The sequence below is a fragment of the Sturnira hondurensis genome, unplaced genomic scaffold (genome assembly GCF_014824575.4).
Source record: "Sturnira hondurensis isolate 20B ecotype Veracruz unplaced genomic scaffold, ASM1482457v3 Scaffold0007164, whole genome shotgun sequence".
In the NCBI taxonomy this organism is placed as follows: domain Eukaryota; kingdom Metazoa; phylum Chordata; class Mammalia; order Chiroptera; family Phyllostomidae; genus Sturnira; species Sturnira hondurensis.
Genome location: NW_028079795.1, coordinates 1 through 137,407, shown reverse-complemented (window position 1 = coordinate 137,407; position 137,407 = coordinate 1). Strand labels below are relative to the sequence as shown.

The 137,407-nt window shown below is 54.8% G+C and overlaps 1 protein-coding gene and 1 long non-coding RNA gene across 2 annotated transcripts; one reads left to right on the top strand and one right to left on the bottom strand.

Annotated features, from left to right (window-relative positions):
- Positions 1–25,443: 25,443 nt before the first annotated feature.
- Positions 25,444–29,048, bottom strand: LOC118990497 (uncharacterized). Its single transcript, XR_005067236.1, has 3 exons — positions 28,753–29,048; positions 26,378–26,471; positions 25,444–26,238 (listed from the first exon to the last, which is right to left on the bottom strand). It is a non-coding gene; the product is annotated as an uncharacterized LOC118990497 (long non-coding RNA).
- A 316-nt stretch (positions 29,049–29,364) lies between these two features.
- Positions 29,365–136,307, top strand: GTF2IRD1 (GTF2I repeat domain containing 1). Its single transcript, XM_037051104.1, has 24 exons — positions 29,365–29,540; positions 59,389–59,517; positions 62,031–62,172; positions 66,116–66,271; positions 68,260–68,443; positions 69,173–69,483; positions 70,511–70,600; positions 72,042–72,125; positions 75,247–75,430; positions 80,187–80,212; positions 81,342–81,450; positions 81,936–81,980; positions 82,151–82,188; positions 82,591–82,671; positions 83,341–83,430; positions 90,258–90,305; positions 91,233–91,298; positions 92,335–92,518; positions 98,058–98,107; positions 98,311–98,367; positions 99,762–99,845; positions 103,859–104,042; positions 104,589–104,617; positions 136,198–136,307. Exons 2-24 carry the CDS (start codon positions 59,395–59,397, stop codon positions 136,305–136,307), a joined length of 2,475 nt encoding a protein of 824 aa, XP_036906999.1. The 5' UTR covers positions 29,365–29,540; positions 59,389–59,394.
- The last annotated feature ends 1,100 nt before the right edge of the window (positions 136,308–137,407 follow it).

Here is a 137,407-nt window from a genome sequence, read left to right as displayed (position 1 = left end):
GAAATAGATAGGGGGGAGGGCAAGAATAGTAGGGAAAATATAGAATCTAAAGAACTTGAGACATGTGGACATAAACTAAAGGGGGGAATGGTGGGGGAGGGGTGTGCAGGGTGGAGGGGAGTGAAGGGAGGGAAATAAGACAACTGTAATGGAATAATCGATAAAATATATATTTTTAAAACGCCACCTGGCCCTGGCTGGTGTAGCTCAGTGGATTGAGTGTGGGCCTACGAACCAAAGGGCTGAAGTTTGATTCCCAGTCAGGGCGCATGTGACCTGGGTTGCAGGCCAGTTCCCAGCAGCGGGTACATGAGAGGCAACCATACATTGATATTTCTCTCCCTCTCTCCTTCCCTTCCCCTTTAAAGATAAATAAATAAAATCTTAAAAAAAAAATCACCTGGTTGGTGTGGCTCAGTGGATTGAGCGTGGGCTGTGAACCAAAGCGGCCCATTCCATTCCCAGTCAGGGCGCATGCCTGGGTTGTGGGCCAGGTCCCCAGTTGGGGCCACGTGAGAGGCAACCACACAATGATGTTTCTCTTCCTCTTTCTCCTTCCCTTCCCCTCTCTCTTAAAAAACTAAATAAGAGTAAATAAATAAAAGTTATAGGGATGGTAATCATTTCACAACATATACATATATCAAATCATATTGTACACCTTACACAATATTATTTGTCGATTATATCTCAATAAAGCTGGAAAAAATGAAGATGCAAGGTTTCTTTTGGGAAAATAGTAAAAAATTTATATAAAGTTATGAGGGAGTCAAATGCAGAACTCGGGAGCAGTGGGGGGTGGTGCTCAGCTGCCTTGGCCTGGCTGTGTGCCTGTGGCCGGGGTCCTGCCCGTGGTGCCGGGCCAGCTACGAGCAGCGGTTGGCGTAGGGGCCTCGCTGTGAGCTGGAGGGTCTGGCGAGGGGCCTCGCTGTGAGCTGGAGGCCCCCAGGTCTACCTGCCTTGCTTCCACCCAGCTCCAGGCCTGCTCCCGTTCTCTCTGCTGCTGTAAGGATGTGAGGGGGGTGAGTAAAGAGGCCTGGGCTGTCATTGTCTGGAATTACCAAGAAAACCCCCAGCTTCACCTTCACTCTCACACCTGCAGCTGGGGGAATGATGGAACTGCCCAGGCCATGCCCAAGTCGACAGGCAGTGGAAAATCCAGACGAACCCCCCTTTCACGCAGTCTTCTCTGGAAGAGGCTCCAGAGGACAAGGATGTCTCAGACACTTTAAAACGATCGCCATGGACAAAGAAAGCCCCGGCATGGTGATGATCTTTACTTCAGGGCCGGCTGCGCAAGAAAAATTCAATGCAATAGTGGGTTAGATAAAAACCTAAAGAAAGGAAAGACAGGTACAGTACAGGAAGGAAACAGGAGCCGAAGATTAGTTCATGGCGCTCTGTGACGATTGACAGTTTCTTAAGTTGGAAGGCCAGGTTTGTTGCAGGACTCTTGGAAATTAAAAAGAAGTGAGTGGAAGAAGGAAAATATTAAAGGGGAAACAGTGATTTGGAACAGATTCTGATCTTCACCTGTCTGGTATACAGTCAGAGGTGCCGCAAACACATGTGGGCAATTAGGCTTTGTGCCTGGAAACAGGAGACTTGGAGCAGGAGGGAGGCGGGGCTGGCCTGGCTACCATCCTCTTGTCTGGAGAGAAGCCCCCGGGCGCCCCCTGCAGGTGAGGCTGATGGCCCAGCATCTGAGGCTGTGCTGAAAGGATTTTTATTTTCTGTTCCTTTTTTTTAGAAGAAAAAAATAATTCTTAGGAGAATATTTTTCTGATAACATTAATCACTAAACTTAATAGACTGGCCTTAAAATTTCAAATAGAAGGAAGAAACGAAGACTCCCAGGTCCGAGTTACAATAGTAACTTCCCCACACAGTGACCATAGAGACGGGATACAGGGGGACAGAACCGCCCACACCTGAGACTTCCGTGAGTGTCGCTGAGTTGGGGTCATCATTTTTAAAATGTTCTCTAAAGGAAGGATTTCTTACAATTTGGAGGTGTTTGGCATAGTTAATAATAAGTTTTTGGTTTATATTGAGGATTAATTTGCATGAATACAGCGCAAACACTGAGCAGCCTCTATGGGCGGATTTCTGTAGGAGTGTACCCCTGTGCGGGCGCCACTAGGGTCGACAGAGAGAACGTTCCAATGCAAGCAGGCTCCTCGGTGCCCCCTCACAGCCCCTGCTCACCCCCTATTCACACTAAGAAACCCTGTTCCCACCGCGGTTGTCATACCTGAGTTTTGCTTATGCTCTACTCGGCGTCTGGGTGCTTTTCAGCTCTCATGGCACCTGCAAGACTCGTCTCTTTCTTGTGTATGGCGGCCATCCATTCTTTCCGCACTGCTGAGTGGCGCTCCACTGTGTGAGTCTGCCACAATTTGCTCACCCATTCTGCGGTCTTGGCTATTGTGTATTACTTTTAGTTGAGATTAATGGACATGTACCAGTATATTAGTCTCACGTGTACAACACAATGATTCCACACGTGCAGATAATGTGAAGCAGTCTCCACAGTAAGTCTGGTCAACATCCACCACCTCACATAGTCACAGTTCTTTTCTTGTGATGGGAACTTTCGAGATCCACTTTCAGCGACTTTCCGATGCACAGCACAGTGTTGCTAACTACACTCACCATGCCGTACACTACACCCCATGACTTACCTATTTTGTAACTGGACGTTTGTGCTTCCTGGTCCCCTTCGCCCATTTCGCCCACTTTCATGCCCCACCTCTGGCAACCACCAATCTGTTCTCTGTATTTATGGTCTAGTGGTTTTTGTTTTTGTTTTCGTTTTTTTAGATTCCACGTATCAGTGAGAGCACACGGTATTTGTCTTTATTTGTTCTCCTCCTGATGCACAACCAGGTTAGCAACATTGTATACTATATGAAGACAGAGGGGAAGATGAAGCTTTGTAATGAGACGAAGTCGATACCATGAGATGGACGGACAACCTGATGCTAGGATCTGGGGGCCCTGGCAACGTCCATCAAGCCTCTGAGTCCCCTGATCCAGACCTCAGGCACCTGCTCGTGTGCTGGGGAGTGAGGGAACACCGTGGCAGCTGCGCAGGAGGTGCTGGGACAGGAGGCTAAGCAGAGACACACACTGATGGGCAGTCACACCCAGGACTGGGCTCCCACCCACACTGCACCTGGGAATCGAAGCCTGGACCACAGGAGTGGGCAAACAGAGCCCTCACTCTTGTCTGCCTGCACTGGCTGAGCTGCTCCCAGATCAGAGTCAGGAAAGAGGGGGGAGAAACTCAGCAGCGTAGGACCTACAAAAGCTTTGCAGAAGAAAGAAAGGGAATGTCATTTGGGAGCCTCAGAGCAGAGGAACAAGCCTCTGAAAACAACCTACCACAGAATCCAGAAGAATTGCAAATGTGTGTCTGAAAACATGGTGAGATTTTGGCTTCTGGAACGATGGCAGACTAATCTTCGCTTTTCAAAAATATAGGTCCTGGCCAGTGTAGCTCAGTGGATTGAGTGCTGGCCTTCGAACCAAGGGTCAATGGTTCGATTAGTAGTCAGGCACATGCCTGGGTTGAGGTCCAGGTCCCCGACAGGGGGCGAGTGAGAGGCAACCACGCATTGATGTTTGTTTCTCTCCCTCTCCTCTCTCTAAAAATAAATAAATAAACTATTTAAAAATATATCTATTGAGGCCTGGCTGGTGTAGCTCAGTGGATTGAGCGCGGGCCTGTGAACCAGATGATCTCGGTTTGATTCCCAGTCAGGGCACATGCCTGGGTTGCAGGCCAGTTCCCGGCAGGGGCCAGTTCCCAGCAGGGGATGCACGAGAAGCAACCATACATTGATGTTTCTCTTCCTCTCTCCTTCCCTTCCCCTCTAAAGATAAATAAATAAAATATTTTTTAAAATGTATCTAATGATATAATTTCTCCTGATATAATCTGTCAGATAAAATATAATACACATGGATTTTAAGCACATGCTGAATTGCAGAAAAGTACAGGAAATTCCCAAGGGCTGAAAACCACAATCTGGGAGCCAGAGTGGGAAGCTGATGGTGAGCTGCAGCTGCCCGGGGCAGTGGCCCGTGTCGGAAACCCAAAGGCTGGGGATTTTATGGCCACAAGGGGCTCAGAAGACAAGGCTTTGCCAAGTGGAAAATCGGAACCAAGATGCCTGCCAAAAGTCAAAAACTGCAGAACTACAACCTCCCTAGAAGTGCAGGCTAGAAAATCTTTGCCCTGGCAGAGGGAGGTGACGAGGAAATTTGAGTGTCTTGGCTCAGACTCTAGGTGTGAAAAAAGATTCCGACTTTCTAACAACCCAAGCCTCGTGAGAGATTGCAGCCGGAGTTTGTGCCACTGCGGCAATTCAGGAAACACTAAGCCAGCAAACAACGTTAAAGAGGACCTGGCACAGCTCCGGCCAGTACGGCTCAGTCAGCTGGAGAGGCATCCCCTACACCAAAAGGTTGGGGGTTTGACCCCCTGTGGGGCACATGCCTGGGTTGAAGTTTCCCTCCTGGGTTAGGGCATTTATATGCGAGGCGAATGATCGATGTTTCTCTTCCTCTCTCTCTCTCTTCCTCTCATCAATAAACATATTTTTATAAAGATTTTATTTATTTATTTATTTTTAGAAAGACTGAGAGGGAGGGAAATACATCTACCAGTTGCTTCTTGCACGCCCCCAACAGGGGACCTGGCTCGCAACCCAGGCATGTGCCCTGACTGGGAATCAAACCTGTGACCTTTTGGTTCTCAGGCCAGTGCTCAATCCACTGAGCCACCCCAGCCAGGGCTCAGTGAGCATATTTTTCAAAACTTTAAAGTTGTCCTGCTGCAGAGCACCCGGCAGGAGCAGGCAGCCCACTGTGAGGGCCGTGCTGTCACCTCAGGTCTCCTATATTCCCACGGAGCCTAAGCTCACAGTCTGACTTTCAATACACGAAGCAAAAGCCAATAAAAGCCAGGCAAAAACGAACTGGAATTGTTCAATATGAAATATGAAATGCTTATCTTTAAGTTTTAAAGATTGCATTTAAAACAGGAGCAAGGAACACAGTACTATCAAGAAAAAAAACAGACTAGTTTGAAAAGATCTAATCAGAAATTCTAAAATGGAAAATCTCATTACTGAAATTAAAATTCAGTAGACATTTTAAATAGAAGATTAAACAAAACTGACGGGAAATTGGAAAACTAGAAGACAGATTTGAAAAGATTACCCAGAGGTGAAAAATTGAAAAAGGCTGGTGAAGACCCCCAAGGGAGGGTAGCTAGGCCAGATGCCGGAGCAGCCCCGCACAGGGCTCAGTGAGTATTTGCTGGAGAGATCAGTGACCAAGGGGCCCTGGCCGGGCAGCTCAGTCAGTTAGAGCGTCATCCTGCTACGCCAAGGTTTGTGGTTTGATCCCCAGTCAGGGCACCACAATGAATGCATAAATAAGTGGAACAACAAACTGATGTCACTCTCTCTCTCTCTTTCACCCTCCCTCCTCCTCTCTCTCTAAAGTCAATGTAAAAAATTTTTTTTAATAAGAGACAACCTTGCTGGTTGGTGTGGTTCAGTGGATTGAGCACTGGCCTGCAAACCAAGGGGTCACCGGTTTGATTCCCAGTCAAGGGCACATGCACACCTGGGTTGTGGGCCAGGGCCCTGGTTGGTGGTGTATAAGAATCAACCCACTGACATATCTTGATGTGTCTCTCTCACATCAGTGTTTCTCTCCCTCTCTTTCTCCCTCCTTTTCCCTTTCTCTGAAAATGAATAAATAAAAAATCTTTTTAAAAAAGCTTTTAAAAAATAAAAATAAGAGACAAAATAAAAGAAAGGCTTATGTAGGTCTAACTGGGTTCCTAAAGAAAATGGAGAGAATTGAATAATTATTTAAAGAGGAAACAGCTGAGAAATTTTCAGAATTGATGAAAGCTATTAATGGGAAATACAAAGAATCACGAGCATTACAAATAAAAAGAAATTCACAGAGGCGCCTTTCATTAAATTTACAGGATGCCGAAGACAAAGATTCGAGCAGGATTCACAGGATGTAATCATAAAAGCAACTTTATTTTTGACTCCCACCCTGACCTGAAACCTATTCAGGTGGGGGTGTCCCTGACCCCGCCCCTGCACCGGAGCTCAGATGGACCCCTCCGCTCGGCCTCCTATGAGGCTTCAGTCACTAGGGTAGCAACCCGCCCCGCCCGAGGTGGGACACAGCGCTCTCCAAGCTGGTGGGTCTCAACCCTACTGGAGTTTCTCCCTGCTGGACAATGTCTGGAGGCATTTCCGGTGGTTACAACCGGGCGGATGCTACTGGCATCTAGGGGGTAGAAAGTAGAGAGGGATGCCGCTAAGTAGACTGCAATACGCAGGCGAGACCCCAGAACAATGAACCAACCATCTGGCCCAGGAGGTCAGTAGTGCCGGTCGGGAACTGATGCTCCAAAGCGGTCCTCTTCTGATTCCTCCTCACCTGCCACACCTGGGCCCCCCTTTCATACTCCCGGTGGGGCAAACTGCCGGACAGGGCCTTCATTCATCTCCAGAGGCAGTGCCATGCAGTAGACCGGACCCAAGCTCCACCTCTGACTCACCCATCTGTGGTCTTAGGCAAGGCCTCAATTTCCTTATCTGTAAAATGGGGAGCACGATCCCCAGGTGAGAGAGGGGATTCGTGGAGGGAAAGTTTGGGAATCATGAGTGGGTGGTAGGTCACTACTCGTGGGATGGGGTCAGGCAGGCCCCTCCCCGGGAAGGTAAGTGGAACTTGGAGCAGCAGTGTTCAGTTGTGGGTGGGAATGATTCACTGCAGACAGCGGTGAGGGGCAGGGCCCGCTCCTGACGCCTCTGCGCTGGGAGACCGACCCCCTGGAATGGGAAAGGCACCCGATCAGGCTTAAGAATAAGACAACCTGGATTTGAATTCCACCTCTGCCACTTGCCTGATTTATGACCTTCAGCAGACCCTTAAACTTCCCTGAGCCCCCTGCTTCCCACCTCCTGTAGGGCCAGGGCAATAAAATACACGGCATGGCATTGTCGTGGCCATCAAATGCCACATTCCGCCAGCGCAGGGTCTATCTCCTGGAGGGTGGGTTGCCTCAGACACTGGAATTACTCTTAACCCATTTTCCTGCTTTGTTCTGCCTGCCCTGGGAGACATCAGACCATCTAGGTCAGTTGGGGGCCTTGGCCTTCTCCTCCTGAGAGACGGGGCGTGAAGTTGGAGGGTGGAGCTGGCACCAGACTCCCCGGTGATTCAGCCAAGCTGCGCTGGTGGTGCTTCGCCCTCACCACCAGGTGTCACTCTCGGCCCTCTCACCGCCGAGTAACAAACCACCATCCCTGAAGACAGAGGGAAGATACAGGCCCACAGTGCAGAAGGCGCCAGGCCAAGTTCACAGGCCAGAACCCGGTGGGGACCCAGACATCTCAGCTTGTAGCCCTAGAGTTCTCTGCCCTTGTGGCCTCCCAGACTTGGTTCCAGCCTCTATACGGCTATCATCTGGGACAGGTCAAGTTACAGGGTGGCTGTGCCTTCTATCACTAGGATCCCACTGATCAGGACTTGCCCCGTCTCCCCAGCCCGCATAGAGGTGGTCTCCCCACCCTGCAGGACCTCAGGTCTTGATGAGCCGCCCCTGACTCCAGGCTCCCCTCCCCTCCATGGAACTGCCTCCTGGGCCTGGATCTCTGCCCTAAACCCTATCTTCACCTCTCCCTTGCCAACCCCAACTCTCCACACTCCTCCTGGCTCCTCTCCTACTCCCCAAGGGTGGCTGCAAATGCCATGAGACTGAAGTTTGTGTTCTAGTGTAAACGCAAGAGGCAACATGGGATACAACAAATTATGAAAAAGACTTGTAGAGTCTTCTCTGGAACCTGGGGCAAAACTTTCTGCTCTTTCCCTCAAGCAAACTGACAGAGGGGAGGACCTGCCATCACATCAGCTGTCCCAACATCCATCTAGACGCCCATTACAGCCTCCCTGCCCTCTGCCCTCTGCCCTCTGCAGAGGCCACCCCCCCGGCCCCCCCACCCACACGGACATCTTGGGATCTGATTTCCCAGGAGCCTGGTACCTGAAATTTACCAGGGACATCCTTATCTTGCCCCTCACTGGGTGCACGTCCCGGGCTTCATTGTGTCCTTCACTCCCTCTCCTGCCTGGGCCTCCCTGGGGTCTCCCCATCCCCTCTTCCTGGCTCAGCCCTCAGATGCCATCTCAAATCCAACACCCTCAATGAAGCCTTTCCAAGTGAACACACACACACACACACACACCATTTTCCTCCTCTGCACTCTTCCACCCCTCATGGCATGCATTACAGTCTGAAGAGATATTCTCTTCCCAGGGGCAGGTGCCATGTTTGGCTGACTCAGACTCCTGGCTTTTAGCTCAGTGCCTGGCACACAGTAGGTGCTCAACAAACAGTTGTCAGCTGGATCTCTTCCCCTACGTGCACACATAGACCTAAATCTTTAACCTTGCCTTCCTCTTTGCCATCTTTTCGGAGTTCCAAACAGTCCCAGATTTGCTCTCTGTTCTAAAAAAAAGTTCCTTCCCTGTAGACTTTTTTTGCAAGTCACTTAATCATCCTCATTGGGTGGGGGTTTTTCGTAATCTAAGTTTATTTGACAATCTGCATCTTCAAGCTTTTTGCTATTGCTTCCTTTAGAATAGGGTTTCTCTTAATTGTCTTTAAAGTGCACTTCTTGTTTAGAAGATAAATACAGCTCTCTTCTTCCTTAATGTCAGCCTTGCATGCACCGCACTGTCCTCTCAAACTCTCTTCATCTCCTGGGTGGTCGTCTGCATCTTCTCAAACTCTTACCGTCTCTAACTTTCACATGTTTAATCTTTTAATCTCAGACTGTAGGCTTTGATCTTCTAACTTAAATTACATTCATTTTGTCACTTTATTTTATCAATGTTTTTTAAGCCTCTTAACTTTTATCTCTTGTCAAAGGTAACTTTTAAGCCTGACTTCCTGGTTTTTCATTTTAATTTTGTATTTGCTTAATTTTAAGTTTGCATCATATTTCAGTTCTTCTTATATTTATGTTTTAAAGTTGCCGTGTCATTGGGCCTAGTCTTTTATTTCTTTCATTTTTTTCATTATTTAAGAAGAAAATTCTTGATTTTTTAAAAAGATTTTATTTATTTATTTATATTTAGAGGGGAAGGAGGAGAGGGAGAGAAACATCAATGTATGGTTGCCTTTCGTGCATCCCCTGCTGGTAGTTGGCCTGCAAGGAACCGGCCTGCAACCCAGGCATGTGCCCTGACTGGGAATCAAACCGCGATCCTCTGGTTCACAGGCCCGCGTTCAATCCACTGAGCTACACCAGCCAGGGCAAAAATTCTTGATTTTAAGCCTTTGCTGGCTTTGGATTTTCTCAGTTTCAATCCTTATTTTTCTCAGTCATTACTTCTTAATCTTCCAGGCATTCGATCCTCACACGTGCAACCGGCATTCGATGATCACCATCAGCCCTGTTTCCAGATGAGCAAATGAGACCCAAGGAGGGTGAGCACCTGCGATTTACTGAAGCACATGACTGCCTAGAATTATACCCCACCCTGACCTTCTCCAAGCACCTACATGTTTTAGAACCTGTGGTGTTTGACACCCACGGCCACTAGAGTCAGGGCAGGCTATGCTAGGAACCTAGAGGGGACACTGGGCATGAGGTGGCACCCATGTCCCTGCCCTCTGGAGGGACCCTGGTCTGACCTGATGCTGTAGTCCTGAGAGCTGGCGTGAGGGAGGACAGGAGCGTCCACACCAGCCACTGGCCCCCGTTTTCTCCAGGCTGCCCAATACACTGACTTCCTGGAGGGCCCAGTCCTGTTCTCCAGAAAGCTTTGTGACAACTGGGCCACCATATCGCACAATTCCGGGGGTGCCATTCACGTAGCACCATGCTGTGACACTGTGCAAGGATCCTTCCAATGAGCTTAGGGTCAAAGAGCCGTTGGCTCTTGCAGAGTTTATCCTGAACAGGGGTCATCTTTGGGGTCGCCTATGATGGTTCATATGTGGGCTCCTGACCCAGGCCAGCCTGGTAGATAGCCTGTCCCAGCACTTTCCTGCCAGGACCAGGTCACCAGCATCCCCTAGAATGTCCACCTGTCAAGCTTGTTCAGCTCGTCCCCACCCTCCCCCGCCCCCAGCTACAGAGAACAGAAAATGAGCAGACAGTGGAAAAAACGGCACTTGCCGTAGGAGTCCGTGACTCTAGGGAATAGAACAGGCAGTGGTAACCTACGCTGTTGGAAGGGCAGGTACTTTTCCTCCAGGGTGGTGACTGCCAGGGGCTGTGAGGGGACTTCTGGGACCTGGCACCATCTGTTTCCTGGCCTGGGTGCCGGTTACATGGAACCATTCAATTGACGAAATCCAGCCTGCCACACACGTATGATTTGTGTTCCTTTCTGTGTGGAATACCTCAAAAATAGTTCTTAAAAAAAAAAAGGAAGTATTCTCCTGCAGGCAGAGGATATGGCTTTCCCAAGGCCTAGACCAGGCCTGGCCTGCCTGCCAATTGTCGCCATCAGAGAGCTCATCCCTGGCATCGTGACCTGGCATTCTCAGGTCACGACCGGGAAACACACAGATTTTACGGACTTTTAGGTAACGGCCTCCTGAATTCCCCCGGCTTGGCTTACAGCCAGTTTATCACACAGGGCTTGCCGGGAAGCCGTATGCTCACGCCCACACACCTCTGATGCCTTCCTGTGTGTTCTTCTTTGTTCCCCTTTTATTTTTAGACAGCTTTCTTGAAATAAAATTCACATACTATATAATTCAAAGGTTTTTCATAGAGCCACAGAGTTGTGCAAAACCTCACAGCCAGTTTCAGGACATTTTCATCACCGCCGAAAGAGACCCTGTGCCCTTAGCTGTCACCCCCCATCCTGGGAACAGCTCCTTTCTCCTGGTCAGGATGCACTCTCATCTGTTAGACAGGGAGTCATCGTGTTCCCGCTGTGTGTCAGTTGCCAAAAGTTTAAATGGAAAACGGAAAATGTGTGGCTCACCTCTGACAATTACACCTGCCCTCACCTCTGGCTTCACCTGATTTTCTGACTTTATTCTTCCTAATTCCTTAACTTGTTTTTTTTTTAATTTTATCTTTGCCTATATAACTTGAAAAGCCCACCGCAGGATTTGATTTAGAGATTGATTTGGGGGAGAATTGTCTTCCCATCCTTGAGCACAGTGTGCCTTTTCATTTATTTAAGCATTTAAAAACCTTACATTGTGAAGTTGACTTTAAAATGTTAGCTATAAAGGTTTTGAGCAAGTTTTACTAAATTTATTCCCAAATACCTTCTATTTTGTTTTGGACCAATCAGTAAATGATGCTAGGATTAGTTGTACAATACATATGGAAAAAGAATAAAATTAGACTCCCACCTTCCACATAAGCAGAAATCAATTCCAGATAAATTAAAGAACTATGTGTGATAAGTGAAGTTGTGAAACTTTTAAAAGAAAATGGAAAACAGGAAAGTGTTTAGATAGGAAAACCCAAAGCAATAGTGGCTTAAGGAAGCTCTCTCTTATTTATGATCAGATCTATCTCAGGTATGATCTTTCTATAGGTAGACGACAACAACAAAAACACAGAAAAACTGTCATGACTGATTTACAATGATATCAAGAGATAGGCTTCTAACTTTCTGCCCTGCCATTGCTCAGCATGCTGCTTCCACACTAAAGTTGCCTCAAAGTCTGAGATGACTGCTGGAGCTCCAGCCATCACATTTACCTTCTAGATGGCAGAACCAAGAAGGTGAGGGAGGGAAATGTTCCAGAAGTCCCACAAAACACTTTTATTTACATTTAATTGGTCAGAGGTCTGTCTGATGACCATGCCCAGCTGGAAAGGAAATGTATTCTTACGGCCCCCCGGCATATGCCCAGCTAACACCCTGGATTTTGTTAGTAAGGAAGATGAGTAGAATGGATATTGGACATCACCAGTAGAATTTGCCATAGAAAGATTTTCTGGAAAAAAGATACAAAAAGCACAAATCTTAAAGGAAAAGATTGATAAATGTGACTAAAAATCTAAAACTTGTCATAAATAAGATATCTGAGTTCTCTTAATAAATAAATATTAAAAACAAAATTGAAAGGTAAATCTGAGTTTGGGAAAAGATTTGCAGCACATATTACTAACAAAGAATTGGGGTTTGGCAAATACAAAGAATTCCTACAAATCAATAAGAAAAGATAAAACCCCAGCACGTAAAACTCACCCCCACGCACCTGACAGAAACCAGGGAGGATGGCTGTGCTCTGAGTGGGGTCCACACTGAGCCAACATGCACACAGCTCAAGGCTGAAGTGGTGACTGGAAGGACCAAGCCTCTGCAATGGGTCAATGTCACTTCATAAGGCACGGGATGATCCCAAATAACATGAGTGTTGAAAGTGGCTTTAGCCCTGACCAATGTGGCTCAGTTGGTTGGGCATCCCACAAAGCCAAAGGTCACCGGTTCGATTCCTGGTCAGGGAAGACGTCTGGGTTGCGGGTTTGGTTTCCAGATGAGGTGCGTGTACAAGAGGCAACCAAGAGATGGTTTTCTTCCTCTCTAAAGATAAATTTAAGAAGTCTTTTTAAAAATATATTTTTAAGTGGCTTTAAATCCTGTCTGCAACAAGGTGCCGTCTAGACCCCTGAATAAATGAAAGGGCGAAGATGCCACTGTTTCCCACAGACCCTGACACCCAGGTGTCTTGACCTTCAGGGCTATAGACACCCCTTCCTGAGGCCCCCACAGCTCTGCCCTCTCCGGCTGCTTCCCCTACCCTGCCTGCAAGGCCTCTTCCCCTTCCTGACTGAGTCAACTTGGAGAAATGGGAATTCTGGCTGTCTGCACTCGGATTCCCCAAAGACTTGGGTGGGAGTGGTTGGGAGGTATCGCTAGGATGCTGTGAGGGGCAGGACAGGGAAAGAAGTCAGTGAAGAATGCGTTAGAGAGCAGGTGGCCTCTGGGGCTCTGTCCTGTTCAGGACCCTCTGGAAGCTGAGGACAGCATTCCTCAGGATTGTGGAACAGCTGGAGGGTTAGGTCACCAGGTTCTGCCCCTCCACATTGAAGGTGCCCCAGGGCAAGTAGGCCCTTCCCTGGGGCCAGACATCACCCTCAGGCAGAGTCGCAGGAAGCTGTTGGCAGGTGACTTCAGGTTGTCCACGGGCATGTGGGAAGGACACCAACAGCCTCAGCCACATGGGTAAAAGTGTCACAAACTGTGTCGTGTCCCCTCCAACATGACAACTGAGCCCTTCCCCCTCTTCAGGGTCCTTCCCAGTGGGTCTGCCGCTTCTCTTCCCTGCCTTTTCAAGCTGGACGACTCACTGCTCTGTCCCCTGGGTGCTCAGGCTTTCCCCTCTTCCCGGTCCAGCCTCACCCTCCTCCCATCTCTCCCATCACACGCAGATGCTGGTGGCCCTCCCATCGCCCCTCTCAGAGCTGCACGGCCTGGGACTCACCCTCCTTGGAGCCTCGATCTAATTACCAGGTACTTTTCTGAGATGTGTCAGCCTCCCACCTAAACTTAGGTTCCAAGAGAACAGGGATGGTCAGTTCTGCTCCCTCTGTGGGTCCCAGGGTTTGTCACTGCGCCCTGCACATGGCAGATGCCCCGTAAACTGCTTGTGAATTCTCATTTTCCAGATAAGGAGGCCTGGACCTGAGAGGCAAAGTGACCTAAGTCCCCAGATGCTTTACTGAGTACCAAAGGTAAACTCAGCCCAGTGGGGTAGGACTTGTGGGCCAAAGGGAGACAACACAGACCCTGCCCTCGGGGCGCATCCGGTCGAGCAGAGGGAAGGGTGACCTGGGACCAGGCCACTCATTCACATGTCTAGCCTACATGGAGTGTCCTGCCATCCGTGGGAAGTGCAGGCCCACGGGGACGGCCAGCCCTGTTTGCTAAGCCACACTTGGGACTAGAAGGCAGAAAGGCAGGGAGCAAAGAGGGTTCCACCCCTGCCCTTGGTGAAGCCTCAGTCCAGTGAGGAGACCAGAGCATCCTGGGAGAAGAGGACTAACCTGAGGGGATCAGGTAACGGTGGGCCACAGGCACAGCGAGGAACAAAGTAGCTGAAGGAATCAAGAGATCTGGGAAGACTTCTCAGGGCTGAGACCTGTGAAACAAAAAGGAAACTTTTCTGGCCGTCCCAGCTCTTAGGGGCTGTGGACCTGGTTTGCCTCACTTTCCCTTTCATCATTTTCCCGTGGGGGCCTGGTCTCCCCAAATAATCTGGGAGCCTATAGAGCTCAGGACACCGTACTAGGTGAGATGGTAGGACAGGGCCTAATTCTGCCACCAAAGCCTCAAGTGCTCTGGGTCTCAGTCTTCTCATCTGTTAAACGGGTTCATCATGTTCACAGGTTTGCTGGGAGGAAAGAAGACTGTGTGTGGTTTCTGAGCCTGGAGCAAGCAGAGTTTCTCAGACATCATATAGCCAGTCCCCTCATTTCAAAAATGGGGACACTGAGGCCCGAGGAGGCCGAGGGCCCACCCAAGAGCATTCAGGCAAGCTCCCCCCTGTCTGGGTGGGACCCAGTGTTCAGGATGCTGGAAGTGCGTGCCTCTCCTGAGAAGTCCGGTCCCTCCAGAGTGGGGGGGACTCAGTTGGGGGGGTGCTGCTTTCTTTGGCATCTTGGAAATGTTAATTGAGGGAAATTATGCAAAGGAGCCCAGATTGGAGATGCTCATTTGAATCTGAACGAGGTGCTACATTAAAAATAGCAGGAGGAAGGAGGTAACTTTGGGAGTGGAGGAGGCTGCCAGGCCCTTTGCCCCAAGAAGGTCCATGTGTCTGGGCCCTTGGTGGGGTGACCAGGCCTCAGATCGAATCAGGGCCTGCCTCCAACAGCCGGGGACCCCTGCTGCAGTCCTGCTCCCACTAGTCCCTTTCACACACTGGACACCCAGGCAGTGACTCTAAAAATCAGATCTGACCACATTGCTCTTCCGTGTCTAACCTGCAAGGCTGCCCATTGCTCTAGCGGGGGACTACCTGCTCCGTTCAGCCTGGCCTCGCCGACTCTGAGCCTTCGCATAGGCCATTCCTGCTGCCCAGATCAGCAGCGGCTCCCTTTTCCGGCAGGACAGCCACAGTCCCCCTTCAAGCAGCAGCTCAGAGGCACCTCCCCGGCACCTCCAGGCTGAGCTGGTTGTTTCTGGCTCTGCTCTTCCGGAGACTTCTCCTGTAGCACCTGCTCTTGGTACCAGTGTGTCTGTGGGTCTGAGCTACTAGTTCCCTGGTTTGGGGCCCTGCCTGGACATTCCCTGGTCCTGGCCTCACCTGGAGCTGGCTCTTCTGATCTGCAAAGGGAAGGCCTGAGGTGTATGTGGGGGAATGACCAAGGGCCACCTCCCTGTGCCCTGCCAGGCACCCCTCTCTCTAGAGATAGTTAAACAGGCCTGCGCAACTCTGTCCTCACGGACACCATGGGGAGGGGAGGGAGGTGAGGATGGAGACTGGTTATTAGTTAAAAAGCAAGTCATGCGCAGGTCCTGCTTCATTCCAATAAAAACTGTCCAGGGTATTAATGACCAGATCTGGAGATAGACGCCGGTAGGTTTACCCAGGCTTGGTGCAGCTCCTGGCGGTCAGAATGTCAAGGAGGACCCCGCGTCTAAGACTCAGTCTGGGCTGAGGAGGGACAGGCAGGTGAGGGGCGCCTTGCGTGGGGGGGCGACCAGTAGAAAATACAACATCACTACCGCAAGTCACCACTTGCAGAGCAGTTCCCGAGTCACCAGGTAGGGGCCATGTGACAACTTTCACGTGCCTTCTGTCATCTCCCAGTCATCTCTTGAGATTGGTCCTATTTTTATCCCCATTTTGCAGCTGGGGACCTCTGGGCACAGAAAGGTTTTGTAACTTGACAGAGTCACACAACTAGCAGTGGCAGCACTAGGGCCCCAGCCTGTGCTCCCAGTCACAAGGACACGGGACCTGGACACACTGGCTAGCATTGTCAAAGCTGTCCTTCATGACACAGCTGAGGAAACTCAGGCAGGAGAGGGTGTCACCTGCCAAAATCATACTGCACGTTGGTGGAACATAAACCACACCCCCTCCCCTCCAGAGAAGTGTGTCAGGGGTCTCCACCAGGAAGAGACAGGGAGGAGGGGCTCAGCTGGGCCAGAGTTTGGGGTCTGAACCCACCCACCCCTTCCTGCCTCTGCCACTTCCTCACTCTCAGCAGCTCAGCTGGGTTGAGCCAACGTAGTACTTCTCGGTGTCAGCCCCGTAGGCCACTCGGCCCAGCTCCAGCCCAGCAGAATTGAAATAGGCCTGACCTAGCCCTGACTGGTATGGCTCAGTGGGTTGGGCGTCGGCCCACAAAATGGAAGGTTCCCGGTTCAATCCCCAGTTAGGGTTCATGCCTGGGTTGCCAGCCAGGTCCTGTTTGGGGGGCCTGTGAGAGGCATGACCGATGTTTTGCTTGCACATCGATGTTTCTCTCCCTCTTTTTCCTTCTCCCTCCTTTCCCCTCTCTCTAAAAATAAATAAATAAAATCTTCAAAAAAATAGGCCTGACCTAAATACAAACACAGTGCCAGTGCTGAAAATACAGCCGTGCCAGTGGAAACTGCAACGGGAAGGAAACCAAAGCATTGTGGGATAAACGTCCCTGCCCCCAAACTGGGAGGGGGCCAGGCTGCCCCAGGCCCAGCGACCGGGAAATCTATATGAGTGACCGGGAGCACTGACATTCCCCTACAATGTCCCCAAGTGTAGTAAAGAGGTGGGCAAGAAAGGACAAGGGCTCCCGTGCCTGGTGCCTGGCTGATGACAAGCTCACAGAGCAAGTCAAGGCGCCCTCGGCATCGCCCAAGTCTCAGAGAGGGGAGGCACCCACCCAAGGTCGCACAGATGGTGAGCAGCGCGGTGGAGAGGTGGGCTTCTGGCTTCTGGGTGGGAGGGGGTCTGGGTGCAGGGGAGAGCCAATGGGCTCTGGAAGCCGCAGCTAGGGCCCATGAATAAGGGAGACCATACTGGGGACAGTGGCTTTGACCGGCCGCAGGTAGGGGCCCCAGGCAGGCCTGGGTCGGGCTCCTAAGGCTCTGGCAGGAAAATGTAGTCCTGTGGGTGCGTGTGCAAACAGGCGGATGAGCAAACTGTGCTCCCCTCGGTGGGGCTGGCTCCTTGGTCCGTGCTTGGTTAAATGCTCGGCTGCTGCTGTCTTGGGAATTCTTGGTAATCTCATCTCTGATCGTGTGCTCTCTAAGTGAAGTCCAACAGGATGAGGAGGAGGAATGGGAACAGAGGGGGCACCCAGAACATGGGTGTCTCTGTTCCACGTCACCACATCCACACACAGCACTGGAGATGCCCCCCGGGCATGGAGTTCCAGTGGACCCAGGACAAGCAGGAGTGGGGCACGACCAAGCAAGTCCAAGGTAAGCATGTCATATCAGGGAGCCACTGAGAGCCTTCAGAGGCGTGTCTTTCTTTCCAAGCTGCCCCTGCTCCGAATGCAGAAAGGCAACAGCTTTCCAGGAAACACAATGGACAAGGGAGCCCTGCCACATCGTTACGAGCTTGTTCCAAACTGATGTCAGCCGAAATGGTAACGTGGAAGGAGAAGGAAAGATGGGGCAGCTCGTACTTGCTTTTCCTTTCAGTCCTTACCCGTCATTAGCCGCAAGCAGTGGGCGCTGGGTAAAAACGGCCCTGTTAGTTTTGTGTGGTATCTCCACAGGTGGGGTGGGGCTGAAACGCACACACGCACAAGCCGCAATATGAATTGTGTAAACTGGATGATTCTACGTGCAAGCCAGACGCTCTCACAGTCACATTCAAGCCTAGCATTGAACAAACAAAGAAAAATGGTACAGGATGAGATGTCAGGATGTGAATAATTAAAATTTTTCATTTTTCTTTACTTAGAATGACATCAAATAGCAAATCAAAACAAACAAACAAAAACCACCATGAGAAGTCGAGAGAGATGGCCCAGGAGGAAGGGAACGGTTTCGTGTGTTACAACTTCAAGGGCACATTTTCCCAGCTTGCTGACCACGTGCCACATGTTCTGGTTCTGCAGATACACAGCGGCCTGGCCTTGGGTCCAGGCCATCCAGCGGCCTGGCAGGAAGAGAGGCGTGTCCTGTGTGGTATTCTCCTCCTTCTCTATCCAGTTCTCTGCAAAGCAGGTTGGGTGGGGGCAGAGCGCTGGGGGCCTGTGGGGCCCAGACAGGCAGCTGGCCAGCCTGAGGTTGGGGACGCCTTCCTGGGGGCAGTGACAGGAGAGATGTGTCTGGAGAGCTGAACAGAATGTTGGCAGGCAGACAAGGGGCTTTTGAGGACACCCAGGAGTGGTCATCCATCCAGGAGCCTCGGGGCTCTCTGAGTGCCTGGCTGGCCAAGGCACGTGTCCACCTGAGCAGCAGCTCCAGGAAGCCTTCAGCACCGGCCCCAGGGGGCCCATCGCAAGGCAAGCATGGGAGACCACACTTCAGAGATGGGCGGCCCTAGGGCTTTAGGTCCAGCCCCTAGATAGCTCCCTCCCGTTCAGTGAACACACATCTACTGAACTTCTTCAGGTGTTCTGGGTGCAGGACATAGAACAGAGAATAAGACAGATCAGAGTCTGGGCCTCGTGGGGACATCTTATTGGAAAAGGCTAGGAGTCTGGGGACAGTCTTGGCTGTCAACAGTGACAGGAAGCCCCAGGTCCAGCAGGGCTTCAGGTGGCGTGAGCCTGGACAAACTGCTTCTCAGAGTTGGGTGTCATTCACAGGGAGCCTAGGCAGGAGACCCAGACATGCAGGAAGGTTGAGGTGCACATCTAAGGAGTGGCCAGCAGGCAGAGGGTTGGTGGCTTAGAGGTGGAGAGCTCTGAAAAAAAGCAGAAAGCAGCTCTGCTCTGGGCAGATGCCAAGCTGGGGTTGCTAAGTGTGATGGGCTGACTGTGGTGGCAGCCTGGCGCCACTGAGGTCTAGCATGGCAGGTCTAGACGTCCAGTGTGTCTGTCCTCTTGGGTGTCTGCCCTGCATCCCCAGTAGGGTCCCTCAGGCTGCAGGGGGCTGGGGCAGAGGTTGGGGAGTAGGACCCTCGTAGCTATGCCCTGGAGCCTTCTACGTGCCAGACGGCACCTAGGAACTCACTTAGTTCCCATGGCACCTCCTTCGGGTGGGCAAGCTCCTCGTCCCCATCTCATGAGTGAAGTCGCTGATGCACAGAGAGGCGAGGTTACTTATCTGAAGACACACAGCTAACGAGGGGCAGAGCTGGGATTTACACTCTTAACCACTAGGCCAATGTGCTCTTTTTCTTAATCTCTGGGTTCCCTTTGGTTCTGGTTAGATGGCCCCTTTTAGACCACTTAGAAGGAAGCCACGGGAGGTTCATTAGAATGCTAGATAACTCCTCTCAGTGTACAAATGAATGAACTTAGGCTCAGAGAGGGGAAGAGACTTGCCTACAGTTGCACAGTCAACTCCTGCCTCCCTGCTCTGGGGTGGAGTAAACAGTCCCCATGTGTCCCCTGAAGGACACTTCCACTCTGAGATCTCAAAGGGTCCTGGCCCTCAGCCTTCGACGACCTGGCAGGTGGGGCCTTGGTGAGCGGGTGGTTTGTGCCTAGGGGTAGATGGGGGCTGAAATCCAGCCACGCTCAGCTCACTGGTGTGGGGAGGACCTGTGGTTGCAAGGATTCAGAAAGGAGATTCAGCAGGTGAGTCCCCAGCTCCCTGTGTCTGCACACTGCTCCCCCCCTCACCTGGGGAACAAGGACACAAGCTCTGCCGGCTCCTTCAGGGCTGGTGCCGACGAGTTAACTGAATGTATTCTTCCACACATTCTACCTTCCCTTTCCTCTCTCATCTGCCAGCGCATCCCTGACTGACCCACACTGCCTAGAGAACTTCAGAGAGGCCATTGCCCTGCTGTTGAAACCAAGGCCATTTTCTGTGACCTTGGTCCAGAGCACCGACTTCCTTTCAAAAATCAATGCTGATGTGGGTTTAACCAAATAAGCATTTCCACCTTTGATGCACCCTCTGTGAAAGGTCCGCCCAGGAGTGCAGGCCACGTGTGGGTGCCAAGGGCCCCCTGTGTGGTGGGTTCCTCTGGAGGGGGGATGGTGGAGGAGTGCAGAGGCAGCTCGGGGAGACAGGGGGCTCTGGGGCATCCTCCACGTGATGGGGGCAGCAGCATGGTGCCCTTTTCTTTATTTTTTAGGCCATAAAAGTACCAGTTAAGTGTGTATCTGCCTCATTCTGGCCAGGAGCCAAGGCCTTCTCTGGGCCTGACCAGCTTCCTAGTTCATGGAGGGTCCCCAGGTTGTACCATCCACCCAGGAACCAAGAGGTCCCAAGAGTCACAGTTACCAGGGATGTTGGGGGCTGGGCTGCCCCCAGGCTGGGACAGGAAAAGTGGGCAAAGAGGGGCAGCTGGCTTCGGATTCTGCTCTAGGCTTGGCCCTGCTGGCCAGGCTCATGGGTCTCAGCCCTGCCACTCAGGGGCCCCGGGTGAAGGGACAGAAATAGGCCATCTGTGAGCGTTCCCAGGGCTTGGAGGAGTCTGGGCCCGCCACCTCTGTGTGTGCCGGCATTCTCTGCTCATTTATTTTCAGAGCAGGCAAGTGGATTTGAAACGCTCCTTCTGAATGTTTACCCCGGGGGGAACGTGGGGCTCATGAATAATGCAGCACATCAGGGGCCTGGCGGTGCGGGCTGGCCTGTCCTGCCAGGAGGCTCCAAGTCACCTCTAGCGGGCACCGGGCAAACCCAGCCCTGCCCTTGCTGCCCTGTGCAATGGGGCAAGTCTCTCTGAGCCCTAGAGGCTGCAGATTAACAAAGGGCACTGAGCCTCCCCTCGCCACCCCTAGGGCGGCCATGGACAGCGGTCCCATCCTGAGTGCCACCTCAGCCCTCCCCATAGGCATCACTGTCTTTGCTTGTGGCCTCATGGATTCAGCCCACCAGCCTTTCCTAAACATGGACTTCATAGCAGCACAGTCTGACAGTGATTCCAGGCTGCTGGCGGGCACAGGCAGGGGGAAGGCCCAGTCCCACTGACACTCAGGGGGTTCAGTTTGTGGGTGGCAGTAGTGGGCATATCTCATTCTGTTCCTGGGTTTTCTGGGCGAGCTCTCTTAAAGGGGCTATTTTTATGTTTAAGGTAAGTTGCAATCTTTGCTGCTACCCTGGGCCTCCAGCCTCACTTCTCCTAGGCAGAAAGGGGGTCTTTGGGTGCCAGAAATGTCCCCCATCTCTCAGGACCTGTGCCTAGGATTGTGGCATTATCCTGTTCCTTAGCCCTCTGCCAAGACCCCTCAGACCACCTCTGAGCTCCTAGAGGACTGGGTCACCAGTCACACCTAACCCAGGTGTGGAAGGACCATCCTCTCTGAGCCACCTCACCTTCCAAGTGGAAGTCACACCACAGCTCTGGAGTGCCCTCTGTTGGTGGGGTGGCAGATGACATACTTCCACAACTGACAGCCTTCTAAATGGCTACTGCTGAGCCTAAAGCAGGAATGATTTAAGTTAGACATGGGGAGGATTGTTGGTTGTTAAAATGGATGAGCAAGTGAGGGAGCAGCGAGCTTTCTGCGGAGGGCTGGGTGGGTATGGCTGGGAGCAAGGGCAGGAGCATGTGACCAGTGCAGCACTCCCATCCCCCACACTACCGCTCAAGCTCCGGGAGGCAGTGACCTCATGCTACTCTCTATCATAATATTTACCAACAGCACTGCAATTGAACCAGGCAGCTCAGCAATTATAATCATGTTATCATTATTCCTGATAATTCTGATCATAAGCATAAATTATAAACAGGAGCAGGGCACAGCGGGTAAGAGCAGAGAAGCAGAAATACCTTAGGGAGGGCGTGGGGGGCTGAGACTGGCCTCCCTTCCCGCTCCCACCCACCTCCTGTTTCTGGCCAAGGCCAGGTGTCCTCTCTGAAGCCTGGCCCAGGGATCCTGGCAGCTCTTAGGTGGCCTTTTCCTGCCAGGGTCCCGGGGCGGTCCTGGCCGCCTCACACAGAGCCCCACTCTGCCTCACAGAAACTATTAAGGCACAATTATTACAGAGACAGTCATTCCAAATTGATCTTTCAGTTACTCCACAGCTGCAACCATGGAGACGGCCCCAGCTCAATTACATGCCTCTTGCTGTTCTTGAAAGATTCCGGCAGACAGAACCGGAGGAGGAGGCAGAGAGCAGCGGCAACAGAGTCGGAGGGTCGAGGAGAGAGAGACAGAGAGCAGTGGACACGGAGATCCCCAGCAAAAGAGACAGAGCCCCAGAGATGGAGAGAAACGACAAACCCAAGAGCGCTGGGAGCTGAAGGCGCAGAGAGAGGGGACAGCAAGGATCCCAGGAAAGATGGATCTGGTTTACACAGAGAGACGAAGACAGAGGCAACTGAGAGAGACAGCTAGGCTCAAACGCGGGAAGAAAATAGGAGGGACAGAGGCCACGGCAGTAACAAGGACATGGAACCACACTCACACACATCTTTTGCTGGACAGAGCTTCCTAAAAAGACAGCAACAAACAGAGGGAGAGAAGTAGAGAGAAAATAAAGTCCAACAAGTCACTTGAGGGCAGACAGATGAATCCTATTTTCTTTTCTTAAGATTTTATTTATTTATTTTTAGAAAAAGGGGAAAGGAGGGAGAAAAACACTAATGTGTGGGTGCCTCTCACATGCCCCCAACTGGGGACCTGGCCAGCAACCCAGGCATGTGCCCTGACTGGGAATCGAATCGGTGACCCTGTGGTTCGCAAACCAGTGCTCAGTTCACTGAGCCACACCAGCCAGCGCCTTTTTTTCTTCCATTTGTTCATTCAGCAAATGTTTATAAAGCCCTACTGTGTGCCAGGCTGGGTACTGGGGACCCCAAGATGTATAAGAACCATGCCCAACCACCTCTGCCCTCACATGAGCTTAGAGTTTAGTAGTGAGTAAGAAAGGAATCAAATAATTGCTCACTGAATGTGAAATTTTGACAAAGCCATGTGCTCAGAGCTCCTCAGGGTCTCTGAGAACCTTGGTGGGGTGGGTGCAGGCAGGAAAGCTGCGACCTGGAGGGCGAGAGGGATGAGGGGCTGACCGGTGGGGACCTCAGGGCCCTGGGTCCAGAGGACTGCACATGCAAAGACACTGTGCAAAGGCTCACTTTCATTTGCTGATGCAAAACCGAGAACTTGGGCCAAGGCCTGGGCCAGACCGCCCCTCAGACAGTGGGGGCTAAGGAAGGCTTGTGGGGGAGAAAGGGAGACCAGTGTGATAAGTCTTCTCTGAGGGTGAGGAGGGTGCAGCAGGGCCCTGAGTTCCCAGAAAATCCTGGGGTGGAAGAGAACTATTTTAGCACGTACTGGGGCCCTGAACTCATGGGTCTGTGGCAGGGAGGCCAGAGTCCAGTTGGTTCACCATTCCCCACAGGGACTCAGAAACCCTTATCACTCCTCAGGCTGAACTGGGTGCCCTCTCTGGCTCCAGTGCCAAGGGCTCCTTCTGCTGGTCCAGAGCTCCCAGGAACAGGGATGGGTATACACGGTGCCGGGGGCAGAGGATGTGTTGGTGTGGAACCCGGGCCCTGCCATCTCAGGGCGTCTGGCAGCCTGCGGCAGGGGAGCCAGAGCCAAGTGCCCTGTGGCCCAAGGGACGTGGCTGAGGGCCGGTACAGTGTGGCTGTGTGGTTGGACCACACGTGCCAGAGCGTGAACGGCTCTCTGGGACATGAAGGCTAGTGTTCCCCAAACTTGCATGCGTATCAGAAAGAGCCGGGGACTCTGTTCTAAAATGCAAAGTGGCCCCAGGCCACTCCCCTACCCCTCATGTCTGAGCCAACACATCTGCAGTCAGGGTCTGGGCCTGTGCTCTGTTTTTTTAAACTTAAAAAAAATTGATTTTAGAAAAAAGAAGGGAGAGAAAGAAACATCTGTTGTTCCACTTATTAACACATTCACTTGTTGATTCTTGTATGTGCCCCGATTGGGCTTCGAACCCACAACGTTGGAGTATTGGGGCAATGCTTTAACCAACTGAGCTACCTGGCCAGGACTGAACCTGCATTCTTGCAAGCACACAAAGTGAGAAAACTGAGGCCCAGGCCCCCCACAGTCAGCACCTGAGCTGAGATGGAAGATGCTCCCACACGACCCCCAGTGCTGGCTGGTCCATTTGCTGCATCTAGTTCCCTGTCCACGCTGCCCCAGACTTCTCACCAGGGCTGGGGCTGAGCTCACTGTAGGCCTGGGGCTGTGATAGAAACCCCCTCTGCAGATGAGAAAACTGAGGCTCAGAGAAGAAACCTCCAAAAGATGCTGCTAAGTTTCAGTCACTAGCAGGGAGAAGGTGCCTGGCTGCTTCGTGGCCCCTCTCGCCCCTCCCCTGCCGCAGGCGCTGAGGAGAAGGCCCCCAGAGCTTTCCCATAAACCTTGGTTTCTGCCAACAGTGTCTGGGGGAGTTTCTTTGAAGTGCTTTTCCCTTGTTTTTCCTTTTCTGGCCCTGAAGTTATTGCAAATATTCACTAATTTATAACTATTAATAAATATGCTTAGTAGAACAGCTGCCTGGTACTTGCTGGAAAACCAAGACTGCTGGTTCTTGCCAGGGCTGAGAGGCTGGTGGTGCTGGGGCCGGGACATAGGGACCCCTCACGGGGGGGGGGGGTGGTGATAAAAAAGGTGATGACTTTGTTCCCCACCTGTCTCAGCTCCTCCCAGCCAGGCGGCACGCCGGCCCCACAGGCAGCCCCCGGGAGTCCCACTGCCCGAGCACGGGATGTGACACATGGGAAGCTGACTAACCTGAGGCACCAACCCGAGCTCATTTCTCCCTTAGACTGAGTATGACGTGAGAGGTTTAGCACCTGGCTTAGAGTAAAGCATTCAGTAAATGCCAGTTATATTAGTAGTAGTATTTTCAACGTCTGCTCTGAGGAGCAGTTCTCTCCTGTGGACTGGGTTTCTACGGGAGAGTCTATTGGAAAAAGTCTCCGCGGCATAAAAGGAGTTGGAAAATTATCCCCCGGACCTGCACTGTCCAACCCGTAGCCACTGGTCACGTAGTGAAGTCTGTCTCATCCAAACTGAGATGTGCTGTGAGTGTAAAACAGATACTGAATTGCAAAGGCTTAGGACAGGGAAAAACATGAAATACTTCCATTTTTAAAAATGCTACACGTTGAAATGAGCACATTTTGGATGCATCGGATAAAATAAAATATATGATTAAAATTAACTTCACCTGTTTCTTTTTACTTTTTTAAAAAGTATTTTATTCATTTATCTTTAGAGGGGAAGAGAGGAGGAGAGAAATATCAATGTATGGTTGCCTCTCGTGCGTCCCCTGCTGGGAACTGGCCTGCAACCCAGGCATGTGCCCTGACTGGGAATCGAACCATGATCTTTTGGTTCACAGGCCCATGCTCAATCCACTGAGCTACACCAGCCAGGGCTCTTTTTACTTTTTTAACATGGCTACAGGGAGATTTAAAATTTCCTCTGCGGTGTGCATCTGTGGCTCTCACATCCTATTGCTTTTGGCCAGCACTGCCCCAGACCGCCCACAGGGCCAACCCTGGGGCCTGCAGGGCTGCAGCACCCCCCCACTCCCCACCCTAAAGGAAGACCTTCCTGCTGTGTCCAAGTTGTCCCCGCCCCTGCTTCTCAGGCTGCCTGATGTCCCAACACTGGGGCTTTATTTTTCAGATTCCAGACGGCCTGGAGGCCTCAGAGAGGTTACCGTGCTCATCAGATACTCCAGTGAGGGGAACGATTTCTGCCCTTAGCAGCCTAGAGAAGCCACAGAGACGAAGCTCCAGCAGAATGAAGCCCGGGCAGGGGGTGAAAGGCGATGCCAGGCGGCCTGGGGGATGGCCCTTCCCTGGGGTAGGGGGTTGGGACTTGGGTCAGAGACTTCGGCGGTGCCCCCAAGCAAGCCCATCACCTGCCCTCTGCTCCTCTGCGGCCTCCACAACACTTGAGCGCCCTGGATCAGGGCGTGCGACACCCAGGTTACCAAGTCTATGGCCACCTGGTCTGCCCTTCTTTCATGGATCCTGCATGCTGCCTTGAAAAACATATTTCCAAACATTGAGTTTTTTTTTTCCTTGGGCTTCCATGATGAAATAGGAGATATGCTGCTCCGAAAATAGCTGTTGATTCCAGAAGCCATTTGTCACGTTTTTTAAAGGATAAATAGCAATGACCAGATAAAACCATATTCCTGAAAATACAAGAAAAGCCGCAGAGATGGTACAAAGGAATGGCAGGTGGGGGTGGGCAGTCCTGGGGTCCACCCTGCCATTCACACCCCTGGGCAGCTGCGGTCAGTCCTTTACCTCCCGGGATTACAGTCTGCTTACCCAGAAGCTGACGGTTTGGGGTTCGTTGTCCTCACCTTTGGTCCCTTGTGGTCACACCCAGGGCAACACAGCCCAGGCACCCTCTGGGTTTGCCCTAATGTTCGGAGAAGGGTAACCTTGTTGGGGATGGCTGGGCTGGCCCTCTCCCCCGTGGAGTCTTACCTTCAAAGAACAAGGAGCCAGAATTGGCCCAGAATTGTAGGAAAGTACTCATGAAGGGGGTTGGCGTCTCAAGGTCTGTACAAAGCCCCAGGGAAGCAGGGGCTGAGTCCATATGGGCCCCTGGTAGCCAGGCTTCTGGTCAGAGAGCCTGGAACGTACACACGGCCCGGGAGGGAGAGACCAGCTCCTGCTTTGGGCATCCTGGGCTGGTGGGGTCACAGGACACCCACATGCACACTCATGCACTTCTGCGAATGACCCGGTGACCTACATCCCCATCTGTGAAATGGGGACTGTGAAGCTCACCTGGTTAAGTGAACAAGGGCATGGAGAGGGCTCTGCTAAGAAGTGTCTAAGTCCATGACCTTGTCCTTAGCATTTCTACCTCCCCAGGAAGAGCAGTTCAAGCAAAGACTTTGAGTCTGACTTTGTCCCTGGGTGAAGCCAACAAATCAAAACCATTGAGAACGACCCTTTATTGAGCGCTCACTGTGCAGCAGGCATTATACGAAACATTCTTCCTGAATTATACATCATTTGATTCTCACAGCAATCTTATGAAGGATTATTTTAGCTCCATTTTGCAGAGGGAGCTGAGGCCCAGAGAGGCCTAGGACACACAGCCAGTGAACCAGCAGCCAGTCATTGTCATGCCCTGGTCACGTGCGGCTGAGTGGGGCCTAGCCATGCCAGGCCAGAGCTTGCTGCTGTACCACACTGCTCCCAGTCTCTGCTTGGACAAGGGGAGGGTCAGGCTGTCTGTTCCCACAGGGAAGAGAGGCTAGAGCAGAAGGGTGGCATCCACCCCCCACAGTTCACTTGCATTACTGCTGCTCTGGATTCTGCCTGGAGGGGGCAGTACTGAGCCTATACCAGTCCTCAGATCCTCCAGACCCTTGGCTTCAGAGGCTTTTGGCTCTCTGCCCCAGGATCTGGGGTCCCAGAAGCACTTTGCCCAGAAACCAACAGCCTAACCAGCCAGCCCTTCCTGAGATCAACTTTCCCTAGCCAGGCCCACAGAGGCCGGCCTTACTCCTAGCACCTCCTGGGTAGGTGTGGATGTGGAGAGACCACCAGTCAAAGGTGAAGGACGAAGGATATGGAGCCGGTTGCAGCAGTGCCACCCACAGGCTGTATGTCCCTAAGCAAGTCACTTCACCTCCCTGTAAAAGGCCAATAGGACACCCCTTGCAGGCTTAGTGTAAGAAATAGATCTTATATGCAATATACCCAGCGGCTAACAGACACTTAACAAACGAGACCATCACCACTTTTATCCAACCTGCAGCCACATTAAGGTTGACTGAGAGGTTTCAGGAAGGGATATGGAGGCTCAGAGAGGTGATGTGCCTTGCTCAAGGTCACACAGTGGTGAGAGGAAGAGCCAGGATTTGAACCTGAACAGTCAGGCTCCTGACCGTGGCTCTTCCCGTCAGCCAGGTTGCCATGCCAGGGATTGTACAGGGCAGGTGGGGATATGGATCTGAGAGGGACCACACAATAGAATACCTCTAAGCATCCCCAGGCCTCTTGGTGATGAGGGAGATGAAGAGGTACCGCAAGAGGGCAAAGGGCAGCAAGGATGGAGGGAGTATCTGTGGCTCGTTCCTAATCCCCACTTCTCTGGCCAACACCCTTCCGTAGGCAAGGCATCCAATGAGCACAGGAGTCTCTCTGGGCTCTGCCTTGGCCTGGGCATTGCCAACACGGCCTTCCTGGGAGGAGCTCTCAGGCTGACGGGTTTGTGGGCTTGCCAGGGGAGCTCTGCCCAGCCAAGGTTAGCCTTTACTAAGTGCCCACTGTGTGTCCAACAGGGCCGAAGGGGCTGGGGGTAGACCCCTGGGGCCTTTGTCAGGAAGTAGTCGGTTCTGAATGTCCATGTGGCTCTCACCATCTAGGCCAGGGGCTCCCTGGGGGTGGGGCCTGCCTGGTTTGTGTCCCTCCCTGCAGTGCCCAGCATAGATAGCTAGGGCTCCAGGTGCTCCTTGTGCTGAGTTAACATGTATGGTCTTGGAGAAGATGGCACCGTGCTCCCTGATTCAGTAGGACACCTGGTATGGTGGGGGAAGTGGTGGCAAAAACCTGAGTCAGGGGATCGGGAGGAAGGCTGCCCAGACAAGATGAGACATGGTGTGTCCAATTGGATCTGCTGCGACCTTGGACATGTCACCACTTTCCTTCACATCCCAGGGGACAAAGACTGAAAGAGGTACCTGGGCCAAGCCACCAGAAGATAACCTGGGCAAGGCTGGAGTGACCGGCTGCGCTGACTTCAGTCTCCCCAGACGACGCACCGGGTCCACGGTCGTTCCAGGCCCTGGACTCTCCTTCTGGGATCCTCCCTGTGCCCGCTGAGTGACCTTGACCCTGAGGCCAGGTCCCTGTGCTCCAGTTTCCTAATCCACCCTGGTCAGCGCTGCAGCGATGGAGGGGCCTCGCTGGGCAGCCAGGGGGCGCCGAGGCCGCTGACACCCCTCCCGCAGGCCCCCCTGGCGGCGGGCGCTGGGGCGGCGCGCGCTAGGGCGGCGCGCGCGTGGGGAGCGGAGATCCGGGCGGGGGAGCGGCGCTCCCCCCGCGGTGCCCAGGCCTGGGCGCGGGGCGGGCCGGGCGGGCTAATCCCGTATGTAAATGACAGCCAATGGAGGGTGGTGTTGCGCGGGGCTGGGATTAGGGCCGGGGCGAATGACTGGCAATCTTACTGGGATTACAGAACAAAGAGCCTCCCCGCGCTCCCGCTCTCGGCTCCGCTCCCCGCGCCGCGCCCCGCCCTCCGCCGCAGCCCGCGCCGGGGGTGGGGGCCGCCGAGCGCCAGCCCCCCGGCCGGCCGAGAGCCCCCGCCGCGGCCCCCTCCCCGGCCCGCGTCCCGCGCCCGCCCGCCCCAGCCGTGCGCGCCGTCCCCCATTCTCCCGGATTAATTAAGGAGGCAGCGGCAGGAGGCTGTGTCCTGGCCGCGGGCCGGGGCCGGGGCGCCGCTGGCAGGAGCGCTTGGGGATCCTCCAAGGTAGGAGAAACTTTTGAGGGGGGCGGGCGCCCAGGCCCTTCTCCCCTCTCCTCCCACCCCAGTGGCCCCCGCCCCTCCCCCTCAAGGTGTTACAGAATCTGGGTCCGGCTTTTGGGTGCATTGAGAGGCACGTGACTGGGATTATAATTTGGGCCAGGGGAGGGGAGGGATGGCCTCCCCCACCTGCCGGGAGGGGGTGCGAGCCAAGAGCTGTCACCCCTGGCCCTTCCGGAGGTGGGGGGCTCCCCGGGCGGGGAGCGGGCGGCCGCAGGCTGCTGCAGTTGGCGAATGAGGTCAGTTGTGCTGTTCAAGGCAGTAGGCGCCAGTGTGGGAGCCGAGGGGGCTGGGAAGGCTGCGGCCCCGGCTCCCCCTACCTCTGCCTTCCTCGGGCTGGGCCGTCTCCTGGCCCCTGCCCCCCACTTGCAGACTGAGTCCCACACATCGAGTACTGCCCCAGCACGGTGGTTCCTGTTGGGGTCCCCCGGGAGGGGGCTGGCCTCACGGTGGCAGCTGAATTCCTGGGGAGGGAGACTCAGCATGGCAGGGGGGGACAAAGGGTTCAGAGGAGCAAGTTGGGTTGCCCCTTATGGGGGCAGTCTCTTGAGTTCCTGCAGATGGGCTGGGAGGCTGGGCTGAAGTGCCCACAGGGTGCTTGGTGCCCACCCCCAATCCTGAGTCCCTGGGAATGATGGACTTGGTACCTCTCCTGGGCTCTCCAGCCTCATCTGGGGCCAGGGAAAGGGACAATGCCCTGGTCTGGGCCCAGGGAAGAGGAGGACCACACAACTGAGAGTTCTGCCCTCCTGGTAGGTACTGGACTGGGCTGGAGATTTGGACCCCTGGCCCTGTGACCTAGACTCCAGGACCAGACATGGGGTGGGAGGCTCCCGTGTCCCCATCACAGCTGGAATCAGGGAGTATACCTTGTGGGGGGTCTCCCTGCCTGGCATGTGGGGGAAACACAGGCCTTGGATGGAGTGTGGTACCTACCGATGATGTGGGGTTTGGGGCTGCCCTAGGGCCGCCCTGGGCCTGGCAGCAGGGCGAGGTGCAGGTCCAGACAGCGTCTAGAGGAGTGGGCATTTGCTGGGGCTTCTTGCATTGCTCACTGCAGAAGGCAGGGGTGGTCAGAAGCTGCTGTCACCGCTCTGGCCAGCATCTTCCTCTGTGTATTTGGTGACCCTGTGACTAGGACTGCTTACTCCTTGGCATTGGCCTTGGGAGGTGCCTCAGAGCAGCCCGTTTGTTTCAGCAGCGTCATTCCCAGAGGGAAAGGGCACTGGTATTGATTATCTATTTGGAGCGGGAGGCGGTGGCTAGGAGGCTGCTGGCTGATGACTGGGAGGGGCTGGGCACAGGGCAGCAAGGATGGGGTCAGTCAGGTGGCCGTCCTCAGCCACCCAGTGCAGGCTCCAGGAGGGTTCGAGGTGGACTCTGGCCTCTTCTGAAGAGGGACCAGGGGTCAAGAAACAGACCCTGGGATGTCAGAAACCCCAGCCTGCTTTTGGGATGTGAGAGGCTTAAGACCACACCCCACCCTGGAGCCTGCTCTGAGAGTGACCTAGAAAGTCTCAGCTCTGACTCAGAGGGTCCTGGANTGACTGGGAGGGGCTGGGCACAGGGCAGCAAGGATGGGGTCAGTCAGGTGGCCGTCCTCAGCCACCCAGGGCAGGCTCCAGGAGGGTTCGAGGTGGACTCTGGCCTCTTCTGAAGAGGGACCAGGGGTCAAGAAACAGACCCTGGGATGTCAGAAACCCCAACCTGCTTTTGGGATGTGAGAGGCTTAAGACCACACCCCACCCTGGAGCCTGCTCTGAGAGTGACCTAGAAAGTCTCAGCTCTGACTCAGAGGGTCCTGGAGGGCTTCACCGGAGGCTGTGAGGAAGGACCAGAACTCTGTGGTCACTCGTTCAAAATGTGGGCGATTTGGGGCCGAGGGTTGCAAAACTGGGTCTTGAAGACAGCGTTGTAGGGGTGCCCTTAACCTACTTAAGAGGACCATTTTCTAGATGCTGGAGGAAGGGACATTTATTGCAGTGTGCTAATCACGGGTACTTTTCATGTGTTCATTTCAGGCAGTCTCCCAGAGCCGGGCTGGCCCCTGACACAGTGGCAGGTAGTGTGCTTGGTGCTTGGAAATGGTCGGGAAGGCAGACATGAACATAGGGGCTTGGAGGCAGCTGTTCTCACAGCTTGCCTGTCTGTGGCATCCAGGGTGGCCACCATTTGGTAGAGGGTCGGTCATCAGAGACCCCAGGTGAGGACCTCAGGGTGACGTGGTGCATGATGGTTTGGGGTGTTCATGTCCTAAGTGTGTCTTTGGAACCAAAGACCACATATCCTGTTCCATCCTTACTCTCAGTTCCGGTTCATCTCCTCTGTCCACCTGCGGCGTCCTTTGCCCACTCACTGAATCCTGCAGCTTTCTTGAATGTTCTTTGCACATACTGTTCTCTTACCCAGAAGGTTGTTCCTAAGCTTCCCTTACGGGAGATAAGGGCTTCTTCAATGACCTTGCGTAGCTAGGTCAGAGGGCAGGGGTTGTAAAATTATTCTTTTTCCTAGCTGTCATGTCTCCAGGGCTAGCCAAAGTGCTACTGCCTCTCTGTCCTTTCTCTGTCCCAACAGAGAAAGGGTTCAAAAGTTACACAGCTGTGTCTCCTCGGTTGCCTTAAGGACAGGGCACAGACTGAGGCTTGCTTTCGATTCCTCGGTACCAAGACGGGTACCCAGATACTTGTTGAATGGCTGCTTGAGGGGATGTATGAATGGAGGCCAGCTCCCGAGCCTTGGCCCGCATTGCTAAGCAGCCTCTTTTCTGCTGTTCCCAAATTCCAGTCTTTGGGACAGGTCCCCCCCACAGTGGTGGGAATCCCAGGTTCCTTTCCTGAGCTTCCTGTACCCCATCCTATCAGGGGTCCCTCTTTCCCCTTTGCCCCAGTTTGTGTCATCGCCCAAACCTGAGCCTGTGCCTTTGTTCCCCAAGTGCCGTCTGTCTGCTTCTCTCCGCCATTTGTGGGCACCTCTCTCTCTGCCACTTGTTAGCCAGGGACGAGTTCTTTGGAACAAGCCAGCAACCTGCGCCGAGCACCATGGAGCCGGCAGAGGCTCAGGGGGTTGGCCTCAGTGGGAAGGTGGGAACAAGACCTGCAGATGCCAGAGATCGGAGCAGGACCTAAGGCTAAGGGCTCAGGACCTCTGGGAGGAAGTGGGGCCCAGGAGCCATGGACCTTGGGAGTGGAAGGGAATCCCCGACAGGAGTGAGGTGGTGGGAAGGGCTGGTCTTCATGGGAGAAGGAGGAGGCGAACCTGGTCGGAAGACAGGGACATGTCACCCCCTCAGTGGTGTGGAGGTGTTGGGGGCTTTGGTGGGTCTCAGGGAGCCTGCCCCTTTGCTGGGCACCCAGTTTCCTCACTTGCAGGGATGTCTGGCTGGCACTGCCTGGGATCCTAATGCTCGGGGGTCAGTGCTTTGTCATGTCAGACTTGGTGCTGTGGGTTCCAGTAATCACAGCGAAGAGGCTCAGGGCATGTGGGGCCAGGGGCTGAGCCCTTGTTCTCTGAGGTAGATTTCCTGAAGGCGCTGGTGAGGCTGTACTTGTCCATTCCAAGCTTGGGGTGACTAGGGGGTATGTTTCAGGCAGAGAACAGAATCCCCTTCCAAACACCCTTCCTCTTGGGCTGGAGCTCAGTCTGGCTGACCCGGAGCTATTTGTGCGCCCACCTGTCTCCCTCCTTCAGGACCACCTGCTTCAGGGTGCCAGATTTAGCTAATAAAAATAGGGATGCCCAGTTAAATTTGGATTTCAGATAAGCAATGGATAATATGGTATTGGGGACTTAACTTACACTAAAAACTTACTCATTGTTTATGCGAAGTTCAGGCTGAAACAGAGTCCTGTGTCAATCTGGCCACCCTACAGCTTCGGCCTCAAGGCAGTGAGACTGAGGGCAGGGAAGGGTGCAGAGTATGGCTCGGGCCGGGAGCTGGGGGTCAAGGCTTTGGGGACAGTCTGGAGTGAGTTTGAACCCAGCAGCTTTGACTCTGATTTCCTCGGTCTGACATTCACTAGTCTGTGGTCCAAGGTCCAGATCTCCTGAAAGGCCTGGAGGAGTGGGAGCTCAGGATCCCCAGTCTGGGCGGCCCTGGCTTGTCCTCTGTGCCACGTGGTCCATACTACCCACTGAGAGATGTTGGGAGGAGGGAGGTTGCCGGGAACACGGGTCAGAAACCTAACCTGGATCTGTAGACCAGTTCTGCAGATCCTGAGCACTGGGCAGGTGTTTCTCTGATGCCCACCTTCAAGGTTTGGAGATCCTGCCTCTGGACCTCTGGAGCCCCTGGTCAGGGAGGGTTTGAGGGGTTGTCCCCTTTGGTGGGAGGCCAGGTGAGTACAGCCTTGTAGATGTTGGAATTACCACTCTCTACCTGCCCCCCCTTCCCGCCACCATGCTGCCATTGAGGCAAGACCCCCCCCAGCACCTGTGCTACACTGAGGTCCCTAGAATGTGGGGGGTAGCTTGGCCAGGAAGTGAGGTAGGGTGGGGTTCCATGGCCCCCATTCCCTTCTCCCCAGTCCAGGCATATGCTTATGGAGATGATACCACCCCTCCCCCACCCCTTCCTGCTGGAGCCCCAAGGGGGTGCTGTGGTTTTGGGGGCTCGGAGTTGCATGGTGGGGATTGCATAGCTGCTAGTGGGTACGTGGGCCACCCCTGGGCAGGTCTGGAGTAGAGGCAGAATGGGGAGCCAGAGTGAGGGATCCGGGCTGGGGTCTGGGGCCTCTCTTGGGCTCACAGCCAGGCTGTGGTTGGGGAAGGCGGGGAGCTGTGAGCAGGAGCAGCTGGGCCCTTGTCCTTCCGGGGCCCGTGGCTGGAGGAGACCTTTCAGGCTGCTTCCCTCCTGGAGGCTGCAGTGGGGCCAGGCCTGCTTGTTGGCTAGGGTCTAGTGGCAGCTCAAGGTCCATTTTCTGGCTACTGACAGAACCACCATAAAAGGGGGTGGTCTTTGTCCATCTGTCCATCTGCCCATCAGTCTACCAGCCAGAGGAACTTGCACAGGTGCTGGATCTCCGGGGTCTCAGGTCCTGGCGTCCAGCCTCAGGCCAGAAGGCAGGAGGGGCTCACCCAGCTATTACATATGTTGAGGAGGGACAACGAACAGCCAGGGACGTGCCCGCATCTGCAGTGTGGCATCCTAGGAGCCTGCCAGCGCATTCTCTCACACAGCCTGGCCCTGTCAGGGCACAGAGCATCCCGTCTCCCCCAGGTTCCCTCCAGCCCATTTCCAGCCAGCCCCCTTCACTCCTCCCAGCCTCTGGCAACCACTGGTCTGTTTTCTGTCTCTATAACATCTTCCAGAATGTCACATAAATGCAGACACACAGTCTGCACCCGGCCTGGCTCTGTTCACTGGGCATAACCCATCTCTCCCCTTGTATCAGGAGCCTTTTGGTTGCTGAGTAGTATTCCATTGTATGGATCTGCCACACAGCTCCGCCCGCTCTCTCGGGGCGTAGCTGCAGCTCACCTGGCCAGCCAAGCCCTGCCGGGGCTCAGGACCACCCAGAGGAGGGGGCACCTTTTTCTCATTTTCACAAAGGCACCGCCTGCACCCCATCCCCACCCCCATCAAGGGCTGACCTGAGCCGGGAGAGCGGCATGCCTCTGTCCCCAGAGCTGGAATTTCATCCTCCAGTTCTGGTGACTCACAGAGACAGCAAGCCCCAGATGAAATTACACCTGCCTGCGGCTGCCCTCAGGACTGGGTCCTCCACCATGCAGGTGGGCTCCTGCGACAATGGCTGCTCTGGGGCCAGGACAGCTTGGGGGTCGGGCTGGGCTGGGAGGGAAGGGAGCTGTGTGTGCCCTGCGGCGTCTCGCCCGTCTCTGCGCCCCACTCCCCTTGGAGGCTGGGGGTCCCTAGCTATGTATCTGTGGTCTCCACTCCTGTAGCTTGTTAGCTTGGGGTAGAAGTTCTGTGCTTTCCTGAAACGAGGACAGGGCTTCTGGGCACAGGGAAAGAGAACAATCATGAGCACGTGAGCCCATTAGGGTCAAACAAAAGGGCTGTGTGACCTCGGGTGGGTGACTTCCCGTCTCTGTGCTTCTGTTTGGTCATCTGTAAGTGGGAAAACAAGAACATTTGGGTGCAGGGCCAGAGTGAGGCTCAGCTGGGGTGACCCAAGCTGGTGACCTTCCTCAGAGCCCTGGGGACCCGCCAAGGGTGAGAGGAGGTGGGGGCCTGCAGCTCTCCAGCATCCTGTGTCCCCCTTTGAGCCAGCGTAGGGCGACTTTTATCCAAGCTCTCTGTTAGGGCTCTAAATAAAAGGTCACTTGATAAAAACATTTGGCCTTTTCCTGAAGCTGGGCTGCCCCCAGCACCTCCCTATTGCACGCCACCATTCCCTCCCCGCCCCACCCTGTCGTGTCCTCAAAGGTTGGACTCAGTGGGAAGCCTAGAAGGATAGCCCCACGTCGAAGGGTCCTTGGGTGCTCCTGGGCCGTGCCCTGAGCAGGCGGGACCCCTTCCCACACACCCACCCAGCTCCAGGGTGGTCCTGGCGGGCTCCAGGGGGGTCTTGTGCCTGGGCCAGACTGGTGTCTCCCTCCTGTTTATCCAGGAGCTGGTTTTTCAGGTGTGGCAGCTTTCAGCAGAGAGGCCCAGGTTGGGTGAGATAGGGCATTGGGGAAGGAGGTGGGTGCCCCCGTTCTTTCTGTGGGCCCTGACTCAGGGCAGGTGGGCTAACCACATCCTTCCTCTGATCCTGGGCCATTCCCGCCCAGGGCAGCTGCTCCTTGAGACACTGTTCTCAACACTTTGTAGATAGAGAGATGTTCTTGGTAGGAGGCCAGTGCCTCTCCTTGGGGGGTCCTTCAGCTGCCTCAGGGCTTCCCCACTGTGAAGCAGGGTGCCATGGAACCACCAGGACCTTTGAAGCCAGACAGATGAGTTCAAGTCTTAGTTCTACTTCCAACCTGCTGTGTGGCCTCAGGCAAGTGACTTCACCTTTCTGAGCTTCATTTCAACAAATGAGGATGGTTGTCCCAGCATTTCAGGGTTCTTGGGAGGATCCGCACGTTCAGTTGGGGGAAGCTGGTGGACATTTCAGTTAAGAGTATAAGGATGTAAGGAACCGACAAACCTGTAAAGAATTTTTTTAATCCTCACCCGAAGACATGCTTATTGATTTTAGAGGGGCGGCGGGGGAGGGAGAGAAACAGCTGAGGGAGAGAGAGAAACATGCACTCAGAACAGCACTGAACCTTTCACCTGTCAGTTGACAGGATGATGCTCCAACCAACTGAGCCACACTGGCCAGGACAAGATTGTTTTTTCTTTTCGAAGATTTTATTTATTTACTTTTAAAGAGAGGGGAAGGGAGGGAGAAAGAGAGAAAAAACATCAATGTGTGAGAAATACATCAGTCAGTTGCCTTGCCCCCAACTGGGGACCTGGTTCACAACACAGGTACGTGCCCTGACCAGGAACCGAACTGGTGACCTTTCCGTGCACAGGCTGGTACTCAACCCACTGAGTAACACCAGCCAGGGCAAGAATTTCTTTTTTTTTTTAATTAAATATTTTATTCATTGATTTCTAGAGAGAAAGAGAGACATCCACTTGTTCCTCTCATTCATGCATTCATTGGCTGACTCCTGTATGTGCCCCAACTTGGGGATCAAACCCACAACTTTGCGCCTCGGGACAATGCTCCAGCCGACTGAACCACTTGGCCAGGGCTGTGAAGATGTTTATAAGAGTTTTATTTGAGCCAATCTGATGACAGTTGCTGGGGAGCAAAATCTCACATGCTCCAGAGAATAACAGTTTGTAGTTTCTTTTATGCGTTTGATATTAAGGAGGGAACATGGGGGATGATTGCACGGAGGTGGGAGAAAGCAAGACAAGGATCGGAGTACAGGACAGGGAATGAGATTCTGCGTTTGCCTGAGGGTGGTCCCTGTGAGATGCAGGGCCTGAGAGCGGGCCTTTCGCAGGCGTGCTGATCCAGACGCACAGGAACAGTGGGCGGGGCTTGCCTCAGGCAGAGATGGGCCTTTGCTAAAGAAGTTGTGTGTCTGGAGCGTGAACCCACCTCGACCTGCCCATTAGGAGTTTATGAGCAGATCACCCTGGGAGGCCACTTTCCGTAGATCCCTTGTTTGTCCACAAACGTTGTCCTCAACTTGTCACATAATGACTCCGAAGGGGAACTGGTGCCATCATGTCCGGCTCCATTTTCAGATCTGCCCAACGGAGCACAGGGTTTCTACTTCCACAAGCTGGGAGAGCCCCAAGGGTCAAACTGGTTGGCACCCTCGGCCTGCCCCCCCCCCCCAGCCCCTTGGAGTGTGCGCTCAGGCACCGTCATGAGATGGCTAGGGCTGCCCGGGGATGGCCCTGCGCCCAGTTTTTGGAGAGGCTGCCCTTCCGTGTGAGTGGGACAAGCCCATTCTCAGGGCAGCCTGCGGAAGTGACTTTGCTGGGCCCTAGAAGGAGGGTGGGATTTGGGCCCAGGAGTGGGCAGGGTGGGCATCCTGGGGGACTGGGAGGGGGCGACAGTGCAGATGGAGCCAAGTGAGCATTTCTCCGCAGCTTAGTACTGTACCGGGTCCAGGTGAGGCCTTCGCCTGGCAGCTTCACCCTCAGGCGTGGGCATGACCATGACCATGACCGTGACCATGCCCTGCCTGTTTTTGTGCCAGCCTTGCTGAGCTTCCTTCGGTTTCCAGAACATACTGTGCTTTCCAGTGCACTGCTGATTCTCCCTAAAACACATTTTAATGCTCCTTCTCTACTGGACCATTTACTCGCAGGTCTCATCTCGGGTGTTGGCTCTTCCCAGCAGCCTTCCCTGGTGCCCCTTCTAATTCTGTGCTGGGGGCCTTCTGATGTGTCCCTGCAGCCCCCAGTGTAGCCCCCATTGCTTGTTGTGTTCCACTTGCCCTTGGACTTATCTGTCACCCTGCAGTGGGTCAGGGCTGTGCTGCCTGTCCCTCCGTGCTCCCAGCCCCTAGCACCCAGCCTGGCACAAAGAGGGCGTCTAGTAAAAACTCGTGATATGAATTAGAAGTGAGCTAGGTGATAGGGCATTTGGGGTGGGGCCTCAGAGGGTTGGGGGGCTGTCTCCACCCTTCTGTACCAACTGCTGACTTGCCTCCATTGTCCCTAGGGGCTGCCTCTGCTGGCTGGGCTGTGGCTCTCAGGCATCCAGAGATGGGGGGCTGAGGGTCAGGGGAAGGGGCCTATTGTATCTACTGGGCTTGGTGCGACCCAGTTTTGGGGGTTTCTCTGTGAAGGGCAGCTGGTGTGCATAAAGAGAACACAAGTGTAGAGCCTCGGAACATTTACTCTCTGGGCTATTGGGGCACACTCTGTGTGCATGTGTGTGTGTGTGCACTTATGCCATGGTCGTGCCTGATAACTTCGCGTTTAGCTGACTCCTGAGGTGAGCACTGCCTGGTGTGGGGCGCTCCCACAGCCCATTTCCATGGGCTGACGAGGTGGGGCGAGTCCTCCAGTCAGGACTGCATTTGGCCCGAGGTGATAGGGAACCTGAACAGAGGGGCTTAAACAGAGAGGGGCTGATGTATTCCTTAAGAAAAAGCCCGTGGGTGGGTGGTCGGAGGCTGGAACGGGGTGGGGGGGGGAGTGATGCCCTTAGGGGTTCTTTTTCTTCCTAGCATGTTGGTGGGGTTTTTTTGTTTTGATTAAAATTATTTTCAGTGTTTTTACATATTGACAAAGTTGTGCAGTATTCACCACTATATAATATCAGGACATGTTCGTCACCCCAAGAGTAAATCCAGACCCACTGGGTCACCCCATCCCCTCCCCTCACCCTCAGCAACCACTGACCCACTGTCTGTCCCTGCAGGCTGGCTCGTGCTGGACGACATTCTGTAAATAGAATCGTCACACGTGGTCCTTGTGTCTGGCTTCTTTCACTACAGCACGAGGTCCATCCATGCTGTAGCACGTGTCCGAGTTTCACTCCTTTAGTGGCAGAGCAGTGTTAGACTTCATGGGGGGACCACGTTCCGTCGGTCCGTTTCTCGGTTGGTAGGCATTCGGGTTGTTTCTGTCTGTCGGCTGTAGTGACTCGCGCTGCTCTGAACACTTGTGTACAACGAGCTTTTGGGTGAACTATGTTGTCAGTTCTCTTGGCTGAATACCTAGGAGTAAAATGGATGGGTTGTGATGGCAGTTCTTCATCTGACATTTGGAGGAGGTGCTAGACTACGTTCCAAAGTGGCCACACTGTTTTCATTCCCACCAGTAGTGTCATGGGGATTCCAGTTTATTAACATCTTTCCCAACATTTGGTATCATTACCCATCTTTTTTATTATAGCCATCCTAGTAGGTGTGATGTGCTGTCTCCTGTGGTTTTCATTTAGGTGTTGCATTTTGTCTTCATGCCTGTGCTGCATGGTCACAAGATGGCTGCATCCCCTCCAGCCCTCACACCCATAGTTCAGACAGAGGGGGAGGAGTTAGGGCAGACTCCTTCTCCTCTCAGAGTTTTGCCTTTGTGCACGCCCTTCTCGGACTTCTCCAGTATTGCACAGGTTCGACCCAGCTTCCTTAACTGCAAGAGAGCTAGAAAGATATGGAGACATCAGTTTCCTGGCCTGCTGGGAAGAAGAACAGGGTTAGGAAGGCTAGTGGGCAAGCAGATCCCTTGTCTTTGCTCTTTGTGGCCCAGTCCAGTGAGAATGCCTTCGTTTCTTTAGGAGCAAGGAGAGGCATATGGAACTCCTCTCCCAAAGGACAGGGTGGGACCTCACTTAGATCTTGGGTGTGTGGCTCTGCTGCAGCTCAGAATCACCTCTGCCCATCAGATGCCCCCTGCCCAGGAGTCCCGGGGACCTCACCTTGTGGAGGGTAGTGTCAGCCACCTCCAGGCCACCCTAAGTTCCCTCCCCACTCAGAGACCTTTCTGCTCAGCTCAGGAAGCCTATAGGCAGGACTCTTGCATTCCTGCCTCAGGGCTTTGCTCCTTCGTGCCTCCCAGACGTGGGATGTCTCCCCTTTCATCAGACCAGCCCGAGTTCTGCACTGCTGCTGAAAGTGTGACGTGGTGTGGCCATTTTGGAAGTTTGGCTGTTATTTGTTTATTACTATTTTTTAATCACTCATCAATCACACCATAACCTTCACCATTTTAAGGTATTCAGTGGTTTTTGTACATTCACAAGGTTGTGACTGTCCAATTCCAGAAAGTTTTTACCCCCCCAGGAGAAGCACCATACCCATCGACTGGCGCGCTCTTTGCTCCCCCCGCCCCAGCGGCCTCTAGTGGTGCCTCCGGGTCGTGGTGCCAGTTTACACGGTGAAACGCACACTCTCCAAACGACCCAGCAGTCCCATCTCTGGGTATTTATTTACAAGAGAAGCGGAAACTGAGGTTCACCTAAAAATCTCAAGAGAAATCCCTATAGTGGATTTATTTATAATTCCCCAAACTGGAAACAGTATAAATGTTCCACGGGCGCGTCCACACCCTGGAGGGCTGGGCGCAGGGCCGACGAGGGCTGTCGACGTAGACCACACGGGGAGTTGCAGAAGCACTGAACCAAAGGGCATCGACCCAGAAGGCCACGTCCCGCACCGTCACACTCGTGTGACACTTTGGAAAGTGCGAAACTGCAGGGACGGAGCAGATCAGGGTGCCCTGGTGTAGGGATGTGTCGGTGACTCGGGTCACAGTGGAGTGTGGGGTGCGAACGGGACTGCTCTGTGACTTGATCGCAGTGGCAGCCACGTGACTCTGCCTTTGTGAGAACGGATACAACTGTCCACCAACAAGTGGATTTAGTGTGTGGGCATCGCCTGGGGGAACCGGCCTTCCCGGACGAGCGGCGGGTAGGGTGGCCCTTCCATTTGTTCTGGGTGGTGCCGCCTTCCCTTTTACAAAGTCTGAGCCTGTCTTTTGGGATGGCCAGCACGCTCTGTGCCTCGGGCCGGGGCCAAGGGTTACTGTGGGGCCACCTTCCTCAGACACACCACTCCCTCCCCTGTCCTAGGCCTCCTGGGTGGGATGGGCCTGTGCTTTTGGGCTGTGAACCATTAAAACTGGAAGGGACCTCAGAATAGGCTGACCTCTTTTCCTTTTCAGGTGGGGAAACTGAGGCTCAGGGCTGGGAAGGCACTTCACTAAGGTTCCCGAGTTATAAGAATCAAGATCCAAAAGCCACGTCTCATGACTTTGGGTCCAAGGCTCCTTGCCCTCTTGCAGCTGCCACCGAGCCCCCCTTGCCTGGTCCGGGAGGCTGGGGGGGAGCATCATGCCAAACAGCCAGGTTGGGAGCACTCTGTGATGGGCTGGTTGGGGGGCCGAGTGAGAGTGGTCAGGGCCTCCGAAACCCCCCAGATGAGGGGAGAGTACACAGTGGGACAGGGAGGCTCAGATTCTGCCTGGAGGCAGGAGGGGACGAGTGCTGACTGCAGTGGAGTCTGGGAGTGGCTGACGGCCCCCAGGGACAGGCAGGAGAGAGAGGCACTGACCTCTGCCCACCTTGTTACTACTGTCCAGCTAAATCCTAGCAGATGTGGTCCTCGGGGTCTGCCAAGCGGGGCTGAGGACCTCACTGTAAGAAGTACCTCCCAAAGGAGACACTCCAGGAGCCTCGGTGGGACAGGCGGGTATCTTGGGGCACCACCTGGGACAGGTGGACCCAGACTCGGTGATGCAGGCCCCAGGTGTGTCCTGCTGTTGGTGTTGAGTCACTGCCCGTGTGGGCCGTGGCCACCCTCATGCTGCTGCAGAGCGCTCTCGAGACTTCAGGGAAGACGGGGGCCAGGCATGCACTCTGCCGGGTGGAGTTGGCTCATGTCCGAGTACCCGCTGCTCACCGTTCCCCTGGGGAGCCAGTATGGGGCTACGGCAGCCCCACGAGGAGGCTTCACACTCTGTAAGCCGGACCCTCAGAGCCCGTGGGTGGGGCATGAGGGTGCCTGGGCAGGGCCTGCAGCCCCTCCCCACTGACCTGCACTTCTGCAGGGACAGAACTTGGGAGGAGCAGTGACTTTCTCTCCCCAGGTTTCAGGTGGGGTTTCTTTTTGGGCATGAAACTTGTTCCCTTTTCTTTGGCTTGATGTCCAGGGCTGCAGACGAGGAGGACAGACTGGGCAGCCCGGAGTTGGGTCTGCTCGGCAGGCTAGTGGCTCCTGGAATTCCCCTCCGCTGTCTCCATATCCCACCCCAATATCCCAGATGTTGGCAGCATGGCCCCATTTTTGGCTCAGGAAATGACCTCTTTGTACCTTCAGGGTCCCTCTGGTTGTCAGGGCACGTGGCACCTCTAGGAAGCCCACCTCCGACCTCACTGTGACCGCAGAGAGGAGGCTGGGCTCCTGTCTAAAATCCCTTACCCTCTTTCAGGAGGACCACCCTCACAGAACCTGTAGCCCAAGTTCTGATTTACAGAGGGACAAGCAGGCCAAGAGAGGGGCAGCACCCAGGCTCCCTTTTGGAGTGGCATATGGGCTTAGAAGCCAGGTCTCTGGACCCCCTAGCCCGCAGCAGGACTTAGCCGTCCCTGGGGCCCCCGCCTTCCACCCCTAGCAGCCCAGAGGTGGGCACTGGGTTGAGTAGAAACCCGCAGGAGGAGAGGGAGCAGCCCAGCTCAGGAGTGTGGGGCTCGGTTGCCAGGATTAGATCACCCACGAGGGATGAACTCTTCTGCCCAGCCTCTTCCCGACAAGAAAGGGCCTGGTGCTGCCTCATCTCCATTGCTCATCGCTCTGAGGCCTGTTTCTGTCTGGTAGTGGGGCTCTCTGGGGACATGATCACCCTGGGGGGTTGGCACCACCACAGCACCAGCATCTTCCCATCCTCCACTGACACCCAGCCCCCAAGCTCTGCACATGCTGAAGAACCAGTACATATTTACACAGTGTGCTGATGAGCCGCTGAAGATCAGCCAGAACTTGGAGGGAGGCGAGTGCCAGGGCTGCATTTCCCACCCGTGTACCCTGCACGTAGGGGAACAGAAATGTCATCGCACTGCCAGCCAGGACACGGGTTGAGGAGACGCGGTGAGCTCTTCGACTCACTAGGGAGGACAGAAGCTCAGCAGGCGCTGTCTGCGCCCAGCAGTCGTAGCTGCCTTCCTTTAAAGAGCGCCCCTGATCTCCGGGCCCTGTGGGCCCCGTGCCAGACCCTGTTCACACGTGAGTGCCAGCGGTCTTCACAGCGCTGAGAGCAGTAGAGTTGGTGGCACCATTTGGCTCGTGAAGAAACTGAGGCATGGAGAGTTCAGGTGCCTCAGCGGAAGCCACCAGCTGGTGATAGCCAGGGAGCCCACCCAATCCAGCTTCAGCTGACCCCAACACCCTGGCGTTTCCGCCTCCTCAGGCTGACCAGCTGTGGGTGTGGTGGGGTTGGAGGTGCCAGGGGAGGGCCTTGGATGCCAAGGATGCCACGTTGGGCCAAGCTTCGTTGTGCACCCCCCCACTCCCAGGCCTCCGCTTCATTTGAGCTATTCGCTCACCCACCCAGCCAGCACGTTAGGAGTGCCTGACCTGGTTCTGGGCGCATCTCGGTTGTGCAGGCTGGTGAGACCACAGCCTCCCCCTACCTGCCCAGGGTTGCCCTTGGTACTGTCTCTGCCATCCTGCACACACCATCTCACCAGCAGAGTGAACCAGCCATGGGGTGGGCACCTGTTCTTGTCCTGGGTTGGCAGAGGGTGTGAGCACAGGGGCTCTTGGCTCAGTGTTCGGGCCTGTGTCCTGAGTGCAGAGGCCTCGGGGCCCATCTGGGAGCTGGCCCCCAGCTGAGAGGCTGTGTGTCTCCACCCACCCCACTGGTGTGGGTTTTCTCATCATGAAGAATGAAGCCCTCTGGAGCCCTCAGCACCCCTCTTCTTTCTCTCCTTCCTTTCTACCCTGGACCTCACAGCCCCCTGCCCACCCTGCTTGCCTCCCCAGCCCTTGTGTTCCTCTAGGTTCCTTGACTAGCCACCTGACCTCTGACCTCTCATATCTGGGACCAGTCCCTTCTCCCCTCCGCTGACTCTCCAGCTCTCCCTTGTCCTCAGTTTCCCTCTGACTCTCCTACTTCATTCTCCCCAGGCTCTCGTCCCTTTGAGTGCGCACACACACACACACACACACACCTTGTATCTCAGATCTTGTTCCTTCAGCCCAGAGTCCCCTGCATACTCTTAGCCCCTGACACCACAGGTTACAGGTGGCCCTAAGGATCTCAGACTCAGCCCCCTCCCTTCTGTGCTCTGCTCTTCTGCATTCTGCTGCCATCATCTGCCTCAGACATGGCCGTTTCCGGCCCAGACTATTGCAAAAGCTTAATAGGGGGCAGTTCCCTGCTCCAGTCCTGCCCCTGTAGTTCACCTGCCATATCTTGCCAGAACCCCTTAAAATGACCCTGTCTTGCCCCTGCTGCAAACCTTTTGGTGGTCCCATCCCCTAAATGATGATCTTCCAGAGTGCCTGACCTAGCCCTAGTGGTTGACTGCGTCTGTTTGCCCACCACCTCCTGCCCTGCCCTGAACATTTGAGCCATGGAGAACCAGGCCCAGTCACCCACCCCATCCACCGCCCTGCCTGCGCCCCGATGCAGCACATGGGCGGCCCAGGCTGGTGGTTGGGTTTCCTGGGCAGCCAGTAATGTGGCATGCCTTCAAACACATTTGCTCAGCATTTACTTCTAGGGAGATGGGCCCTGTGGGGGGCAGGGCTGTCATCCCCCTTGTAGAGAAGCAGTGTTTGGACATAATTCCCTGGCTCTGCTCCTCCCCTGCAAACTTCTCTGTTGTGGCATCAGGTTCTACTTGACTTCGATGTCACCTCCTCCAAGGAGTTTCCCCTGAATTCCCCACCTGCCATCCTGTGCTTGTATGTCACTTATTTTTATTTTTAATGGAAGTAGAACTTCTTCACAGTAAAATGCATGCATCTGAAGTGCCCAGCACAGTGACTTTTTGACCTGTGTATACACCCACATAAGACCACTCAAATTGAGATGTGTCACGCTATGCTTTAATCTTTTTATTTTTTCCTCATAGCCCATATTATTGTAATTGTCCCCTCTGCTCCCAGCCTGGGACTCTGTCAAGGGCAGGAGCACCTGCTGTCTGTCCCATTGCTGTGAAGGATGAAGTGTGATGGTGTTGCTGTGCATGTGTGTGTGGGGGGCCCTGTCCCCGTAATGTGTGACCACAAGTTGCTGGGGGGGAGGGCAGGGCGGCTGTGGGAACTTGTGTGTTCCGAGCCTGGCCAGGGGCCCCACTGCAAGGTCAGATGCCCCCTCTTCGGAGGGCAGAGGGGCTGTTCCCAGTCTGCAGCCACAGCCTCAGCTGGGAGCACCGCCCTGCCCGGAGAGGCCTCTGCTGGCTAGCAGCCTGGAGATTAGTCTCCAAGGCCACGACGCCAGTTGCCATAGGCACGCAGACCCAGTCGGGATTGCGATTTCTCATCCTGGTCACGCAGGTGGCGGCGGCTGCCCCTGCCTGTCCTCCAGGAGCTGGACCAGGGCTTTAAATAAAGGGGCGGAAACCTGACCCCAGAGAGCTGCCCGCTGCAGCCAGGGCACCCTATGCTGCCATAGCACCCTGGCCGTCTGCTTTAGGACAGCAGAGAAGAAACCTGAATTCAAGGTTCCCTTCATTGTCTTAGCCCCCAGAGTGCAGGCGCAGCCCTGGCCTGGTCCTGGGGTGGCCGATCTTCGAGGAGACACCCACCTTCATGAACCGGTCTCCACCTGAGAGGGGTAATGCCTTCAGGAGTCCTGAACTGGGGAAGAGGAGCTGGCGCTTCCCACCACCAGGCCTGTCCTGCCCTTTGCCCAGCCTGGGGCTGATTTCCTGCCCTGGGTTTGGGGCAGCTGTGGGGGCTAGTTGGTTACTTTTAATTTTCTGCTAAGAGTGAGGTTTCTGCTATTTTTGGCAAATGGCAAAAGCAGTACCTCCTTATCGCAGATAACTTACAGAAACGGGACAGGTAGAGGAAAGAGAAGCTCCTCACAGCCCAGTGCTCTGAGAGGAGCAATCGGGAGTCTGCGTCCCAGGCACCTCCCGTGTGGCGGTGTTGGCCCCCGGGGCGCTTGGAGTACCCGCTGTCGCCTCTCTGTGTGCGCTGTCCGCACTTGTACGACCTGCGCGGGTGTGCCACAGAGCGAGCTCATCCCTGTGTTTCAGACAACTCTCAGAGTGCATCGATGGCAGCGCTGGGTCGGAGGGCAGGAGCTTGGGGAGACCCGTCGAGGCAACTCTCTTGTTGGCTGCCTGACTAGGGAATCCTTTAAACTTTGTCAAAAAATGTTATTTATTATAAGTCAACAGCTCAATAAATTTTAGAAGCCAAATAACCCAGGTAACTAGCACTCAGATCAAGAAAAGAACGTCCCTGGCCCCTCAGAGCCCCTTTCCTGCCGCCCCTCCCGCCCCCCCCCCGCCGCCGCCCACCCGCAACACGACCACCACCCTGACCTTGGACATGTCCGTGTTTGAACTGTGCGCAGACAGAACTGTGCAGCATGGCCATCTGCACCTGGGCCCTTTCATCATATTTGAGAGACTCCATGGTGGTGCACAGAGGTGTGGTTTGTTTATCCGTCTGATGTCTTTTTCAACAGATCAGGCACCCGGGAGAATGCAGTAGAAGCAGACACATGGGCATTGCACTGAAAGCAGAATGCTGTCTGAATTACTGCCCATTCTCAAAGAAATGAAAGTCTGTTTCCTTAAAGGACCTGCTCCGGTCAATAGGAAAGAACCTGTACCCGGCACAGCCGTTGTGAGCCCGCGCTGGGCGTGCCGATCTGGGCTGCAGTCCTCCCCCTCTGGGCCCCCGTGTTCTCAGATATATGTGGAGGTGGTCGGACGAGGGGTCGGGTCCATCTGGCTCTGAGCGCCGTGATGCTAAATGTATCCTTAGAAGCGCTAAGAGTTTATTTTCTGCAGTGGCATAAGATTGCTCTTGGAATCCTGTTTATCAACTTGCCTCACTTTCTACATACAGCGCACTACACTGTCCTTGACCTCTGCCACCTTAGCCCCAGGCCATGTGATCGGCGGGTGGGTTCTTGCAGGTAGTCCAGTCCCCTTTAGAAGCGAACTCAGACCCTCCTTAAGAGGTCTTAACACTTAGGTGATTTCTGCTTTGAAAACCCACAGAGATGGGGGACTGACGGCCTGTGAGGCAGCCCGTTCTTCCATCTGGGGACAGCCCTCCCTGGGAAGTGTCTCCTGGGGTTGAGCCGAAGCCTGTGTATCCCTGAAGCTTCTGCCCGCGCAGCGTAAGTGGACCCGGACTTGGTGTGGGGCTTTAGGGGCCAGTCGTGGCGTCAGGAATGGGGAGACGACATGCATCACCAGGCCTGGCATGGCAGGCGCCCCTTGACAGCACTCGGGAAAGGCAGTAGCTACTGTTACTGTTATTTTTAAATTGTAAAATACCCATCCCATAAAATTGTCAGTCTTCATTTGGAGGGCGCAGTTCAGAAGTGTGAGGTTCATTCGTCTCGTCGTGTGCTCCATCCCCAGAACTCTCCTCATGTTCCCAAACTGCAACCGTACGGGTTAAACACGGTCTCCCTCTTTCCTCTTCTTTGCCACCCCTGGCAGCTTCTGTTCTAGTTTCTGTCTCTGAATTTGAGCATTCTCCTTACTTCATACAAGGGAAGCATACAGTATCTGTCCTTTGTGACTGGCTCATTTCACTTAGCATAATGTTGTCAAGGTTCACTCATGTTGCAGGTTTTTCCTTCTTTTGAAAGCTGAATAATAAATACTCCATTGTGTGTGCCTGCCGCATTCTCTTATCCATTCATCTGTGGATAGACACGTGAGTTGCTCTCACCATTTGGTTATTGGAAATAATGCTGCTATGAACGTGTGTGTACAATATCTTTTGGGGACTTACCACTTTATTATCAACATTGTTTTAATATAAGATCTCAAACCTGGAGTGGAGCTGAGAAGTCACCTCTTTCAACCTGTTCCCCAGTGCTCGGGTCTCCCCATCCAGCTTCCCGCTGAGACTGCTGGCCTTGGACGCACCCGAGGGGCATAGTGGGAGCCTCCTGCCTCCTAACACCTCTGACTAACCCAGGGCTGGGAACTGGGGTGGCTAAGGCTGGGGGGACGAGGCTTCGTGAGTGGGGTCATGGCAGGGGGAAGCAGGCCCGGGCGCCCTCTGTGGCTCCAGGTGCATCGCTAGGAGGAAGCAGGTGAGGGTTGTGGCGGAAGAAACACAGATTTGATGCTGGGACAAACTTTCCTCAATGGCAGGAATTGAGGAACAGTGATGTTTATCAGGAGAGTCTTGGAGACTGAGGTCTTTAAGAATAGATTCCACTGCAGCTGACGTCTAACTGCCCCATGCAGTGAGGTGGGTCTAATCAGCCCCATTTGACACCTGAGGAACGCAGAGTTTGGGGAGATTAAATAACGCTCATCAAACTGGTTCTCAGGAAGGCAGGACTTTCCCCTCCTTGAATGGCGCCCAGCGCCAGGGCTCTTGAAAGGCTAGTGGATCAATTTGTTTTCATTTATTTATATCCCACCTTATCCCAGAAGTGATCTGACAGACTGATGAACTGTAGTGAAGTGAATCTGAATTGGAAAATGCCTGCTGCGGAATCTGTCGCTGTTAGGAATGTGCTCAGCTGTAAGTAACCCAATAAGCAGAGCCTGGAGAAGCCAGGGTTTGTTTTCTCCTGTAGAGAGAAGTCGGGAGACGGGCAGTCCAGCACTGGGCCGGCTGCTCAGGGACATCACAGGAGCTGGCGCCTCTGCTCCCTGGCTCTTCCATCCTCGGCAGTGGCTTTGGTCATTGTGGCCTAAAGGGGCAGCCGGTGCCTGCCCTGTAGTCAGGGTAGCAGGGCCAAATAGGGATTGAACCAGCGACAGAGGCTGCTGCTGAATCCTAGATTCTTGCCGTGAGTAGATTGGCAAGTGGAGTGTACCAGGATGTACACTCTGTAGCCACCGATTGGAAGGGGGGTCTTGGTCTGTTATAAGGTAGACCGGGTGACTTTACAGATGATAAAGTCTGACTGAACCAGGATACTTCGAAAAAGAAATCTTTAAAGAAGTGTGATGTTCAGCATGCTGAATTACTACCTGTATGTACAGCTGCAAGGCAAAGAAACTTCCACTAAAAGTGGCCTAAGCAGTATGGGCTTTTGTTATCCAGCCCGAAGCCCAGACGCGGCAGAGCTAAGGCGGCGAAGGGCCGCATTCTTCCACACGTCCTCTCTGCCGTCCCTCCACGTGCTGGCTGCACCTCCTGGGCTGGCCCCTCCTGTCCTCAGATGCAGTCATGGTTGGGGGTATCACATCAAGAGAAGGGCATCTGTGGTTTGAGTCCCTTTCTAAGAGCCAGAGAAACTCCTGGAAGGCCCTTGGGTCTCAGTGGCCAGAACTGGGCTACCTGCTTCTCCTTACACCGGTCCCAGGTGAAGGGATGATGGGCTTGCCTTGAGCCGAGCCTTGGAGGGTCACCAAGATTTACAGCAACCTGTAGATGAGGACACAATGGGGACTCTGTCGGCAGGGACGGGGGAAAGGACTTAGGGTCAGAGCAGGGTTGATGGACGCATTGTGTTGACCACAAGTCTGGGTTGCCACCCATCACACTGGCTTGTTCGAGAGCCCCTTTAGCTGCCCCGTGGTCTGCTCTGTCCTCTGCCAGCTGCAGCGATGGGCCAACAGTGGGGAGGGGGCAGGAATTAGGGCCCAGGCCATTCCATCCCCACTGAGGGGTCCTGAGACAGGAGATGGTGTGGCCAGTGGGGGTGGGGCTTCTGGGGAGGAGGGATGCCCCTGCCCCGCCTCCAGGAGGGGAGATTTCTTTTTGTTTGTTCTTTCAAGCTCCTTTTTCAAGAAACACAAGCATATGGCAGCGGCTGGTGCGGGGGCCGTGTTTGGGTGGTGTGTACGCTTGCCTTTTGCATGGTTGAGTGTATTTTTTCACCAGCCCCAGCACCCAGCTGGTACACAGGGGAGGGAGACTTGAGTCAGAGGTGCTCCCCTGGCATCCGGAAAATTCCAGCTCTTTCTAGCAGGTTCTGGGGTTCCCGGTGGGGAAGGGATTAGAGAACGTTTGGAACCCAGGCCTGAGCTCTGCGGGGGTCTGAGCTGAGGCCTGTGCATCCAGACGATGAGGATGTGGACCAAGATTTGTGAGCAAGGTGCAGGGAGTGAAGGGCTCCTGGACTCCTTTCTCGAGGCTGCTGTGATAAATTACCACAAACTTTGTGCCTTAAAACACCCAAAACTTACTCTCACAATTCTTGAGGCCAGAACAAAATCCATCTGCTCAGTCGATTCAAGGTGTCAGCAGGGCCATGCTCCAGCCGGGGGTTACCGGGAGAACCCGACCCTTGCCCCTTCCAGCATCTGGTGGCTGCCAGCATTCTTTGGCTCGTGGCTGCATTACTCCACTTTTCACGGCTGGCCTCTCAGATCTCTCTCTGCCCCGTCATCGGCCTGCCTCCTCTCCTGTGCATGTCAGATCCCCCTCAGCCTCCTTCAAAGGAGACGTGTGATGCCACTTAAGTCCCACCTGGATATCTAGGATAATCTTCCAGTTCCGTGACCATAATGTGATCACAGCTGCAAAAGTGACTTTTCCATAAAAGGTGAGACTTCAGACTCCAGGGGATTAGGGTATGAATGTCTTTTGGGGTCTACTTTGGGGCTTGTCACAAGTCCCTAAGGGCAAATTTGAGCAGCCATTCTTATAGATGGGCTCTCCTATAGTATATGCTGGTGAGGAAGAGGAGGGTGAATGGGGATTCCCAGCTGATCTACCCCAGCTCTCCCCCACTCTGTGCACATGCCTGTGTACACCCCAAACATAGCTCCAAGCTCTATCCACCCTTCTAAGCAGCTACCTCTTGGGGGCAGCACCACATCTGCATGGCCTGTCCTCAGGGTGTATCAGTTATTTATCATGGTGTAACAAGTAGCCCCAAACTTAGCAATGTCAAACATCTGTCATTTCTCACGTTAATCTCTCACAGTTGGAACTTGACTGGGCTCAGCTGGGTGGTTCTTTCTCAAGGTCTGTCCTGTAATTGTAGTCAAAAGACATCTGGAGCCCTGGCTGGTATGGCTCAGTGGATTGAACACCGGCCTGCAAACTGAAAGGTTGCCGATTCAGTTCCCAGTCACGGAACATGCTTGGGTTGTGGGCCAGGACCCTAGTTGGGGGTTTGTGAGAGGCAATTGATCCATGTTTCTCTTGCACATTGATATTTCTCTCCCTTTCATCCCCCCTCTCTCTAAAACTAAGTAAAATCTTTAAAAAGGGTGTCTGGGGCTGGGGTCATCTCAGAGACTTTCTTGTTGGTTTGATAGCTGGTCTGGGGAAGAGCTGGGGTTGCCCAGGCACCCCGAGATCTGCTTAGCCTCTGCAGCACGGTGTCGTCATGATGACCGGACTTCTGACTTGTTGGCTCACCGCTCCAGTGGTGTGCGCAGAGGGAGAAGCCCAGAGAAGCCTAGTACCTTTTGGGATCTGGCCCTGGAGGTCACGCGGCGGCACTTGCAAGCACTCTGGGGGTGAGAAGCAAGGTGTTAAGGCCCCCATTCAAGAGGCGGGGGATGGCATGTCACTACTTGATGGGACAAACGTCAGAGTTTATGTCATATTAAAAGCCATTGCGGGAGGACACACCAGAGAAGAGGCCCCAGGGGCCCAGAATGGGGGTTTGTTTACCCAGAGGTTTCTGGGGGCCTGAGTACCCACTGATGGCCTGGCACAGGTGTGGGCACCACTGGGGCAAGTCTTCCTGGGCTTGAGGCTGCCTCCCCCTTGGAGGAGGGCTGGAGCGGGGCCTCTGAAGTGCAGGCCCAGCCCCGGGGCCTCAGTGCAGGCTGTTTCCCACTGGACAGTCCCAGAGTCTGTCCACGGTCTATGTCCAAAGCCCTGCAGGGGTCTGTGCCAGCTCCCCTCTAGCCTCGGTGAGGCTCCCACGCCACATCATGCTTGCTCATGCCTCAGCCTGTGCTTCCCCTGCTGTCCAGGGTGCCCCCTCCTCACCACCCACCTTCTTCACATCTCCTGATTCTTCCAAACCTGCCCCTCCCCTCAGATGCCCCTCCATGCCCAGTTCCGTGTACCAGGCTGGTACCCGGCAGACCCAGGGAGCACAGAGGAGCTGGTGGTCGCATGGGGCCCAGGTACCTCTGCTTTCCGGCAGAGGAAGAGCGGCGAGGGTGGAGGGAAGGAGGAGCTGTGGGAGCCCCGCTGGGGCAGCAGGCCCCTCCACGCCTGCAGAAGTCGAGAGTGAGCCAGGCAAGGAGAGGAGTGTCTCTTACAAAGGTCATGGAGGTGCTGAGACCCAGAAGCCAGAGGACAGTCATGTCCAGGGGCCTGGAGACTCAAAGGGCAGGGTCTGGGTTCCCATTTGGGCCACTGGCTAGGGAAGGCATCTTCCAGAAGCATCCTTGGGCTCAGAGTACAAGCCCTTTTTCTTCTGGGGTCTCCTGTCACTCCAGCCGGCTGAGTGCTCTGATAGGTGGCTATTCCAGAGGGGAGTGGCTGAAGGCTTTGTCATGGGGTAAAAGGAACACGGGTTCAGTTGGCGAGACCTGGGTTCAGCTCCCGGCTTAGCCCCATCCTGGCTCTGGGGCCTTTGGTCGGGGCCCGAGCCTCTGAGTCCTCTGTAACGTGAGGGTGGGTGTGAGAATTAATGTATACTGGGGGCTTGGCCGGTCCTGGGTGCCTAGGAAACAGCCCGGTCCCTCCTTCCCTCCCTCCATCTGCAGAGCCCCCTCCGAGGGAATGGTGGCCATGCCCACTCTTGGCATTTGCTTTTCGGCTCCCAGGCCCTTTGTGTGCATCTGTGTGTGCATCTCTGAACCCCGGTGCTCGTGGTGTGAAGGGACAGCCCTGGGCCATCAAATGCACAGACCCTGCCTCGCGTCCTCTCTGTCTCCAGCCAGGAACATGGCCGGCTGGACCCATGGGTCTCGTCAGCTGCCCAGCTGGCCTGTCCACCACACCTGGATTCCACCATTAGCCCCTGGATTAGGAGTGAGTCATAGATTCCAAATCTCATGCTGGTTTTGTCACATACTTTGAGTTAGAATGTCCTGCCTCTGGATCTTGGTATCTTTACCCTTAAAATGGGTGCAGTCCCCTCTGCCCTGCTGAGCTTCCCCATTGGAGGTCACAGGTGTCAGAGTGCTTGGAAACAAGATGGCTGCCTCCACGGGGAGGGCGAGGCCCCGCACAAGGGCACTTGGTGGGCAGCCGCGGTTGGCTGGCGTGAGGGTGGCCATCCAGCCTGGGAGAGGAGGAAGGAGCTGGCGGTGGAAACAGGCCAAGGAGGGAAGGGGGTGGGGGTGTCAGCATCTAGGATGGTGGGTGGGGAAAAGGGAGTTTTTAAATGGCCCAAGCTGGGAGGTTCATCTGCAGCCCTAATTTTTGGCATGTACCCCCTTCCTACCTCTGACCCCATCATCCCCATTCACTTCTGTGGGGCCTCGTGGCACTGGGGGTAGGCGAGTACTCACCAGAGCAAGCCCCTGTCTCCCCAGGCATCCAGGCCACGGGTGCTGGAAAGGACGGGCTGAAGGACACCTCTCCTCAGCCTCTCAGCTGGCCCAGTGCACCCAGTGCAGGGTGTTTCAGATTGGGAGTCCGGCTGAAATGATGTCCTCTTGCTCAGGCTTTCTGGGCCTGACCTCTGTGGGTGCTTCCCACCTGCAGGCAGGCCTGCCTGGGTGATGGATACAGACGCTTGGCTCATCTCTGGCTCAGGGTCCGGGCTGGCCTCCAGCTCTCAGTCCCAGCAAAGCTGCCACTGTCTAGGGAAGGAATCCTAGCAAGGGAGGGAGGAGGCAGGCGGGCAAAGCTGAGGAAACTGGAATCAGGATGTTGGAGCTGGAAACGTCCTTAGGGAGCGGGCTGTCCGCGGCTGCGTGTCAGGTTCCCCTGGGAACTCAGAAATAAGTTTGTCCTGGGCCCCGCCAAGGACCTGTTGCCTCAGGGCTCCTGGGGCCCAGGAGCCTGGGGATTGGACTGGCAGGTGTTGGCAGCAGCTGTGCTGCCTGCTTGCCTCCCTTGCAGACGCAGACGGGCAGGCAAAGCTGAGAAGCTGAGTGACGGGGCCGGTTTCCCACTGCAGTGCTCCGCAGGCCAGGAACCCGGGATCTTCTCTTCTCGTGATCCAGCTCTGCATTCGGGGGCTCTGTCCTCTCTGGCCCATGCTGGACCCTCAGACACATCAAGGGAGTAGCTTCTTCCTGTGACCTCCCTGGATCCAGTGGCCCTGCCCCCTGCTTTGGGAGGCCCCCTCTCTTTGTCCCCTTCCTCTAGGAGCCCCTTGCCCCAGCCCTGCCTCTCACCTTACTGAGTGAAACTGAATATTTCAGACCCAAAGGCAGGACTGAATGTCCATCACTTTGTCTTCCCTTGTGCTGTCTGCCCTTGTTCTCAGAGGCCAAGAGGGCATTTGGGCTCCCGGTCCTGCTGGTCCCTGTGTTGTGGGCTGACTGACCGTCATTTGCCTGGGCTAACCCCCAGAAAGTCTGGGGTGAACCAGGGCAAGTTGGTTAACTTGGCTGAGTGTGAGGGAGGGCAGCTGACACACATTGGTGCCTCGCCCCAGACGTTCTGCTGGTTATCTGGGTGCCGCCAGTGCTGCAGGTCCTGGGACCGTGCGTACTTGGGTGAGCACCTGTTGGGGCCACCTGTCTGGCCCAAAAGCCTCCCTCCCTTTCAGTTCCAAGACTGCCCCTCTGTGACCTAACTTTACCCAGAGCTGTGGTCTCCCACAGTGCCTCTTGTTTTTGGAGAGCCAGGCAAGCCAGAAGTTGTCAGACACTCTGCTTATAGCTTGCAGACGTCCTGGCTCCCACCTGAAGGGGCTGACTGTCACACTCGCTAGTTCCTGAATGCTTGAGCGCCCGTGAAAACCCAAGCAGAGTTTGAGACAGTGGGGGCACGGGTTACCCCAGAGGCATGGCCTCTGGCCTCCCAGAGCTCACATTCTAGTTGGGGGAAGTCAGGCAAGAAGCCTACGGACAAGTCACTTCAGATCCACGAAGAAGAAAAAAGAAGACACGGGAGTGAGTGTATGGGGTGGGGACTGCCAGCGTGGCCCATGGTCAAGGAAGGCTCCAAGGAGCTGGTGATTGACTGAGGCATGGGGGAGCAAAGGAGACAGCGAGTGGGAAGAGGTGGAGACCTGGAATAGCCTTCCCCCAGGGAGGAACCGCGCATAGGAGGCCTCGGGAGGGCCCAGGTGACCAGGGGCCTTGCAGCCAAAGGAGTGTTGCTTTCCATTCTGCATACGGTGGGGAAACCACCAGAAGCTTCTGAGCAGGACAGCAACATGAGATTTCTGAGGCTGCTGTTTGCAGGAAGGACAGGGGTGGGTGCGCACAGAAAGGTGGGGAAGCAGGTGAGGAATTGCTGCCAGGGCATAGCCAAGCAAGGATGGTGCCCTGGATGGGCAGGTGACGAGGAGTGGACAGATGTTAGTGTTCTCTGGAGACTGCCTTATAAATGACAGAGAGGGGCTCTGGGGTGAGGCCTCAGTTTTGGCCTGAGCACCCTGAGCAGGTGGCCGGAGAGAAGCAGATCTGAGCGAGAAACACGGGACTGTGTCCCCTTTAAGCTGCTGGTTTGACTCGGAAGAATAATGTAGGAGGCAGGCAGGAGGTGGCGTCTCAGCAGAGGAGGTGAGAGAGCAATCGAGAGTCACCAGCACGTAGGTGATATTTTTAAAGCCAAGCAGTTGCCTAGCAGTGAGGCAGGGTGTTGGGCAGGGAGGGGAGAGGGCCCAGGACCCAGTAGCATTTGACAGTCATGCCAAGAAGGAAACCCAGGAGGTGGGAGGAAAACCAGGTGTGTGGCGCCCCAGCAGCCTCTGGAGGTATTTGAGGACAGAGAAGGGTGCTCCTGGTCTCCCTGCCTGCCTCTTGACCCTTGTAGGCCATGCCCACCCAGGAGCCCAGGGGTGGCTGGAAGTCCCTTGTCACTGAGGGCTTCCTGGCCACTTTGCCCCAGGGCAGGAGCCAGCTGCCTGTCACCTGTGGCGTCACTTCTGATGTTCTTCCCCAGGTGCCACAGAGCAGTACTTGGCCATTTCCAGCCCTGCTCCTCACTTGGCCCCCCTGCCCTCCATCCCGTTTCCCGGTGCATGATGGCTCGGGCTTTGGCCTCAGTTCTCACTGTCCCCTTCTCCAGGGACTTTCTTCTGTTTATGCTTGGGCACTTGCCTCCTGGCGAGCTGCATGTTGTACTTTGCGTTGTCTGTTCCTTAGAGTCTTTTGGTTTTATTGGGTGATTTTTTTCCCCTCCCTCATTTTCAGTTTAGAACTAGCCCGTTTAAGTGGTTGATCCAATGTGGTGCCATTGGACCTGAGTCTGGGTCTCCTGTGTGCAGGGGTCATGGCTCATGGCTCCCAGTTTCCCTCTGTTGCCCTCCTCTCCAGCCACCGCAGCCCCGGCCACAGGGACCCGACCCCTCTCTCAGAGGCTGGCGTTTGCAGGAGGAGCGCCCTCCTTCATCCGCGAACATATGCACCTGCCCAGGGCTGGGCCTCCTTGGGTTCTGGCGCAGGACAGAGGGCCCTGAGAGCCCAGATGGCCGAGACCAGGAGTCAGGGGATGGCCCACAGCCCAGCCTCCCAGCACTTCCTCCGTCACCCCTCCCTTTCTGACTCCCTGGACCCTTCCTAAATGGATTAGGAGTCTGCAGCCGCAGGGACAGTCTGCAGGCCAGGCCTGGAATGCTGTCTGGTGCCTCCCGCTTCCCCTTGATTTGATTTGGACTCTCGCAGCAGGGAGCTCCAAGAAAGGCCCAACGGCCTTTCTGGGGATGGTTCAAGGGACTGGTGAGCAGGGGTAGCTGAGAGGAGGGAACAAGCCTCAAGCGTACAGGCAGGCAGACCTCGCATCTGGTCGTGCCACAGAAGGCCCCTGCCGTGGCGCCTGGCTGCCTCTTGGCCCGTTAGCACGTCTTACTTGTGGTCTGTCAATGCCCTTGGCATCCTTAATACTCTGGGTTTTGAACTTTGATAATATTGCAGCCTCAGGGAAGAAATACATTTGATAAACATTTAGAAGTGAGCCCAGTCCATATTTTGGCCAGCTGCTGACTGGCCTTTTGCTGAAACCAGTGTTTACCCACAACCCAAAGGCAGGCTGGGGCCAGGATGAGGCCAAAGCCATACTGCCACACACCGCCAGTCCCTTTGAGTGTGTCTGTGACCGACGTTGGACACCTCTTGCCTTGTTGTTTGTGATGTGCTGGGACATTTGCTCTTCTGTGTCATTGCTTTCATGACCCACTTAAAGACCCTGGCTCTTGATTTGGACCACAGTGCCTAGGTCTGTCCTGCATTTCAGGCCCTGAGCAGGGCCCTGGGGGTGCCGTAGTGACCAACAGACTGACCCCTGCCTTCCCAGAGCTTAAGGTCCAGGGGCAGCTGCAGTGACGGAAGACGCCATGGGCTTGGCATCTTTTCAGGCGCCAGGCCCAGCTGTCACCTGCCCAGTGCTGTCCCCTAACCCCCACATTTCTGGTCATGTGTGCAACTCCTCACCCTGACTGACTGGAAGTAAAGAGGCCGGATTCGCGGGCTCCCTCTGGCCCTGGTTGCTGCTCACTTTCCTGAATTGGTGCCTGAGGCCCGTGCACAGGGCACTAGATGGGGCTGAGCCCAGAGACGGAAACCAACCACCCTCTGCTCTCTCCTTTGCTTGGACTGGTGAGGGGGCAGCTGCCTCGAAGGAGGGCACTGTCTCGGGGGAGGCCTGGGGTGGGCTCCCCGGACCTGGTTCCTGGAGTCCGGCAAGGGAGGGGCAGGGTGGAACAGGAACTGAGGGAGGCCGGCCTTTCTATCTGGTGGGTGCTTGAAGCAAGCTGGGGGGACAGCGGCAGCAGGCCCGTTTCCTGCCTGGGGGATTCCTGAGAGGAGGCCCTGGCCCGAGGGTGTCTCAGTGAGGGGGAGGATGCAACTCTGTTGTCCAGGGGCCTTGTGACAAGGGGACAGAGTCCTGTGTGGAGGGAACCCTGGTGTGGGACAAGCAACCTCTGGACCTCTGAGACTGAATTCCGACAGCCAGGGGTAGACTGTGGCCCAGAGGCCTCAGGGTAGTGGCCTTGCCCAGGGGGGCATGTGGCTTGATGCAGAGCTGTGAGGGCGGAGCTCCGGGACATGTAGGAGGCCAGCAAGGGCACCTGACCCAGCCGAACAGGAAGTGGGGGGTCCCTTCCTGACAGAGGCAGCAGTGAAAAGCAGAGTGGGCAGTCAGTGGGTGACACAGGGGCCAGGAAAGGCACTTGGGGCAGGGAGAATGGAGCCCTTGACAGCTGGGGAGCCACAAGAATGTTGGTATGTTTGGGGGCTGGTGACACTTAGAACACCGGGAACTTGGGGGTCTAGACCGGGAACCTTGAATACCAAGCTGAGTCAAGAACTAATGGGGGCAGTAGGGAGCCACAGAGGGTGTGTGAGGAAGAAAGAGCTGTGGCTAGGGTGGCATGCGTGGAAAGAGGTGATGGGTGGGGTTGTGAACTCACTGGTCAGGGTCCTGGGCTCAGCTCTGGGGCTACAGACGTGGGGGACATACTGTGGGGCACATCCCCAGTCATCCTGCCATCTAGGCCCGCACCCGTAAAGGCCACGTGTGAGCCGCTGTGTGTGCAGGCCTGCCGAGGCTCTAGCTCCATCCTGCCTATGAGACCTCAGGGGAAGAGAAGGCCAGGCCTTGATTTGGCCCCACCTGGGAAGTAGAGACAGCTCTGGGCTCAGGGGCCAGGCCAGGTGGGGTGGGGTGATCACCCAGCCCGTGGGCCATGCCCTGTGGCCCATGCCCACCTCTGTCTGCTTCCTCTCTTTCTCTCCAAGTGACCATGGCCTTACTGGGGAAGCGCTGCGACGTCCCCACCAATGGCTGCGGGCCTGACCGCTGGAACTCTGCCTTCGCCCGCAAGGACGAGATCATCACCAGCCTAGTGTCTGCCTTAGATTCCATGGTGAGTGCCCCTGCCCACCCCAGAGGAGAGGGGCACCCAGATTTATCACCCGACACTGGTGCTTGAGTCCCTCCTCTGGCACTTAGAGCAGCCTCCATGCACCCGAGCCTCTGTGTCCCCACCCGCATCAGCGGCCTCAACCCGTGTCGGGGGTGGGAGTCTGGAGTGAGATCGAGTGTGTAAAGCCCAGGCCTGGGGACAAGCCCTGGCTCCGGCCCTCATCCCCTCGTCCTCATTTCATGACCTCCTGTCTTTCAAGGCCCATTGTGGCCACAGTCACAGGTCTCCCCCGAATCACCTGGAGACAGGTGTGGGCGGTGGTGCGATAGAAAGCTGTAAATCCCACTGTTCAGCCAGAGCTGCGACTGCATCCGGGTCCTGGGAGGGAGAAACGGGGCTCCACACAGCACTTCTCGGACACTATTGCCTACATACCTAAGCTTGTAGCAGTTCACCCCAACTGAGGAAATAATAATGTCGTTTTCCTTTAGTCTTTTCCTGGGGGAAAGTTCTGTGATGGAGGGTAGGCAGATGTGTTTTGAAAGTCTGCATTTTAGGATGGTGAAGTTGAAATTCAGAGTGGGGAGTACCTTGCCCAATCTCACAGTGTGGCCAGTTTCTTAAGTGGACTTGGGTGCAAAGTCTTCAGTTCTGCTGGGACAAAGGACCTCCTTCCAGACAGTTCCCTCTGTGGGCGGTTGGAGGGCAGCTCAGGTGGTGTTTGGGCCAAAGGTGGCAGGCGCCCCTGGGAAAGGCAGCTGGGTGTGCCCCTGCCCTGGGCGGGAACCCAGCCCTGTGCCCTGCAGAGTGCCAGCTTGGTGGTGGTAGGAGGACACAGGCAGTGATGGCTCCCCGGCCGCAGTGGCGGTTGACATTTAAATTGTAACTGGTGAAAATTAAATACAGCAAATAAGTCAGTTGCTTGGTTGCACTAGCCTCATTTCAAGTGCTCGTGGTCACAGTGTTGGAGAGTGCAGAAACAGAACTTTCCCATCACGCCAGAACGCTCTTTTGGAAAGCACTGGTCTGGAGGGGTTTCCAGAGGCTCCTTGCAGCTTGGAGGAGCCGATGACCCCGTAGCCAGCCTGGTGACCTGAGTAAGACAGGCTGTCCCAGCTCTGGGGCCCTTAGTGGGTTTCCTGAGGGACCTTCATGGGTGACATGGCACTTGCTTGGAAGTGACTGAGCTTGGGCATCTTCCAGGCCTCAGGGCCGGGGTCCTCAGGGAGTCTGCAGGGCTGTGAAGCCCAAGAGCTGTGTGTTCATCCTCGCCCCCCAACCCCACCCCTGGTCTCAGACCCTCCCCCCGGCATTTCCTCAGGGCCCCCATTCTGGGTGCCTCAAGGTGAGTCGATGCCCAGCCAGGGCCTCAGCTCCCCAGCTAAGAAGTGACCCCACAACAAGGCCCTTCTCCAGCTCCGACGGCCACTCCTTTGTTGGGAACAATGAAATCTATGTGTCTCGTTTGTTAATGTTCTGGCGTGTTCCAGCGGGGGAAGGGAGCGGCAGATTTTTGTTTTAATCTTAGAGAACAGGAAACGAAAGCCCCTTCAATAGGAGGTCCATGGGGACAGATCTGCTGGCCCTGCGGTATCCCAGCTTCCTCTCCAGAGATACTGGGGGTTGGAGCTGGCACAGGAGGCGTGGCTATGGCCCAGAGAGGGCGTGTGTAGATCGCAGCAGAGCTTCTGATTAGAAGCCAGGCTTCCTGACTGTCAGCAAAGCAGAACTCATATAAAAAACAGCATTTATTGGGCACCAACTGCATGCCGAACGTTTTACAGGCAGGGTTTTCCTGATGAGGTCGGTCAGAGGTCTGAGGTGGTGGTGGTCTTGGCTGAGGGCCCCCTATGTTAGGGCTTCCCGTGCAGTGGGCCTGCGAACCTCAACTGCAGGGGTGCAAATACACCTCTCTGCCTGGATACCTGCGTGGGATGCCCCAGTTCTCAATTCTTTTCTGCCAGCCAGGCCCCCTTGAATTGCCGTAGTCAAGCCCGTTGAAACCCTTTGAACCGGGCTGCTTGTCTCCATTGTACAGATTTGTAAACTGGGGACCAGTGAGGGGCCCGGCTGCTCCAGTCTTTCCAGAAATGGCTGAGCTGGGATCGAAGCCTGGATCTGTCTGAGCCTTTGTTTTCCTGGGGCCCATCCCACCTTCTCCTCACCTAGGACTCGAGAGCCCAGTTCAGGATTGTCCCTGGGGCTGGGTCCAGGCCTAACGTGGGAAGCCCACCCCAGAGCAAGGAGGTCCTGGAAGGAGACCAGGGCAGAGGTCTTGTGTCTTTGTCCTCCTCCAGCCTCCATTGACTTATCTTCTCCCCTGACCTTGGACCAGCTCCAGGGTGGGTGGTCATTTATGGACCCCCCACTGCAGAGTCTAAGAGGACAGTGTTGAAGGAGCGGCCCCTCCCTGCAGCTGCTGGCAGGGACTCACATCCCACCCCAAAACTGGCATGGAAGCATGCTGGGCTGGTGGACCTGCCCCCAGTTCACGTCCCCGGCTCCTTCTGTAGTGCTCAGCGCTCTCCAAGCTGAACGCAGAAGTGGCCTGTGTCGCAGTGCATGACGAGAGCGCCTTCGTGGTGGGCACCGAGAAGGGGAGACTGTTCCTGAATGCACGGAAGGAGCTGCAGTCAGACTTCCTCAGGTTCTGCCGTGAGTACCCCAGGGCTCCGGAGGGGCGGGGGACAGCGTCCCCAGAGCAACATCAGGGTGATCCTGTGTTGGGGGCCACCCTGGATCGGCGGTGTTTTCAGGGGTGGCCTCAGTTTTACCTGGATTTGTGCAGCAGCCTCACAGTGGATGGCGTGTGGCTGACCGCACCCCGGGGCTCGCCAGACCCAGCCCACCCCGTCTGCTGGTTGACAGGAGACACAGGCCCAGTGTGGCTGCCTAGTTCCTGTGTGTCTGTGACACAGGGGCGGAGCCCACTGGTTCAGCTAATACTTGTTGAGTGCCTTCTGTGTGCAACACCCTTCACAGTGCCCACATATTTATCCTGGCATCAACCTTAAGAGGTAGGCACTGTTGTCATTGTAGCAACACAATCTTGGAACCACCTGGTGGCTCGAGGGATGGAGTGACTGAGGACCCACCCAGCTGCACGCAGGAAGTGCTCAGTAAATGTGAGCCGTTCATGCTGCTGGCCAGGGGCCGTGCACTGGTGCTCTGTTTACTTTTCCCAGCAGGCATAAGGCACAGTTACCACTGGTTTACAAATGAGAAACTCTGAGGCTCGGGGAGCATAAGCCACTTGCCCAGGGAAGTGAGTGAGGCGGAGTTCCAGGCCAGGCCTCTGGTTCTGAAGCCCTTGCGTTTTCTGCTCCACCCCTTCAAAATTGGGGAGGTGCAGTGTGAGCCCTGCCAGAGGGTCCTGGTCGCTCTTGGCAGAGACCAGCATGCAGGGCTTTGAGCCAGAAGCCCTGAGGCAGAGGGGTCCAGCAGAAGCCCCCAGCTCTTCAGCACTTCCTGAGCCTTCAGTGCCCCTTACAGTCCAGGCCCTGCCTCTGTGTCTGTCCTCCCAGCGTTCCTCATAGTCACCCCGGCTGTGTGGCGCTGCACTGCTAGCTTGCCAACCTAGTGTGCCCCTTCTCCCCTCTGCCTATTCCCCTGTTATTCCCCTCACCAAAAAGTTTTTATTCTTTTTTCTGTCTGGCAGGTGCCTCCCCAGCACCCTGCTCCCCAGGCCCCATTTGGGCCCCTGCCCCCCTTGAACCTATGCTGTGGATGCTCCCACGCGTGAGAGGATGCCAGCCTCCAGTACCCTAAATATTCCATCTGTACCTGGTGCTGTGCTCCAGCTTGGAAGTACCCCGGGGGAGGCCGCCCTCACCTTTCTGGTGGATTGGGTCCTACAGGGTCAGGGCCTGACCCCAGCACCGAAGGCTAGCACTTGATCGGCATTCTGGCCGGCGATTTGGGACTCGGAGTTCTTGGGTTGAGAGCAGCCCTGGAGTCGGACACCTGGGGACGCNCACGGAGGCATGCTGGGCTGGTGGACCTGCCCCCAGTTCACGTCCCCGGCTCCTTCTGTAGTGCTCAGCGCTCTCCAAGCTGAACGCAGAAGTGGCCTGTGTCGCAGTGCATGACGAGAGCGCCTTCGTGGTGGGCACCGAGAAGGGGAGACTGTTCCTGAATGCACGGAAGGAGCTGCAGTCAGACTTCCTCAGGTTCTGCCGTGAGTACCCCAGGGCTCCGGAGGGGCGGGGGACAGCGTCCCCAGAGCAACATCAGGGTGATCCTGTGTTGGGGGCCACCCTGGATCGGCGGTGTTTTCAGGGGTGGCCTCAGTTTTACCTGGATTTGTGCAGCAGCCTCACAGTGGATGGCGTGTGGCTGACCGCACCCCGGGGCTCGCCAGACCCAGCCCACCCCGTCTGCTGGTTGACAGGAGACACAGGCCCAGTGTGGCTGCCTAGTTCCTGTGTGTCTCTGACACAGGGGCGGAGCCCACTGGTTCAGCTAATACTTGTTGAGTGCCTTCTGTGTGCAACACCCTTCACAGTGCCCACATATTTATCCTGGCATCAACCTTAAGAGGTAGGCACTGTTGTCATTGTAGCAACACAATCTTGGAACCACCTGGTGGCTCGTAGGGATGGAGTGACTGAGGACCCACCCAGCCGCACGCAGGAAGTGCTCAGTAAATGTGAGGCGTTCATGCTGCTGGCCAGGGGCCGTGCACTGGTGCTCTGTTTCCTTTTCCCAGCAGGCATAAGGCACAGTTACCACTGGTTTACAAATGAGAAACTCTGAGGCTCGGGGAGCATAAGCCACTTGCCCAGGGAAGTGAGTGAGGTGGAGTTCCAGGCCAGGCCTCTGGTTCTGAAGCCCTTGTGTCTTCTGCTCCACCCCTTCAAAATTGGGGAGGTGCAGTGTGAGCCCTGCCAGAGGGTCCTGGTCGCTCTTGGCAGAGACCAGCATGCAGGGCTTTGAGCCAGAAGCCCTGAGGCAGAGGGGTCCAGCGGAAGCCCCCAGCCCTTCAGCACTTCCTGAGCCTTCAGTGCCCCTTACAGTCCAGGCCCTGCCTCTGTGTCTGTCCTCCCAGTGTTCCTCATAGTCACCCCGGCTGTGTGGCGCTGCACTGCTAGCTTGCCAACCTAGTGTGTCCCTTCTCCCCTCTGCCTATTGCTCTGTTATTCCCCTCACCAAAAGTTTTTATTCTTTTTTCTGTCTGGCAGGTGCCTCCCCAGCACCCTGCTCCCCAGGCCCCATTTGGGCCCCTGCCCCCCTTGAACCTATGCTGTGTTGCTCCCACACGTGAGAGGATGCCAGCCTCCAGTACCCTAAATATTCCATCTGTACCTGGTGCTCTGCTCCAGCTTGGAAGTACCCTGGGGGAGGCCGCCCTCACCTTTCTGGTGGATTGGGTCCTACAGGGTCAGGGCCTGACCCCAGCACCGAAGGCTAGCACTTGATCGGCATTCTGGCCAGCGATTTGGGACTCGGAGTTCTTGGGTTGAGAGCAGCCCTGGAGTCGGACACCTGGGGACGCATCCTGGCCCTGCCACCTACCACCTGCCACCTGCTGGACCTCAACCTCCTCCTCTGTGACAGGGGAGAACAGTTCTGCCCCCCTCACAGGTCGATCTGAGGAGTAAATGAATTAATATGTGGCAATAGAACAATGCCTGGCACCTCGTTCACTCCTAGTAAATGCCAGCTGTTGTCTTACCAGTAGTAGCATTCTTGTTACATTCCAGGCCTGGACCCTTGGATCAGCCATTTTAGGGAAAACTCTCCCCTAGCATTGGACATACCATTACTAGGGACCAACCACTTCCCCAGCCAGCCTCCCCGTCCCACTCAGCCCTCAGAGCCTGTACTCTCGGCTGGGTGGCTGGGCCGGGGGAGAGTGGGCCATGGTAGGGTCTGAGGCCCCTAGGTTGCCAGGCTGCGAGCCAGACCGGGGCCTGAGAAAGGTGCACCTGGCTTCCCAGAGCCGGGCAGAACCACTATTTATAGCACTGGGAACTCAGCTGGTTTATTTCAAGCTTCACAGATCCCCAAGGGAGAGCAGGCTCCGAGCTGGGAGGGGAGCTCTAGGCCCTCCTCTCATCTGCTTTCCTCCACTGTTTCTAGCACCTTCCCCACCCAAGGATTCATTGACACTCAGCCTCCACCCTAGCCCAGCCTAGCAGGAACCTGTCTCTTCGCAGCCTCTCAGCCTCCTGGTGGGGTCCTTGTCATCTCCCTTAGCAGAGCAGAAACTAGGGCCTCGGTTGTTTAAGACAGAGCATTAGTGTGGGAGCACAGAGGGGCCGGTGGAACAGACATTCGTTGAGCCCCAGTTCCGAGGCAGGCCAGCTGATTGCCCACGAGAGCTCACAGACTAAGGCCCAGAGAGGAAGGAGACTTGCTTAAGGTCACACAGCAAGTTAGAGGCAACCAAGGATGAGACCCAGGCCCCATGATCAGCCCAGGCCCTAGCCAGGGTTTGCTTACTCATTAATTCTTCATTTCTTCCTTCCTTCATTTTCATATTGTGTTGGATGCCCCGCCACTGGGCTTAGCACAGGGCAGGGACGTTGCAGTGCCCTTGGGCCTGTGGTGAGGTGGGTGCTTACCGCTGCCCTGCCGTGTGCTCTGTGCCCCACAGGAGGACCCCCATGGAAGGAGCCTGAGGCAGAGCACCACAAGAAGGTGCCTCGAGGTGAGGTGGGCGGCCGGAACATCCCACGGTCTACTCTGGAGCATGGCTCAGATGTGTACCTTCTGCGGAAGATGGTAGAGGAGGTGTTTGATGTTCTTTATAGTAAGATCCTTCCTCATTCCATTTGGGGCCCCCAGGTGGGTGGGAGCCCCAGTCCCTGCCCAGACAAGGAGCTTCCTCTGCCCCACCACAGACCATGGGCAACACTTCACAGCAGGGGGCGTTGCCCCCAGCTCTCCCTTATCCCGCACCCCTAGGCGTGGATCTTTTACCCAGCCCCATTTCCTGAACCACCGTCCCCTCTGCCCCTGCCCCGGTCTCGGCCACCCCTCACCTGGAAATGGCCCCAGGCCGCCTCACCTTCCTGCTGCCTTCACCCACCCGTGACCAAGGCCATCTTCCCCAAACATTTATCTGACCCTGTTCTCCCTGCCACTGCCTTCGGGGACACTTCATCACCCTCATTGTGGCGTAAGCACCCACTGCAGCCCCTCCCTGCCTACCTGTCTGACTGTGCTGACCCACCTCGCAGAACCACTTCCTGTTCTCCAGCACCTCTGGCTTCCTTTCACGCTTCCTTGCCTTTGTGCCGCTGTGCCTTTTGAGACTGCCTTCTCCTGGTGGACACTGTGTTACTCTCTAAGGCTCCGCTCCAGGAAGTCCCCCACACTGGTCAGGGCCCTGTCCCCTCCCTAGCCCAGTTGCTCTCAGCCTGCAGGTCAGGCCCCAGCGGCAGCGGGCGTTCAGAGGTCATTTGTTGAATGACTGAGTGAACGCTAATGGTCATCCAAGTCCTTCCTGTGGGGATGGGGAGGGACAGGCCTGGCCATTCTTGGGAAGTGTCAGGCTGCAGAGTCTCGGGGCCCAGTCGTAGCCTTCACTCCCTGGGTGGCCCTGGGCAGGTCCCTAAGAGTCCCACCTCAGTTATCTCTGACTTGCTTTATTCCTTTCTCAATTCAGTCTTTGATGCTAGGGAGCCAAGTTCTGTGAGGAAACTCTTGGTGTTATGTAGATGTCAGGAGAAGGAGGCCTAGGGGGTTGGAGGCCCAGAGGTCCTGAGTGGGTACCCGGCCTCCCTGGGACAAGAGGACTTGTTGCTCGTGGCTGGCTGTGCCCCCACACTCATTTTTGCCAGCTGCAGGGCTTGTGCCCAGAGCCCCCTACGCTGCTGCCCACTCTGCCCTGGCCCCTTTCCCACCTTGGGCAGAATCAGGGGCCGATGAGGTGAGTGGTCTCTTTCCGGCTCTGGGTAGGGGCTGTAGCATGGGAGCAACAGCAGACGTTTCTGAACCCAGGCCCCTCAGGCCTCCCACCCGCTCAGTCCCCCAGCCAGTCTCCCCACTACTCACCCCTTCCTTTATTCTTTTTTTTTAAATAAAGATTTTATTTATTTATTTATCTTTAGAGGGGAAGGAGAGAGGGAGAGAAACATCAATGTATGGTTGCCTTTCGTGCGTCCCCTGCTGGGAGTTAGCCTGCAAGGAACCAGCCTGCAACCCAGGCATGTGCCCTGACTGGGAATCGAACCGCGATCATCTGGTTCGCAGGCCCGCGCTCAATCCACTGAGCTACGCCAGCCAGGGCCCCTTCCTTTATTCTTAACTGTGTTCTCCTGTCTCTCCTCTCTCTTTTTCTGAATCCCCTCTCTGTTTTCTCCCGACTTCTTGTTTTCCTTATCCTTTCTCCCTCTCTCTCATTCTCCTCTGCCTTCCTCCCTGTGGCTTTTTGCTTCCAGTCTCTCTCCTGCCCTCTCTTCTTTCTCTTATCTCTCTCTTCTCCTGCCCACAGCCCTAGGCCTGCTTTCCCCTCCACTCAGACACCAGGAGTGGAGAAGAGAAAGACAAAGGAAGCAGGGACCCCTTTGATGGGAAGCCCTGGTCCTCCAACAATGGCCTAATCCACAGCCCCTGTCCACCAGCCTATGGGGGTTATTCTGTGTGAAGTTTGCATTTAAGGAGCTGATGAGGTTCTGTATCCTGGGAGCCCAGCACCAAGGGGAGTCACTCACATGGCCCCAGCTCTGGGCTATGCCCACCCCCTCCTGGCTGCCCTCTCATACGAGGCCCTCTCCTCAACCCATCCCCCCACAGGTGAGGCCCTGGGAAGGGCCAGTGTGGTGCCGCTGCCCTATGAGAGGCTACTCAGGGAGCCAGGGCTGCTTGCTGTGCAGGGGCTGCCCGAGGGCCTGGCCTTCCGGAGGCCAGCTGAGTATGACCCCAAGGCCCTCATGGCCATCCTGGAGCACAGCCACCGCATCCGCTTCAAGCTCAAGAGGTGAGTGAGGCAGCCTCTTGAGCCAGGGTGTGGGCCAGGGTCAGGTGGCTGAACAAAGGGCTGGGCCAGGAGGGTGACCTGTTTTCATGCTGCTCAGCCACCTGTGGTCACTTACCCAACCAGAGGGGAGGGGGACTTCAGATTCCCCCAGGGGCCCCTGGTTGTAAAAGCTCCCAGTCCGATGGTGGAGGTGAGGCAAAAGCCCTGTCACTGGAGTGTGATCTGAGCCAGGTGCTCAGTCCTGGAAGCCCTCCCAGGGGACCTCTGTGTGACAGCGAAGCTGGAAGAGACTTGGTTGGGGAAAAATAGCACGAACAGTACCACAGGTGTCAGGACCCCCCCCGTGCACATGTGTGGCGGGGGGAAGCCAGCCTGAGGGCGGTCAGAGCTTGGCCCCCACCGTCAGCACACACACTGGGAAGGAGAGATGTATGATGGGAAATGGCAGGCGATTAACTGCATCTGAAATGACACGGCTGGAGAACTGAGGCACAGAGGCCGAGGGCAGGGCGCGGGTCCTCTGGTAGCCCAGCCGTGTGGCCCAGCCTGGCCACAGCATGTGCCCCGCAGGCCTGAACCCCGACCTGTGCATCGGAGAATGGCCCCTGTCCTGTGTACCTCAAGGGCTATCTTGTCCTGCGGACGGAGGGCTGAGGGGCTGCAGAAGGAGAGGTGCAGCCAGCGGGACAGGCGTACGGAGCTGTTGTGTGTCCTTCTTTCCTTACCCAGGCCACTCGAGGATGGCGGGCGGGATTCAAAGGCTCTGGTGGAGCTGAACGGTGTCTCCCTGATAGCCAAGGGGTCTCGGGACTGTGGCCTGCACGGCCAGGTCCCCAAGGGGCCACCCCAGGACCTGCCCCCCACTGCCACCTCTTCCTCCATGGCCAGCTTCCTGTACAGCACCGCACTCCCCAACCACGCCATGAGGGAGCTCAAGCAGGAGGCGCCTGCCTGCCCGCTTGCCCCCAGCGACCTGGGCCTCGTCCGGCCTGGGCCCGAGTCCAAGACTCCCGCTGCCCAAGACTTCCCTGACTGCTGTGGTAAGCTGCTGCTGAGACCCCCAAGTGTGAAGGCGGGGCAGAGGTCACTCAGGCAGGGCAAGTGAGGGTACCCAGGCCCTCCTAAACCAAAGTTGGAGTGTCGGAGCAAGGGGCTGGTGCAAGATAGATGGGATTCCGGCTTATACCCAACCAGATTCCAGGCCTTCACTCACCCACCTGTGAACAGTGTCCTTAGCCTGGAATGAAGAGACCCCCAGGAGGACTAGCAGAGGAGTCTATGGAAAACATGCTAACCAGTCACATGCATTTAATTAGCACCTACTGTAAGCACCACTGGCTTAGGGACACTGGAAGCATCAGAGAATGAACAGCTGGGTGTGAGAAAGACCTGTGTTCATCTCCTGGCTTCTCTCCTTAGCGGCTACGTGTCCTGGGGCAACTCTCTATCTCTGTGAGCCTCAGTTTCCTCATCTGGAAAATGGGGGTGCCAGAAGTACCTACCTCATGGCATTATCATGATTAAATGACACAGCGCGTTAGAAATGCGCATGATCAGGCCCCACCGAAGTCCAGCTACATCTGGAGCTTTGGGAGTGGGTCCAGCTGTCTGCGCATTGGGAGGCCCACCGAGTGCTCAGGTTAGAGAACTGCTGTATTAAAACACACCCAAAGCTCGGCGCACAGTATGACTTCTAAGTTATATTTACTGCTGTTATTAGGCGTAGGAGAGAAAGGACGTCCACCTCCCACCACCACACACAACTGCGTGGGCCGAGCAGGGGGACGGGACTCACATGTCTGAAACAAATGTGTCCCCCGCCCCGTAAAAGGCGACCTCAGACATCCTGCCCTCCCTGACCTGCCATGTGGGTAGCAGACTGTTAGGCAATGTCACAGGCCTCTGGTTAGGGAACTTGCCAGAATTCAAGCTCACAGGACTCAGTTCTGGGGCGTTTGTTTTGGGTGAGATGGTTACGCCAGAGCCAGTGCCTGTGCACTGAGGCTGGGTCTGGGGATCCCTCTTGGGGCCCACCTTGAACCTGTACCTTTCCTCTTCCTTGTCCAGGACAGAAGCCCACCGGGCCTGGTGGGCCTCTCATTCAGAACGTCCATGCCTCTAAGCGTATTCTTTTCTCCATTGTCCATGACAAGTCAGGTAGGACAGTGCCCAGACCAGAGTGGGGGTTCCAGGGCCGGGGGCGGTGCTCAGTAAAATGGAAATGTGTCTATCGGCTCTTTGTGAGATAATAGAGGAACAGCCCTGCACGAGGGACCTGTGAGTAAAACCAGAGTGTACCAGTTACCTCTTGCTGTGTGACAGGTTGCCCCCAAGCTTAGCTTGAACCAACAAGCAGTTATATCTTACATTTTCTGTAGGACGGGAATTCGGGAGCAGCTCGGCTGGGTGGTTCTGGCTCAGGATCTGTCATGAGTTGTCATCAAGGTGCTGGCTGTGGCCGTGACCATCTGGAGGTTTTACAGGGCTGGAGGACCTTCTTCCAAGCCCAGTGCATGGGCTTGGAGTGGTGTGGCTGTTGGCAGGAGGCCCATTCTCGCTACTCGGGCCTCTGCAGGGCTGCTGGAGTGCCCTCACGGTGTGGCAGCTGGCTTCCTGCGGCCAGTGGTCCCAGAGGGAGTGAGGAGGAAGCCACGTGTCTTTAATGACCTAGCCTCAGAAATCACTGTCATTTCATATTCTACCCATTAGAAGCCAGAAGCTTGATCCAGTCCAACTCAAAGGAAGAGAGAGGAATGAAACTCCACCTCTTGAAACAAGGAGTTATCCACTGCCACAACCAAGGGCCACCCCTGGCAGGGAGGGGACGTGGGTACCCTGATGGAACAGCATCATGGGAGGCCATGGTGGGCAAGGGTACAAGCTGGGATAGAATCTCACTGGCCAGGCACTGGCTGGGTGTTCTCAGGCAAGAAGCTGAGCCTCTCTGAGCCTCAGTTTTCCCATTTGAAAAATAGGAATAGTGTCTACCTTTGGAGGTTGTCATGAGGGATTAAATAGGATGTTATATGGACATAAAATACTTGGATGTCACTATATAATTATAATGACAAGTGATCACTCCTGTTATTGAGTGAACTGAGGCAGAAGCTTTGGTTTTGTGTAAGGTGCCAGCAGGCCTGAGGGTTTGAGGAAAGCCGACTTGCCGAGGCTGGGCGAGACCCCAGATGTATGAGACATGAGGGTTAGTTGGGTCTTCGAAGTCAGGACTCAGCCTGTGCTTACCTGGAGGGAGCGTTCTCTCAGCCTCCCAGCCGTCTGGGGCACACGGGGCCCAGGATGGGCAGGCTGAGCCTGCACAGTGTCCACTGTCCGTGGGGGCGGACAGAGGCGAGAGGAGGTCGCAGGTGGGGAGACGGTCAGAGCACCCTGGATGTATGTGGGGCTGCTTCCAGAGAAGGCTGGGCTTGGGTCCGAGGTGCGAACAGGTGGAAGGGCTGAGGCTGGTCGCTGGGGCCCTGGAGGGAGGGTGGCTGTCTCTAGGGTGCAGCCCCCGCTGGGAACAGGGGGCTTGCCACAGGGGAGCCAGGCCGTGGGGTCGTGTCTCTGGCTCTCACTGGTGCCTCCTGTGTTTTGATAGAGAAGTGGGACGCCTTCATAAAGGACACAGAGGACATCAACACGCTCCGGGAGTGCGTGCAGATCCTGTTCAACAGCAGATATGGTGAGTGGGCGGCGCGGCCCACGGCGTGGCCCCAGCAGCATGCTGAGCATCTCATTACGCGACAGTGTCTGGTGTTCCCTAACATGACAGCGGGAGCCATATGCTGGCACCCGCGTGCCGTCAGTGCTGGTGTCATCTCCTGTCTGGGTCGGGGGTGGCTGTGTCAATATTTCCCTTCCGGATTCTCCAGGAGGCGGGGCTGATGGCAGAGCCCCAGGCCTTGACTCACCTGTGGGAGGCAGGCCGTGAGATGAGAGATGGTTGCCGTCCTCACGCTCGTGCAGGTTCCCAGCAGCACTGCCCCGCTTCCTGCCCCGTGCCTTTGCCTGCATGGTGCCCTTTGCCTGGTGCGTGCCTCTTGCACGGCAAACTCCCACTTGTTCTTCAAGACTCAGCCTGGGCTGGCCAGGCCCCCAAAGCCCTGCCAGGTGTGCTTGAAAGGGCCTTATTATGAATAATAAGGAATGCCCTTCTCACCTCTATCACCCAAGAAATTACATGGGTTTTAGGAGCCCTGGGCCAGGAACCAGAGTTGAGACACCTATGTACTCATTATATCACACTGGAGTCTTCCTCTCCTCCCTTCCTTTTTCTCCACACACATTTACTGATTCGCTTGCCTATACCAGTCATGCCTACCAGTCATGCATTTTGAGCTCCCACCTGTGTCAGCATATGGCTCCTGGTACCCAGCCCACCTCTGGGTCTCCAGGTGCTCCAGCAGCAGCCCGAAGGTGTGTCTTCAGGGGCAGGCAGTGGGGTACAGTCGCGCAGTCTAGTGTGTGGCAGCACACAAGGACAGGAGCCCTCAGAAAGAGAGGACAGCTTGAAAGAAGGGGAGTCCTCACCAGGCTCAGGAGTCATTGGTGGCTTCATGGAGGAGGTGCCCTTTGACCCAGGCTGGGGCTGAGGCAGCCTGGGCCCTGGGCTTGGCACTTCCAGGTTGGGGCGGGGCTCAGAAAGGCCCTGGAGGCCTGAGCGAGGAGTCTGGTATAGCCTGGGTGCCTTTGATGGGGCCACCTTGGCCCACCCCCTCAACCCCTGTGCCCAGTGCTGCTGTACTGTGTGCACCTGAGTCCTCTGAGCTGCAGACAGGTGCGAGCTGTCTGGGAGGTGGGGGAGGGGGCTGGAGAGGGCTCTGCCCCAGTCCAGCTGGCACCCAGCCAACAGTCTACTGGCCTGTTGTGAGCTCTGGACGTTTCCAGAATATGGAACCTTTTCTGGACATCGGCACCTAGGCCCCACCACAGCCAAATCCAAGGAGTGTTGGGCTTACTATAGTCCAGGTCTTGCCCCTTCTCACCTTTCCCTTTAGCTGCCCTGGGGAGAAGGAGGTTCCCTGGCAGTCCTGGGGGATCCCGCGGGTGGGACATTTGGCAGCTTGAGGCATCCTGCAGACCTGGCATGAACAGATTCTGCTTCTGGTTCTGGCCTTTCAGCCACCAGTCTGGGTGAGCGTATGGGGCTGGGGGTGCAGAGGGAAAAAAGAGAGAAAGAAAGAGAGAGAGAGAGAAAGGGAGGGAGGGCGGGCGGGAGAAAGAAAGGGTAGGGGGCAGCCTTCAGGAAACCTCAAGGACATTGTCACCTGGAAAGAGGTTGAGACTGGATGGAGGAGGTGTAGGGTTGGGCGTGATGGCTTGGTTCTCCCCAACCCTGCTACAGCTGGATGCTGGGCAGGGCCGTGCCTCTGTCTCCTGGATCTCGCTGCTGCTGAAAAGACAGGCCCAGCTCATCCGGTGAACCCAAGTGGGGATGAATTCACGTAGACTCAGAGAACCCATTGCTCAAGTGCTGGGGCTGGGGCTGGGGCTGGGGCTGGGGTATGGTTGGTGAGGTTGGAGGTGGGGGTGGGGGGAAGAAATGGTTTGACAGCTGTTGAGATTTTGAGGGTTTAATTTGACAGCGAGTTAAGTGTGACTTCACAGTGGGAGCTGGCTGCCAAAGCCACCAACGCAGACCTGGGCTGCATCGACAGAAAAAATAATGTTGACAGCATCCCAGGGAGGTCCAGCTCAGGGCTGGTACTTGTCAGGACACAGACAAAACCCAATGGGGACACAGACAAGGCCAGGATGGGGAGGTGCCTGAGGAGATGTGGGACCCTTGGGAGAGGTCAGAGAGACAAGGCAAGAGTGGATACCCAGCCCAGCTCATCTCCTGAGATCCCCAGGCCTTAGGGAGAACAGGGACGCATAAAAGTGCCCTCAGACACACATGGGTGTGCGGGCAGTGTGTGGTGAGGGAGTGAGTAAATACGTGGAGCCAGAGTGTAAGAGAATGACTGAAATGCACAAGGCCAAACCTAATAGTCTGGAAGAAAAGAATGAGTAACCACTCATGAGCCCAGATTCTGTCTGCACTGCTGTCGGCAACGCTGTTGGCTTCCGGTCTGCACCTCATTTCTGTCACTGAAGTGGGAGAGCAGTGCTGGGCCCCTCCCTGGTGGGAAAGGCATACCTGTGTGGCCAGCAGCATCCTGCCTGAGCCACCTCGACGAGCCTGGGGGCTTCCTGTAGCCCTTCATTCACTTACCAAATGTATGGGTAGCAGCTGCTACCTGGATCCCAGACATGGAGCATTAAATGGACCCCTTTGCCTCCATGGAGCTTAGGTTCCAGACAGTAAATCAGTGTATAGATGAGCATGTTTGTAATGTCAGGTCACGATGAACTCCGGGTGAAAAGCAAAGTAGGGTGGGGTGGAGGGGGCTGTTTAGGCTGCTGAGGTGACGTTTGGAGAAAAGGAGAAAGGGAAGCTTATGGTTATCTGAGAGAAAAGTATGTGAATAGATGAAAGAGCAAGCGCAACAGCCCTGAGGTGGACGTGTGCCTGGCTTTTTAGGGAAGCAGCAAAGAGGCCAGAGAGACTGGGGTGAGCCAGCAGAGGTGATGGGATCTCGGTCACACCCAGTCTTATAGACCCAGCTAGGACTTTGCCCATCGCTGAGTGAAATGGGGGCCTATGGGCATTTTTGAGAGAAATGCCATGCTTCAACATTTCAGAATGGCCACGGGGGCCAGAGATGCCAGGGAGGTGGAAGGGGAGGTGATCACACTCTGGGGCCCCACTGTCCTGCAGCCTCCATCTTGCACTCAGCCTTGCCATTGCCCCTCCCCCCCAGCGGAAGCCTTGGGCCTGGACCACATGGTCCCCGTCCCCTACAGAAAGATCGCCTGTGACCCGGAGGCTGTGGAGATCGTGGGCATCCCGGACAAGATCCCCTTTAAACGTCCCTGCACCTACGGGGTCCCCAAGTTGAAGCGGATCCTGGAGGAGCGGCACAGCATCCACTTCATCATTAAGAGGTATGGGACAGGTTGCAGGGGCCTTGGCCTTTGCTCCAGGCTGGCCCTGGGTTCGGGTGTTAGGGTGTGAGGGCTGGGCAGGGGCAGCAGCAGGCATATGAGGCTGGACCCTGGGGAGGTGACAGTGGGGCAGAGGTGGAAAGAAGGAGTTCTCTGACTTAACAGAGAATCAGGCAGACCTGGGACAGCGTTCAGACCCCTTAACCTAACAGCTGCGCAGCCTCCTTCTCCCTGGGAAGGATGTTGGCCCTCACAGCTGGCAGGGGAGTTCCCTCACGGCTACCTGTGTACACTGCCAAGCCCGCACCTGCTTTTGCAGGCAATGCCCAGACTGCACGGGTGCTCCCTCCTAAGTGGCTAGAGGTGGAGGGGTAGCCAGATGCCATGCCAGTGAGTCCTTGTCCCCAGGCAGCACTGCACTGGTCCCTTCCTGGGTGTCTGTTCCCGAATATGCCCTCTCTGAGGGCACGACCCCAGTGCATGTGTGTACTCACGGGTCTGCTCACCTTTTTGTTGCCACCAGATTGCCACTTCTAAAGTAAGCAGGGCTCCAGGCAGGGCTGTGTTTGGCTCATTGCTGAGCCCCCATGACCACAGCAGTCCCTGGTGTGTAGTAGGTGCCTAACACTCATCTGTGGGAGAAAGGAAGGAACAAACGAACAAACGGAAGAACAAATGAAAAATACATGCTTGTCCAAATTTGGGCTCAAACTCCTGACTTCTTGGAGCTTAGGAAATAAGCAGTAATGGGAGAAAGAGAGATGGGCAAGAAGGGGCTTATTTAGGGTGGTCAGGGAGCTTCTAAGATAACATCCTATTTGTTAAGCCAGAGCTGGAAGTATGAGAAGTGGGCGGGGCCCTCATGGAGTTGGATGATGTTTGGGCGGAAGGGGTGGCCTCAGCAGGCAGCCTGCATGCCCAGAGACGCGGGGAGGCTGAGGCGTGAGCAGAGGCTGAGAATGGTTCTCAGGTGGTGAGTAGGACCTCTGCAGGGTTGCTGAGGGCCGGAGTCAGGGTCTGCGGGCCCTCTGGCTGCTGGGGGAGAGCAGACTTGGGGAGACGTGAGCAGAAGTGGGGAGACGTGAAAGGAGGCTGTGGCAGTAGACCAGGCCAGGGTGGTGGGTGGAGGACGAGAAGCGGGTGGACTGGGGACAGATGCTCAGCTGTGATGGCGTTTGCTGGAGGATGGGATATGGGGGTAGGGAGGGGAGCAGGGAGGGGAGCAGGGAGGCAAGGATCACCCCCGTGTTTCTGAGTGGGTTCATTTTGGATGCATTAACTCAGGGAGGCTCAGGAGATAGAATTCTCAGAGGCCAAGCTGAGACGTCAGAAGCTCAGGAGCAAGGGGCCTGGGTGAGAGATAGAAACTGTTAGCATGGCCACGCACTGTTAGCATGGCCAGGACGGGATCACAGGGAGGAGAGTTAAAGGCGAGAGAAGAGGACCCAGGCGGACCCTGGGGTCCCGTGTTAGAGTCTGGGGTGAGCACGAGAGGCTGAGACAAGTGGCCAGGGCAGTGGGTGCACCTCTCGATGCCTCCTGAGAGGTGATTCTAGAAGTCAGGTATGGCAGCGTGGGTCTCTGGCTCAGACCCTTTCCCCACCTCTGGCCCTCACAGTGCAGGGCATGCTCTCGGGCCTGTTCCAGCCACCGACCCAGCCTGTTTCCTGCTCTGCCTTCCCACAGCCAGGAACTCCTGCCCCCTCACCTGCCTCTGGGTCTTTGCTGAAGTCCTTCCCTCCCCCTGGGCCAGCTTCCCACCTGTCTGTCTTTCAAGGCTTGCTTTTGCCTTTCTCTGAGTCTGAAAGCGGCCCCCACACCTCCACCCCCCTGCCTTATTTGGAAAGAAGTTCAGCCTCTGGTAGCAAGTGGTTTCTTCCCCCGACAAAGCACACCCCCTCCTCACCTTGCTAGTACCTGCAGCCGCGCCCTCTCTCGTGCTTTTACAGCCCCTGGTGTGGGGCCCACCTGATAAGTGATTCTGGAGGTGAATTGTAATCAGTCATCAGGCAGTGCCTGCTGTTGTCTAGCTTAAATTCTTTTGGCTGCTGCCTCAGTTCTTTTTCTTCAGTTGACTCTTCGTAGGGAGTAGGGGAGAAGAAAGCAACAGGGACTCTCCCAGTGTCCCCTTACATGCTTGACCATGGTATTTCGTCTCCCTCAATCCAAATTATAGCTCATTTAGTTATTCACTAGGGTGTGCCAAGCACCTCCTGCAGGCTCAGCCCTTCACAGGGCTCTCCTGAGGACTTTATGAAACAGCAAGCACATCCCCACCTGCCCCTAAAGGCATGGTGGGGGTGGTCCCAGCTGCGATGGGTCCAGGGTACTTCAAAACGTGTTCCCAGGGTAGACTCAATGGCATTGGAGCAGGAAACCTGTAGGACTTCCTGGACGAGGAGGATTTGGCATCAGGTGACTGGACTTGAAGCGTCTTGATGACCTTGAATGGAGCTTCTCTTCTAAGCCTGAGTTTCCTCACCTATAAAGATAGGGGACAGTGATGCCCCTCTCTCAGGTTTTCTCAGCATAAACTGAAGACGTGGATGTAACACACCTGACACATAGTAGATGTTCAATAAACATGAATCCTTTTTCTTGACCTCACCTCAGCACTGACGGCCTGGGTTCCCCTACCATGTCCCCGTGGTGTGCCCTTGGGCAAGTTGCTTGACTGCTCTGTACCTCATTTTCCTCACCTGGAAAATGGGGCCAGCGATTGTCTGTGCCACACAGTGCTGATCAGAGGCTGAGTGGCTTGATATGAGGGAAGTACTCAGAACAGTGGCCGCTCTGAGCCCTCTGTGCATCTCCCACTACTACACATCCCAGCCTCACCCCAGGGCATCTGCGGTCCCTCCAGCGGGTGCAGGTCAGGAGAAAGGAGATTAGGAAGCAGCCAGAAGGTGGAGTCTCTGCCTCCGCCCAGGTGTCTATGGGTGGGGGGAGGTCAAGGTGCTCTCCTGTTGTAGGGAGAAGCCTTTCGACAAGGCCTGTGGGTCTTGGTGGTGGTGATGGTAGGGGGCTTTGTGGCCCCCAGGCCCACACCTGTGCTGAGTTCTGGCCTGCAAATCCCCCGTCCCTCCAGGACACAAGCCCCTAGTGAGGGCCTCTGAGTTCCCACCTGCGGGGCTGACACGTCAGTCCTACTGAGGGCAGAACTTCGGAGGGGAAGAATCTGGAGGGCCCTAGGCCTCATGTGTGCCTCGGAAGTGACAGTGTTCCTTGGTCCACGCCCATCAAACGGGCCTGCAGGTTGCACAGCCCTCGAGAAAGTTGTCACAGCCTTGGCGCCACCATTAGACCTCTCCCTGTCATCTGCGTCCCAACGCCACCAGGGAACTGTGCAAGCCCCCATCCCCTGTGCTCCCCATACATAACTAAGACCATAAATAATCTAGGTGCAGGCGGTGCTGGCAGCCTCCATCCCTGGGAGAGGCCGAGGGAGCCGGACTTGGAAAGGAAGCCTCTTTTCTCCCAAACCTCAGCCCCTGGGACCCAGAGGAGTGTGGGCCTCTCAGAATGAGGTTGGAAAGGCACGTTTGAGGTCGAGTCGTGCTGGTGGACTCACCACCCTGGTGACCCAGGCCTGGCCTCCTATCACTGACTTTTTTGCCTCTGTTTGAATTTTCTACTGGGCCAGCCTTAGGCATTGCCCACTTGTATTCAGAATCACATACCCCTTCATTTGTCTCACGTCACCTCTGCAGCCTGGATTCAATGACCAAGGCCCTGTCCCCTTGTCCAGCCATTCCCTGGCACACAAGTTTCACTACAGACCCCCAGACTAGCTACCCAGGCTGACCACCCACTGGGTGCCACCCTGGTTGGGGCTGAGGGCAGAACAGAGGACACCAGGGCTGGAGTCCTCTGTTCTGTCCTCTGTTCCTCCAGCACAGGGCTGGAGGCAAGTGGGCAGATAACCCCAGCCCCCTTGCTCGCCTTTCTTCCATCCTCGCTTTTCTGGCCAAATCCCCAGGTACCTCACCAGCATGACTCAGGGCTCTGAATGGCCAGTGGGCTCCCAGCTATCCCTTCTCCAGTCCATCCTCTGTCTGATGATGATCCAATGGTGCCCTGTGCTTGGGGGCGCCCCATTGCCCACAGGGTGGACACCGTGTGCCTGAGCACAGCCAGCCAGGTGGAGCCCCCTACCCTCCCCTGTGCCCTTCCTGGACAACCTGTCAGCCCTCCTCCTGAGCTCGCCGTCCCCTCCCCTTGAAGTCTTTCCCAACTCCCTTCCCGCTGGAGCTCCCTTGGCTCCTGAGACACATGCGAGGAGTCCCACATGTCATCTTGCATGTCTATGATCTGATGACAGGCCTGGCTTGTGAATTGACAAAGCGTCTTGGGAGCAGGTTCTCTCCCCATGACTGTCCCTGAGACTCGGGCAGGGTCAGGTAAAAGCCTGTGGGAAAGGGGTGTGCATCATCCACCACGCATGTTCAGAGCTGAGGAGGCCCCTGGGGTATTGTGATGAGCAGGTCGGACCCTCCAGAACCACCCAGGGACTTGCCCGTGTCTTCCCTGGCTGAGGAGAAATGGTTTGGGGTATCAGGCTATTTGGGGGTACCCAGCGGTTTGAGACCATGCTGTCTCCTGTCCACACACGGTCAGCCTGGGGCCCAGGCCTGCAGCTGTAGCTGAGCTGGTGGGACTCAAGTAATTGTCCCTGAGGGAACCTGGAGGTCGGCTCCCTGAGCCTGGGCAGCCTGGGCCTGCACTGCTCTCATGCCCGTCTCTCCTCTCTCTCCAGGATGTTTGATGAGCGAATTTTCACAGGTATGTGTGGGTACCATCTTATCTTTCTGAAGCACCAAGCTGTGCTCCCGTGAGTGCCTGAGCTGCCGTTACACTGGCTCCCGGCACAGAGCGGGATCCTGGATGTGGCTCCTGCACCCTGGGGCAGACACAGGCCCCGGCTCCCGGGAGCAGACAGTCCTTCAAGACTTGGATGCCCTGAACCAGGGAATAATAAAGCTAATGTTTGCTAAATACAATGTGTGGCAGGCACTCTTCTAAGCTATTAGAATATATATATTTAAAAGATTTTATTTATTTAATTATTTATAGAGAGGGGAACAGAAGGAGAGAAACGTCATTGTGTGGTTGCCTCTTGCATGCCCCCAACTGGGGGCCTGGCCCACAACCCAGGCATGTGCCCTGAGTGGGAATTGAACCAGCAACCTTTCAGTTCACAGGCTGGCACTCAGTCCACTGAGCCACACCAGCCAGGGCTAGAATACATCATTTTAATTTAGTCTCCAATAGTCCCATCAAGTGTTTTGTTTTGTTTTTCCTCAAGCCTGGCTGGTGAGCGGTGGGCCGGGCTATACACCCAGACATGTAGCCCCAGAGCCTGGGCCACAACCTGTAGGCATCGTGGCTCTCAGGAGGCTGGCACTGCCTGGTTCAACAAAGGGAACACGAATCTTGGGGTGCAATGTACCCTGGTCCCAGTTCCAGCCCTACTTCCCATTAGCTTTGTGATGGCTGTGGGCAGCATTTTGTAGACCTCAGTTTCTCCGTCTATGAAGTGGGTATGATGAGAGTGCTTTCCTCTGGGTTTCTAGGGCAACCAAATAAGAGAAGGGTCCCACGGGACGGCACTGGGGGAGACTCAGCCCCTTTCCTGAGGGCTCCCTCACCGTAGCAGCGTATGTGAGGTCAGAACCGTCATTTCTGATAGTCTCTCCCACTGTCCCAGTCCTCACAGACCCTGGCCGGTGGCCCTGTTCCTTCTCCCAGGGACGGCATCTTTCCCCAGGACCCACCCTGGCCCCGAGGGACTTAGAGCCCACAAGAAGGAGGGGTCGAGGCCAGACCACACCCAGGGGTGCTCCCACACGCAGGGAGAGGCTGGAGAGCCTTCACCCTGATCTGCCTCACCCCTCCCCGACTCTCTACCCAGGGAATAAATTTACCAAAGACCCCACAAAACTGGAGCCAGCCAGCCCACCAGAGGACGCCTCTATGGAAGTCTCCCGGGCCACCGTTCTTGACCTGGCCGGGACTGCTCGGTAAGGCCCACCCCAGCCCCTGGCCCGTGGGTATCCCTAACCCTGGACTGAGGTGGTGTCACCTGCGGGGAGGAACGAGGCCGAGGGCTGGCCCAGGATGCTGTGTGCAGTGTCTCCCGACCCCCCGATGCCCTGCACAGGCACAGGGCCATCCCACACACAGACCCCCCCTGACATATACAGCAGGTCCCCACCCACCATGGGGCAGGGAGAATCTAAAGGGACAGAGAAGGAAGGCAGAGACTGCCGATTTCCTTCACCCTGGAGAACTCTTGTCTCCTCTTGGGAACTGGCTGCGTGTCACCTGGTCTCAGCAACCTTCCTTGGCACCCAGGCATCTGCCCTGTACGTGCACAAGGCCCTGTGCTCAGTTCATGGTCTGCTCGCCACCCACCAGTGCTCCCCATGCACACTCTGGGCCTCTGGGGGCCAGGGATGGGTCATGTATCCCAAACCCCCAAATCCAGCCCATGCCTCCCCAACAGGCCCCGTGAATTAACCGAATTGTCCATGTCAGCCGCCCTGCCCAGGTTTGCTTCCCATCCTCCTCCTCAGACTCTTGGCCACTCACTGGGGACCTTGCTATGGAGGGGGCCACTCTGGGGGGTGGGAGGGGGCGTGGTCGGGGAGCCTTCCAAACTGGCAGTCTGGACGGAAAGCTGAGCTGGTGCCGCGTCATTTCTCATCTTCCCTCCCACAGGACAGACAAGAGCGGGACCTCTGAAGACTGTGGGCCAGGTACAGAGGACCAGAACCCCACAGCCTCTAACAACCCCACCCAGCAGCTCAGGCCATGAGCCTGGAGGACTGATGAACAGCCTCTGTCCACCCCTGTCCCCTCACCGCCCCCAGGCCTCAGAGCATTCTGGGAGTTACAGAGCATGCTGGGAGCTTACAGGTGGTGGGGTATAGGGAGTGGCCGATGGGATTTGGGCAGCACTGTGAAGGAGTCGGCAAACCTGGATTCTGGCATCACCACTGCCTCCTAGTATGTCTGTGGCGAGGGGCTCCCCACCACACAGTGGGCCTTAGTTGCCAGGTCCATACGTTGGAGACGCCAGGCCTGAATTTGGAAGGGCTCGCCTTGCCCAGCCAAGCTCGCATCCACATTTGAGTGGGTCCCATGTTTCCTGCTCACAGGAACCTCCGGGGAGCTGGGCGGGCTGCGGCCCATCAAAATTGAGCCAGAGGATCTGGATATCATTCAGGTCACCATCCCAGGTAAGGGACAGACATCTGAAGGGCTGCCCCTGCGGCCCCACCCTGAACCGACAGGAATCGAACACCTCCCATAACGGGGCCCCTAGACCCGTGGGAACCTCTGTGCCCCCTCCCAGCCACACCGGGGCTGTCCCCTCCGTCTCCCAAGGACCTGCCTGGCTGCGGTTTCTCTAGTGTGGTCCTGAGGATAGTGGGGACTCGCATATGCCCTCCACAGCCGCACCCGCCCTGTGTGCCAGGAGTCACGCCTCAGCCCGACCTCCGAAAGGGCCCCAGCTCCACCTCTCTGGCCTGGCTTCCCTGGGGTTTGGGAGGCAGGAGGAAGGAGAAGAAAAGTCACTGGAGTAAGAGGACTCCAGTGACTTGGACTCCAGACTTGGAACCTCTAAGCCCAGTTTCCACATCTGTGAGAAGGAGGACGGTATACTGGCCCTGGAGGTTCACTGTGGGAGCTCCCAATGGTCCAGGCCCTGAGCCCAGGCCTGGCCTCTTGTCATTAAGGCCACCCCTGTACTCCTCACCTCCCCGCCCCCCACCCCCCTCCCAAGTCCAAGGATCAGCTTCCTCAAGGCTCCTGCTCTGTGGGCGTGCTGAATGAGGGTCCCTGAGGGACCGTGACAGGGTGGGACAGGCAGAAAATTCTCTTTTCATTTGGAGTTTTATCTCCAGATCCTTCGCCAACCTCTGAGGAAATGACAGACTCGATGCCCGGGCATCTGCCTTCGGAAGATTCTGGTTATGGGATGGAGATGCTGACTGGTAAGAAGTGGGCTGGGGGCTCACCTCCCTGGGGCATGACAGGGAGGGCTTCAGGGAGTCTGCAAGCTTTTCTTGGTATTGACTGACCTTCTCAGAGGAAACCCACAGTGTGCCAGATTCCCTCGCCCAGCCTCAGTTCCTTTCTGAGAACTTGAAGCTGGCCTTGACTTATATTAAGTCTGGTTACTAATATTTCCCAGAAGCCCTCATTTGGATTAACTAGGTCATTTATTCAACAACTGTTTATTGAGCATCTGCTATGTACCAGATTCTGTCTGAGGTTCTAAGGACAGAACAGTGAACCAAATAGGCCATAGTCCCTGCCCCCGTGGGGCTGACATCCCAGGGCAGGGAGACAGATGATGAGAAATCTGAAAGTCAGGCGGTGTCAGTGCAGGTGGTCCACAGGCAGGAGGAGGCTGGAGGGCAAGTGCTGGGGGCAGGAGAGGACAGTAACCACAGGACGCAGGTGGGCAGAGTGGACTTCACTTAGAAAGTGCCGTTGGAGCAAAGACCTGAAGGAGGAGCAGGTGGGAGCCACGTGGATACCAGGAAAGAGCTTTCCGGCAGAGGGAAAAACAAGTGCAAAGGCCCTGAGGGTGGCTGTGCCTGGTATGTCTGCAAGGAAGCCCACAGGACGCCTGGTAGCTAGAGCAGACTGAGGCGGAAAGGTGAGTCAGAGAGGTGACGGGGTGGGTTCTGCAGGGCAGGTCCATCAGAGGAAAGGGTGTGGGCTTGATTCCAAGGACGCAGGAACGCCTGGGAGCTTGGAACGAACAAGGGACAGTTTAACAGTATTTACCCTGACGGTGGGGTTGAGAATACCTTGCGGAGGAGTGGGGACAAGGCAGAAACAGACTATTGCAATAATCCAGGCAGGAGGAGTGGTCTTCTGTGTGTTTTCTTTTAAGATTTTATTTATTTTCAGAGAGAGGGGAAGGGAGGGGGAAAGAGAGGGAGGGAAACCTCAGTTGGTTGCCTCTCACACGCCCGCAGGGTGGGACCTCACCGGGAACCACACAGCAACCCTTCGTTTCAAAACCACACCAGCCAGGGCTGTGTGTTTTGTTTTCTTAACTTGATTTTAGAAGAAAACTGAAATGAATACTTCAGTGTATCTCATGTGCCTAACTCCTAGCTCCAACCATTATCCACAGATGTTAATAGAGGTAAAAAAAATAAGAATTATGGCAGGTAAAGTTTTTCAAATGCGAATCATTATAAAGCTAAACAGTATGTAAACTTTGGTACAGAAGGTTCGTACATATGGCAGAAAATGGTGTCGGTGCTCAGGTGACTGGAGGTTGGAAAACTCTGTAACAGGGATGCAGGGCCAGGCCAGGGCACCTTCAGAAGAGGGATGGCATTTGCTGCTCGCCCTCTCTGTGTGTGACGTCCAGTGTGGGCTAGATCAGGAAAGGAGGGGACCGGTGGCGATTGTTCCAGGATGCCATGCAAAAGCACAGTAGGCAGCACTTAAGTGAACAGTGCGAAGAGAACTCAAAACTGGAATGTTCCGTATATAAAGCACATGCAGATGCACAGGGACAACATAGCATTTACCTAAAGCTGAAAATAAAAAACGGCTGCGTTCTTTTTTAAAAGATTGTATTTATTTTTGGAAAGAGGGGAAGGGAGGGAGAAAGAGAGGGAGAGAAACATCAGTGTGCAAGAGAAACATACATTGGTTGCCTCTCACACGTCCCCCACCGGGGACCTGGCCCGCACCCCAGGCATGTGCCCTGACTGGGAATTGAACTGGTGAGCTTTGGGTTCTCAGGCTGGGACTCAATCCACTGAGCCACACCAGCCAGGGTCAAAAACGGTAGTATTTTAGTGTTTTATTTAAAAAGTAGGTGCGACTAAGACCAAATGCTAACATATATTGTGGGTACATGTCTGTGATAATATTCTGTGTGCTTTTCTGTATGTTTTCATTTTTCCCCACCAAAAATAAACAAATGACTGGAAAAATAAGTAAGGCTTCCTACAGGCCCCCGGCAGGTGATGCCATGCGAATTGGTGACAGAATGAAGGCAGAACATCGCTGCCCCTCATTTGCTTCCATCTCTGTCAGAGAGAATGGTCTGGAAATGGAAGAGAGTGAGGAGGACCTGGGAGTCCCGTTCATTAAGGAGATACGGGGGGTCGCAGAGCTGCTGCGGGTGAGTGTAGATTTCCAGCTTCTGCTGAGTTGAGTTCCAGGCAGCTAATACCTAACAGCCACCATGCATAGCACTTGAGAGGTCATGGTGGATGGAAGCTGAGCTGACAAAAAGAAAACCAGACTTCAAGATGAGGGTTTGGCCCTGGCCGGTGTGGCTCAGGTGGTTGGAGCATCATCCCCCAGACTGAGGAGTCACGGGTTCAGTCTCCAGTCAGGGCACATGCCTGGGTTGCAGGTTCAGTGCTGGTCAGGATGCGTGCAGGGTGCAGCCTATCAGTGTTTCTCTCTCTCCCTCCCTTCCCCTCGCTCTAGAATCAGTGGGTGTGTTTTCTGGTGAGAATTAGAGTGGCGGGGGAAGATGAGGGTTTGCCCAAATTGCAGAAGGGTAGACTGGGCCTCAGTCCCAGGCAGTTCCGGAAAAGATTTCTACAGAAACGACTGTGAGTCATCAGAAGGGACCCAGGTGTGGGTCATGTATGGGGAGTGAGTTGGCCATCAGGATCTCAGGCTGGCCATGGGCCAGCTGGGGAAGCAGGGCTGCATGGTACCCCAGCCTCCACCTGGGGGAGGGTTCCTCTGCCATCCCAAAGGGCTCGGACCTTCCAGAAATACTCATCAGTTGGTTGGACAAAGGGACTTCAGACAGCAGAATCTTGTGATCTGCTGATGCCTTGGGAGGGAGTGGACAGTCCACCCAAGACTGATGCTTCTTGCGCCTCTGACAGACCAGAACACTGGGCGAAACGCATGAGAATTCAGAGCCCAAGGACATGCCGTGAGTTGTATTTCTCAGGTAACAGACTCTGAAACAGACTTTAACGTGCAGGATGTTTACTAGGGGCTGCCTTTGGGATCAACACCTGCGTAAAGGAGGGGATGGAAGCCCAGAAGGGTAGAGGGAGAGGTTGAGCCATGATGCGGCCCCAGTAACAGTCTCCACCAACCCCACAGGGAGCTCTGGAGCCCCCTAGAGTTGTTCTGAGTTGAACCAGGATGTCCTGGCCTCTATACACCCTCCTTTATTAGGTATGGGGTGTGGGCGGGCCCAGGGCGGTCCTTGGAGCAGCTGACCCGGCTGCCAGCTAACCACAGTGTCTACCTGTGGGACAACAAGCTGGGGGTCTTGGTGGTACTTCCATGTCCACCACAACATGGATGGACGATCGCACCACAGAGAGACACAAACACAGGAAACAAACACAGCGAGTAAACAGGCACAAAGAAAGAAGGGCTTGCACAGGGGCGGCTCTTGTGCTCCTTTTAACCGGGCAGAATTTTCATTGCACATGTTGGGAAATGGGTGCTCGGTGCAAAGACAGATGTGTGCACTGCTTCTTGAAGAAATCTATCAGCCTAAAGAGCCAGGAGCGTGAGCTTTCCAGTCCATTCCCAGGAATCCATTGCTAGGAAAATATCTGAAATAGGAACAACGTTTTCTGCGCAGAGGTGTTCACGACAGTGTTACCGACGACAATGAAAAATTGGAAAGAGTCCTGGCCGGTGGCTCCGTAGTTGGAGTGTTGCCCATGCACTGAAAGGTTGAGGGCTCAATCCCCTGTTGGGGTGTGAGAGGCAGCCAATCAATGTTTCTCTTTCTCCCTTGCTCACTCTTTAAAATTAATAAACATATCCTTGGGTGAGGATTTTTTTTTTAATTGGAAAGAATCAGTCCAACTACCAGGGCACCGTTAATGGTACCCTGACACAGCCACTAAAAATAGGCAACAAGGGAGAATGCAAAAGACACAAAAATGAGTGTTGACAACTGTGTTGAAAACATAATCACTGGTTGAAGAAAAGAAAATATCAGAATAGTGGCTGTGTTAGGTTAAGTGCATTTTCTTTCTCATGTCCTAAATCGGTTGTGATGTGCTTCAGTCCCTCCGTAGTGAAGAAAGATTATTTGCCAGGCACAGGCTGGGGGTGACCAGACCGACAGCAGTGTGTGCAGACTGTGGGGAGTTTGGCTGGTCAGGGACTCTGGATGAGCTGCCAGTGTGGCCTGGCTGCTGAGAGGCCCCCTGGCACCTGACTGCGCACACAGCAGTAGAGGAAACCACAGGGGTCCCATTTGGAGACCTAGAGGCTGGTGGCACTGGAGGGGTGGAGGCTGTGGACCAGCATGGTGCCGTTTCTGTTGGGAAGGTTTCCCCCTCCTGGCTTGACAGCAGGAAACAGGCCTGGCAGTACCAGTCCACCTCCCCAAAGCCACCCAGCCTTGGGCCGGAACCCAGGTTTGCGAGCTTTCCGTCCGGGGCTCCTTGCAAGGCACCTCATTCAGAATTCTGAAGATTCCAAGGTTCTCAGGACCCCGTGGGTTAGAGGAGGAGTATGTGTGCTGTGCTCTTTTCTGTGTAGACGTGTGCAGAGTGAGATAAATGATACAGACTTCTGTAACAGGTGAAGGAATGGCTCTGCTGCCCGCCCCAGGTGCCCCTGAGTTTGGGGTCCGTCCTCCGTGTTTTTCTGCACATGTGCTAGTGCACGTGGCCACTGGTTTGTACACTTTGTCCCTGGTGTCCTCACCGTGGCCGTCTCTGCAGCAGCATGGTACCCACTGTGTCGGCAGGTCCTTGGTCATTCATGGAGGTCATTTCGAGTCTCTTGGTGTTGAAACGGGGGCAGTCAGCTTGAGGACAAGTGTGTTCATAGTGAATAGCCTAGCGGAGAATCAGGCAAGTTCCCCTCGCTTAGAACTTGGGCCCCCAGAGCACCCAGGTTGTCTCTCACTAGAGAGGACCTAGCCCTGTTTGGGGACCCAACAAGGCTGGCAGAAGCCCCCCCCCAACCCCAGTTTGGGCCCCAGAGGGTGGCTGGGTCAGGTCCTCCCCTGCCTGGTGCTCTGGAACGTTGCCTGGGGGTGGCACTGCACATGGACAGCTTACGGCAGGGATGGACTCTGGGCCCGGTCTGCCCTCTCCTGTCCCTCACAGGCCCCCTGCTGGACTTTATAGGTGTTTCAGGTGTGGCATGTGGGCAGCTTTCTTCGCCCCAGGATAGATACCGTGCTCGAATCCTAGTCACTGGCATCTGCCCAGGAAAGCACCCCCCAACGGCCCTGCTTGTCCTTCTGTCCCCCCAGACTCACCTCTTCCTGTCTACTACCACTCCAGTGTGTTAGTGGGGTCCCCCAGAAGCTGACCCGAGACAAGTGCATTCGTTCACTTGGGAGGAGACCTGGGACCACCAGTACGAGGTGGGCAGTGGGACTGAGGCAGTACAGGCGTGTCATCAGGCCTGTGACCACTGCAGGCAGGGCCCATGGGAGCCCACTCATAACCACACACCTGAGTTTATGCAGATGGATGAGGAGGGAGCTGGTTAGTGATCTGTCACGTTGCCCCCATTATTGGCTGAGAGCTCTTTGCAGGGCATGAACTTCAGGCTCTTCTTTGCTGGTTTTTCTCCCACAGCCGGTTCTTCGGGTAGAGTTGGGACCCAGCGTGTACTGCCCGTAGTGAGTCCATTTCCCTGAGGAAAGTTTAGGTCTAAACCTCAGGGTTGGCCCTCCACATTTTCAAGTGGGCAGCTGAGCATAGATAGAACCTTCCAGCTCCTTGCAGGCTGAACCCCACGGCTCAAGCTTATCTGGTGCTCCCCGATGTGCTGGTTCATCTGCCTTCAGTCGGTGAGCAGGCCATGAGACCACTGACGGCTCTCCCAGGATTAGCCCGTTGCTTCCACTCAGGGTCACATCTGGGACAGGGGACAGCACCCCGTTTCCTCGTCACCCAGTGCTCTCTTGAACTGGGGGAGCAGACCCGGGATCCACCTGCTCCACCATTTCCAGCTCAGCAGCATGTTGTGGGCCGAAAGGAGCTGTTTAAGGGCTGGTACCGTGTGTGAAGGCACCAGTGAGCTTCCTCAGTCACACTCAGGCTGTCACAAATGTCGAAAATCCCTCAGTGCCTCCTGAGGCCTGGCAATAAAGGCCGCTGTCGAGGGCCTATTCCAGTCACCACACTCCCACTGTGCATATCTGCATGTCATCCTCCAGCCCAAACCCATCACCTGAGTCTGACCCCCTCCCTGCCTGGGTCCCTCCCATCCCAGTGCTTTTCCGGGACACCGGGATCCAGCCCAGGTGCTCCCCTCCTGCAGGAAGCCTCCCCTGTGCACTGTCCTGCATCCTTGCCACCTGTGGACAAGCATCTGCAAACAAGCTTGAATCCATTGCTGCCAGCCTGGGCTAGTGTTCACCTGGGCTACTGTTCACCTGGTCCAGGATGGCTCTGCGTCCCCTACCCGTCCCTCCCTCTGTCGCCTCATGTGAATCCGTTTCTCTTAGTGGCATCACCACCACCTGGCATTATGTGTTGTGTCTGCAGCACACCAGAAGAGCAGGGCTTTGTCTTGTTCCTGAGCGTCCTTAGTGCCTGGAACAGAACACAGTGAGTGCATTGCAGGAAGGACTGGCCGCCAGGTGGTGCTTACCAAATGTGGTGGGATGCCTGGTCTCCGCACCCACCCTCACATGGAGACAAGGGTGGGGTGCCTGTACTAAATTGAGGTACCCGATCCCTTCTGGGGGTCACTATGCCATGCTGCAGTGTCAGAGCCCATCAGCCTGCCATTCCCCACCTGTCTGGCCTGACTTTGGCAACACAGGGTACAGGAGATGATGAACATGGCTTTCCCAGCATCCTCTGTTCTCTTTCAGACAAAGGCCCCAGCGAGGACCCACGACCTGAGGAGAGACCTGTGGAGGGTGAGGCGCTGACCATCTTCCTCATTTCACCCCACCACCCCATCTCTGCTGCCCTCCCCTGCCCCTCATCCTCCTTTGTGTCCAGCACCCCATTGCAGGGTGGGAGTCCTGTGGGCCACCTGAGGTGGGAGGTTTGCAGACCCATTTTGTAGAACCAGGAGGTACCTGGTCAGAGGTACAGCATCTCGTTCTGGGAAGGGACATTGCAAGACTGTCTCTTTTTGTTTGTATACACACCATGCTTCTTTCCGCAAAGATCTTAAGGGTGAGGTCTGAGCCTAGTCTACCTGAGCAAGTAGAATTGAGGCTTGAAAGCACAAACGTGGCTTTGTGTCCATCAGACATGCTGGTTCTCAGGAACACAGCTTGTTCCCTTCCCGCTGAGAGTGAGAGTAGGCCAGAAGGGAGATTGAGGTGAGGACAGACTGGTTTCATCTCAGGAGTCTCTACTCCAGAAATGGAATGAGTGGGTGTCAGAGGGGAGAAGGATCGCTCCCCCAAACCCAGTCTGGCAGGGGAACCACGAAGTGTTAACAAAAGCCCACTGCCACCTGGTGGCAGCATACTCAATTTGCAGGCTTAGTGTTTCCTCACTAGTTAGGTAACTTTCTGAGCTGGTCTGGAGTGATGCTTACCTAGAAAGGCCCCTGATCATTCTTAGGCCACAAAACCTTTCAGATCTCCACTCAGGCCTGGCGATGCTGTAGACTGGATTTCACAATCAGGTGTTTGAGGCCAGGAATTGCGGGCCTGTCTCGGGGGTGGCATTTCCGAGGGAAGAGGTTACCTGCCACCACCATCCCAGCCTTCCCCATTCCAAGGTCCCTCCACAGGGTCATTGTCGTGCCAGCAGAGCTGGGACATGAGCTGAGAAGCACGGTGCTGCCGCCACTGGGGAGGCTCAGCAGGCTGCTTCTTGCCTTTCAGACAGCCACGGCGATGTGATCCGGCCCCTGCGGAAGCAGGTGGAACTGCTCTTCAACACAAGATACGGTGAGCAGGGAGCCGGACAGGGTCGGGGCGTCCTGGTCCACCCTTCAGCTGGCCTGCGTATAGAGGGATTTGGGCCCAGTCCCCCACCCCAGCTGCTCCTTGCACAGGAACAAGGTGGGGGAGGGGAGGGAGGGACTGGGACCCATTGAGAGAGGGAAGGGGGCCCCCAGGGAGACTGAGGCACTGCAGAAAACCCCACCCTCTGAAATGCTACACCCAGCCTTTTTGGTCAACACGCTCATGCTCCCTCACATCTTTCATGCTCCCTGACATCTGCCCCCTGTCCTCCGGGGCACCCCTGTTCGGGGTCCTCAGAGGACTTGTACATAGCAAGAACTTTCCTACCAGAAGGACCAGGAGAGAGGATGGGGAAGCAGAGTAGGAAGCTGTCCTTTACCAAGTGCCTGTGGTTTGCCCAGCTCTGGCTAAGTGCTTCACACAGCTCTCATCCCATCGCACCGCATCCCTGTACCCTCGTACTCATTTACACGTGAGGAGAATGAGGTCTGGGGAAGGGACATGGCTTCCCTGAGGCCCCACAGCTAATGTGTGGTGGTGCCTAGGCTGGACCTCAGATCTGTCCTCTTCCCAAAGTGTACCACACAGAGTTTGGGGTTCTTGGGTTCTTTATGGTGGCAGGGGCCCTCTGGAGGGCCTTTCTGACAACTCAGGGTTCAACACCTAGTCCTGGGTGGAGCCAGCGCTGAGTTTCACCAGCCATCGGCGGTTTCTCCCGTGCTGCCTGTCTGTGAGGGCATGGCGTGAGCATGAGTCTGGGATTCACAGACCTTGGCTCGGGAGCCCTGGGACCTGCAATGAGTCCCATCCCCTCTGAGCTCCAGGTCTCTTCACTGGGACTGGGTAACGGCACTCACATTTCCAGAAGGTCAAGAAGGTTCAACTAAGTGCAGACTCTGAAAGGGCTCTGGCACCTGTGGCTGCCTCTCCCCGTTTCCCTCTGCAGACATGGGAGGTGGGAGTTGAGGCTGGCGGCCCCACAACTCTGGGTGGCCCTATAGCAGCTGTGTCTCCGCAGCCAAGGCCATTGGCATCTCGGAGCCCGTCAAGGTGCCCTACTCCAAGTTCCTGATGTACCCAGAGGAGCTGTTTGTGGTGGGGCTGCCTGAAGGCATCTCCCTCCGCAGGCCCAACTGCTTCGGGATTGCCAAGCTCCGGAAGATCCTGGAGGCCAGCAACAGCATCCAGTTTGTCATTAAGAGGTAAGGCCAGGAGCCGCTCCAAAACGCCATCTTCCCCTGCAGGTTAGGGTAGTCTTTTCCTTGTTTGGTTTTTAACGAGTGCAGTGTTAGTCAGGGTTCAGGCGCAGCCAAACAGGCACCAGGCTATCCAGGTCTGCCAGACCCGGGGCAGCCAGCCTGACGCCCTCCCTGGCTCCAGTGTGCCGGCACGCAGAATGGGTCGTGTCTGCCGGCTTGCTCTCTCGGGCTGTTCTGAGTGTCCTCTGGGTGGCCGTGTTGGTGTCCTGGGCCAGGGGGCACCAGGACGCTGCTGAGGACAGTGCCTGTCATCCCAGGGTTGGAAAAGATGGCTGTGGCATTTCCAGGTCCTTTCTGTTCCCTTGGGCATCTCAGTGTCGTCAGCGAGGGCCTGGGGGAACTGTGTGCCCAGCTCAGTGTAAAGTCCCCCTGGAGGAGGTGGGACGGCTGTTAATTTTTCAAAGGGGAGGGGAAGGACGTGGGGTGTCCTGTTTTGTGTTTCCTGCTTCTGTGTGTTATTGGCATGTCTTGTCAATTTGGGTTTGGTTTGGTTTGGTTGAAAGCTTGGCAAGAAAAAGGAGACCCTTAAGGGTGTGATCCCCTTAAAGGAGTAGATGGTCCCCAAGTTGGGAAACTCATGGTACTCTTCACACCTGGAATGGCAGGCTGGTGACGGACCATGGGACAGGGAGCTCACCCATGGAACCTGGTTTGGGGGCAGGAGAAGTTAGGGAAGGTGGTGCTTCGGGAGCTGAGAATAGTGGACACCTGGTTCCTTCCTTCAATAAGTACGCCCTGAGTGCCAGCCGCAGGCCAGGCTGAAATACAACAGCAAACGCCATCAAGTCCTGCCCTTCAGTTGGCTGATCTCACTGAGTAAAATGACAATATAATGTCATGTAGAGATGAGTGCTGTAATACAGGGTAAGGGGGCAGAGGAGGGTAAGGGGGAATGAAGCGAGGCATGTCAGTATCTGCTGGAAGAGTGTTCAGGCAGAGGGAACAGCAGGTGCGAAGGCCCCGAGGCAGAGACATGCTTGTGTGTGTGAAGACTAGCAGGGCACAGTGTGGCTGGTGCAAAGTAAGCAAGGGAAGAGTGGTAAGTGGTGAGGCCCAAAAGATAGCAGGGGCCAGATGACACGGGGTCCTGGGCTGGTTTAGAGTTCAGATTTTGTTTCAAACTTAATGAGAGCTCACTGAAAGGTTTCAAGGAGAGTAACATGATGTGGTCTATTTTTTAATTTTAAATTTCCAGTGTGACTCTGGAGGGGACTCTGGGGGGTGCGGGCAGGGGAAGAAGCAGAGACCAGCAAGGATGCTTTAATCTGGCCCCGGGGGACAGGGCAGAGCTTGAACTGGGTAAAGGTAGGGAGGACTATGGAAAGTTGTCAGATTCAGGAACAATTTGGAGAATTTGCGATGTATTAGATGTGGGTGTGAGAGGAGGAGGGGACTGAACGACTCAAAGGTTGCTGGCTAAGCACGTGGGCTGGTGGTGATGCCATTTTCTGGGTTGGGGACGCTGAGGGTAGAGGCCGCAGTCAACAGGTAGGTCTGATGTGGGTTAGGTTTGAGATATGTCAGGCCCTCCGGGGAGGGACAGCAGTTGGATGACAGGAGTCCCAGTCCCAATGCTCAGTGGACAGGTCAGTGTGGGGACAGAATGTTGGGAGCTGTTGGCATTCAGGAAGCATGTAGCACGTGGGGACCGCCTGCCACATTCATCCTCAAACCCACAATTGGAGCACCTGGGCAGCTCGAAGGTAGGAGCTCGGTCAACAGCAGATTCGTGTGAACTGGTCTTCCTCTCCCTCGCACCCCTTCGTTGACAGCCCCGGCCCCTGGCAGCTGCTGACGCATGGTCTGTCACCGTGTCACCTTTTCTAGAGTGTCCCGTAGCTGGAACGCCACAGGATGCAGCCTTTGATGTCTGACTTGTCTCGCTCAACTTTTGAGACTCATCCACGTGGGTGCCTGGATGAGGAGTCCATTTCTTTAAAAACTTAGCAGTTTTAAGTGAGTTTAACCAGTTCCAGTTTCTGAAAGCCAAATGAAGAAATTGATTTAAGGAGAGTGATTGACCTTGCCAAGTGCCGCACCTGGGGTGTGGGACCGCAGACAAGTTGGGGTTATCGTGAGGTATGATTGGAGGACGGAGACTGGACGTTTCAGTATCTTTATTTTCTTATTCCTCCTTTTTCTTTTTTTAAAAAATATTTTATTTATTTCTCTTTAGAGGGGAGGGGAAGGAGAGAGGGAGAGAAACATCAATGTATGGTTGCTTCTCGTGCATCCCCTGCCGGGAACCGGCCCGCAACCCAGGCATGTGCCCCAACTGGGAATCGAACTGCGATCGTCTGGTTCGCAGGCCCGCGCCCAATCCACTGAGCCACACCAGCCAGGGTTATTCCTCCTTTTTCAAATGAGCAAAAATACTATGGGGACTATTAAGTGAAAAGTAACCACTTCTAATTAATCTTACTTTTAAAGGGATACATTTTGGAGGACATGTAAATGCCTTAGAACTACGTAGAAGTGGGGCTACATAAGTAACTTCATCACTACCCTGAACACCACTGGCCGCCATAGCGAAGTACCAGGGCTGGGTGGCTGAAACAACCAGTTTATTTCTCTCAGTTCTGGAGGCTAGAAGTTCAAGATCAGGGTGTTGGCAGGTTTCGCTTCTCCTGAGGCTTCTCTCCTTGGCTCACAGGTGGCTGCCTCCTTGCTGTGTCTTCAAATGGCCTTTTCTCTGTGCACGGGCGCCCCTGGCATCTCTCCCTGCATGACCTGATCTCCTCTCCTAAGGATGCCAGTCAGGTGGATCGGGGCCCATCCTGATGTCCTCATTGAAATTTAATCAACTCTTTAAAGACCCTGCTTTCCAATACAGTCATGTTCTGAAGTACTGGGGGTTAGGGCTTCAACATGAAATTTGGGGGAATACAATTGAGCTTATAAAAGTATGTGTTTATATAAATGAGAAATTATCACCTGCAGGAGACATCACTAAGTGATTGACACTCTTTGCATCTGAACCTGACCTCCACATCCTTCAAAACAATAGTCTAGACAACCAGTACCTGTTACTAGAGTTGGCACAAAATCAAATTAAACTTTCTAAACCTTTGGTCAAAACACATTAACCCAGATAAGAATGCATAATGTCTTGAACATATATGCAAATTTTTTATTCTTTCATGCATCTTTCTGGAGAAAGGGGTTCCTTGCTTTCATCAAATTCTCCAAAGTTAAAAAATGCTTAGAAAATCTAGCCCTGGCTTGTGTAGCTCAGTGGATTGAGCATGGGCCTGCAAACCACACGATCGCGGTTCGATTCCCAGCAGGGCACATGCCTGGGTTGCAGGCCAGTTCCCAGCAGGGGACTCATGAGAGGCAACCATACATTGATATTTCTCTCCTTCTCTCCTTCCCTTCCCCTAAAGATAAATAAATAAAATTTAAAAGAAAAGAAAATCTAGAGCAACGGATAAATTCTGACAGGTGGGAGGCTGATGTCCAGGGAAGTAGGCGTGGAAGGTTCTGTCTACATGAAGTGCTGCGGTACAGTTCTGACACTGACCACCCGGAGGGAGCAGACCCCACTGGTTCAGGGCACAGACCCCACCAAGAACGTGCCCACTGCAGACACCAGCCCCAAGTACCAGGGGCCTGTAGCGGTTACAAATCGAGACCTGCCAATTGAAGAGACAATTGAGAAGGGCACTGGATACAGAGCTCCCACGCCCTGTCCCATGAAATCAGGGGACACATCACTCCCAGCACACCGATTTGCTCACCACGGGCAGCCCTACCGAGCTTCAGTGTCCACAGTGCTCATCGGGAGGCGTTAGGCAGGCTTGGTTGGGTCATTGGGCACGTGATTGAATCCGTTCTCCAGCCTCTCTCCCTAGAACCAGGGAAGTTGCACGGATGTCAGGTGTCCCAAAGCCCAGTCCTCCAATCACACGGCTGCTCTTCTTGCATCCTGAACCAACTCAGTACAAGCATAGGTGTGATCCTGGAGGCTCACCATGAGTGACAGACACTCCTGTCATTGGAGAAATTATGAAGATTCATAGTTTCTCTCCCAGGAACCGGGAACGAACGCCAGACTGACTCTGGCACAGCACTGACCCCAAATGCCCCATTTTCAGTGTGACCTTGTTCAGCTAAAGTGGGACTGTCTGGGTGGGGCAGGGGTCTGGGGCCTGTGGCAGCCTGAGGGCACTGGGGAGGCAGGCTGGCCAGAGGAGGGCATGGTGGAGAGGGCCAGGTAACAGAGCTGCCCCTTCAGACCTCGGGAAGGGAAGAGGGCTGGACCAGGGTCTAGTGTGAGGATGCGTTTGTGCTGAGGCTGCCCACAAAGGCGACGAGCTCTCCAGCACAGAGGTGGCCAAGCAGCGACACAGAGACCCTGCCTGGGAGTGAGGGCATTCTGCCCCCCAGTCAGGCAGTCAGAGGGTGAGGACTGGTGGCCTGTACTGGCAGCAGGACCTGGGCATAAGCTCATTGCCCAGCACTGGGCTGGGCTTCTAGGGCCGGAGAGGGGGGAGGCACAGCCCTGCCTTGGCCCATAGTCTGAGGAGCTGGAAAAGGCCTCAGACTGCACCCAGAGCCCCCACCACCGCCACTGCCTCTCCCCCTTCTCCTGGGGAAACTGAGGCTTTGGCAGTGGAGTGATGGCCCCACAGTCCTCTAGGAGTGGCAGGAGCTGAGCAGGACTCCTGGCTCAGAGTCCCTTCCTCCGTCCTGCGTCCTCTCCTCAAACTTGTATTTGAAGGCCTGCTGCCCTCTCTTTGAGCCAGGACAGAAAACAGAGGTCTGGCTCGGGGGAGGGTGCCTCTCAGCTGGAGAGGCTGCAGGTGAGGACGAGAGGGGCACCTCATTTTCACTCTGCCCCATGAGCTGTGTGATCTTGGGCATGTCCCTCACCTCACCTCAGTCTCCTCATCCTGAGAATGAGAAGATGGAGACAGTACCTGCTTCAAGGACCTTGGTGGGTTACCTCATGTCTGGGAAAGGCCTTGCGGCATCTGTGTAGATACAGACGTTAGGGGAAAGCTGGGCTGGTCCCTGAGCCCCCGAGCCCAAAGTAAAATGGCAGCTCTGAGGTGTCAGCCAGAAACCTTGGATGGTCCTCAAGCCTCAAGACCGGGGTACCGAACAGTCACCCCCAACGGCTTCTACACTTAAAACCAGCTCTGTGGGGAGCCCCCCAGACCACGGGCGCTGACACTGGACAGCAACAGTCACTCCATATTCTGGAACTGAGAGTGAGGGTGTCAGCCCCACTGGGCCCGGACCAGGCGGGTCTCACTCCCAGCTGAATTGTCAGAGTCCAGTGCAGCCCCTCGCACCCCGATCTTACATGTGGGTCAGTAGGACAGCTGTGGGTGTGGGGTGGGGACCCCAGACCTCAACTGTCCTGAGGCAGAGGGCCTGTTGTACAGATGCATAGACTGAGTCCTGGTGGGGGAGGGCTGTACAGGATGAGGAGGTTTGGAGGGACCCTGGCGATAGCCCCTCTTGTATTTTTCAGGCCTGAGCTGCTCACCGAAGGAGTCAAAGAGCCCATCACAGACAGCCAAGGTACCCTGCACAGGGTCATGGGCTAAGGTGCGGGCTGGGTATGGGAGGGGTCCCAGGCCTCTGCCACCTCCCCTCCTTCTGCTTCCTCTGTCCTCCCCTGGCGTTCCCCCAGTGCCCTCTGCATCTGGTTCTCCCCCACCTTTGTCCCTGGATGTCAGGAGCTAGCTGCCCGCTCACCCTGGCTTCTCTCCCCTCGTCCCCAGAGAGGGATTCCGGGGACCCTTTTGTGGACGAGAGCCTGAAGAGACAGGGCTTTCAAGGTAAGGTTGCGGCTCAGGATGGGGTCGCCAGGCCTGGCGCCACAACCTTGACCTGGCCAGGCTGGGGTGGGTCTGCCCACAACCTCAGCGCCTGGGGGACTGGGTGAGGTGGGTTAGCAGCAGGGCAGGGCTGTAGCCTGCCAGCTCCAAGAGGCTCCACAGGGGCTCTAGGGGGTGGCGTGGGGGTTCCACAGAGTACAGGAGCTGCCCCCAGTCCATGTGGGGAGTCAGCTGACCTGCCTGCCCACTGCATGCTAGGCAGTCAGCCTCGCTCTTACCTCTCTCAAAGCAGAGGCAAGCATGAGAGGCAAGCAGGGCTCTGGAGGCCGGGGACTGCAGCGGGGCCGAGATGGCATAGGAGGAAGTGAGTGTGCAGGGAGAGAAGGGGGAGAGCTTGAGTGAAGGCGTGGAGTGTGGGCCATCACTGAGGAACAGAACCACGACAGGGCAGGCTCTGAGGGGTCAACTCCCCTCGCAGCGGTGGGGGTGCGTTGTCGCTGCTCAGCTTCCTGTTGGGACTAAGTGTAGCCTCAGTGATGGGTGGGGAGCAACAGCCCGGGTGCCTGTAGAGGCAGCCCTGGGTGTGGCTGTGAGTGAGCGGGCATTTCCGAGGTATCCTTGGTCACTGTGGCTGTGAGGAGAAAATGGGTCAGGGAGACCCATGGCAAGAAGGGTGTCGGGGAGCCCTGAGAGAGAGGACCCGGACCCCAGAGGGGTAATTGGGCACTGTCAAGTCTCTCCCTCTGACCCAGGCGCTGGGACTTTGTATGATGAGGGGGGTTGAGTCTCTCACCACACCCCAAGGTTCCTCATGTCTAGTCCTTTTAGGGGACTGGGGTCCTCAGCATCTCCCACCCAACCACCGTGAGATCCACTACCTCACCTCTCTCTTCCCACAAGGCAGTGCCAGGCTGTGATCTCCCTGGGGGCAGGGGCCCATCTGGGGTCCCCCTGGCACATACTGGCATACAGGCTCCATAACCAACACCCTCCGGGTCGGGGAGTGACCCCTGGGAACTGCTAGGCTGGCTCCCTGCCTATCCAGGGGCTGCCCAGCCATCTGAGCCCCTGTCTCCCCTGCTCCAAGCCCACCATGGTGCAGGAACTGGTCCTCTTCACAGTGTCTCTCACCTCCAGGGTTTGTTGATCACTGTGCTGGTGGTTCTCAAATTAACTTAATTTCCAACTCGTTGCTGGTGTCACAAGAGTGTGCATCCTTCGGAAAAACACATCTCTGTCAACATATTTGTTTTGGAGCGAGGGGCTCACTCCAGGGGTCTGATAACTGGCAGAGAAGGAGGAGGTCCCCATAAGAAGAAAATCATATTCCTTAAAATTCACTAAGTGCCTTTTAATTTAACAGCCCAAATTCATCATTGTTTTTCACTTTGCAGAGAATTATGACACCAGACTCTCCCGGATCGACATCGCCAACACGCTGAGGGAGCAAGTCCAGGACCTGTTCAATAAGAAATACGGTGAGGCCCGGGCGCCTGGGTGGAGGGAAGCCGCAGGGTTGGAAGTGAGGCAGGAGCTTCCCAGGGTCACCTCTGGGGAACCCTGTTACCCACCGACAAGTATCTCTGGAGCTCTAACCAGTGCCAGGCACTGGAGATACAGCAGTGAAGGAAACACGCAGTCCCTGCCCTCCCGGGCCCCATAGCTCAGTGAGGAGAGAGACATTCAGCACCGAGACACAGACTCTAATAACAGTGAGGAATTGTTCCACAAACATGCAGGAAAAGAGCAGGCTACTCGAGAGAGAATAACTTGGGTGCTTACCTTAAATTGGGGGCCGGGGAGGCCTCTTTAAAGAGAGCTGAAGGATGGTTAAAGAGTTAATTGAGCAGAATGTGAAGGAAGGACATCCCGGCTGAGGTAATGGACATGTGCAAAGGCCCTGAGGCTTTTCCTGAGAAGGGGAGAAAGCTGAAGTGTGGAGGTAGGGGGAGGAAGGACCCCCTGGAGCTGGCCAGGAAACAGAGCTGATCATCCACAGTATCAGCCTTGCATTTTGGGGGGAAGGGCTAAGTGACTGGATCCACTTTATTATACTTTTGAATATCTTCCTGGATGGGGCTCTGGCTGGTGTGGCTGAGTGGATTGAGCATCGGCCTGTGAACCAGAGGTCACTGGTTCAGTTCCCGGTTGGGGCACATGCTTGGGTTGTGAGCCAGGTCCCCAGTTGGGGGCGTGCAAGAGGAAACCAGTCGATGTTTCTCTTGCATATTGATGTTTCTCTCCCTCTCTTTCTCTTTCACTTCTCTTTCTCTAAAAATAAATGAATAAAATCTTTAAAAAAAAAAAAGAAAGTGCATGGGTGACAGAAGATGAGGATGGGTGATGAGACCAGCTCAGAGGTTGGAGTGGCAGGTAGGCCTGAGTGTGCTGTTGGGTGAGTCCCTGGCCTCAGTCCAGGAGGAAGGTGGATGGGGTAGAGATGTGCTCAGAGCGAGAATCCTGGTGCTAAATCCTCAGGCAGGAGGGAGGAGACCAGAGGCCTCCAGCTGAGTTGTTACTTGAGGAAAACAAGCTAGAATGATTTAAGATGCTTTTTGGTCTCAAGGAACTAAAACTGGCTTCAACAATAAAGGGAGTTAATGGGCTTAAGATTCAGTTACTATGACTACAGAAGAGCTCACCCCAAAACGTGGTGACCTGTAATAACAAGGACCAGTTATTATCTCTGATGTTGTCAGGGAGTCACCTCACTCGGGGTATTTCCCGAGGATGCCAGCAGAAGGTGGCTGAGGCTGGGATCACCTGGACAGCTTCCTGACTCACGTGTCTGATCCCTGGGCTTGGGCTGGGGAGACTGCCAGTGCTGGACATGCTGGGCCCCTCAGGCATCTCTCCTAATTTCTATGAAATCCCTCCACTCAGGCATTCCAGCATAGTAATTCCAGGGTAGCAAGATTCCTAGTTGTCAGTCAGGGCTCCTGAGGCACGTGTCCTGAAAGGGAGAGCCAGCTGGAAGCTATTGGCCTTTTGTGACCCAGCCCCAGAGGTCATGCCACGTCACCTCTGTTGTACTGTACAGGTCGAGGCAGTCACAGAGTCCCATGCCCAGTTCTCTGTGCGGAGTGTAGATGTTACACTGTAAGAGCAGCATGTGGGGTGGGAGAAAGGTCACTGCAGCTATCTTTGGACAGTACAGTGAGCCATAGCTCATAGCATGGGAGGTCCAGCAGTAGGGTGGCCTTCAGGGTCAGCTGGATCCAGGAGCCCAGGAATGACCTTGGTGTCTTTCCACAGTATGTATCAGCATCGTCTCAGGCTGGCTTCCTACCTGTTGGCAGAATGGCCATAGCAGGTCCAGACACCCCATTATGTGTGCACTCTGGGAGGAGGGAAAGGGCTGGCTGTTCCACGGGCTTTCTCAAGAGAGTCAGGCTATTTCCCAGAATTTGTTGAGCTGTCCCCTTGCTTCTCACTGGTCCTTGTTGAGTATCATGTCCATTCCTTACCCAATCGGTGTGACAGGGAAATGCCACTGCTCATTGGAATATCTGGACCGGTCACCATGATGGGGGAGGGGTAGAGCACATGGCACACCAGGGACAGGAGGCACACAAAGTGTCAGTCGGGGAGGAGGGGCAGCACAGCCACTGACGTGGGGAGTCAGAGGGGAGACGTAATGGGTTCCATTTGGCACGTGTGGGGTTAGAGGAGTGAGTGGAAACAAAGTGTGCTATTCAGAAAGGGGTCTGGATTGGAACCAAAGGGGTCTGGATTGGAACCAAAGCGTAAGCGTAGGTCATGGGAATAGAGGAGACACCACAGGGGGTGCAGAGGGGACAACAGAGGACCCAGACTGAAGGCCAAGAAGGCTGTGTTTCGAGGTCAGGCCCAGGAGGAGCAGGAGAGGCCGGAATGAGGGGACAGCAGGAAACGCGGGATTGTGGACACCGAGGAGAAGGCTTTTGCCAAAAGGGTACAAGTGTCCACAGGGTTTGCGACGCAGCGGCCGTCGGTCATTGTCGCGAGAGCCATCTTGGAGGCGAGAGGAGTGAAGGCAGTTCCCATTCAGGGATTACAGTCGTAAGTTTTCCGTCTGTCTGAGTCTTTTCATTTCAGAAAGGATCTCTGTGCAGTAATGGCACATAAACTAGTTTGCAAAAAGCACTGAGATATGGAGTTAAAAACAGACGGAAATGGTAGAGACAGGAAGTAGATGAGTGTTGGCCAGGGTGTTTGGACAAGGGGTGGAGGAGTGTCTGCTAATGGGCACAGGACTTCTCTTTGCAGTGATGCAAATGTTCTGGCCTTGGACTGTAGAGATAATTTCACAACCTCGTGAACATATTTGAAAAACCACTAAATTGCACACTTCAAAATGGTAAATTTTGTGGTGTGAGAATGAAATCTCGATCTTTCATAGGCTGAGGCAATGCACGAACCCAGGGGTGACGTGCAGATGCACGAATCCCGTACGTGCTAGAGGCAGGGCACACGGCAGGCTCCGAGTTTCCTAGGAGTCAGAGCAGAAGGGGGAATGAGGCAGGTTTCACCATCCCCAGTGTCAGGAGGTAAACGTGAGTTTATTGCGTGAGAGGGCTCAGCTGTTCTTTCTTGTGCGAGACCCTCAGAGATTTCAGCAGGGTTTCTCCATAAAGGGGCGTCCTGTGACACTGAGGATGGTGCTCTCAACCAGCCCCTAAGGGGGTCACAGTGAAGTCAGCCCTCTATCCCGGTGAGTCTCCCGCGGTGGGCCCCACCTATGTCCCGGAGAGCCATGGACATTCAAGTCATCCTCACAGCACCCAGGGCTATGAAATCGGTTCTTGGTTCTGTGGACAGGAGCCGCAGGAGGGCCAGCTGGGCAGTGCCTCTGGGGTGGCCACCGACAGCAGGCAGGAGGCCTCATCTGAGAGTGGGGCTGTGGCCACCCCCACCCCAGGACCGCTGCGAGGCCAGCTGTGAGATAAGTCTAGTCACTGGGATGGGAGTGCCACAGCCTGCATAGAGGCTTGGTGACAGGAATGAGACCCATGCCCCTCTGTGGAAAGAGGGTCCTGAGGTGTGAGCTGCTCCTTGGCTGGGCTCCAGCTGCCTTCCTTGCACCCAAATGCAGTCTGCCCACTCAGGCCAGGCCAGTCCCAAAGCAGAGTGAGGCAGAACCCTGGGGCTGATGGAGGGTCTGGCACCGTGGGAAGGGCCAGCTGTGCCCATAAGGTCCCATCCTGAAGATGGGCTTTCAGATTCTCAGACTAGGATGCTGAGAAACATCGGCCACTGTCCTCTCCCCAGCAGCCTTGGCCACACGTCCCCTGCCGACTCCTCAGCACAGCCCAGCAGACTCACACGCCACACCCCCTGGGGCCCCTGCACGACACACCCCTAACTCCCCCCACACTGACTGGGCCTTTCCTTGGTACCACATGGCAGATTTCTCTTTCACACTTGTGCACAGAGTACCTGGCACACCTCCACGTCCACACACCAGCCCTGCCTGTGGCTCCTAATGATAATTCCTCTGTGTCATCCACAGGGGAAGCCTTGGGCATCAAGTACCCAGTCCAGGTCCCCTACAAGCGCATCAAGAGTAACCCTGGCTCAGTGATCATCGAGGGGCTGCCCCCAGGCATCCCGTTCCGAAAGCCCTGCACTTTTGGCTCCCAAAACCTGGAGAGGATCCTCGCAGTGGCTGACAAGATCAAGTTCACAGTCACCAGGTACTCAAGGGAAGAGGAAGGGTGAGGAAGCAAGACTAGCATGGGTGTCAGCTTCCACCAGGGGACCCTTGGCCTTTCCTTCCATCAGCCCTGCCCTTCCTGCAAGACAATGCAGCTGTCCCAGTGCCATCCTGGGTCCTGGGGTTGGAGGGAGGACCGCAGGCCAGTCAGGGTGCAGAAGGTCCCACAGAGGTGAGACAGGCCACCATACCACAGCACCATAGCAGGGGTAGCTTCATGGGCACCTTCTACCTGCCCACAACACCTACACACTGCACTCCTAGCACCCTGGGAAAGGCGTGAGGCCCGCTCAAGTGGGGAGGAAATGGAGACTAGGTATTTGCCCAAGATCACAGAGCCGGCCAGGGCAGACCCAGCAGGTGACCGTCTGGTTACCCTTTTCCTGCACAATGTCCCATGCACAGAGGCCACCAGCCATCTTGTTACAATGGCAGATTCTGAGGCGGTAGGTCTTGGATGTGGCCCAAACATTTCTGATGAACTCTCAGGCCCTCCCGTGACAATCCCTCTCTGTCTCTCTTCCAGGCCTTTCCAGGGACTCATTCCAAAGCCAGGTAAGAGGCATTGGCTGGGGGCGAAGGGTGCTGCTTGGCGTAGGAAGCTGGCTGTGGTGCTGGGGGCCAGAGGCTGGAGCCAGGCTTACTGTGTGACACGGGCTGCGGGTCCCTGAAGCAGGAGCCAGTCTGCAGCCCTTCCGTTCTCCTTCTCACCTGGGCCAGAGAAAGGGGTGGGAACAGAACCCCTGTAGTGATGTGGTAGCTGATGTCAGGCCTCAGGGGAAAGCCAGACTTGGAAAGGGGAAGAGAGGTAGGTGTGTGGGGATCAGCAGCAGGGATCCAAGGCCCGCCTCAGTCATGTTTTCCCAGAGCTCTCACAGGTGTGGAGACAACGGGATAATGTCTGCGAGGTGGAGATGGTAGAAGTAGCAACAAAATGCATCTGCGGTGGCTCTTGGGAAAAGATTATTGGGCGTCAGACCTGCCGAGTGTGAGTTCATTTTACAGATGTTTCCGAAGACACTAGGGTTACAGCAGCAGGCACAGAGGAGGCGTCGCATTTGCTCCTTGGACCTGGGAGACAGGCGTGAGGGCCCGATGCACTCGGAAACAGAGGCTCAGGGTTTCAGTTATGTGCAGTGTGCCTGCGTCACACAGCTAGCAGGCGGCCTTTAGGTGGAACCAGGGGCCCCTGATTCGGACAACCACAGTACCAGTGAGTGCTTCCCCAAGAACCTGAGCACACTGCAGGCCTATGGCCTTGCACAGCTCCCCCTCGCTGGCCCAGGGAACCAGAACACACCTGCCCTGGTCCCACCAGCCTGTCCCCCAGGCTGCTCGGCCCTCTGTGGACCTGTCTGACTCCAGGACCAGTGGTTGGCAGCCTGTGGTTCACTTGCCTGGCTCCAGGCTGATAGACGTCAGTGCTGGTGCCACTGAGTCAGCTTCCTGCACCTGCCTGTGCCAACTTGGGTTTCAGCCTAAGTTGGTGTCCTTGCTGGGCCCCATCCCACCAGCAGCAGCAGGAAGCGTGGCCAGGCCTTGCTCTGCTGATAATGAATGGAAACGCAGTGAAGCCGCCCCTCGGCCTCCCCTTTGCTCCCCCTGTGCTCTCCAGCCCCTTTTCCTGGACGAAAGGGTCCCCTGGGAAGACTGAAAAGGGGTATGGACCTTTTGAATGAGTATGGAAAGAAGCAAAGTGAAAGTCACATATGACACATGATGTGTGCCAGGCTGTAAGTTCAGTGCGTTGCAGTCACCTTTTCCTGTGCCGCTTTTATGGAGTCAGGAACTTGAGTGACTTGCCTGAGATGCACCCCCTTGTAGTGAAGGGACTGTTGCCTCCAAAGCCCGGCTCCCCATGTTATGTTAGGGTGGCCCATGGATTATGGGCAGGTGGTATGGAGTGTCAGCCTTTAGAGAGAAACACTTGAGTCCTGGCTGGTGTGGCTCAGTGGATTGAGCTCCGGCCTACAAAGCAAAAGGTCACAGGTTCGATTCTCAGTCAGAGCACATGCCTGGGTTGCGGGCTAGGACCCCAGTTGGGAGTGTGTAAGAGGCAACTATTATCTCTCACACATCACGTTTCTCTCTCTCTCTCTTACTCCCCTTCCTTCCTCTCTCCGTAAAAACAAATAAAAATCTTTTAGAAAGAAAGAAATACTTGATGTAGAGGGTCAGCCAGCAGGCTTCACACAGACCCTGGAGTTCCTGGGTCCTTCTGAGGGTGACCTCTTTCACTGACCAAGGCTTACCCTCCAAGCAAGAAAGCTCAGCAGTTCATTTTGCCCTTTAAACAGCTTCATGAATCTCAACCATCACCCCACAGTCTCTCTGCCANCATCCTGGGTCCTGGGGTTGGAGGGAGGACTGCAGGCCAGTCAGGGTGCAGAAGGTCCCACAGAGGTGAGACAGGCCACCATACCACAGCACCATAGCAGGGGTAGCTTCATGGGCACCTTCTACCTGCTCACAACACCTGCACACTGCACTCCTAGCACCCTGGGAAAGGCGTGAGGCCCGCTCAAGTGGGGAGGAAATGGAGACTAGGTATTTGCCCAAGATCACAGAGCCGGCCAGGGCAGACCCAGCAGGAGACCGTCTGGTTACCCTTTTCCTGCACAATGTCCCGTGCACAGAGGCCACCAGCCATCTTGTTACAATGGCAGATTCTGAGGCGGTAGGTCTCGGATGTGGCCCAAACATTTCTGATGAGCTCCCAGGCCCTCCCCCGACAATCCCTCTCTGTCTCTCTTCCAGGCCTTTCCAGGGACTATTCCAAAGCCAGGTAAGAGGCATTGGCTGGGGGCGAAGGGTGCTGCTTGGCGTAGGGAGCTGGCCGTGGTGCTGGGGGCCAGAGGCTGGAGCCAGGCTTACTGTGTGACACGGGCTGCGGGTCCCTGAAGCAGGAGGCAGTCTGCAGCCCTTCTGTTCTCCTCCTCACCTGGGCCAGAGAAAGGGGTGGGAGCAGAACCAGTGACTGCTCAGCCGCACCAGCCAGAGTTCTGCAGGGAGGGGATGCATCTGTGCCCCCTTCTCCTGATGCAGGGGCCTGGCTGCCTTTGGTGAGCAGATAAGGTTGTCGGTGGGTTGGTTTCTAACCTTGGAGGAAGGCTGCATGAGGACCCGAGAGCATGGCTGTAGATGTAAGGGGTGCACACCGAGCCGTAGGTGGTCCAATGCCTCCACTACGTGCTCTCGAGGCATCCGTCCCCCTCCGTTGCCTCCATGGCCTGTGTCCTGGCCTTCCAACACCATGAGTGGGGCGACAGAGCCACCTGGTGAGCAGTAGGGCTGGCCAGGGCCTGTGTAAGGAGAGACAGGAGCCCTGCCACCTCGCCCCTGCCCCGTGCTCATGCCAGGCACCACTGCAGTGTGGAAACTAGCTGGCCCGCGCCCTTGGGTAGGCTGTGCCGATGAGGTAGGAATGGGTGGACGTCACAGCATGCCCAGATTGGAGGAAGCCCGCAGTACAGGAATCCGACTCCACAGTCCCAGACACATTGCATGTCACCCACCCTGACCCCTGTTCCCTGGAGCTGTTCACTCCCTGTGCCCAGGCCCAGCTTGGCCTCTGGGGATGGGTCAAAAGGGCATTGAACGGGAGGTGGGCAGGGCTTCCTGAAGGGTGTAGTGATGTGGTAGCTGATGTCAGGCCTCAGGGGAAAGCCGGACTTGGAGAGGGGAAGAGACTTAGGTATGTGGGGGGTCAGCAGCAGGGATCCAAGGCCCACCTCAGTCATGTTTTCCCAGAGATCTCACAGGTGTGGAGACAACGGGATAATGTCTGCGAGGTGGAGATGGTAGAAGTAGCAACAAAATGCATCTGCGGTGGCTCTTGGGAAAAGATTATTGGGTGTCAGACCTGCCACGTGTGAGTTCATTTTACACATGTTTCCGAAGACACTAGGGTTACAGCAGCGGGCACAGAGGAGGCCTCGCATTTGCTCCTTGGACCTGGGAGACAGGCGTGAGGGCCGATGCACTCGGAAACAGAGGCGCAGGGTTACAGCTATGTGCAGTGTGCCTGCGTCACACAGCTAGCAGGCGGCCTTTAGGTGGAACCAGGGGCCCCTGATTCAGACAACCACAGTACAAGTGAGTGCTTCCCCAAGAACCTGAGCATACCACAGGCCTATGGCCTTGCACATCTCCCTCCTCGCTGGCCCAGGGAACCAGAACACACCTGCCCTGGTCCCACCAGCCTGTCCCCAAGGCTGCTCGGCCCTCTGTGGACCTGTCTGACTCCAGGACCAGTGGTTGGCAGCCTGTGGTTCACTTGCCTGGCTCCAGGCTGATAGACGTCAGTGCTGGTGCCACTGAGTCAGCTTCCTGCACCTGCCTGTGCCAACTTGGGTTTCAGCCTAAGTTGGTGTCCTTGCTGGGCCCCATCCCACCAGCAGCAGCAGGAAGCGTGGCCAGGCCTTGCTCTGCTGATAATGAATGGAAACGCAGTGAGGCAGCCCCTCGGCCTCCCCTTTGCTCCCCCTGTGCTCTCCAGCCCCTTTTCCTGGACGAAAGGGTCCCTTGGGAAGACTGAAAAGGGGTATGGACCTTTTGAATGAGTATGGAAAGAAGCAAAGTGAAAGTCCCATATGACACATGATGTGTGCCAGACTATAAGTTCAGTGCGTTGCAGTCACCTTTTCCTGTGCCGCTTTTATGGAGTCAGGAACTTGAGTGACTTGCCTGAGATGCACCCCCTTGTAGTGAAGGAACTGTTGCCTCCAAAGCCCGGCTCCCCATGTTATGTTCGGGAGGCCCATGGATTATGGGCAGGTGGTATGGAGTGTCAGCCTTTAGAGAGAAACACTTGAGTCCTGGCTGGTGTGGCTCAGTGGATTGAGCTCCAGCCTACAAAGCAAAAGGTCACAGGTTCGATTCTCAGTCAGAGCACATGCCTGGATTTCAGGCTAGGACCCCAGTTGGGAGTGTGTAAGAGGCAACTATATCTCTCACACATCACGTTTCTCTCTCTCTCTTACTCCCCTTCCTTCCTCCCTCCGTAAAAACAAATAAAAATCTTTTAGAAAGAAAGAAATACTTGATGTAGAGGGTCAGCCAGCAGGCTTCACACAGACCCTGGAGTTCCTGGGTCCTTCTGAGGGTGACCTCTTTCACTGACCAAGGCTTACCCTCCAAGCAAGAAAGCTCAGCAGTTCATTTTGCCCTTTAAACAGCTTCATGAATCTCAACCATCACCCCACAGTCTCTCTGCCACTCTGCCTGCCCACCCACCCATTGGCTTTCCATTTACCTCCTCTGTGTACAGAGATGGGCCGTGGAAATGCTTTGTTTTCCTGCGTGGTGCGGGAGAGGATGGCAGGCTGGCTGGAAAAGGAGGTGGGAAAGTGGCCCTGGCCCCAGCCCTTGGGGCTGGAACTGCCAGCACCTTTGCAGGCATTGGCACCCATACCGGCTGGCAGCCTGGAAGGGCCGAGCAGACTGGCTTGCAGGCCAGCTCCAGGCCTACTCACGCCACTCGTCATGCTGGGCTGGGAAGGGGTCCAGGCTCACAGGATCCTCCAAGGGTTCACTAGAGGTCATTGAATGTTTTCTCTGCCCCAGAGAGGGCTGTTCCAAAGCTTCCATGAGAAAATCACTGAAGCCTGATACTGGCCAGCATCTGGGGGGTGGTGTTGGAACAGGAGCTCAGGTCTCGGGGGTAGGTGGAATGTTAGCAGGTGCCCTGGGCACGTTTCGGGTAGCCAGTGATCTCTGGGCAGCGTGCCGGCTGTGGGAAATCACAGGCTGGTGCTCAGACCCAGTTCAAGTCCCTGCAGCTCTTTTACGAGCCGTGTGACGGGGTTCACTGTTTCACATCCTTAAACCTACTCTTCCTCATCCATAAGATGGAGATAGGCATGCCTGCTTCCCCAGGTGATGTGCATTGGACAAATGGTGGGCAGTGGTGGGAAAGCTCCAGAGGACAGTTTCACTCTGCTGCCCTGGGGGGCTTTGTTCTGACACTGGAGTGAGATACTTGTAAAGCCTTCAGCCCTGGACCACCTGTGGGAAGTGCTCAGGCAATGGGGGTGGTGGTTATTTTTATTCCTGGGGCTCTGGAGGACTTCCTGGAGGAGGTGACATTGAACTGGGCCTTGGAGGTGCAGAACAGAATGTGGTGTGGGCACAGGGTAGAGAAGTGTTTCAGGGACATGGTAGGGCACCAGTAGGGGTGGAGCCCCTGGGGCCAGGAGGCCATGGTGATCATGACAAAGAGGCAGTCCTTTTCCCGGCACAGTGGGGACTTGGAGACTTTTTCTTTTCTTTTTCATTCTCTAAAAATAGGGAGTGGGCTTTAGTCTGCTTACTCAGAAGTATAAGACATGAACTTTTTAAGTTTTCCACAATGGAACTAGATTTCTACCTCCATTACATAGTGGCGGAAACTTAATCTGAGTCCATTTCGGATCCCCTTTTCCCTGGACTTGTGTCCAAGTGCCAGAGGGTTTCATAGTGCCAAAAGGTTAGGGGGAGGGTTCCCATCAGGTCTTACATGTCACGTGTCCACACTGGCACCCAGAAGACATCCATGGACAACTGTCCACTCAGGTGATTGGAGAGTTGCTCCTTGTTCCTACCCATTGAGGCTCCTCACCCAGGCCTGGAACCTTCCATGAAGCCCACCTTCGCAGCTACTACCTCGCTGCAGACTGCGAAACATTACCGGACTGGTGCCTGCAGAAGCCTGGCCAGGGGGAGTGCAGAACCCAGGAGCAGCGGTCAGTTGGGGGTGTTGAGGGGTGGGCCAGGGGTGAGGCTTGGGAAAGAGCGGAACTTCACTGGGGGTGAGGCTTCCCTAGGTAGGGGAGGGAGCCTTTTAAGGATGGCGGTCAGATTTTCTAGATCATTTATTGAAGGTTCCAGTAAAAGCCTTCCAGAAGAGAACCATCCCAAGAAGGTGAATCACAAAGGAGGCTATGCTTTGAAGATAACTTGGTCGTTAAATCTGGGGCTTTCACAGTGCAGGCTGGAATGGCAGGCTGGCCCAAAGTGGGGCGAGGGTACAGTCCTTCCTGGACCACTTTTGGTCTGAGTCCAAAGAGATGACTCTAGAAGGCTTTTAGTGTTGTCCCAACTGGGTACATATCTGCTCTCGGGCCTCAGTTTCCCCACTGGTGTTTGGTAGCCTTTCCAGCTCATGCTGAGTGGAGTCAGGCAACTAGCTAGAGAGGAAGACAGGCTTGGATTGAGCCNCACTCAGGGGAACTGTGGGTCTGGGGCTTCACAGGATCCCTGGGGGGGGTGGGGGGTGTTCAGGCTGGAGGGGTCTGGGAATGGTAGGGCCAGGCCCCCCACTTGTACTAGAGTAAGCTCCAGCCCTAACTTCAAGGGGCCGAGGTAACCCAGGCCTGACCCAGGGGTCTGAGCCATTGAGGCCTGCAGAAGTGCACGCTGTTGGTAGCTCCTTGATAACCCAGCTGGGCTGTCCCAGCTCACCCTCCTGCCTGCGGTAGCACTGAGGTAAAGGCAGGAGACTGGGCCAGGGGCCAGACAGGTGGGTAGCTGGGGACAGCAGTAGACGTCTCTGCTCTTCAAGCCCAGGTACCCATCCGGCTATCAGGAGCAAATGGGCCCCTGACAGGTAGGTGCACAGAGCGGGACTGCGGAAGGGGCTCTGGGTGAGCATGGCTGCACCCTCTGCACTCAGGTCAGGGTGACCTCTCCCCACATGCAGAGGGGTCCAGTTCCTCGAAAACCTGTGGCAGCCGGGGAAGCTGTTCAGGATGTATCGGGAAGAAGGAGAGGTGACTAAAGAAGCAGCAGGCCTCTGCCCAGGCTACAGATGTAGTAATAACCACAGAACATTCTAGTAGGTCATTAAAACCTCAAGGAAACCACAAATACACCCCTGTGGTGACAATTTTGAAAATACAGAAATCTACCCAGATAGCTGTTCATTTTTATGGTGATATGTTTCTTCTAGATTTTTCCACGGGCTTATTAATTCTACATCTCATCGTTGTTCTGTCTATAAAGTTTACATAGAGCCCTGGCTGGTGTGGCTCAGTGGATTGAGTGCCAACCTGTGAACCAAAGGGTTGCCAGTTTGATTCCCAGTCAGGACAAAGCCTGGGTTGCAGGCCAGGTCCCCAGTAGGGGGCGTGCATGAGGCAACCACACATTGATGTTTCTCCCTTTCTTTCTTCTTCCCTTCCCCTCTCTAAAAATAAATGAACCTTTTAAAAAAATTTATATACACACAAACTTAAAACAGAAGCATTTCCCCATGTCTTTGAAATGCTTTATAATATTCCCTCATCAGGCATCCTCGTAGTTGTATAACTTAACTACCCTGTACTCCAACTCTGGACATTTGGGCAACTCACACTGTGCATACGTCATATCCACATCACAATTATGATTTGCCAATTACATAGACTTCCCTTACCAGCACATGTGCTCTCTCCCAATAACCTTTCTTACAGGAAGAAATTGAGACTCTGAGATGTTAAGGGACTTGTTCAGGTCACTCATCACTTGCTCATCTGCCCTCCCACCCTTCCCAACGCTGTCCCAACCTTTCATCCCCATTGGATACTTCTTTGCTGCCCCCTTCTGGCTGCCAGCATCTATAACATCAGTCCTACCTATGTAAGCCTTTGGGTTCATTTATTTGTACAACAAAAGATATACTGAGTGCGTGCTCTGTATCTAACAAGATATGGTAATACAAGTCACTCCCCTAAGGTGCTTATATTCTTGTGGGGGAGAGAGACAGAGTAGTATATTCAGTGGTGACTAGTGCCATGCAGACAAATATTGATGTAACAGAGACAGGACCTTCAATTGAGAGGGCAACATACAGAGTTATAGACTAAAAGGAGTGAGGGTAGAGGTTATGTAGAAATCTGAGTCAGAACAACCGGGGTGGCGGGGTAGCAGTCGGTGCAAAGGCCCAGGGGCCCTGGACACAATTTGAAAGTAGAGCCAACAAGATTGCTGATGCAATGGGGTATGAGAAAAAGGACATTGGGGGAAGAACAAGCTTTCCTCTATGCTCATTGTTCTTTTAGCTTTTGTAATAATTAAATAGACATGAGAGATACTAGCAAGAGAAGAAAACCCAATGTGGCATGTGCGTGTGAAGGAGAACGCTGCATATGTGAGTCAGGTCTCACGAGCAGGAGAGGTTCAGAGATAGAGAGGGGGATGAAGGTACTCGAGTGGTCCTGAGCTAGAGACGAGGCAGTGCACCTGGGGGGCTTTAGGGAGTCACTGCAGCATGGTCAGAGCAGACATCCAGGAGATAGAAGTCCGCCCTGCCCTGGAGATGGGTCAAACGCAAGTATTGTAGTTGCCTTTGGCTCAGCCAAAACAATCTGCATACCACGGAGGCACATCTAGGCCTGACTCATTTTGAACCCCCACAACATCAAGATTTTTCCTTGAGCAGCTGGGGGGCGGGCAGAGTCGGAGTGGTGGGCAAGTGTGACCCCCAAGTGGACAGGCAGGTGAGGCAGTTGGATCCACCAACCAGGGAGGGTCTTGCCAGACACAGGCAGCTGGGAGCCATTCTATATTGGTGTTACAGGACTAGATCACAGTGAGGATGAGTGCAGTCCACTCTGGAGAGGTCCGAGGAGAAGCCTTCTGGTATGTAGGTGTCTGGAAGATGAGAAGGAGAGACAGGTGGATCACCTGTAGGGTGTGGTGTCCTGGGAGCCAAGTGAGGCGCTGCTGAAGGAGAGGGATCACTGGGGCCAGATGCTGTGCAGGGGTTAAGTACCGGAGACCTGAAACAGGACTGGGGTGGTGAGCTGCCCAGAGGTCCCAGGAGGCCTGGTAAAGAGCAGGTTCGGGTAGGGTGGGAACATTTTTGGAGCAGTGGGCTCAGGAAAGAAGAGAAATGGAACTGGCCAGGGACAGATGACCTTTTAGGGGCAGAAAAGAGATGGGGAGGGTTTTAGAGGTAGGAATGGCAACAGCATGATGGTAGAAAAATGAGTGATGTAGCAGAGAAGGTGGGAAAAACATCAAGAAGAGGGCTATGCCCCCAAGAGCCAGGTCAGACAGAGGGAGTGGTAAGAGCTTGTGCAAGAGCCCCTCGGCTGACTCCTTAGAGGGGTGCGGGAAGGGTGACAGGAGCTGAGGGCTCTAGGTCCCAGTGTAGGTAAAAGACTGAAGGTGAGGGCTTGAGAGATGGGAAGGGACTGAGGAGGATGCATGATTCGGACAGCATGGAAGGGCCACTGCTGTTGATAACCAAAAGATTAGATGTGGCAGGAGGGAGGAGAGGAGGTTGAGGCAGAGGGCCAGGGGCATGCAAGGCTTGTCTGCATGCACGTTGAATTCCCAGGGAACATGAGGGAGTAGTGTTTGCTTCCTGAGCTGCCACCGCTGCTGTGAGTAAATTCACTGCCACCTGAAGGCAGAGCCCACCCTTCTTCTCCCTCAAGGGAACCAGCTGCATTTTGGGGTCCGGTCAGGGCAAGCCACCCAGGAAGCTGGGGAACTCCAGACTGGGTGTGGCACCACAAAGGAAGGGAGCTATGAACTGAGCACAGCCAACCGTTGCTGAGCCCAAGGCCTGCCAGGCCCTGTGTCTTCACACAAGACTGTGAGGTCGGTGCTATCATCATTCCCATTTTGCAGCTGAGCACACTGAGACTGAAAAAGGCAAAGTCACATAGTTAGCACAGGGCCCGCGTCATATGAAGGTCTGTGGTGTTCTGGCACCTGAGCAGGGGGTGCTGGGCAATAGAGGAGGAGGGGCCAGAATCCTTAAAGGCCTTGACCCAAACCCTGGAGATTCATGCTTTTTGTTTTTGTTTTTGTTTTTTGTGGTCTGGTCTGATGGGATCCCCTGTGCATGGTCCTACGGTAACCACGGTAACCACATTTACACCCACCTTAGGTGGATTGCAGCAGGCAAACTTATGCAATGAAGCTAGGCGTTGGGCTTCAGGACCCAGAGATGGGTGGAGTTAGGACCTAGAGGTAGCAGCAGAGTGTGAGGAGGGAGGGAAGGCAGAAGGTTCTGGAAGGGTGATTGTAGTACCTGTGCCCAAGGCTTGATCCGAAGCCCTGTGAGAAAACCAGCAGCACATGTGAAGTTCACGGGTGTTGAGTTGTGCTTAGAGCTGCCAGCATGGTGATGGGGCGGGGTACGGTCAGGACGAAGGTGGCAGAGGAGAGCCCAGGGTACAGCTACCTCCAAGGGACCTTGAAGGAGCAGAGCCTGTGAAGAAGCAGAGGAAGGTGGGGCCCAAGGAAAGGAGGTGGAGGAGTTTGTAAGATGAGCCAGTCTGGCGTGTNAGGGAGCCTTTTAAGGATGGCGGTCAGATTTTCTAGATCATTTATTGAAGGTTCCAGTAAAAACCTTCCAGAAGAGAACCATCCCAAGAAGGTGAATCATAAAGGAGGCTATGCTTTGAAGATAACTTGGTCGTTAAATCTGGGGCTTTCACAGTGCAGGCTGGAATGGCAGGCTGGCCCGAAGTGGGGCGAGGGTACAGTCCTTCCTGGACCACTTTTGGTCTGAGTCCAAAGAGATGACTCCAGAAGGCTTTTAGTGTTGTCCCAACTGGGTACATATCTGCTCTCGGGCCTCAGTTTCCCCACTGGTGTTTGGTAGCCTTTCCAGCTCATGCTGAGTGGAGTCAGGCGCCTAGCTAGAGAGGTAGACAGGCTTGGATTGAGCCTTGGAGGACTGGGGGGGGTGGGGGGTGGAATTTCAGGCCTCCACTCAGGGGAACTGTGGGTCTAGGGCTTCACAGGATCCCTGGGGGGGGGTAGGTGGGGGTGTTCAGGCTGGAGGGGTCTGGGAATGGTAGGGCCAGGGCCCCCCACTTGTACTAGAGTGAGCTCCAGCCCTAACTTCAAGGGGCCAAGGTAACCCAGGCCTGACCCAGGGGTCTGAGCCATTGAGGCCTGCAGAAGTGCACGCCGTTGGTAGCTCCTTGATAACCCAGCTGGGCTGTCCCAGCTCACCCTCCTGCCTGCAGTAGCACTGAGGTAAAGGCAGGAGACTGGGCCAGGGGCCAGACAGGTGGGTAGCTGGGGACAGCAGTAGACGTCTCTGCTCTTCAAGCCCAGGTACCCATCTGGCTATCAGGAGCAAATGGGCCCCTGACAGGTAGGTGCACAGAGCGGGGCTGCGGAAGGGGCTCTGGGTGAGCATGGCTGCACCCTCTGCGCTCAGGTCAGGGTGACCTCTCCCCACATGCAGAGGGGTCCAGTTCCTTGAAAACCTGTGACAGCCGGGGAAGCTGTTCAGGATGTATCGGGAAGAAGGAGAGGTGACTAAAGAAGCAGCAGGCCTCTGCCCAGGCTACAGATGTAGTAATAACCACAGAACATTCTAGTAGGTCATTAAAACCTCAAGGAAATCACAAATACACCCCTGTGGTGACAATTTTGAAAATACAGAAATCTACCCAGATAGCTGTTCATTTTTATGGTGATATGTTTCTTCTAGATTTTTCCACGGGCTTATTAATTCTACATCTCATCGTTGTTCTGTCTATAAAGTTTACATAGAGCCCTGGCTGGTGTGGCTCAGTGGATTGAGTGCCAGCCTGTGAACCAAAGGGTTGCCAGTTTGATTCCCAGTCAGGACAAAGCCTGGGTTGCAGGCCAGGTCCCCAGTAGGGGGCGTGCATGAGGCAACCACACATTGATGTTTCTCCCTTTCATCTTCCCTTTCCCTCTCTAAAAATGAATGAACCTTTTAAAAAAATTTTATATACACACAAACTTAAAACAGAAGCATTTCCCCATGTCTTTGAAATGCTTTATAATATTCCCTCATCAGGCAGCCTCGTAGTTGTATAACTTAACTACCCTCTACTCCAACTCTGGACATTTGGGCAACTCACACTGTGCATCCGTCATATCCACATCACAGTTATGATTTGCCAATTACATAGACTTCCCTTACCAGCACATGTGCTCTCTCCCAATAACCTTTCTTACAGGAAGAAATTGAGACTGAGATGTTAAGGGACTTGTTCAGGTCACTCATCACTTGCTCATCTGCCCTCCCACCCTTTCCAACGCTGTCCCAACCTTTCATCCCCATTGGATACTTCTTTGCTGCCCCCTTCTGGCTGCCAACATCTATAACATCAGTCCTACCTATGTAAGCCTTTGGGTTCATTTATTTGTACAACAAAAGATATACTGAGTGCGTGCTCTGTATCAAGCAAGATATAGTAATACAAGTCACTCCCCTAAGGTGCTTATATTCTTGTGGGGGAGAGAGACAGAATAGTATATTCAGTTGTGACTAGTGCCATGCAGACAAATATTGATGTAACAGAGACAGGACCTTCAATTGAGAGGGCAACATACAGAGTTATAGACTAAAAGGAGTGAGGGTAGAGATTATGTAGAAATCCGAGTCAGAACAACAGGGGGGCAGGGCAGCAGTGGGCTCAAAGGCCCAGGGGCCCTGAACACATTTTGAAAGTAGAGCCAACAATATTGCTGATGCAATGGGGTGTGAGAAAAAGGACATTGGGGGAGGAACAAGCTTTCCTCCACCCTCAGTGTTCTTTTGGCTTTTGTAATAATTAAATAGACATGAGAGATACTAGCAAGAGAAGAAAACCCAATGTGGCATGTGCGTGTGAAGGAGAACGCTGCATACGTGAGAGTCAGGTCTCACGAGCAGGAGAGGTTCAGAGATAGAGAGGGGGATGAAGGTACTCGAGTGGTCCTGAGCTAGAGACGAGGCAGTGCACCTGGGGGGCTTTAGGGAGTCACTGCAGCATGGTCAGAGCAGACATCCAGGAGATAGAAGTCCGCCCTGCCCTGGAGATGGGTCAAACGCAAGTATTGTAGTTGCCTTTGGCTCAGCCAAAACAATCTGCATACCACGGAGGCACATCTAGGCCTGACTCATTTTGAACCCCCACAACATCAAGATTTTTCCTTGAGCAGCTGGGGGGCGGGCAGAGTCGGAGTGGTGGGCAAGTGTGACCCCCAAGTGGACAGGCAGGTGAGGCGCTGGATCCACCAATCAGGGAGGGTCTTGCCAGACACAGGCAGCTGGGAGCCATTCTATATTGGTGTTACAGGACTAGATCACAGTGAGGATGAGTGCAGTCCGCTCGGGAGAGGTCCGAGTAGAAGCCTTCTGGTATGTAGGTGTCTGGAAGATGAGAAGGAGAGACAGGTGGATCACCTGTAGGGTGTGGTGTCCTGGAAGCCAAGTGAGGCGCTGCTGAAGGAGAGGGATCACTGGGGCCAGATGCTGTGCAGGGGTTAAGTACCGGAGCCCTGAAACAGGACTGGGGTGGTGACCTGCCCAGAGGTCCCAGGAGGCCTGGTAAAGAGCAGGTTCGGGTAGGGTGGGAACATTTTTGGAGCAGTGGGCTCAGGAAAGAAGAGAAATGGAACTGGCCAGGGACAGATGACCTTTTAGGGGCAGAAAAGAGATGGGGAGGGTTTTAGAGGTAGGAATGGCAACAGCATGATGGTAGAAAAATGAGTGATGTAGCAGAGAAGGTGGGAAAAACATCAAGAAGAGGGCTATGCCCCCAAGAGCCAGGTCAGACAGAGGGAGTGGTAAGAGCTTGTGCAAGAGCCCCTCGGCTGACTCCTTAGAGGGGTGCGGGAAGGGTGACAGGAGCTGAGGGTCCCAGTGTAGGTAAAAGACTGAAGGTGAGGGCTGGAGAGATGGGAAGGGACTGAGGAGGATGCATGATTCGGACAGCATGGAAGGGCCACTGCTGTTGATAACCAAAAGATTAGATGTGGCAGGAGGGAGGAGAGGAGGTTGAGGCAGAGGGCCAGTGGCATGCAAGGCTTGTCTGCATGCACGTTGATTCCCAGGGAACATGAGGGAGTAGTGTTTGCTTCCTGAGCTGCCACCGCTGCTGTGAGTAAATTCACTGCCACCTGAAGGCAGAGCCCACCCTTCTTCTCCCTCAAGGGAACCAGCTGCATTTTGGGGTCCGGTCAGGGCAAGCCGCCCAGGAAGCTGGGGAACTCCAGACTGGGTGTGGCATCACAAAGGAAGGGAGCTATGAACTGAGCACAGCCAACCGTTGCTGAGCCCAAGGCCTGCCAGGCCCTGTGTCTTCACACAAGACTGTGAGGTCGGTGCTATCATCATTCCCATTTTGCAGCTGAGCACACTGACACTGAAAAAGGTAAAGTCACATAGTTAGCACAAGGCCCGCGGCATATGAAGGTCTGTGGTGTTCTGGCACCTGAGCAGGGGGTGCTGGGCAGTAGAGGAGGAGGGGCCAGAATCCTTAAAGGCCTTGACCCAAACCCTGGAGATTCATGCTTTTTGTTTTTGTTTTTGTTTTTTGTGGTCTGGTCTGATGGGATCCTCTGTGCATGGTCCTACGGTAACCACGGTAACCACATTTACACCCACCTTAGGTGGATTGCAGCAGGCAAACTTATGCAATGAAGCTAGGCGTTGGGCTTCAGGACCCAGAGATGGGTGGAGTTAGGACCTAGAGGTAGCAACAGAGTGTGAGGAGGGAGGGAAGGCAGAAGGTTCTGGAAGGGTGATTGTAGTACCTGTGCCCAAGGCTTGATCCGAAGCCCTGTGAGAAAACCAGCAGGTTTTTTTTGAGTTGTGCTTAGAGCCGGCAGCATGGTGATGGGGCGGGGCACGGTCAGGACGAAGGTGGCAGAGGAGAGCCCAGGGTACAGCTACCTCCAAGGGACCTTGAAGGAGCAGAGCCTGTGAAGAAGCAGAGGAAGGTGGGGCCCAAAGAAAGGAGGTGGAGGAGTTTGTAAGATGAGCCAGTCTGGCGTGTCGGGCTGCTGTTTGGAAATTTTAGAAGAGCTGAATCCTGGGCAACAAAAGCGGGACCAAAGAAATAAAGAACATTCTAGAACTATCTTCAAATAGTGGTGGCTTTGGGCCCTGGCCAGTGTGGCTCAGTTGGCTAGAGTGTCGCCTTGTAACTGAAAGGTTACAGGTTCGATTCTCAGTCAGGGCACATACCTGGGTTACAGGTTTGGTCTCTGGTCTGGACATGTACAGGAGGCGACCAGTCAGTGCCTCTTTCTAAATTGATGTCTGTCCCTTCTTCTCTGTCCAAAAGCAATGAAGGGAATAATGTCCTCAGCTGAGGATTTCTTAAGCAATACCTAGGAAGGTAGGGAATCCCCTGTTCCTGAAGGGAGGCATTTGAGCTGAAGTGACCCATCCATTCACCAAAGAGGCCACTTCCCACAGGGCGACCACACTGCAGGAGAGGAGGGAGGAGCTTTCCGAGACAGAGCTGCCTTTGGTTGGTGCATCGCCCACCTGCCTGGCCAGACTGGAAGGGGAGCCCAGGCCTTTCAGAACCAGGGAAGGTGCAGGGGGAGGGGCCTGCCCCCCACTCACAAAACGAATTATGTCCCTTTGCTGCTCAGCTGCCAGCTTCCCCACAGCTCCTCTGTTCTGGGAACCAAAGGATAACCAGAGTCCCAGGCCTAACTGCCCTGCCCCAGCTTCCTCTCCTTTTGGTTCCCCGAACCCCAGCCAAGTAGTCCTCCCCACCCTAGAGCAGGAGCTGGCGCCCCAGAGATGCAGCAGAGCCGCTGACTTCCTGTCTGACTCCTGCAAGTCCGGTTTTCGTGCCTGGGCTTCAGTTCACCTACTAGTTAGAAAAAGCGCACACCAGGGTCCATCCAGGAGCACACAGCCAAGGCAAGGAGGAGAGGAATGAATGGCCTGTGCAGGCAGGAGGTTGCAAGGCGGAGAGGCCGGCCAGGCCTGGGCATGGAGGGCCTGGATTGCCTGGCTTTGCAGTGTTGACTAGACCCTGCAAACCTGACCTTGGCAAGCTCTTCCGCTGATGTCCCAGAAGCCAGCGCTGAAGTTCTTGGCTGGCTCAGCCTTACCTAGGAAGTCGTCACACAGTCTATTTCATAAATTCTGTTTTAGTTTTAATTTAAGGAACTGCAGTGCGTGTTAAATGACACTCTGCTGAGGAAAATAGGCAATTCTATTCCACTCACTCCCCCCCGCCCCGCCCCGCATTGCCTGAGTCCCAGTTTGAGAAGCTCCACTGTGGGTGAAGGGCTGTGACCCTGTTTTCAGGGAGGGTATAAATAGGGAAAAGCTCTAGCCTCAGATGGGATGACAGACACCTCTAGTCCTTGTCCTCACTGGGGCCCTGCTAGGTCTGTCTCCTCTGTGGGGCCCCCTGTCGTTCAGCAGGTGCTGTGTGCAGTGAGCTCACTGGGAAGAGGCCCCAAGCTGGCCCAGATGCCAGGCTGGAGGAGAAGAGGAACAGGGCCCCTCTGCCCCTTCGGACACTATTCTACCGCGTGGAAGCTGTGTGATCTTAGAGAAGTTAACTGTAATCTTGGACAAGTTAACTTACTTTCTGTGATCTTGGATAAGTTAACTTGCTGCCTGAGATCTCAGATAACTTACTACCTCTGGGCCTGGAGGTTAGGTGGAGCAGGAATGCCCTCCGCAGGGTCACTCCCCGCTCCCCTCGGGCTTCTCGGCCTTCTCTGCCTTCTCTCCACCCTCCCAACTTGGTCAGGCTCTAGAGAACTCAAAATAAAACTGTCCTTCTCAAGTTTCTGAAGATACTCAATTCTAGCACCAGCCACATGTTTCTCCACTTAATTATCTCTGCTTGTCTTTGCTAATTAGGCTCCAGCAATGATCTTCCTCTGCCTTCCTGGGAGGAGCAGGCATCTGCTGGGTGGGGCCTGGCTGCCAGGCCCAGAATTGGCCTGCTGCCTCCTTTCTTCCAGGGGAGGCGCTCATTGGGTACTGGAATGTCCTGATGTCAGGAGGCCCCGCCCTTTCTCTCCCCACCACAACCCTGGTGTGTGGGGGCTAGGCTGGGTCATTGGAGTCCCCTCCTGCCCCTGGGTTGGTCAGTGGTTCCCAGCCCTGGCAGGTGGAGGAGGGGACCTGGTGGGGGTGGGGGGGTTCCCACAATTATTAGAGAGGGGCCTCCCGAGGCCCCAGAAGGTGCAGTGGGGGGCTTCTGACTCTTCTGCCACATTCCAGAAAACCTCAGTGAAGAGATGTCCCCAGCTGGGACCACCCAAGCTGACAGGAACAACCATGGCCTTTATTTGGTCTGGCATGAGATCAGCTGAGGGGTCACCAGGCTCTGCATGCTGAACAGAAGCTCTTGCTGGCGGCTAATTGTGTCTTTGAGCCATAAAAGTGGAGGTGTGGGGGCGGGGCACTAAGTAAGGCTCAGCACATGGCGTTTGCCATTTACCAAGTGGGCTCAGTCTTTCCTACCTCTTGTCCTGGTGACAAGAGGCCTCATGGTGGGGGGTGACGTGCAGCCCTATGCCTCTGGAGCTCCGAGGCATGGGGACCAGGACAGCACAGCCCACGCAGGGGCACACCTTCATGGCTTTGGGAGCCTAAAGCAGTTACTTAGTCCATGAACAGCTCCCAGATGTCTATGGGGCCAGGCACTGGACTGGGTCCTGGGCTTTTAATCAACACTAACTTTTTAAAAACCCTGCCTCACAGAGCTTACGTTCTGGTGTGGATGCAGAGGATAACCAATGTGTGAAGTAAAAAGCAACTTAGATGTAGCACTAAGGAGAAGCAGGGAAGCTGATGAGAGGTTGTGTTTATATTTAGGAACTTGGAACAGATGGGTGGGTGTCCAGGAAAGGCCTTTTAAGTAAAGGCCTGAAGGGGGCAGTAGTGAGCTGGGAGGGCAAGAAAAGCACTGCAGGCAAAGACTACAACTGCAAAGGCCTGGAGATCACCTGCCAGGGTTTTGGAGGAAGGCGGTGGGGGAGGTAGTAGGAGATGAGGTGGAGATGGGGAAAGAAGGCAGATTGTGGGCCTGGATAAGAATGCTGCCTTTTGTTCCAAGTGAGCTGGGAGCCAGTGCAGGCTTCTGAGCAGAAGAGAAAAAGCATCCAATTTAGAATTTAACAGGATCGTTCTGGCTGCTGCGTGAGGACAGACAGGATGGAAGCAGGGAGAAATGTCAGGAGGCGAGGCCCAGTGGTGAGTCATTGGCTCCAGGTGTATTTTGTAGCTAAAGCCAACAGAACTTGCTGGCATGGCTGTGAGAGAGGAGTCGACCTTGACCTCGGGGGTGTGGGCTGAGCTGGATGGACAGAGGTGCCTGTAGCTGAGATGGCACGGTGGTGCAGGGGGAGGCAGCTGGGAGGGCTGCAATGTCAGGTGCTCAGTGTGTGGCATGTTCAGTCTGGGGTGTCAGCCAGTAGCAGGTCCAGGCACAAGTCGGGAGCTCAGGGAGCAGACCCGGCTTGAGGTGTAATTGCAGAGTTTGAGGAGTCACAAGCACATTGCTAGTATTTAAAGCCCTAAAACCAAATGAGATCATTGGACGTGAGTCAAATCAGAGCCCAGTGCTGGTGCCTTCAGTGTTGTTGGGTCAGGTGGGAGGGACTCAGGAATGGCTGGGGTCCTGGTGCCGAATGGAAAAACCCCGTTTCTCCCGAGGGGAGGGCCTTCTCCCCTGGGGGCCGTGAAGATTCACAGCCCAGAGACTCGGCTGAGTCTGTTACAGGGATGATGGGATCAGGGCCTGAGCAGTGATGGCTTCTTAGCAGGGCCCAGTCTTGGGGCTCGTAAGGAAAAACAGCCCTTCATAGGCACAGCACCCCCATGCAGGATTATTGGTGCCACACAAGGCGGGTCAGGAAAAGAAGGTCCCCCCTTCACAGCCCATGAGGTAGGACAAACTGATTCCATTATCTGCGCCATGAAACTGCACAGATTTCCCATGACCTCTTGGGTGGGGACCCAGGGAGGGGTGGACGGACCACGTTACCTGGGCAAAAAATGGGAAGAGTGGTACCAGCAGAGGGTCATGTTGGCCAGGGGAGGAGGACGGATTTGCCCTGTGGACAACAGAGAGCCCACAGCAGGTTTTAAGTGAGCCAATTACGGGGTCAGATAGACTGTTTAGAAAGATCAACGTGGCTGGCAGAGCCGAGAATGGGTGCCGGGGGGCCAAGTGAGAAGTTCTTGTCACAGTGAGAGGAGAGCTAACTGACCCATGGGCTGCACCTGTCCTGGGGGAAGGGGCTTGTCATGGTGACCCCCTTGATTTGTGGGTGGAGGCAAGGGGACACTGGGAATTTGTATCAGTTTCCTGCGACTGCTGTAATGAATTTCCCAAACTTGGTGCCTCAACGCAAGGCAGGTTTCTGCCTTACTGTTGTACAGGTAAGTACTTTGCAGGTTGTCTCACAGGGCTACAGTCAGGGCATCAGCAGGGTTCCTTTCCGAACATCTAAGGGGAACTGTTTTCCTATCTCTCCCAGCTTCTGGCAGCCACTTGAATTCACCCGCTACCGCCCCCCTTCCATCTTCAGAGCTCAGCCCTCCATCCTTTGCTTCTGTTGTCCCATCTCCTAATCTTGACCTTCTTGGTTCCTTTGTGAAGAAAAGTTTCTTCTTGTATGATTAGTGATTAATGTATTACTTTCCATATGAACAACTGTAAACCTACTTTTGCCTTTCCTGTATTTAGGACCTGCAATCATCCAGGATAATCTCCCATCCCAAGGTCCTCAACTTAGTCTCTTCTGTTATATAATGAAAGGCAGCCACAGGTCTCAGGGATGGGACATGCACAGCCCTGGGGCCCCTACTCAGCCTGCCAAGGGTTGGAGGCAGCCAAGATTTCTCTCTTGAGCAGCTGTGTGGGCCAGTGGGGCCTGGGACACGTGGAAAGGCCATTTGGAGAAGTGCAGAATCCAAGGTGCTGAAGGAGGCAGTTGGCAGTGTGGGTTTGGGGCTTGCAAGTGCAGAGAGGGTGAGAAGGAGCAGCATGGGCGGGGTAGAAGGAAGGTCTGGTCTTCCCTCCCCCACGTGTGGAAACAAGGCCCTAATAAGCAGTCAGCATGATATGGTAATAAGCCTGGGTTTTGGACCCTCCTCCACCATCCATGCAGCCAGGACAGAGAGGCTGTACTACAAGGTGGTTAGAAGTCTGGGCGAAAGGTTGCCCGGCCCCCACACTCACTCACTGTGTAACCAAGGGCTGCTTTCTTTTTCTGTGTCTCAGTTTCCTTGTCTGAGAGATAGAGATACTCATAGGGCCAACCTATGAGGGTTGTTGGAAGGATTAAGTGAATGAATCCATGCAAAGAATAGTACATGGCCTGGAAAGGCTTGATCTGTCTATTTATTGAGCACCTGTGATGTATCAGGCATTATTATAGGTGCTGGGGTAGAATCGTGAGCAGACAGCTGAAAACAAACAACCACCTCACCCTGCAGGGAGCATCCATTCTTGAGCAGTTGGCTGCTGCTGCTACACAGAATGAGGACGAGTCCTCCAAATCAGCCCGGTGATGCAGGACAGTGTGCGTGCTTCCTGTCCCAGCCTGTGTGGTCAGCTGCCCCATTCTGTCCACCTCTCCTGCTCAACATGCTGGGTGCATGTCATTTTGTGCCTGGCCAGTGTGGCCACAGTTCTGCCTAGGCCTTTGCTAGCCTTGGGTCAGTCCTGTAACTGTCCCTGTGTAGCTGGGACCCGGGGTGGGGAGGGAGAAGAAAGGGAAGGGAGCATTCTTCTTTGGGAAGGGCCGTGCATTTGTCTGGCCCCAGGATTATCTGTCTAGGACAGAGCCTGCTCTGTTTGCCCAAGCTGGCTCGTAGGTTCCAGCCGTAGGGCTGCAGGAGAGTTTGTAAGACTGCCCTCCCAGAAGGTGCTGGGGTCTTGTGAGAGGAAAGAAATGCCCAGGGGTCAGAGAGACCTGGCTTTGAGTCCTAGGGCCACTGATTGCAGACCATGGTCCTTGGTGGCTTTGGGCAAGCACCTTGGCTCTCTGAGCCTCAGTTTGCCTACCTATAAAATGGGTGTCTCCCTACCTAGAGGTCAGGCTTATCGTGAGAAATGAAGGGCATCAGTGTATAAATTTCCAGACAGTTTCGCGTGGGTGTGTAATCAGCAAATGTGGGGTTTTCATCCTGTTACTGGCCACTGAGTGGCCAGTGGAAGAGCCTGGCATCCCCAGGCAGAGCCCCCTGGGGTGCAGCTGGAGGTCAGACAGCTGGACTCCAGGGAGGAGCATAGAGCACGTGCCCTAGCAGGTTGCAGCCCACCCAACCCCCACCCACCACCCCAAGGAATGTAGATGGATTGATGGGGCCACAGAGCCCAGCCTGGGGAGGCTGTCAGGGAACACACTGACTTTCTCCCCAGGGGACCTCTTACACTGTGACATTGGTCACTCTGCCATTGGTCTCTGTACCTAACGGTAGATGGATTGCCACAGCTTTTTATTTTGAAATTATTTTTAGTCTGCAAAGAATTGCAAAGGTTCAGAGTTCCCAAATACCGGTTGACCTGCATAGGACACAACATGTCTCGTAACCATGGCATATTTGTCAACGCTAAGAAATTACTGTGCTTTGATACGATGCAACTAACTAAAGTATGCCCTATGAAAACAGAAGAACACACAGGTTAATTCACACAATAATCTCCAAACCAGTTGCTGTGCCTGTGATACTGTCTTTTGGGATGTTATTCCATTGCAAGGTCCTTCTTGAAATGACATTTAACAATGGCAATTTGACAGGTCCTTTGCACCTGTAAATTGTACATCTTTGGTGACATCACAAACCTGGTTTCAACTCTTAAATGAAAATAAGACAGTTTTAAGACAGTTAGCTACACCAGTCTGATATCCAATACTGAGCATAGTGATTTTCTTTGAACTATAATTTTTCTTTTTAAGATCACTTTTATTGTTGTTACAGGGACTACTTTGGGTCCCGCTTTTGATTTTGACTGTTCATTTGTATAAACACACCAAGAGCAGCCTGGATCACTTATAACCCTTAAGTCCACTTTGCTGGAACTCACACAGGGAACCCTTAGACTGACTTCTCAGTCCGCCCCTCAGGGCACAGAAGCAGAGCCACACATCTGCCATCTGGCTTCGCCTGTACCAGGCATTTCACTCAAATCCTTGAGCCTCTATTTTGCTTACAGATTCCTTTTTAGCCATCTTTCAGGAAGGCAACCTTCGTTCCTTCCCCAGAAAGACTGGCACGAACCGCACAACCAACCAAAGTACCAGGTTTTTCTCGTGGGCTTTTGCTAGCTTCACAGGTCAATCCCAGTTCCTCTGAGCTCTCTAGTAACGACCAGAACCCATACAGGCCTCCTCCAGGTGTGACATTCCAGTCAAAGTCCTGGTTAACAAAACCACTATTAATGACTGGTTTTATTGGCTTTATGCAAAGAAACCTTACATCATTATTCATTCCTTCAGAATGCCAAATTCTGGAGGGATCAGTTAGGGAGAAAAACACAAGTTTGAAGGAAAATTTTTCTCTTTCTAATACTCATCAAGATGCATCTCCATGCCTTATACCTTCTATTACTAATATTACATAATTTCTTTCTAAAACTTTCACATTTTTATTTATTTTTATAATTTCTCAGACTTTCTGCAATATTCATAAACCTTCTATAGCCTTTTTACCTATCTAGATTTATCCATAATTCACTTTTAATCCCTGTTCCTTTCCCACACTGGGAAGGACTGTACTTAAACTCAATATCTGGCAGCTAAGAGTCCCTAGATTCGCAGGGACATTTCTCACCTTTCTGAAGCTTAGCCTTGCAAACACCCTATAAATCAGATGGTCAGCCTTGGACCTCATTTCATGACCTTCAAAACCAGAGCCATTCCTATCAGAACCAGTTACACAGAGAACCTGACTGCTGCAGTGTCCACACAGCAGCAGCACACAGCTAAGCAGGTTTACAGAAGCAAGAAAGCAGGGCTGCTGATAGGGTCATACAATGTTCTTTTGTTCTTACTTCTTAGTTACTTAGTTATTTACCCCTCTTTATCTTAGTGGCTCAGCAAACGGACTGAGTCCCTCTGACTTGTCTGGGCTTGTCTAAACAGGTCTCCTGCTAGTCTTCCCCCTTTATCTATTCTGAGAATGGGAGGAGGTCTCCTAAAGACTTTAGGGGCATTCCTAATTCTAAGTAGTGCCAGCAGCAGCAAATCAGTCCAAAGTCATCCAGTCTCCTTCTCAGTGAATGATTTTAGATCTCTGGCCAGGGCCTGTCCAAGAGGAGTGGGAGAGTTTCTGAAGCTCTGTGGCAGTCTGGTCTGGGTCTAAGCCAGCTAGGCTGAGGGATGTGGGTGCCTGTAACCCTGGTCTTTGTTGCCTGCCCGTGGGCTTTTTCTCTTCCTTTTTCAGAGCAGATACAGAACAAAATCTAAAACACAGAGTTCTGAAACAACACACAGGCATTCTCTTGCACCAGTGCGTCCACTGGTGCCTCTCAGAAACATGTTCCTTCCGGCCCAGTCTCATGGCAGAGACATGCTGCTTTGCCTCAGGCCGAAGCACTCATCAGCCCCAGTTGACCCTTCTTGGGTCCCAGGTGGCAAAGGCATTCTCCCCAACTGGCTACAGGCGACCTTTCCTAGGTCTTACAATACAGATTTCTGATCAGAAACAGAACCACATGTGAGAAATTTGCTCTTTTCCCACGAAACCAGAAAACAAGTAGTTTAGGTTTCCTTTACTCCAGGTTTAAAATGTTCACATCTTTTATACATATTTATACTTATCTAGATTTATCTATCATTCTTTTTTACTCTTGGTTCCTCTGCTTAGGCAATCTGGTGGCTCCCTGCTCCCGGGAGGTATCTGGTTTCCTAAAGGTCCCACTGCGGGGCTGCCCTGGTGCGACATTGTCTAATTGTTTAGACAGATAGGCTACTGGCCTTTTCCAGGGTTCGTGGTCTTGGGTTTGCGGGCTGGCTGAGAGCTTGGTAGCCCCTTGTACTGAGACCTCCTTCCCGGTGGGGGGTCCGACCAGGACAGTGACTACTGAGTGTTCTGCCCCGGTGTCTACCATAAAGTCAGTGTCTTGGCCCCCGACTTTTACTCTGACCATGGGCTCCTGGGGACTGAGCGCAATGGAGCCGGGTTGCTCTCAGTCTTGGCTGAACCCTGCGAGGGCTAATACATTAGGAGCTGGCACCGGCGGAACTGTCTGTCACCTTTCTGAAGTGATTCCCGCCGCCTGCGGGCCGGGCAGTCTCGTTTCCAGTGTCTTTGCTCTTTGCAGTAAGCACACTGATCCTTTTTTTACTTTGAAGTGTCCCTTTTTATTGCCTGGACCTGCCTTTGGGGTTCCGGGTGTTGGTTTTCTTAGTGCGGTGGCTAAGAGGGTGGCCTGGAATTTTTGGTCTTCTAAGCGGGCGGCCACCACGGCTTCATCTCGGTTTTCATATTCTTTATTGGCTACTGCCAAGAGTTGGTTCAAAGTCATGCCTGCGAAGCATGCCTTCTAATTTCTGAAGCTTTTTTCTAATGTCGGAGGCCAACTGGGAGACAAAGGCCATGGGGACCATACACTGGTTCTCGACCGCCTCTGGTCAAAAGGGGTATAAACCCGATAGGCCTCCATTAGGCGCTCTAGGAAGTCCCCAGGTTACTCGTCTGCCTTCTGGATTATGGTGGCCACTTTAGCCATGTTAGTGGGTTTTCTAGCCGCCGCTTTTACCCCCTGCAGTAAGGAGTGGCGATACTGATCAAGGGCCACCCGTCCTTGTTCTGTGTTTGGGTCCCAGGCCGGCTGCTGCTCGGGGGCGGCCATGCGAGCATAGTCAGAGGGGTCAAGGGTCCCAGCTGGTGGGGCCAATATGGAGGCGGCTGGTGAATAACTAATTCATCTTCTTGTGCCTGATCTTGGTGGATGGGGGGTCTGGCTCTAGCAACTAACACGGTCAGGGTTCCCTGTCCTCAGGGCCGTGCACAGTACGTTCTCGAGCGTGTTCCGCCCGAGGTCCCTTTAGAGCGATTCGGAGTCCCTGCACACTGGCTCAGCCATCTGGTCATGTCCTGGGCTAATTCTTGCCATCTGTCTATATAGGCATACTGGTCGGGGTGACCTGGCTTTCCCATAACTACGAGGTTAACTGCTCTAATGGTGGACAAATTTAAAGTTCCCTCGGGGGCCTGCCGACTCTGAAGGTTGACCATTCTGATGTGCAAAAAATCTCAAATTGTTCTACATTCAGAGATGGGTCTTGCCCTCTAAATCTACTGAAGTTCTTGAGCATACAATCTAAGACTGTGGAAGGCTCGCCTCCCACTTGGCGCAGACACACAAAGGGTGGGGTTCCCTCTCTCGCCTGCCTGGCCTGCCCCCTCGCAGGGCGAAGTCAGCCTTGGCTAAGGTTGCCCCAGCAGAATTCAGGGTTAACTGTCAACTGTTATGCCATATGACCTGACACAGGAACTGCAGGTTGGGGCCCAATCTTGCTCTGTAGGTTTTTCACCCATGGAGCCACAAACATAATCACTCTCACTTTCACTCTCAGACACTCAGAAGTTAAACATTCCCTCCCCGAGTGAGGGTCCGGTGATCAGACTTACTCTAAGTTCCTGACTCCGATCGAATTTTCTGGCTATGAGAGGTGATCAGTCTCTCCCTGGTCTCGGGTCCAGTCCCCAGGGCACTTAATCGATCCGGCGCCTTCCAATTTCCAATAGATCGTGGTCTGAAACCCTCACTTACCATCTGGAGTCGCAGGTCGGCATCCAGTGCCCTGACCAGTCAGGGCCTGAGAAATCTCAGGGCACGTGCTCCCCCGGTCCCCAGTCAGGCCACCGGCTGCCCAGCCTGCCCTGTCCACCCGGCGGCAAGTCGGCCTGAATTTATGTAAGGTCGCTTCCCAGTCAGGGAACCAAATGTTACAGAAAAATGAAGCGACCAGACACCGAGGGTTCAGGAGCACGATCTTTATTACATGCACGGGCCCAGAGTAGGGTGATCTCCAAATTCTGAGCCCTGAACAAAGGGTTCTTGGGGTTTATATAGTCTGTAGGACCTTCCTGTCTACATGGCAAAGCGAGTTATAGAAGCGGAATGCGGAAGTTAGTTCTATTTCCTTATTTGGGGATATCTGAGGTGCTGTGGCTCTCTTTGGCTGTGTGGCAGAAGCAGGTTACAGAAGCGGAACGCAGAAGTTAGACTCTCCTACGGGGTATTCTTAGGCTAGCAGAAAAGGGGCTTTTCTCCATCAGTACCAGGTTTGCGACTTGCTTTTGTCACTCAACCTTATGTCACATAGTGCGGAAGTGTGTAGCTGTAGGTCCTTTGTGTACCCTGCTCCGTAGTATTTATCGAGCTATCATACTACCCTGAAGTCATCTGCCTTCCCATCCTAGGTCATTTGGGTTGCTCTGATGGCCTTAAATGTGTTTCCTTTTGCACACGTACAAAAGTTTCTGTTGGGTACAAGAAATCAGAGGCCTCGGCAAGGGAGTCCACCTCACTGTAGTACAGCCATCTCCTCTCTGAGCCTCAGTTTCTCCATCTATAAAACAGCGAAGACAGGATTCCTTCTGCATCTACACGCAGGCCTGAGAAGGGGTTAAAAGGTGTACCCAAGTGCACCTTCTTATCCTGGTGAAGGTCTGGTGCAAGGAAAGGGAGGTGTGGTGCAGGGGACAGGCTTGAGGGAGGGGTGTGGCTCCTCTCCCACCTGAGTGGCAGGCAGCTGTTCCACCAAAGTGCATCCACCCTCTGCTCTCCATAGGGCCAGACCCCCCAGGTCTGCCCGAGGCCTGGGCTGCCCAGGCCTGGCAGAGAGAGGGGAGAGGAGGAATCCTCACTCTACTCTTCTGGGCTTCACCCTCCCCTCTAAGCAGCCCTTCCCTTTGCTGCTGCCTCTGTGCCCTGTGTTTATGGTCACGATTATCAGCCCACAGTCGTCATTCTGAGCTGCAGGCCTCAAACTAGGCTTTAATTTCCTGAGAAAGACCAGGCCGGCTGTTGAGGGTTCTGCAGTTTGCCCCCAGAGAAGGCCGTGGGGCCACTCCAGCCACCACCCTGAGCCAATTGGCTTAAAATTGTGAACCTCCCATGGCCATGATTTAATAAACTTGGTTGTTTTTTTTCCCCAGGCAAAATTCAGTTAGTCCTCAGGCTAACAGACAGCAGATTAGAAAGGGCTGGATGAGAGTTTATGGAGCAGACAGGCTTGAAAGAGAGCAGACCAGGGAACCGAGACGAGCAGGAAGAAGCGGGAGAAATGTCCGCAGGATCTGGCAGGGGCAGCAAGTACAGGTCACTGCTCTGGGGCGGGTTCAGTAGCATTTCTGGATCTAGAGGGTACTTCTCCCATGCCCCACCTGTGTGCTTGATAAGAAAGGAGTACCTGATGCATTTCAGAAAACGGTTTACCTATCAAATGAGCAAAACAAACTCAGGGGATTAAAAGGATAAGTTTCCATTTTCTGGAAGAGTCTCATGTAAAGTTTAATTTCCTGAGACCACAGGACAGTTGAGGCAGTCTCTTAACACCATCAAGGACAATTTGACTTTGATGGCCTGAGACCTTAAGCTTTTTTATGTGATATGATTGCATTTTCCCAACAGGCTAGGATTCCCATTTGAAGGGTGTATAAACTAAGGCCCAGAGAGGTTGGGTGATTTTCCAAGTATCACACAGCACTAGAGTTATAATCACAATTGCCTTGCAATCTGGTGGGCCAGGGACCTTGCCTGTCACTGTCCATGGGGACCCCCTTCATTCCCACTGTATATAGGCATTCAAGCAGGTACACTGAGGACACACACGCACACATTCCTCACTGAGCCCTAATGATGATGTTTCCAAGTGGAGAGCCTTCTGAGATGCTGCTGCTATTGATATTTTCGACAGCCACCCTAAGTTCAGAGGACCTCATGAAGCACGGCTTATTCTACCCTCCCCCAGTAGGTTAACTGCCTCTGGGTTCAGAACGCTAATAGCTAGCCTTTAGACTAAGGAGTGTAGCTCCCCACCCCCCAGGTGCCAATCTTCACCCCAGGGGTAACCAGATGCCAGGGCAAGCAACATGAGCCATAGGCTTTGGCCACAATTCACATGGGGATGACTGGCTCTGTCCTGGGCACCTCCAAGCCCAGAACACACAGTTGTGTTCTGATTGGCACATTTTCCTCTCCTTTACACGAAGCTGGACAGGTTGGGGCTGGAGCAGGAGCATGGAGGGGCGTCTTCACCTGTGGTTTGGGCTCCCTTCTGGAAAGTGGGTCACTCCTTCTCCTACACAGCCCAAGAAGCTGCCTCCTGTTTTGTATGAATACCCAGAAAGCCAAGGGCATGCTCCCCTCTAGATTCCCGCCCACCCCAGAACCTTCTCAACCCATTTATTTAAGAAACTTAGAAGTTACCTCCTCGAAATTAAATAAAAACAAAGAGGTGGGCAGAAGCTGAAAGGCATCCTTTCCGAGGCCTGACCCTGAGCCCAAGAACCCAGTGAGGACAAGCACGGCGGGCCTGGCTGAGTCCGCACACGGCACGTGCTTGGTGCTCGGCAGCAGCTGTGACCAGGCTGCACAGGTGTCCCGGACACCTGAGCAGAGCCACCTCTGTCCCAGAGCCACCCCCATCCCTGAGTTAGTCCGGGTCCCACTCTCCTGACATTGTCTGCTCCCACTGTCTCTTGCATACTGCATGGGACTCCATCTGCCTTCTGCTGGCTGTCCCATGGTGTCGCTCCTCCCTGTCAGCTCCTGCCTGCTTTCGGGATGCTTTCTCCCTCGGACCAGGCAGGACTCGAAGGAGAGGGGCAAGTTTAGTGTTTTCTGACGTGTGTTGGGTGCGGGCAGGATGCCCGGAGCCCCCGCATGCAGATGAGCCTGTGCGGCTGGCACCTCCTCTGGGAAACCCTCCCTGGTCCCTGCTCACTTGGAGCCCCCACAGGCTCCCACGGGCCCTGCACTGACAGTGTTCAAACCTGGTGGCTCCCCAAGCGTTCCCCACTCTCTCCCACCTCAGACTGCGGCTGTTTTGTGTTCGCTGCTAAGTGCCCAGCACCAAGTCCAAGTGGGACTGTGCTCCTGAAATATTTGTTCAGGGGACAAAGGAGCATGAGCAGAAATGCTGAGAGGTGATGTCACATGACCCACAGGTCTCTCACTGCCAAGTTCTGTGCCCTTCGGGGGCCTGGCATCGCCTCTCCCAAGATGAGGAGGCTGCCTTGTCCTGGCCTTTCTCCACCCACAGGGCAGGAAGACCTTGAAGGGGAGGCAAGGCAGGTGCCCGAGGCGGGCTGTCAGACTCCACAGAGACCTCCAGCAGCCTCGGTTTGTTGGGCTCATCTTTGAGCGCTGTCCTCTTCCTTTCGATCCAGCAGGCTTTGTCGATAACTGCCTGTGAGTCCAGCCCCGACCTGGGCTCACAAGGATACACACCTGGGACTATGAGATGATAAAGCAAGAAATAAAAGAAGAGATTAACTTTGCTTTTTATAGACAGGGTGACTGACGGAGGCTTTCGTAAGCCCCGGGTTTGTGGTAGAGTGAAAGAGCAGAGCTTCGGGGTCAGACAGACAGAGTATTCCTGGCCCTTGGCAGCTGTGTGAGCTCGGGCCAGCTCCTTAGCCTCTCTGAGCTTGTGTGTCCTTGCTGTGGCGAGGAGGGGCCATGGCAGTGTCTGGGAACTCTACCAGCCAGGCGTCTGGCCCGCATTGGTGGGACCCAGCCCCCCTCTCCCTGCCCTCCGCCGTCCTGTGCTGCCTGTGCAGAATCTTGGCCACCAAGGACTCCTGGCTGACAAGGGGATAGGTGCAAAGTTCTGCCACCTTCCTGAAGGCTCTAGGTGGTCCTTAGGCCCAGGACCCTATCACAGTTGTCTTCCCAGGACGTGGAGAAGGAACAGGTCGATTCTTGTCATTCCTGGGATCCTAGAGACCCTCTGAAAGGGCCATGTCGGGGCCTGTGAGAAAGAGGTTTCTGGATGCTGAGTTTGGGGTCTCGGGGAAGCTGAGGAGAGCCTTCATTCCCAAGATGGGGACACAGGCAGAGGATGTTAACTGGGATGCCTGAGGTTTGTGGTGTCTTGGCACCCAGACAGCTGAAAGGAGACAGGCAGGAATTCCGAGATATGGCAGAGAGAGGTTCCAGTCAGGAGTGGGGCTGCAAACAGGCCCAGACGGGGGCTGAGAGAGACGCAGCCCTGGGCACAGGCAGCACAGGCAGTGTGGGGAGCTCTCCATCCCGTGGGCAGCTCCCATACTCGGGAAGTATGACATGCAGGCTGGGCAGCAGATGCTGAGAGAGAGAGAGCCGCTGTGGGGGGAGGCAGGTCCCAAGATGGGACCAAACGCCTTCCAAATGCAACCGATTCCTGTGCGATTTTCCAGATTCCACCAGGAGTTGTTTTTCTCTTTGGACTCATTCTGTCTGTTCTGCCCCTTATCTCCCAGGCCCTGGCTCCCTGCCTGTGCCCAGCTCCATCCACCCACCCGCCCCCACGGCCTGTGGTTAGTGTGTGATAGTGCTAAGTGCCCTTCCTGGAACTCCAGCTCCCTCTCCAACCCAGGCCACAAGCCAGCAGGCTGCTCTGTCCCCAGGCCCTCTTCATGCCATCCCCTCCCCTGGCCTCTCCTACACTCCACATCCCCAGCCCAGCCCCGGCCCTGTCTCCAGGGCTCCCCTGACCTCAGCTGCTCCTCTGGGCCAAGGAGACAGGTGCAGGGAGCATGAGGGCCAAGCAGCAGGGGCCAGGGAGAGCTGCCCTGTGCATGGAGAGTGAACAGCCCCAGTGCCCAGAGCATTCTGTCTCCCTGTCACAGGCTTGAGGCTCTTGGTCTGTGAGGCAGCCAGGGTGGGTGCCTGTTAGCCCAGCTCAGTCACACTGGCTCCTGCTTCATCAGAGCCACCTCCCCTGGCACCACCCTGTGCTTCAGCCACATCCAGTATACTGGGACCGGTCACCCTTCGGCACCATGCACCATGCCTTCTGCCTGGGGGTCTTTTTCAACCCCACTAATCTATCACGAACCCTTTACTAGCCCTCTGATAGCAAGAGACACCTCGTAAACCTCTTGCTCTCCCATGGGGCTTCTCCAGACTTGCACAGATGGGGGTGAGCACCATAATTCATGCCCCCAGTCTGTTGTAGGTGTCTCTTCTGGGTGGGTGCTGTGACTGTGTGCCGCCTCTCTGGGCCATGAGTTCCTCAGAGGAGGGGCCCTGCCTCCCACTCTTCAGGGTGCTCTGTACCTGACATGGGCCTGAGTTAGGGCAGCTGTTCAGAGAATGGGGGAGGGAGGGATGGGGACAGAAGCAGGCTGCAGGGGCATGAGCGGGGCCTGCAGGCACTGCTGCAGCAGGCGAGGGTCAGGGGAAAAGGAACAGGTCCAGGGCCCAAGCCCATGCCAACCCTCACACCCCTTTGCCTTCCTCTTATAGATGAAGATGACGCCAACAGACTCGGGGAGAAGGTGATCCTTCGGGAGCAGGTGAAGGAGCTCTTCAATGAGAAATATGGTCAGTTCCCTGGGGAGGGGCTATGGTGCTAGTCTTCCTGGGTGGCCCCTCCTCCCTCTGCATCCCCTCTGGCCTCTGGTGCCCGGATCTGGTCTGCCAGCTCCCTGGGGACATAGTTGCTGTGCCCGTGACTGATGGGAGCTGATCCTCCTTTCCCTGTCTGAGAAGGGGGAAAGCACCCCAGGCTGTGTGCCCAGGGCAGCAGCAGCGGTCAGCACTTCTGCTCCTCTAGGGCTGCACTGTGCTGCAGAGGTCATGGCCCATGGCCAAGTACTTACTATGCACATGCCCATCTGCCCAACCAGCACTTAGCCCTGAGGACAACAGAAGGAGTCTGCTCCAGTCATTGGGGCTCAGTCTGCTGAGGGCATCGGATATGAAACAGATGAGAGCCAGGAGATGCCAGGCCCTGTGCCAAAGGCCTCCAGGGCAGAGCCTGGGATGAGACAGGAGTACCGTTACAAATGATATGGCACTTTTCAGACTTTTGAGTGCCAGGCTGTGCCAATTACTCTACTACGTCACTTTGTATTTGTGGTGAGTTTAGTGTTGTCTCCATTTTGCATTGTAGCAGAGGAGACAAAGCAATACATTTTTTACCAAGAAAAATTTCAGAGAGTGAGAAAGGAAAAGAAGAAAACCCATAGTGTGGCCAAGAATGCAGGAGAGAGTGTAGGAGGTGGAGGGTGGTGAATGGGAAAGGGCCTTGAAGAGGGGGCATTGTAGCTGAGGCTTTAATATCAAGAGGGGACAAACATTGGAGGAAAAGCTTGCCTGGCAGGGGGCCGCTGTGCCACTGGGGACCTGTGAGGAGGCTGGAGCAAGCAGCAGGGGGAGGCTGCCTGCTGGGCGGAGAGGTGGGCAGGCCTGACGGGAGTAAGGGTTTCACTCTGAGTGTGCATGGGAAGCCTCTGCTGGCAGTTGGTGCTGTGGTCTGTTTCACTTTTTATTTTGGAGCCCGTTTTCAGACATAGCGCAAAAGCACAGAGAGTGAGTGACATGCGCCCACCCTGAAACCCAAGCCCAGCTTCTGTGATGGCCAACATTAGGCCGATCTTCCTCGTTCTGTTTCCACACACTCACTTCAGTATTTTTAGTACTTCAAAGGAAATTGAAGACATCATATCATTTC

What these genes read in the sequence shown, in the direction of transcription:
- GTF2IRD1 (XM_037051104.1), top strand. Translation starts at nt 59,395, where the DNA reads ATGGCCTTACTGGGGAAGCGCTGCGACGTCCCCACCAATGGCTGCGGG. An exon ending in AGACTTCCCTGACTGCTGTG is followed by an intron (nt 69,484 to 70,510) that starts GTAAGCTGCTGC and finishes TTCCTTGTCCAG; the next exon opens with GACAGAAGCCCACCGGGCCT. An exon ending in TGATGAGCGAATTTTCACAG is followed by an intron (nt 80,213 to 81,341) that starts GTATGTGTGGGT and finishes CTCTCTACCCAG; the next exon opens with GGAATAAATTTACCAAAGAC.